The 120,382-nt window shown below is 44.4% G+C and overlaps 3 protein-coding genes across 3 annotated transcripts; all 3 read right to left on the reverse strand.

Annotated features, from left to right (window-relative positions):
• Positions 1–1,593: 1,593 nt before the first annotated feature.
• Positions 1,594–13,979, reverse strand: LOC149853881 (omega-hydroxyceramide transacylase-like). The gene is made up of 7 exons (XM_090025787.1): positions 13,761–13,979; positions 9,108–9,340; positions 8,284–8,349; positions 7,542–7,751; positions 5,586–5,646; positions 2,539–2,607; positions 1,594–2,130 (listed from the first exon to the last, which is right to left on the reverse strand). Exons 1-7 carry the CDS (start codon positions 13,963–13,965, stop codon positions 2,006–2,008), a joined length of 969 nt encoding a protein of 322 aa, XP_089881913.1. The 5' UTR covers positions 13,966–13,979; the 3' UTR covers positions 1,594–2,005.
• A 6,068-nt stretch (positions 13,980–20,047) lies between these two features.
• LOC149853882 (omega-hydroxyceramide transacylase-like) lies at positions 20,048–31,161 on the reverse strand. The gene is made up of 7 exons (XM_090026002.1): positions 30,957–31,161; positions 25,373–25,605; positions 24,943–25,008; positions 24,222–24,431; positions 23,139–23,199; positions 20,573–20,641; positions 20,048–20,148 (listed from the first exon to the last, which is right to left on the reverse strand). The coding sequence occupies exons 1-7, from the start codon at positions 31,159–31,161 to the stop codon at positions 20,048–20,050; spliced, it is 945 nt and encodes a 314-aa protein (XP_089882128.1).
• A 4,795-nt stretch (positions 31,162–35,956) lies between these two features.
• Positions 35,957–44,727, reverse strand: LOC149853883 (uncharacterized). Its single transcript, XM_090026150.1, has 5 exons — positions 44,568–44,727; positions 41,577–41,700; positions 40,817–40,865; positions 37,058–37,144; positions 35,957–36,076 (listed from the first exon to the last, which is right to left on the reverse strand). The coding sequence occupies exons 2-5, from the start codon at positions 41,697–41,699 to the stop codon at positions 36,000–36,002; spliced, it is 336 nt and encodes a 111-aa protein (XP_089882276.1). The 5' UTR covers position 41,700; positions 44,568–44,727; the 3' UTR covers positions 35,957–35,999.
• Positions 44,728–120,382: the final 75,655 nt, after the last annotated feature.

The raw sequence follows: 120,382 nt of genomic DNA on the forward strand, positions 1-120,382 counted from the left end.
TTGCTGGGCTTGTTCCTAGCTGCAATCTATTAGGCAGAGAATGAGGGAGTGTCGGCAAGATGATTTATTTCTCTGCAGAGGGGTTACTCAGTGCCCAGAAGACAAAGAGCTCCCCCAAACTGAGTTTGGTAGCACCTTTTATACCAATGGGTCATACATATGCAAATATAGGCATACATAGGTATCTATGCACGCGTATCTTTGGAAATTTCCACTCGCCTGGGTTTTTCCACTTGTGGTCACAAGGTCACTACAAAACAAGCTCTAACTGGTTCAAACTGGTGGTGACCAGCTTTGTGAATCTGCTAGCTGGCCATCTTGCGCACACGTTCTCATGCACGTGGCTCCTCCACAAACTCTCATTACAAGTTTTCTCTTACACCCTGCATTTGAAATGTTATTCATTGTGACCGAGACCCCCACAAGCCTGGTATCATAGCACCAAACCATGTATAGACAACAGGAATATTGAGTCTCAAATCAAAAGCTATCAAAAACTGGATATGTTTTCAGAAACAAAATGCTACTTTTTAGTGAAGAAACCATTGTTTCCTACTCTATCAATGATACTGTGTTACTGGAGGAAGTAACGTTAGGAGCACACTGGGCTATACCTGTAGATGGGAACTCTGTTCCCACAGACCTCCTAGGTGAGTACGGGCAAGTCTCTCCAGTGTTCCTCAGAAACATGGAAACCTGTGACCTATCTGCTCTGAGATCTACAGACAAAAAGTTGTAAAAGAACTCATTCTTCATCTTATCAGGAGGGACCCTAGTTTTCTCTGATAAAAAAAACCCCAAACAAAAACCCCAATTTGGGGATTAAAAAAAATAACCCAAAATCCACATTTTTATGTGATTTTTAAACTGAAAGACCACTATAGATATAGATTAGTGGCATTTCATTTTAATCACAGAAAAATGTGGATTTTGGGTTACTTTTCCCCAGAAAGGTCTGATTTTGACAAATTGGCATTTTTTCAATAAAGAGATGCTTTGGCATGGGTATAAAATAGTGATTATTAAGGCTGACAACATTTACCTTTGAAACTTTCGACAGAAAAATGTTACATCCAATTTTGATGAAGGGGTGGGGTGGACAGAATAAATTGATTGTTGAGGCTATTCCGGCCTCAGATCCAAAATTTATTAAACACTTAAGCAATACCAGAACAAAACCCCAAACAGTTTACAAACGTATCCTTACATAAGTCTTCCAAATGATGCGATGACTTGGCTGGTCAGGCATTGTCACAGTATTGGGGGTAACAATCACAGCAGTTGGGTGGTTTGCTTCTCTGGCTTCTCAACTGCTTCTTTGGCTATTTTTATACATCCTTACAACTTTTATTCCCCCATATGATTGACAAGTTCCCACAGGTTATATCACAGGCTCCACCAATTGCCCCTTTATAGCAACTATCCCTATTACTTTGTTACCCATAATCTCCCTCTCAACTTTCTTATTGGTGGATGGATATGTCATTCTTATCACCATCATCAAAATCTCTTCACTTATGTCAAGGCCTGCAGGAAAGGTAGGTTTTTGCCTAATAGTTTTTTATTTAAATATATTTGATTTCCATAGAAAATTTATATATTTAAAAACTGTATGCCTGATGACACACACATCAGCTGAAACCAGATTATAGCCTTTTACTCATTTATAAATGTTTCCATGAAAAACATTTGAACAACAGGACAAATTTAGTACTTTGTATGTAGTGTGAAGCATAAATACACGATGCTGTTAGTTTTTAATATCATGATTAGTACTAACAAACATTACTTGCATGTGAAAAAAATCACAAGTGAATTCTGCATGTCAAATGAACATCAATAAAATAATGTTATATCATGTGATCAGCTATTGTGTATACATTGCAGTTCCCAGAAAGCTTTTTCTAGTAATGTTTTAGAGGATGACTCAGGATGTACAGTCCTCTGTGTCTTCTTCTCCATGCCCACAAATATAAGAACTCTCCTCCCCCCTGAAACTTCCATTTCAGTCCTCATTAGATTTTGCAGAATGTATTTTTTGAAGATACTTGATGTAATTCCAGAAACTCTGCAAGAAGATCTCAGCCAAGGCATGCAGCAATCCAGATAAATTCCTGTTCTCTTGGGCATCTGACTCAGGAGCAGAAACCAGAAAGGAAACACAAACAGAAACCAATAATGCAAATATTAAAACAATGGTTTATGATCTCTAAAGAAATCTGTCCAACGAAGTTAAAAGAAATGGGGCTATAACACATTTCACATTGGGCTTTGGTGATGCCTATTGCTTTTAAGTCCCCATGTAGGCCTATGGGTATCTAAATATGAATCACTTCTAGATACCTCCAGTGTCTCCCTAATGACTGTGTAGGGATCTGAGACACCCAAGCTAATCAAACAATCTCCTTTGGGAGCGAGAAGCCCAGTACTAGAGGAATGCAACGTCTAGGCTGCATCCTGCCCTTGGTACATCCTGCAATTACCAAGATAAGTGTAATTCAGCTAATAAAACTAAAGAAAGAAAAGAGGATCCCTGACCTGGGAGACTGTGTTGCAGCCACTTGTGGGGAGTCTTCTTGGATGTTCTCGTTACCGTTCCATGTTCCTCTGCCCAAAGTAACAAAAAAGCACCTGAGATTTCAAAAACACTCTGATGTTCACTGTTTGACTGAGTCACATACTGCTGCAAAGCCTGAACAGATGCATAAAGATCACATTTGTGGGGGACCACAGATCACATTTGTGGAGGACCAGCGGGTAAAATGATGCTAAGGGGCAATCAGCATGGGTTCATAGCAGGCAGATCCTGCCTGACTAACCTGGTTTTATTTTATAGCCGGGTCACAAAATGCTTGGATGAAGGAATAGAGATAGAAGTTATTTTAAAAAGGCCTTTGAGACAGTGTCACACCCAATTCTTACACAAAGTAGTCAACTCCAAAATGAACAGGAGTCACCAGTTTGATGAGGTAATAAGTAAAGCTAACCGCACCCTTTCTTGCATAAGTAGGTGCATCACAAACAGTCTAGGAAGGTGATGCTACCCTTGCAGCTGGAGTAGTGTCCAGTTTTGGACACTGCACTTCAGGAGGGATGTGGATGGCCTGGAGGGGGTTCAGAGGAGGGCCACTCATTTGGTTAAAGGCCTACCGAAAAGGTAGGCCTTTGTGGACCAATTGGGAGACCTGACCGTCTTCAGCCTCTGCAAGAGGAGGCTGAGAGGTGATCTTGTGGCTGCCTACAAACTCATCGGGGGGACAACAAGAAATAGGGGGTACAATGTTTACCAGGGTGCCTGTTGGGGTAACTAGAAAAAATGGCCACAAAATGGAAGAGAGCAAATTCAGATTGGACATCAGGAAAAAATTCTTTACAGTGAGGGTTGCCAAAATATGGAATAAGCTCCAAGGGAGGTGGTGCTGTCCCCTTCTTTGGAAGTGTTTAAAAGGAGATTGGACAGATACCTGGCTGGGGTCATCTGACCCCAGCACTCATTCCTGCCCAGGGCAGGGGGTTGGACTCTATGATCTAATAGGTCTAACATCTATGAAACTATAAATCAGACATGAATGGGGAAGCACAGAACTGAGCCTGGGGTTACCTGGGATCTAGTCCCAGCTGCCCTAGAGTTCATGTCAAGTCATTTAGGGTGGAAATCTATTGTCTTTTGGGTGCCTAAATGACAGTGTTTCTGCCACATTAGTGAGTTTTTTGATTCTATTACTCTGCAGTGCTCAGGCAAAAATGTATACATGTACAGTGTATGTGACCAGTAGGCTGGGCAAGTACACAGCTGTGTAAAGGTCATGAAATAGTAGTAGATGAAACCCCATGACTAATGGATGTTAGTGGCCAGAAGAGGAGGGTTCTTGCATGTTTTAACCCCAGTGGGTAAGCGGTGAGGGCACTCATCCAAGGAGCAGAAGATCTGGGGTATAAGGTATAGGATCCCTCCCCCAGGTTAGACACCTTCCAGTGCTCACCTTGAAGCCAGGCAAGAGTGGGAATATGTGGGGCCTGGAGGCAGCGAACAAGTAAGAGCATGTGTGGCTCAGTACAAGAGTTGCTGCTCTAAAAAGCAAATGTGCAACAGGGCAATACTGTGTCCTGGGCAGCAATGCATCCCCTGCATGTTCTAGCTTCCTTGCTTTCTGTAACAGGTAGGGTAGAGTTTTGCTGCTGCTGGAGCGGGAAAGAGCACCTCCTGACATGCAGGTGCAGCAGCCCAAAAGCCACCTTTTCTGGTGGCAAAAAGGGAGCTGATGTCTTCCCCTGCAACAGTGAACCTTCAGTTGCTGTTCCTGCACCTCCAACCCCTTTAGGCAGTGCCCAGGGCTGGTGCCCTGCTTGCCTACACATTCCTCTTCATTCTTCCAGGACTTACGCAGATGTACATGTACCTGTAACTGCCCAGCCAGTGCACCATGTAGGCTACTAAGCAGACACCGTGTGTGCATTTATGGACACACTGCCTGGGTAATAATATATTCATAAATTGTGCAAAAGTGGGCTGGGTAAGTGGTCTTTAGGTACATAAATAGAGTTTATATTCTGCCCTCAATCTCTCTGGGCCACCATTATCCAGCTGTAAAATGGGGTTAATAATGCTCTTCTTGTCTTGACTGCAAAGACCCCACTCAAGCAAACACAGTGCATATACCATACTTTCTTGCAAACCACACACACCTTTCCCCCCAAAATCATGCCAACCCCACGCAGGGGTGCGTGTCTTAGGTAGGAAGCTGTTTTCTTCACTGGAAAAGAAGCACGCCTGGAGACGCAGGTCATGTGCCATACAGCTGCCAAGGCAGCTGCTGCTTTTCTCCCCAGAAAGCTGAGAGAGGAGGGGGACACTCTATTGACACTCCCACAGCTGTAGCTATTGGCTGAGCTCTGTAGCTTGTGCCTGGAGCAGTGAGTAAGCTGCTGGTGGGAAGCTAGGGATATAGAAGCAACACTTCATCTACAGAAACTGCTTCCAGTAAAGAACAGTCTTGCTCCTGCCCGTGCAAGAGTCTGGGGCCTAATCAGGTGTGACAGAGTAAGGTCGCCCATAGCTACAATAAAGCTCACACTGGCCCCACTCCCACAAGTGATAGAGTCCAAGGAAAGGGCAAGGCTCAGAAAATCCTGAGAGGGATTTCCTCTTTAGAAGTCAATCCTAGGATATGGAAACCTAAGACACTGGTGAGTGTGCATTATAGAGGCAAGGATTTTTCTGGTGTTCTCTTTTATCAGATTGATTCAATATTTTTAAGAGATGTTAGATCAGGGTTCAGGCACAAAATGCCCTTCCTCAGGTCAAAAAACTTGCCTCATATCTTTCCTGACCAATGCTCCAGCCCTGCCATGTGCACTGTATGTCACCTCTGCACAAGGCTACAGAGGGTCAACCTCTATCACAGGAGCTCTAGTTACAGGGTTTTCTGCTAAAGCTCTTGCATCTCCTGCTTTCAGCTATGAAAGTTCCTAAATACCAACCTTAAGGATTCCAAGCAGCATTTTATTGAGCTTGTCTCCTAAGTGTCAGTGCCAGAGGGAAAGAACATAATTCATTTGCTATGCAACCTGCATGCAGCACTTACTTTTCATCTGCAAGTAGTAAACAGTATCATGGTATCCTTGGTTCCACATTTCATGTAGGTTCTGGAGAGAAAAACCATTCCAGGCTCATAAAATGGAGAGTTTTGGGGGTGTTTTTTGTAATGTGTAGAGCTTTAATAACTAGAAAGACAGTGATAGGTGACAGCATCTGAAAATACATTTTCAAGAGCCTAAAATGAGGGCTAGATTTTCTCAAAGTTGCCACTGTTTAATAATGCTCCTTTTGTCCTGACTGTATGGACTGTATGTTTCTCAAAGGGCATCATTGTTTTGGTGGTACAAGATTTTTAGCAATATAAAAGTAATGAGTGCTGTGGGCAGCCACAGGTTCAGAGACCCTTGGCTGGGGAGAGACCCCTTGGTCACAAAGCCATGCTTTCCAGGGCAATAGCTACGTACAATCACTCTATAGTATAGCTCCCCCCCACCCCACCCCCAGCCAGCTCAGACAGCCTCCTGGGCAGCCCAAAAGCCCATTAAGTCTCAGGCTCCCCAGCAACCTGTAAAGTTCCCCATCTACAGGCAGCCATAGATGGCAAGGATGATGGGGCCTCTGCTGCCACTGCCAAGGGACCACTCACCCTTTCAAGATCCCAATATGCCTGCAGTCCAGGAGTCCAGATCACTGTTGGGTCCTGGGATGCAGGCACACCAGGCTTTTAACCTAGCTTAGGAGCCAGATCACAGCTGACCTCTGATCTGACTCCTGGACTCTGTGGTGGGATCTTTATTAATGGTGCCTGCAACCTGGGAGCTGGTTTGCCAATTTTGGAAGTACTGGGAGGTCGCCCTTGTGCAGGTTGTCAGGGAACCAACTGCTCTCACGCCCTCCTTTCCCTTGGAGGTGGGAGGAAAAGCAGAGCACTGTGGGATTTGGGGCACAGGGGTATTCCTCTGATAGGGGTGGACAAAATGCAGCCCATGGGCTGCATGCAGCCCACCAGGCCATTGTATCTGGCCCACAGGGCCCCTAAAAAATTTAGAAAATTAATATTTATCTGCCCCTGGATGCCTGTCATGTGGCCCTCGATGGCTTGCCAATACTCAGTAAGCAGCCCTCTGCCTGAAATAATTGCCCGCCCCTGTTCTATGACCTCCTATCTGGCCAGATGTTGAATGTATCCTGGCATCAGGATGGCATCCAAGCCTGCCCATCTATATCTACAAGAGCAACATCACAACTCGGAGTACAGTTCTAAAGATATTACTGAACTTACACACTTCAACCTCACACACAAGTTCACTTCCTCCAGACCATGGGTATAGCTAACGGCATCAAAATGGCCCCACAATGTGCCAAACTTTTTATGGGCCACCAGGAAGAAGAATTCTTTAAGAACTGCATCAAACCCACACTATACCTAAAATATATAGATGACATCTATTATTTGGACCAAATACCTGGAATTTTTGCCTGATTTGCATCACAGATTTAACAAACATCACCCCTCCATCAGACTGTCTCTGAAATACTCCAGCACCAACATTTCCTTTTTAGACACCAGGATCAATATCCAGAATGGTGAAATACAAATCACCGTATACAAGAGACCCATGGACCAACATGCATAGCTATTGTAAAAAGAACAATTGTTACAACTTTTTACTTGGTCGAACAAAAGATATCATGTCTACCTGAAGAACCTTGTCTGCCTATGTCCTTAGACCAAGATGGCTACAACCAACAACCTATGGAAACTTTGAAATAAGAATTCAGGCCCTGCTGGCTCACTGGGCTCATCTTTCCTGTGCTTCTTTTTTCCCCAACTTATCGTTGTTATCTTGAGCTAATTGGAGCCCTCAGATAATCTGCAAAGGGTCTGATAGAAGCATGGGACATTCTTTTGAGGCAGCTCTTGAGCTGGAGTAAATTGGGCAGAGCTCCGGGAGCTGTGACTAGTCGCACCAGACACAGCTCTGTCCCTGCGACTACTTACCAGGCATAAAGGAGGAAATATGCCGTAGGAGATCCTGCACAGGTTCTCAACTGAGATCTGAAAACTGCAGTCAAGGACCTTGATAGAATAGAAAGCAGCTGGACAATCTCTTGGACATATGTCATTCTCTCCTGCAAATGGTGATACATAAATTGTAGTTTCTGGGTCAGAGAGGGGATGCAGGCTTGTGAATCCTCCATCAATATATCTCTGAGGAAAACAAAGCACAATATATATGTTTTAGGAGGACCTCCCAATGCTGTGGTGTAGACCAGCCCATAGAGGCCCCAGTTGAGACAAGAATCCCATTGTGGTACTGGACACAGACATAGTGCGAGCCTGGAAGAACCCAGCAGATTAAATGGACAAGAGGGAAAAGCAATAGGGAAAAAGAGTGGAAGTTGTATGCTGAGGGCAACACAGCATCTTAATGGTAAATCAGTGATCCGCTGATGGTACTGCCTGTTATGGAAAAGCTGGTAGCAACGAACAGCACTTCAAGGGCTTTCCTGAGTCACAGCCTCTGACTCAGAAATATCAGGAATGTATTGCAAGGCAACAATACATTGAGGGGGTTTAGGGTGGAGATATGGGACAGAATGTTTTGGGTAGCAAGGGAGAGCTCTAGACAGCAAGAGCCCAGGAGGTGCGCATCATCCCTGTCATGTCTGGGAGTCCACATCGTGGCCCAGGTTGATGCAAGCACTCTTATCCCCGCACAAAAAGCTGTCAAAGAGCTTACCACGCCTCGGAAGGAAGGAGGGATCCATCCCCAAATAACCGGAATAAAGCAGCTGCAGAGCACTGCCTACAGCCAAAGGAGAGAATAAAAGAGTAAACACATTTGTATTGAAAAAGCTGGGACTGGTCCTATTTAGGCTTCGCATTCCTCATTTCACAGACTGAGAAACTGAGCTGATAACATGGATACACAGATGAGATTTAGCTAGCTCAATGGTGATTTTTGTCACGTGGACACAGGAAAATGTAACAAGGAAACGAGAGGTGTCACATGGACAGGTGCCCACAAAGTGAAGGTACCATAGCCAAAGTAACTCAGCAGATCAGTGACAAAGCTAAGAAGAGAACCTATGTGCTCCTATAGATGTGCAGACTTGATTTATTGAGTCTGCTGGAGCACAGAAATTACCATGCTCCAGCAGCCTCCTGTGTCATGTACATCAGCATCTCTATGCTGAAAAATGGTGACGGGGCACTTTGAACTAAAGCTCCTTCAATGAGCTAAAGTACTCCGCTGTCTTTTTTCAGCGTGGAGGATGCTCATACACATGATATTTGGACACTTCTAACTAGCATTGCTCTCTAATTCAAGCACCCCCCTGCACCTTCTGGAGCACATGTAAAAATGCCCTATGATTTGTGTGGCTCCAGCTGTGCTTTTCCATGAAACCAATGCTGGGTTCATGGTTTTGCACTTGGCCCATACTAAGATCAACTAAACATGGAAAAATTCAGCCCTCCTGATAAACACACTTACTGTTCTAACTCTGGGATTTTTTTTATCACCTTTATTCCAAACTGCAAGGAAAACATAGTCTGTTTTACCTGAATGACCTCCTCCTTTGAGCAGAAGTCTGAAATCACAACTTTCTGGCCATCTGGCAGACGTGTGAGACCAATATGAAGTCTCCCTGAGGCCAGCTGGTGACAGTTTTCCGTCAGGCCTTTACGCAATCCCTTTTCCAAGAGCTTAAGGAAATGGAAACGTGGAGAGTAGGGGCCGAAGAGTGATTTCTTACTTTTTTCCATTACCTCAGAGTAAATTTCATCCACAATTTCTAAGGTAAAAAAAAAATTTCCATTATAACCAGTTCAAGTCTTGCCCTCTGCTCATGGGATCCAGTCACGTCAAAGGGAGTTGTGTGCATGTATCTGACGTGTGGTTTGCTCTCCCAGGGATTTTTACTTAATCTGAGGACAGATTTACGAGTGCTTTCCAGTTCTGGGTGTCTTCATTTCCAGAAGCTCAACTTGAGACAGATCATTATAGATTACTGCTATTGCAGCAATGCCTGATGCCTTAGCCATTCTCCAGGTCCTACAGAGTAAGGAGCTGCCCATAGCCCAAAGTTTCAGTCTGACTACACAAGTCATAACATCATGTCCTTTCTGATCAAATTACCACTCCTTTGCGTCTCCTTTCATAAGCAATCATGGAGCAGTTTCTTATGTCTGGACCTGAAGTAATGCAAATGCTATTCCTCAGTAACTTCTTTGTTTAAAATAAACCTAGTCATCTCCTTTGCCCTCGGGACCTTCTGCCTCTCTTCCCTTAGCTACGGTGAGTGGGTTGAGCTAGTCTCAGGAGCTCTCCTTTCTATGTCAGTCCCTGTAGGAGGGAGGGTCTCAAGCCTAGAAAGACATGAGGATTGCCATTGGAAGCAGCTCCCAGCAACACAACTAGTACTGACTCTGCCAGTGGCAGGCTTGGAGGCCCCTTTCCCCTAGCAGACCTGGTAGGTAGGCTGAAGATAGTGTGGTGAATGGTGGGACTTGTGGCTGGGAATCATGTTGGCCTAGGTGAAGTCAGTGTGGTAAGATGGAATTGAAGAGAAAATGTGTGAAATAAATAAAAGCCATGACACTTCGAAGTAGGCCTCCACGCTGGACAGACTATCACTACTCCCATTTGATCTTGCAAACTAAGCTGTCCCGGGCTTGGCTACTCTACAGAGGGGAAACCTGTTTCATAATCCCAGGAGCCACTGATGGGAGCCAGAAGTGCAAGTGGAGTCAGGCCCTTTGTTCTTAGCATGTCTGGGTGCTGTGTGCTGTAACTACGTGCCCCTGACATGGCTGGTTTTATTCACAATAGGTCTGATATGCTCAGAGGACACCACAATATTTAGTGCTTTCTTATGGTGAAGTTGGACAGTTTATTCAACAGAAGCAGGTGAACAGTTTGTCCCAAGCGTAGGTAGCCGTAAGGCCAGTGGAATCTCAGTTTCTGTAACCAGTGGCATGGAAAGGAGTGGTGTCTGGCTAGCATCAAATTCAGCTGCCTTTTTCCTCCTAAACCCAATGGCCAGATACTCATTTACAGCTGGCTCAGCAGGGGCAGAGAACAAGACAACTCCCGAACAAGACCTGTGGCTTTAGAGTCACACTGTCATGCCCTGATTGGTAAGCCATCACACTCCAAATGATTGGAGGTTTGCTTGAATTCACATTTATAACCTTCTCGCATCCAGCATGAAATTCCTACAAGAAGGGCCAGATGAATGCCTGGCAAAATGAGTAACATACACAGAGTACAACTAGGAATTAAACTGGTCCATCATGTCCAGACCCTGGACAGCAAAATATGGGTGTTCTAGTACTTCTCACAGTGCCACTTGGGAATATAAAACAAAGTTTCCAAAAAAACCCCAAAAACCCACAACCAAAAAAACCAGACCAGGGGAGTACTCTTTAGATCAGGGCTTGAAGACTTAGCTGGGATCCTGACTTCATTATTGTGGATGCCATTCATACATATAATATAGGCAGAGGTGATCTCTGCCTCTAAAACCTTGTGTCCTGAATTGACAATGAGAAAATAAAGAAAGACCCCCCCCCACTTCAGAGACTGTTGGTCTATAACTAGAATTCTTGGCAAACTCCTTTGAAAAACTCAGCCTGAGTAACTTGCCAAGGCCAACTCAGCCCAAGTGACAGACAGGGTGCTTATTGAGCCTGTAACTTTAAGAAGGGAAGAAACTGCTTGAGGAGCAGCCTGCAGGTGTGGCAGGGGCCAATTAGAGTCACTTGACCAAAAAGGGGGCTGGCCTTGATGCATATAAGTCCAGGGCATGAGCTGGCCAAGGAGCCTAGCCCTGAGAGCCACAGGGAGAAGAGCTCCTGGGCAACATCTGAGCTGGGGGTAAGCAACTCTGGAGGTTTGTGTAAGAGACTCAAGGGAGGTACAGAGGTCCCAGATAGCCCAGAGGGGAGACAGGTTTATAGCCCATGGGTGGGGGTGGTGGGCAGGTGTTAGCAGAGCCAAGGAGCCCAGAGGTCTGTAGCCCAGGAGGGGCGGGTGTCAACAGAGTCAGGGAGCTTGAAGATCTCACTGTGCAGAAGTGGGACCAGGGTCCGGAGATGGGCCAAAGGCCATGGAGGGCTGCAGCTGGAGACTGCTGGAGCTAGGGGAGCCCAGGAGTCTTAACTGGCCTAGGAATGGGGCCAGGATCCAGGGGGCTGGTTAAAGTCTGGAGGTTACAGCTGGGTCAAAGAGTCTGTAGCCCAAGAGGGGTGAAGACTGGGGCTGGGAGCCCATAGCCCAGAAGGGCCATGTCAGCAGGAATGAGTATCATGTACTAAATTAGCCCTTAAGGCAGAGAGTGGAGACACCTGAGATCAGGAGTGTGAGATCTGATTTGGGAAGCCCTGAGGCAACCTCCCTTTTGAAAAGAAAAGAAAAGAAAAATACATTAAGGCATGGCAGAAGAGAAGGGGAGGGTGCCCAAGACATCCAGACTAGACAAGGGCAGAGGGGGCTCCAGGTGCATCATGGCCACCCCTGGAGTTGAACCCCATTACATGAGGTGGGTTGGCCAGGAAGAAGGCCATACAGGAAGGTTAGAGGAGCAGACCCATTGGCGAGTGAGGACTGGTGGTTGTATGCTTGCTCCAGCAGTGTTTTAACGGGCCTAGGAGTGGGGCCAGGGTCTAATTAAGGACTGAAGGCCAGGAGAGCCACAGCCAGAGATGTAGGAGGTCAGGGAGCCTGCAGCCCAGGAAGGGGCTGGTGAAGGCAGTGACATCTGAATTAATGGGGGGTCTTTTAAAGGAAGAAAAGTCTGGGAGGTAAAGAAGACCCATGGGGTGAGTGTTAGAGGACAGGAGAAAGTGCAGTAACTGGAGAGGGCTTGTGAGGTGCACAAAATACAGATGCTCAGAATGGGCAGCCCTAGAGATCTGCATAGGGGACACCTAGGAAGCCCAAGAGTGGGAATCTCCTGGTCCTGGGTAAGATCTGAAACTGCACTCTTCCAGGGACTGGGTAATGTGGTGGGGCCAACTGTGGCAGGGTAGCCTCTATAAAATACCATACATTACCACCTCCAGGAAAGGTGACTATGGGGTGTCTGAAAACTGTTTGGGTTATTCTGTGGCAGTCATGGAAGCAAAAGGATGAAAGCCCCTGGGCAAGTGTGAACTAAGGTGTGGGGGGGTGGAGGGGGGTATGTGACCAGGATCTTAGCATGCCTGTCACTTGAAGAGGTGAAGAGGCTGCTTGAGAAGCAGGCTGCAGGTGTGGCAGGGGCCAAATGAAGAGCCACCTGGTCAGAAAGGGACTGGGCTTAAAGCATACAAGTCCAGGGCCTGAGCTGGCCAAGGAATTTGGCTACGAGAGCCACAGAGAGAGGAGCTCCTGGGAGTCATCTGAGCTGTGGATAAGCAACTCTGGAAGTATTATCTGTGAGGCAGGGGTGCACTGTCGGGGTGGTTGGAGCCATGTCATTTGTTCTGAAGGCAGGGAGCAGAGACACCTGAGCTAAGAAATGTGAGATCTGACTTGGGAAGCCCTGAGGGAGCCTCTCTTTTCAAAAAAAAATAAGACAACACCCCCCCCCCCCATCAAATCATGACAGGCGAGGAGAAGGAAAGGATGCCCAAAGAGAGCCATACAAGACAACGACCGAGGGGCTTCCATGGCCACCCCGGAGTTGAACCCTGTTACACCATGGCAGAACCGAGAACTCAACTAAATAAGTTGCCTTCCTTAATCACAAAGCAATCCCCCTTTCCTCTGCTTTCACTTAGCACCTTATGTCTAGACTAAAACCAGCACCTAGGCATCCATGAAAGCAGGACTGTCAATGAGGGGAACCTAAAGCATTGCAACTGAGGAAAACATACTGTGATACCAAAGGGAAGCAGTGTCACCATCAAATCTATTTGCTGAGAAGCTAGCATGCATGCACCCACAGATTTCAGTCAAGTTTGAATTAACATTATTTATATAACATTAATTCAAATTTGACCCAAATGTATGGGAGCATTTGTTACCATACATTCTGCAGTACGTGTGCTCTGCAGTTCTGGGTATTGGATTAAAAACTGATGTTCAGGAAAATGGACTAGATAATCTCTACTGGTCCTTCCAGTCCTTTGCCTTTGATCCAGTCAGTAGTTAGACCATTCTCAGTGAAGTGCTAGAGGAAGTCACATATGACAATACACCAAACAAACTAAACCATTCATCCACCTTACCTTGGTTGCCACCACAGGCCAATACTGCAGCTGCGATTGCTCCACTTGATATTCCAAAGAATTTGGCTGCTGATCCCAGTATCTCAGGTGCTAATTCCTGTAGGGCCTGAATAACTCCTAGCTCATAACCAAGGATAAATCCACAGCCGCAAAAGCTAACAGACTGTGCAGGGGAGCCACTGCTGCCTTGATCTGCCTCATCCATTCTCACTCACAGGAGCTCAACCAGTGCATGGAGCTGATGGCAGAGGCTGGGAGGCTCTGCGCACTGCTACACAGCACACTGCTTGCTAGCTGCTGGAGTGTGCTAAGCAATTGTACTGTCTCCAGATGTCTAGGATCATAAATGACAGCTGTGAGCAGAGCTGTGACAGGTTTTAAGGCTAGGACTTTTTATATGATACTACTTATTTAAATTACTCTATGCAGTAGTTCCAAAAACACCCAGTAAGTTAGTAAACACCAGGGCTAAAACAACCCACTCATGAAATGTATCAGTCAGTCCTGTAAGGTATTCTGTAATACCCATCTACTTGGCAAGGAGTATGCTGCCATCTGTGCTTTATTTCAAAATTTACCCTAAGCTATAATTACTACAGGCAACACACCTTTCTTATTCTGATCCATTCGGTATCACAGTATCTAAGTACTGCCAGCACCTTACCAGGCAGTCTTTCATTTGGCAAAAACATACAGCTGTCTCAAGCAATATGTTTGGTAACTCAAAGAAACACTCAAATTTCGCATTTCAGTGAGCTCTCCTTACAAGAAGAGTCTGGAGCCTGACCTGAACAACTCACCTGTCACCGTCTTTCTCTTTTGATGTCGGCTCTGGGATTTCTCTCTTTACTCTTAGGACAGTCTTTGGGCAGTCTCCAGAGCTTTCTGAACTCAGTGGAGAGATTCTTTTCACTATCAGCAAACGTATGAAAATGCTTGTAGTGACCAACCTTCATTCATTTTCCAATAGAAGAATATTTTGTTTCCTGGTTTGACTACCACTTAGGAGATGCTTTTACTCAGCTGGACAGAATAATGTCCTTGTCTTTTTTCTTGGTGGTTACAGTTAATTTAAAACCCAACAGTATGTATGAGCAGTTGGAATGATTTGTTATTAATATAATTGTACTAACTAATTAAGTTTTAGTACTGGTATAAATTAATCCTTTCCACAACTTTAGCTTATATAACACCACCTTTTGAGGAACACTTCTCAAAGGTTGCTTGCAAGTCCAAATAAAGGAGACCAATCCTTCTCTCTTAGCCCCTACCGCAGGGGTTACCAATGTTTTGGAGTGGGGGCCACATGGAAAGAGCTTAGCTGTGTGCCTCATAGAGCCTCATTAGGTGATCTAAGTCCTCCACTGGGCTACCTAGAGACATTGTGGAATCTCCATCCTTGGGAATTGTGGCATGCCTGTCCTTGGAAAATTTGAAGAGCTGGTTGATAGACATTTGGCTGGGATGGTCTGATCAGGGATAATTCTACCTCCAGCTCGTGATGACCCTTATAGCCCTATTTTCCTATGATCCTACAGAAACAACCCCCTTGAGAGAAGGTTATGACAAGTGAGTATTCACCCTGGGAATATCTTCTGCTCAGGAACATAACAGAGATGGACAGAGAATATTTTTAAAGGCCATGTCTCTGAGCAAATGGCTGCATCACCAACATCCCCACAGAAAGATGACTAGGTGAAGAATCCAGAATAGGCTGCCTGGCCTCAGGACAACGACAAACTGTAGCATGTTGGGCTCCTGGGGGTGGCTGTGAATGTCCCCTGGCAGCTCTGCAACCATGCCCCCCCACTCTGCCTTCCCTTCTCACCTTGGGTGCCTTCCCTTCTCACCCACCACACCTTGATGGAATAGTAATAGGAAGGCTGCCTATGGGCCTTTGCGTGGCTCCAGTCCAACTGGACCCCCACTGGGGTTTGTCAGCACTCTACTGGTCTCTACTCCTCCCAGGCCCCTTGATGGCCTCTCTAGTCAACCATGCCCAAATTGGGGCACCTACAGGCTTAAGGGTTATTTGCATAGCTCCAGTCCTTCCCTATACCATGCCCCAAGCCTCATTGGTGTTATTGTAATGTTGATTGCCTGTTGGGCTTTGGCCTCATTAGCTGCCACCCCTTTACTCTTAGGCCTTTTGGTCTGGGCCAACTGTATCAGCTCTGGCTTCAAGGCACCAGGCCTCTGGCCTCTGTTTGGTTGTGCCCCTAGCCTGCCTGGCTCTGTGGCTTCACTCTGTCTGCTCTGAATACCCCTCTGGCATGAATGGGACCTCTGTATACTGCCCTTACAGTCCCAACCCAAACCGCTGGTCTAACTTCAGCATAAACAATAAACCCCTGGGCTATAATATAAACATAAAAGGGAAGCCACCCTCTGCCTGGTTAAGAGGAAGAACTTTCCCTTACCTCTCACCTAGGATAGCCTCCCAGCCCTGGGCTATATCCTAGTGTAGTGCTTCCCAAACTTTTCCTCACTGTGGCCCCTCCCTCCCAACTCACATCTGCCCATCCCTGTGACTTTATCCACTGATGTTGCCACCCCATTTGAGGTTGTAACCTACAGTTTGGGAACTGCTGTCCTAGTAAGCTCCTCTAGCCTCACCAGGAATCCATATGCAGCACCATAGTCTCTTCAAAGGCCCTGATGCCAGGAGCTCTTCATCCTGTAGCTGCCAGGGAGAGACTAGCCCAAATGTCAGGCTTATCTCCTCCCAGGGCCCTGCACCCTTTGGGTCAGCAGACTTCCTGGGCTGCCTGCAGGTGCCTGCTAATTGGCCCAAAGGAACAGAGAGTCCCAGGCTGGCACAGCAGAGATGAGATCAGACCTGGGAGATGGTGTTTAGGACCATTCAGGCTAGGAACAGAAATTCCACGTAAACCGGTATGAGTGCCCGGAAACCAGTTCAAACCTGTAACACAATAGGAGTTAAGTGCATGTGAACTGCTTTCAAAATGGCCAGAACTGGTTTCAGATAAACCTGGATGAAAGTAGCAACAGACTTAGGTGATTTAGGTTAAATCAGTCTATTGAACTTCTGTGCCAGATCCCCACGTATTGCAAAGACATGGAACTGCACCAGCAGTGAGTGTTCCTGTCTGTGGTTAAGAAATTCCTTTGTTAACCCCCCAGTCCTTGCTGTCCTTCCAGGTTCCTGAGGGGTCTGGAGAGTGCTTTAGGGGGAGTGTTGAAGGAACCAGGGCCTTGGAATTGCTGAGGGAATTGTTCCAAGCTGGCTGAAACGCAGGGGTCAACTGCCTGAGATGCATTTCTGATACATGGCCTGCATCAGAGAGATCCAGTGGTAGGGACAGTGATCGGCCAGGCCTCAAAGGTTTTAGAAGCATGTGGGAATTGCCATTTGAATGGCATCTGGCATCTGGCCAGAGGAGGCCAGGCCTGGTGAAGACAGGTGACTCATAAAGAAGTTGCACCTCATAGTGAAATGTGTATCCTCCTCTGGAAGGCCAACCTACAGAATTGAGAGTACCGTCAATGTGGGGTTTGATCCAGAACCCTGTGAAGTCTAAGGGTGTCCGGCCTTCAGATTAGGCCTAACATGATTATTATACCACTCTTTGAAAAAAAGCAGCTGTCAGATGAATAGCAAGTAGAGCAAACAGGCAAAAAGCCAGATTGGTATGAGATAATAAGCAGGGATAGGGGAGGGGGAACCCCAAGCAGTCATCTTGGGATTACCAATGACAAATGCGCAGCTTGCTTTGGCAAACCAGGAGAGGTTGCTCTCAGATTCCTGAAAAGAGGTACAGCATACAGCTCAGACTTGTTCCTGTTGCTAGATATTTAGTCATGCCATAGGATACGGTGAATCAGGGTGTACCTTGAGAGAGCTCCTGCTCAAAGGGTCTTACTAATGAGGGAAGATCTGCTATGAATTATTCCCTGTTACTTTTTCAGGGTCACAGACTACAAATCTCCTCCCACGACTGTATCCTTAATAAGAGGGTTATGTCAGAGAACCTTGTATTTTGACCTGTATATGCCTTGGATCCTTAGGCTGGAGCCAATTAAGAATCAATTATGAAAAAGGTCATATCTATTCATCAGACTGTTCATTATGCATTTGGGGCACTGATTCACTGGCTCATGCTGTACTGTATTCTCAGTGCAAACCCCTGGCCTCCTTGGGTTCTGAAATTAAATGGGAGATAAGGAATGATATCACTAACTAATTGAAAGATGGAGTCTGTACTTGGATACATACATAGTGTGACTCGCGTTTACTTTTATTCATTTAAGTTATAACTATGTTGGTGTAGGGACTATCTCATTATAGCATGTTCAAGGACCTCCAGCATGTCCCCACAGTCAAAGTACTACCGTTCTGCTTAGATTCTCAGATACTTGCCATGGCAGTATCTAACACTGGGACCTGACAGCACACTTTGAGAGCACACCTGGCAGTAATGACTGATTAATGTCTCACAGATATGACGAAACAGTGTTTCCATGGATCTATGGAAAATAAATCTCACCTTCATCCAAGTTACCTTATGCTTTGGATCATAAGTAATTGCACAAAATCATGATGAAAAACTCACACCAGCTTGTGTTGGGGAGGCTGTGCCTTTCCTCCACAGGTGTGTCAGCCAGGCAGAACATCATTGTGCCCGAGTAGTTTGAACAAAGCTCATTCAGGTCATAGTGACTGTCTTACATATTTTGGGGAAATGTCATTAGCAAACTGGAGAGGAGCTAGGGGAAAACAAGGGGAAAAAACAAACAAATGACCACACACACTCAAATGTTTTAAAGTAAAGGAGGGAACATACTGACCTTAGCTCAAAGCATGTGAGCAGTCTGGGTAGAAAGGACTCCAGCTCTGTCTGATTCCAGAGGCTCCATCCCCAGCGCTGTCTTGGGCTTCTGGTACATGAGCAAAATATTAAATCCATCACTGCATCATCGTACCTTAGAAATGTGGAGCTGGAAGGGACCTCAGGAGATTTGCCTTGTCCAATCCCCTGCTCAAGGCAAGATCATCCTTTTCCAAACCATCACATACAAGTGCTCATCTAACTTAGTCCTAAATGTACAGGAACAGCCCTGACATACCTGTACTCTCATTAGTTGATTTAGCCATAGGATTTTGATGTACAAATGCAGGAGCCACAGACAAACTAATATTTCCGTTGATGCCTCTTTTTTTTGGACTTTATCTATGAACAGCGTGGCTGGCCTTTGAAACTAACTTGTCTGGACTCAAACAATGAGTAGCTCATTACAAACAGCATACAATTACAGTATAGTCAGCCACAACTACTTAGAGATCATAAACCAGATCTGCAAGATTACATTATGAAAAAAACCCCCCCTTAATATTTCAGATGACATTGAGCTGCATGGGGTTGCAGATGCCCTGGGGTATAGGCTGAGGATTCAGGGTGTTCTTGACAAACTGGTCTGAAATTAATCAAATGAAATTCAATTAGGACAAGTGCAAAACTTTGCTCTTAAGAGAGAACACTTGCATGAACAGATACATATAGGGGAATGACTAAGCAGGCTTCAGTATTGCAAAAAAAGATCTAAGGCTTAGAGTAGAGCATACATTGATAATGAGCCAACCATGTGCTTTTATTGTGAGACAAGCCAAAGGCATATTGGATAGGAATAACACAGAAGTGTTGCTTGGAAATCAATGAAAGCAATTCTTTTGCTTTATGTGGCACTGGTAAAGCCTCACCAGGAGTACTGTGTCCACTGCAATTCAATAAAGATACAGACAAATTCATGGAAGTCTGGAACAGAACAACAAACTTGGTGGTGGTGGTGGTGGTGGGCTACAGGAAAGATGGGGTTTCAGCTAACAGTTTTTTGAAATGCATTTGATTTCCATAGAAAATTATTTAATTAAAAATTGTATGCTTGACAACACAAACATTTCAGCTGAAACTACATTTTAGCCTTTGACACATTTTTAAATGTTTCAATGAAAAACAGCAGTACAAATTAATACTTTGTATGGTGCTGTAAATTTTCAGTATCATGATTAGTGGTTATATACATGACTTCTGTGTGGCAAAAACCACAAGTGAATTCTTCCCATCAAATGAACATCAATAAAATGTTTGTTATATCATGTAATCAGCTATTGTGTATACATTGCAGCTCCCTGAAAACTTATTCTAGCAAGGTTTTAGAGGACCCAGATGCACAGCCCTAAATGTTTCCTTTTCCATACCCACCCATATAAGAACTCTCCTCCTCCTGAAACTTCCCTTTCAGTCTTTTTTAGGTTTTTGCAGACAAAATTATCTTTTTTGCAGATATTTGATGTAATTCCAGAAACTCTGCAAGAAGATCTCAGCCAAGGCATGCAGCAATCCAGATATATTCCTGTTCTCTTGGGCATCTGACTCAGCAACAGAAACCAGAAAGGAAAGAGAAAAAGAAACCAACAATGCAAATATTAAAAAAAGATTCCTGGTTGCTAAAAGATCTGTCAAAAGAAGATATCAGAAATAGGGCTATGGTCCATTTCACTTCCGGCTTTCTGAACTGGGCTTTGGTGATGCCTGTTGCTCTTAAGTCATAGGCCATCTGGGTATCTAAATATGAATCACTCCTAGACACCTCCAGTGTCTCCCCATTAACTGTGTAGGGCTCTGGGACACCTACGCTAATCAAATATAATCTCCTTTGGGAGCAAGAAGCCCAGTACTAGAGGAACGCAATGTCTAGGCTTCATCCTGTCCTTGGTACATAACTTCCTGCAGTTCCCAAGATAAGTGTAGTTCAACTAATGAAAACCACAGAAAGAAAAGAGGATCCCTGACCTGGAAGCCTGTGCTGCAGCTGCTTATGGGAAGTCTTCTTCGATGTTCTTGTTACCGTTCCATGTTCCTCTGTCAAAAGTAACAAATAAAACACCTGAGGTTTCACAAATACTTGCACAGAACTAGGCAGTGACATGGATGATGCGCAAGAGAGTCTTGTCTACAGTGGCAATGTAATGTCTTCTGCTTCTTCAATCCACTGTTAACCCCAGTTGCATACTGGTGCACAGGATGAAATCAGGTATGAATCAGAGATAAATGCACAGGCACAGAACTGAACCTGGGGTTACCTGGGATCTAGTCCCAGCCCCACCCTAGAGTTCACGTTAGGTCACTTAGGGTGGAAATCTATTCCCCTTCGGGTGCCTAAATGGAAGTTTTCCTGCCACATAAGGCAGTTTTTTGATTCCATTACTCTGCTGTGCACAAGCAAACACGTGTGCATATGTATTATTATATAAGGGGGCGGGGGTGTGTGCTTGTATATTGTACATGCTTGGGAGGGTATGCAACAGCTGGGCCAGTACACAGCTGTGCGCAAGTCATGAAATTTTAGGCGACAAAATCCCATGACCAATGAGTGTTAGTGTCCAGAGGAGGAGTGTCCTTGCATGTTTTAACCCCAGTGGATAAGTGGTTAGGGGCACTTGTCCAAGAAGCAGAAGATCTGGGGGGTAGGATCCCTCCCCTCCCCCAGGTTAGACACCTTCCAGTGCTCACCTTGAAGCCACCTTGAAGCCAGGCAAGAGTGGGAATATGTGGGGCCCAGAGGCAGCGAACAAGTCAGAGCATGTGTGGCTCAATAAAAGAGTTGCTGCTCTAAAAAGCAAAGGTACAACAGGGCAACACTGTGTCCTGGGCAGCAATGCATTCCCCGCATGTTCCTGCTTTCTGCTGCAGATGGGGCAGGGCAGGGCAGAGGTTTGCTGCTGCTGGTGGTGGTGGGGGTGACATGTAAGTGCAGGAGCCCAAAAGCCACCTTTTCTGGTGGCAAAAAGGGAGCTGACTTCTTCCTCTGCAAGAGTGACCCTTCAGCCATTGCTCCTGCACCCCTAAACCCTTTAGGCAATGCCCTGCTTGCCCACGCATGGTTATAACTAGCACTAGGAGGCAAAGGGCCTGTGTGCTAGTCTGGACCCCCACACCTAGTGGGGCAGAAGCTTCTTTGCTGCTTTGTGGTTATACTGCCTCACTGCAAGATGTACTGCTCATGGCCAAACAAAAGACTGAAGAGGCAATAGGAAAATACCTCATCTGTCAGCTGCTAAGACCTGGGAGAACCCTCCTCATTCTTCCCGGACTCATGCTGATATACATATACATGTAGCTGCCCAGCCAGTGCGGCATGTAGGCTACTGAGCGGACATCGTTTATGTATTTATAGTCACACTGGATGGGTATTATAGAATCATAAATAATTACGCTTGGAAGGGACTTCAGGAGGTCATCTAATCCAACCCCTGCTCAAAGGAGGACCACCCCCTTTTATATAATCCCTGCCAATGTCTTGTTTAGCTGGGTCTTACAAATAGAATAATAATAGAATAATAAATTGTGCAAAAAAAAAAAAAGGACTTGAATTCTGCCCTCAGTCTCTTTGGGCCTGTTATCCAGCTTTAAATGGGGTTAATAACGCTCTTTTTTCTTGACTTTATAGACCCCACTCAAGGAAACAAGTGCATATACCAAACTTTCTTGCAAACAACACACACCTATGCCCCCCAAATCCCCACCCAGTGTCTTAAGTGGGAAGCTATTTTCTTCACTGGAAAAGAAGCACGCCTGGAGACGCAGGTCATGTGCCATACAACTCCCAAGACAGCTGCTGCTTTTCTCCCCAGAAAGTTGAGGGGGGAGAGCCCTGTATTGACACTCTCACAGCTGTAGCTATTGGCTGAGCTCTGTAGCTTGTGCCTGGAGCAGTGAGTGAGCTGCTGGTGGGGTATCTCGGTGAAGCCTGGGATATAGAAGCAACACTTCATCTACAGAAACTACTTCCAGTAAAGAACAGTCTTGTTCCTGCCCGTGCAAGAGTCTGGGGCCTAATCACATGTGACAGAGTAAGGTCGCCCATAGCTACAATAAAGCTCACACTGGCCCCACTCCCACAAGTGATAGAGTCCAAGGAAAGGGCAAGGCTCAGAAAACCCTGAGAGGGATTTCCTCTTTAGAAATGAATCCTAGGATATGGAAACCTAAGACACTGGTGAGTGTGCATTATAGAGGCAAGGATTTTTCTGGTGGTCTCTTTTATTGGAATGACTCGATATTTCGGTTTCAGGCACAAAATACCTTTCCTCAAGTCAAAAAGCTTGCCTCATATCTTTCCTGGCCAATGCTGCAGCCCTGCCATGTGCACTGTATGTCACCTCTGCACAAGGCCTCAGAGGATCACCACAGCTCCAGTTACAGGGTTTTCTGCTAAAGCTCTTGCATCTCCTGCTTTCAGCTATGAAAGTTCCTAAATACCAACCTTAAGGATTCCAAGCAGCATTTTATTCAGCTTGTCTCCTAAGTGTCAGTGCCAGAGGGAAAGAACATAATTCATTTGCTGTGCAGCACTTACTGTTCATTTGCAAGTAGAAAACGGTATCACGATATCCTTGTTCATATATTTTACGTGTGTTCTGGAGAGGAAAACCATTCCAAGGTCATAAAATAGGGATTTTTTTTGCAATGTACAGAGCTTTAATAACTAGAATGACTGTGATAGGTGACTGCATCTGAAGAGACACATTTTCAAGGGCCTAAAATGAGGGCTAGACTTTCTCAAAGCTGCCTCTGGACACATTGTTTTGGTAGTACAAGATTTCTAGCGGTACAAAAGTAATAAGCGCTGTGGGCGCTCAGCCACAGGTTCAGAGGGACCCCTCGGTCACAAGGGCATGCTTTGCAGCAGTGGGGCATTAGGGGGCTGCTTCATAGCTCTCCCCACCCTGAGTCAGCCCAGATGGGCTCGCAAGCAGCCTGAACACCCAGCTAGTGTCAGGCACCCCAGCAACGTGTACAGTTCCCCATCTGCAGGGCAGCCATAGATGGCGAAGATGATGGGGCCTCTGCTGCCACTGCCAAGAAACCACTCACCTTTTCAAGGTCCCAGTATGCCTGCAGTCCAGGAGCCCAGACCACTGTTGGCTCCTGGGATGCAGGCACACCAGGATCATAACCTGGCTTGGGAGCCAGATCGCAGTTGACTTCTGATCTGACTCCTGAGCTCCATGGTGGGATCTTTATTAGTGATGCAACCTGGGTGCTGGTTTGCCAGTCTGGAAATCCTGGGAGCTCGCCCCTGTGCAGGCTGTCCCTTGGAAAGGGAGGAAAAGTAGAGCACCATGGGATCAGGGCATGGGGGTACTTCTAAGATCCCCTACCTAGCCACATCTGTCCTGGCATGACAAAGAACTTGCTGTTTTAAATAGCCATTCCTTTGTAGCCGATATTGCCTTTTTGGGGCCTTCTTTTCTGTGTTTCTTTTTTTACATATCATTGTTACCTTGAGCTAATTGGAGCCCTCAGATAATCTGCAAAGGGTCTGATAGAAGCATGGGACATTCTTTTGAGGCAGCTCTTGAGCTGGAGTAAATTGGGCAGAGCTCCAGGAGCTGTGACTAGTCGCACCAGACACAGCTCTATCCCTAAGACTACTTACCAGGCATAAATGAGGAAATATGCCGTAGGAGATCCTGCACAGGTTCTCAGCTGAGATCTGAAAACTGCAGTCAAGGACCTTGATAGAGTAGAAAGCAGCTGGACAATCTCTTGGACATATGTCATTCTCCCCTGCAAATGGCGATACGTAGATTGTAGTTTCTGGGTCAGAGAAAAGTTGCAGGCTTGTGAATCCTCCATCAATATATCTCTGAGGAAAACAAAGCACAATATATATGTTTTAGGAGGACCAATCCATAGAGGCCCCAGTTGAAACCAAAGTCCCATTGTGCTACTGAAAAAAGTGAGTGCCTGGATGAGCCCAAGAGTTTAAATAGATACAATGGAGAAAAGCAATAGGGGAAAAGAGTGGGAGTCACTTACCCAGGGCAACACAGCATCTTAATGGTAAATCAGTGAGCCTCTGCCTGTACGTCCTGTTATAGAAAACTGGTAGCAATGAACAGCACCTTAGGGATTTCCCAAATTACAGCCACTGACTCAGAAATATCATCAGGAATGTATTGCAAGGCAACAATACATTGAGGGGGTTTAGGGTGGAGATATGGACCACAATGTTTTGGGTAGCAAGGGTCTAAGCAGCAAGAGGCCAGGAAGTACACATCATCGCCATCATGTCTGGGAGTCCACAACATGGCCCAGGTTGGTGCAAACACTCTTATTGCCACCCCTACCCATATAATAGCTTGCAAAGAGCGTACCATGCCTCGGAAGGAAGGGGGGATCCATCCACATACGCAAGGAATAAAGCAGCTGCAGAGCACTGCCTACAGCCAAAGGAGAGAATAAAAGAGTAAACACATTTGTAGTGAAAAAGATGGGACTGGTCCTATTTAGTGCGTTGCATTCCTCAGTTTTACAGACTAGGAAACTGAGGCACAGTGGTGGTACCTTGGACAACATCACTCAGCAGATCAATGACCAAACTTAGAAGAGAAACTATGATTCTTTTGGCCGCATCTGTGCTTTTCCATGAAACCAATGCTGGGTTCGTGGTTTTGCACTTGGCCCATTCTAAGATCAACTAAACATGGAAAAATTCAGCCCTCCTGATAAGCACACTTACTGTTCTAACTCTGGGATTTTTATCACCTTTATTCCAAACTGCAAGGAAAACAAAGTCTGTTTTACCTGAATGACCTCCTCCTTTGAGTAGAAGTCTGAAATTACAACTTTCTGGCCATCTGGTAGACGTGTGAGACCAATATTAAGCCTCCCTGAGGCCAGCTGGTGACAGTTTTCTTTTAAGCTTTTGTACAACCCCTTTTCCAAGAGCTTAAGGAAATTGGAACCTGAAGAGAAGGAGCCGAGGAGTGATTTTTTACTTTTCTCCAGTACTCCATAGTAAACTTCATCCACAGTTTCTAGGGTAAAAAAAAAAAGACGTAATCATTACAAACAAGTCTTCAAGTCTTGACCACTGCTAATGGGGCCCTGTCAAATCAAAGGGAGTTGGATGCCTGTATCTCACAGGTTGGTTGTTCTCTCAGGGATTTCTACTTAATCCAATTCAGCTTGTTATTACCAGTGCAAACAAACCCCAGGAAAGGGATGAGAGGGAAAGCTGAGACCAGGTGCTTGGTCTCTATTGTCTTTCAGATGCTTCTTTGAGGGTCCAAGTTGGCCGGGAATAAGGGGAACCTTGAGAGGAGACTAAATAGGGCATGGAGGGGCTGTGGGTCCTGGCCAGGTAGCCTGAGGGCAGCTTAATCACGGGGCAGGGGAGAGAGGAAAATGTCATTTGAAATAGAAACATGCTGTTTGTTTTTAAAGATGCTTGGCCATCTACTTTCACACTCTGGGCCTTCTGCCTCTCTTCCCTTAGCTACAGTAAGTGGATTGAACCAGTCTCAGCAGCTCTCCTTTCTCTGTCAGTCCTTGCAGGATGGAGCATCTCAAGCCTAGAAAAGCCATGAGGATTGCTATTGGAAGCAGCTCCCAGTACCAAACTCAGTGCTGACTCAGCCAGTGGCAGGCTTGGAGGCCCTGTTCCCTTAGCAGGCTTGGTAGGCTGGCGGAAGAGAGTGTGGGGTATACTGGGGCTTGTGGCCGGGAATCATTTTGGCTTAGGTAAAGTCACTGTGGTGAGATGGAATTGGAGAGAAAATGTGTGAAACAGATAAAAGCCATGACACTTCCCAGACATCTGCTGGGAGGAGCAGTCAGCCAAGTCTGATCGCTCACGTCGGTTCTTAGCCAGACTGCAGGACCTCCATCTAACCCAGGAGGTGCACAGTCCCACCAGGGGAGACGCCTTGTTGGACCTAGTGCTGGCCACGGGTGATGACCTGGTGAGGGGGCTGCGGGTGATGGGCCACCTGGGAGACAGTGATCATCGCTTGCTGGAATTCACCATCCAGCGTAAGGTGGCAAAGGGCTGCAGCAAGGCAACAGCCCTAGACTTTAGGAGGGCTGACTTCAACAAGCTAAGGAGGATAGTTGGGGAAGCGCTGAGGACCCAGAGGGGAAGGGAATCAGATGTCGAAGGTGAGTGGTTGCTCCTTAAGGAGACGATCCTCCATGCCCAAAGGGAGGTAATCCCAACAAGGGTCAAAGGGAGCAGGAGGGCACATAAACCCCCATGGCTCACTAAGAGCATCCGGGAATGTCTCCTTGCTAAAAGGGAGGCATATACCCAATGGAGAGATGGGGTCATCGCCAAGAAGGACTATGTTATAGTCGCCCGAGGATGTAGGGGGGCAGTCAGGAGGGCCAAGGCAGAGTTGGAGATAGGACTAGCTTCCCGGATCAAGGACAATAAGAAGTCCTTCTTCAAATACATAGGGGGTAAAAAGAGGGTCCCGGGTAATGTGGGGCCCCTGCAGGACACGATGGGCAACTTAGTCATCACGCCAGATGACAAAGCTAACATATTTAACGATTTCTTTGCCTCTGTCTTCCTAAGTAGGGACCAGTTCAGCCACCTCCCTGCTGGGCCCCCCTCGGGCCCCGAGAGAGACACGCCTGGGCCAAGGGTTAGTGAGGAGTTAGTTAGGGTACTTCTGGAGAGGCTGGACGTGTTCAAGTCCGCTGGTCCGGACGATCTTCACCCTAGGGTTCTACAGGAACTGGCTGAGGTCATTGCGGGACCCCTGGCACGGCTCTATGAGCACTCGTGGTGCTCTGGCGAGGTGCCGGAGGACTGGAAGAGGGCCAATGTGGTCCCTATCTTCAAAAAGGGAAAAAAAGAGGACCCGGGAAATTACAGGCCAGTTAGTCTGACCTCAATCCCGGGTAAGCTCTTTGAAAAAATTATCCTGGCACACATCCAGGAGGGCCCTGCGGGGGAATGCATGCTCAGGGGCAACCAACATGGGTTTATCAGTGGCAGGTCTTGTCAGACCAACCTGGTGGCCTTTTACGATCAGGTCACCAAATCATTAGACGCAGGGGTTGCTGTGGATGTAGTCTTTTTGGACTTCCGGAAGGCTTTCGACACTGTCTCTCACCCTGTCCTCATCAAAAAGCTGGGAGACTGTGGTGTCGATGCCCACACGATCAAATGGGTCGCCAACTGGTTGGAGGGCCGCACCCAGAGGGTGGTAGTGGATGGGTTCTTCTCGACATGGAAGGATGTGGGCAGTGGGGTTCCGCAGGGCTCGGTCCTCGGGCCTGCACTGTTCAACATCTTCATCAGTGACTTGGATGAGGGGGTAGAAAGCACCCTGTTCAAGTTTGCTGATGACACTAAGATGTGGGGGGATGTGGGTGCACTAGAAGGGTGCAATAGGCTACAAGCTGACCTTGACAGGTTGCAACGGTGGGCGGATGAGAATAGGATGGGGTTTAACACTGATAAGTGCAAGGTGTTGCACATGGGGAGGAAGAACCGGCACCACACTTACAGGTTGGGGAACTCCCCTCTTGCCAGCACGGAGACGGAAAAGGATCTTGGAGTCGTCATTGACTCCACGATGAACATGGGCCGACAGTGTGGGGAGGCAGTCAAGAAGGCCAATCGTACCCTGTCATGCATCCACAGATGCATCTCGAGCAGGTCCAGGGAGGTGATCCTCCCCCTCTATGCGGCACTGGTCAGGCCGCAGCTGGAGTACTGCGTCCAGTTCTGGGCGCCACACTTCAAGAGGGACGTGGACAATATGGAAAGAGTTCAGAGGAGGGCCACTCGTATGATCAGGGGTCAGCAGGGCAGGCCTTATGAGGAGAGGCTACGGGACCTGAACCTGTTTAGCCTCCACAAGAGAAGGCTAAGGGGGGACCTTGTGGCCTGCTACAAACTGGTCAGGGGGGATCAGCAGGTATTGGGGGAGTCCCTGTTCCCCCGTGCGCTGCCAGGAGTGACCAGGAATAACGGTCACAAACTGGCGGAGGGTAAGTTTAGATTAGATATTAGGAGGCGCTACTTCACAGTCAGGGTGGCTAGGGCCTGGAACCAGCTTCCAGGGGAAGTGGTGCAGGCTCCTAGCCTGGGGATTTTTAAAAGGAAGTTAGATGAGCACCTTGCCGGGGTCATCTGACCCCGGTGCTCTTTCCTGCTAAGGCAGGGGGTCGGACTAGATGATCTACCTAGGTCCCTTCCGACTCTAGCTACTATGAAACTATGAAACTATGAAACTACACTTAGAAACAGGCCTTCAGGCTGGACAGACTATCGCTACTCCCATTTGATCTTGAAAACTAAGCTGTCTGGTGTGTGGCTACTATGCAGAGAAGAGACTCGTTTCATAATCCCAGGAGCCACTGATGGGAGCCAGAAGTGCAAGCAGAGTCAGGCCCTTTGTTCTTAGCATGTCTGGGTGCTGTGTGCTGTAACTACGTGCCCCTGACATGGCTGGTTTTACTCGCAATAGGCCTGAAATGCTCAGGGGATACCACAATTTTTAGTGCTTTCTTACAGCAAGGCTGGACAGTTTATTCAACAGAAATAGGTGAACAGTCTGTCCCAAGCATAGGTAGCCATAAGGCCAGTGGAATCTCAGTTTCTGTGAAGGGGCATGGAAGGGAGTGGTGTCTGGCTAGTATCAAATCCAGCTGCCTTGGCCTCCTAAACCCTGGTGCAGACAGAAGTGACAATTTGCACCCAATGGGCCACAGAAAGCAGTTTATATCTGTGACTAAACACAAGTGCATGGAGACAGTTTAAAAAATAGCTGATGGGGTGAAAATCTGATCCCTCATTTGCACGAGGTATCAGATAAGGGTATTTCCAAATGTAGCATGTTTTGTAACTTGTCTGCAAAGCTCAGGTGAGGCTCTGTTTCCCCCAGCACCACCTGGGATAACAAGGAATAATGGCCACAAGTTGATTGAGAGCAGGTTCAGGCTTGATATCAGGAGGCATTAATTTACGGTTAGGGCTGCCAGGCTCTGCAATGGGATCCTAAGGCAAGTGGTGCTCTCCCCTGTCTTGGGGGTCTTTAAGAGGTGGTTGGATAGCTATCTGGCTGGGGTATTATGATCCCAGCACTTGTTCGTGCCCAGGGCAGGGGGGTCAGACTTGATGATTTGTTCGGGTCCCTTCTGACCCTAGAAACTATGAAACTGATTTCAGTTGGGGGGGGAGGGGTTTAGGTGTTTTAGAGCCCTCCCAAAGTGGGGGTGGGGAGTGGGCTCCAATTCACCCACCCTTCAGCACCAGCTGGGGAGTCCCAAGAAAAGCTCCCTCCACTGTCTTTCCTTCCTCCCATTCTGAAAACAGTAGCACTGGCAGAGGGAAATAGCTGTTGCTATGGGCAGCTGGCTGCAGGCTCCCAGCCAGCAGCTAGATCCCCCTTGCCCCTGTAACCAACAGTGAACTTCTGTTTGGTCTAGGGTACTGTTGTAACTTAGAACACTTTGCAAAAATCATTCCGAGTTGCAGCTTGGAGCTGCACTTCTGTCTGCACCAATGGGTGGAAGCTCATTTACAGTGGGCTCAGAAGGGGGCAGAGTTTGGCATGACTCCTGAAAAAGACCTGTGGCTTTAGAGTCACATTGCTGTGCCCTGATTGGTCAGCCATCCCACCCCAAATGACCAGAGGGCTGCTTGAACTCTAGTTTATAACCTTTCCACATCCAGCCTGAAATTCCAAGATGAAGGGCCTGATTAACATTGGGCTAACCTTGACCAATGTACATGGAGTTCAACCAGGGATGAAACTGGTCCAGACCCTGGATAGCAAAATATGGCTGTTCCACTAGTTCCCACAGTACCACTTGGGAATATAAAACAAAGCTTTCCAAAAAGAAAGAAAATAAGATGGGGTTGGGAGGAACGGACAGATAGTTTTTAGATCAGGGCTTGAAGACTCAGCTGAAATCCTGACTCCGCTATTTTGGATGCTGTTCAGACATACAGGCAGAGAGGGTCTCTGCCTGTAAAACTCTGTGGTCTGAATTGACAAGGAGGGGAAGCTAAAGAAGCATTGCAGCATAGGAAAACCGACTGTGATAAAAAAAGAGCACAAGGTCACCTTCAGAACTATTTGCTGAGTAGCTAATACATTACACACACACACACACGCACACACCATTAATTCAAACTTGATTCAAATGTATGGGAGCATTTGTTACCATGCATTCTGCAGTACGTGCGCTCTGCAGTTATGGTTATTGGATTAAAAACATGTTCAGGAAAATGGACTAGATAATCTCTACTGGTCCTTCCAGTCCTATGCCTTTGATCACTGAGAATGGTCTGACTACTGACTGGAAGTGCTAGAGGAAGTCACATATGACAATACACCAGACAAACTAAACCATTCATCCACCTTACCTTGGTTGCCACCACAGGCCAATACTGCAGCTGCGATTGCTCCACTTGATGTTCCAAAGAATTTGGCTGCTGATCCCAGTATCTCAGGTGCTAATTCTTGCAGGGCCTGAATAACTCCTAGCTCATAACCGAGGAGAAATGCACAGCCACAAAAGCTAACAGACTGTGCAGGGGAGCCACCGCTGCCTTGATCTGCCTCATCCATTCCCACACACAGGAGCTCAACCAGTGCATGGAGCTGATGGCAGAGGCTGGGAGGCTCTGCGCACTGCTACACAGCACACTTCTTGCTAGCTGCTTGAGTTTGCTAAGCAATTGTACTGTCTCCAAATCTCTAAGACAATGAATGATAGTTGTGAGCAGAGCTGTGACAGAGTTCAAGGCTGGTACTTTTATATGATGTTACGTATTTAAATTACTCTATGCAGTAGTTCCAAAAACACCCAGTAAGTTAGTAAACACCAGGGCTAAAACAACCCACTCATGTAATACCCATCTACTTGGCAAGTAGTATGCTGCCATCTGTGCTTTATTTCAAAATTTACCCTAAGCTGTAATTACTACAGGCAACACACCTTTCTTATTCTTGTTAAGAATTGCATAATCTATGTACTGACAGCATCTTAACAGGCAATCTTTCAGTTGGCAAAAATATACGTCTGCTTCAAGCAAAAAGGCTTGGTAACTTAACGAAAGACTTAAGCTCAGTGAGCTCTCTTTCCAATGAGAGTCTGGAGCATTACCCAAATAATTCACTCATCATCATCTTTTTTCTCTTTTGATGTCAGCTCTGGGATTTTTCTCTTTGTTCTTAGGACAGTCTTTGGGCAGTCTCCAAAGCTTTCTGAACTCAGTGGAGAGATTCTTTTTACCACCAGCAATAGTATGAAAATGTTTATAGTGACCAACCTTCATTCATGATTTCTGTATATTTTGATCTCGTGTCCTCATCTCCTGTCTAACCCGAGCCACTCTAATCTCTACAACTGGGCTTAATAGAGAAGCCCCTCCAAATCTTGGCTCATTTCTGTCATACTTCTATTTCCCCTTGATCTTCCTGGAAATGGGATGGTGAATATAATACAGATTATTCCAGGTGTAGATGCAGTTTTATGACATACTTAGTACTCACTTTCCCATTCCATTATTCCCATAGGATAATATTTTGTTTCCTGGTTTAACTACTAGTTAGATGTTTATACTGAGCTGGACAGAATAATGTCCTTGTCTTTTCTCTTAGTGGCTATAGCTAATTTAAAACTCAAGAGTTTGTATGAGCAGCTGGAATGATACATTATCAATATACTACCCAGGACACCGGTCAGGTATATTCAGCATGTGTCACCTAGCATTTGTGGCATGAATTCAGCCAACAAAACCATGACAGTTTATCATGGGGCAAGAGATAAAGAATCAAATCTGCTCCAGCTTGGAAGGTTATCCTGGTTAAATCAGGAAATGATTAAATATACCAGTTCAGCTAGTAGTGATTATTTATTTAAACGTGTATTTAAAAGCTACCACCCCTGCATGTTTCATCCAATTCAGACAAAAAACAACAAAGTTATAGATATTTCATTGGTTCCCCATTATACCCTATGGTCAGATCTCCAAAGCAGCTCTGAAGCAGTTCAGAAACTCTGAACCGCTTCAGAAAGCCTAACGAAGCCAGCACTTTTGATCTGGACGTGATAAGCTTCAGACTCTGAAGCTTCTCTGGATCCGAAGCATGGTCCAAAGCCTCGCACAGCCCTATTAGTCCATCACAGAATCATAGACTCCTAGAAAAGTGAGACTGGAAGGGACCTCAGGAGGTCACCTTGTCCAACCCCTTGCTCAAGGCAAGAGTGTCCTTCTCCAAACCATCACATGCAAGTGCTTATCTAACCTAGTCCTAACTGTAAAGGAACAGCCCTGACACACTTATATTCTCATTGGCTGATTTTATCCATAGGATTTTGGCATATGAATGCAGGAGCCACAGATAAGCTAAACTTTCTACTTTAGGTTTTAAACGTAGTGGCTGATACAGCATGAATAGAAAGAAGTGTTAGTCCTGGTCCCTGCGGGCAGGTTGTAGAACTGTCTGGATAGCGTCTTCCTCAGTAGGAGAGAAACTGAGATGGCAGAACAGGAATCAAGCTTGTAACTGGCTCTTTGAATTCACTCTTTTTCCTAATTGGCGTAGTCATAATGACTGTACTGGTGTGAGGCTCTACTTAAGTTGGCAGTAGTGCTAGAGCTAACACTGGTTCCATAAAGAAAAACTTTTATGGAACCAATTTAGAGGTGAGAAACCTGAAGCCCAGAGGGGAACAGTGACTTTAGCTGTGAGACCTAGGTCGTCAGGGGTGTAGCTCACACCAGAATCTGTCTGCTGGTGCCCTGTCTAGCAGGTCACATTGCCTCAGCTACGAATGGAAACAAGACTGTTTGCACATTGCCAGTAAAGTACAGCAGCAACACAGTGCAATAAAGAACTCCTGGTGTTTTTCTTCCATTCTCATTCTAGTGAGACAATGTTAGGAACCGCATTGTATGCTTTGGTACAAGTATCTGGACAGAATTGGGATTGCCAGGCTGATCTTAACCTTCAAGATATTTGCCTTTAATAATAAATCCTTCCACACATCCTCCTACAGGCACTGAATTGTAGCTGTTTCCTTCCTACCGATGACGCATCCCTCCCTTTTTCTGAGGCATGCCAAGTGCCCTGTGGCTAATACTCCAAGGGAACACTCTTTCTAATCTCACTTCAACAGCCTTGTGGGGCAAAGCAACTCCTGCAGTGAGTGTATTGTTTATATTGGTTGTTAAACTGAAAGTCTGCCCATCAGCCCTCTTCGACTATAGCTAAACCTGCACAAATTCTTAACTTTCACAGCTGCATCAGCTACTTCCAAAGCACCTTCCAGCTGTTAGTCAAGACAGTCCCTTGGCTAGATGTCAATTTTCTTTTTGGCCTTTGAAACCAGCTTGTCTGATCTCAAACAGTAAAACATTCTGAACACCATATAATTACAAGATAGTAAACCACAACCATTTAGAAGTCATAAACCAGGTCCCACAACATTGTATTACAAAAAAAATCAGCTGGAGTTCTTTATTAAATTTCAGATGACACTTCACTGCATGGAATTGCAGATGTGCTGAGGATTAAGGATAACCTTGATAAACTGCCCTGAAATTTAATCAAATTAAATTTAATTAAGATCAAGTCTTCGCATTTGTCGTAAGAGGGAACAATTACATGAACAGATGCATATGGGGGAATGACTAAGTAGGCTGCAGTATTGTGAAAAAGGTTTAGGCTAAGGACACAAGTTACACATAAACCGGTTTAAATGATAAGAAACTACTTTAAACCTGTAACAGAAGTTCAGTGCACATAAACCAGGTTTGGCCATTTTGAAAGCAGTTTAAGTCAAACCTGGTTGGATGTACTATCAGATTTAACTGATTAACGTTAAACCAGTTTATGAAACTTCTGTCCCAGATGCCCTCCTGACTCAAGTTAACTCACAGTCCTCCAGCATCCCAGGATTCTGTGCAGCCCTGAGCTGTGCTGTCTGCTCCAGCACAGCAGGGATGGCCCCATCCCCACCTGTCACAGAGTTGAGGCACTAAAGCCACTGCTCCCTGCCTGTGCCTATCAGCCCAGCAGGATGGGGGGCAGAGAAGCAGACACCTAGGCTCTCCTAGCCCTGGTCTGTACAATGCAAGAGGAGGAAAAGCCCCGGCAGTCCTGCCACCTCCCTAGCCATCTATCCCCAAGCAGCAAGGAGTAGGGGAGAATGCATCCCCTACCCTGCCATGCTGCAGGGAAGCAAAAAAGCTCTGCAGTGGGGGCTTCTCCACCCTCCTTGGGCACATCTGGCTAGGAGGACTGGTGCTGGGCTGGGAGGTAGGATGTGTTTCCCCCCACCCGAGGTGGATGGCTGGCGGATAGGGTGGGGCTGAGCCTATGCTAGCCCAGGTCCCTGGACTGTGGGGGTAAAGGGGCAGGAGCAAGAAGTCCCCCTTCCTCCCAGCCAGGCAATCCCCAGCCAAGGAGAGGGGGGCTGGTACCAGGCTGGGGAGACTGTCTGCTGGCTCTCCCCTCCCTGTGGCTAAGAGCAGGTGGGGCTGTGCATTCAGCAGCCGTAAGCAGCAAGGCCATGAGGGGTGGTACATGCGAGTGTCCCCAGGTTCCTGGCCTGGGCCTTGGCAAGCTTCTGCCCATCTTGGCAACCTGAACACTGAATGTATTTTTGTTTTGGTCATGGTCTAGAAAGTTGTGCTGTAGTGTCCCAATTGCAAATCTTACTATGAACTTGTTTAGATGCTAGTGCAGTGCCAGTAACACGCATGACTCCTATCTATTTTCTCATGGCAGTGTAAGCCTCAACCTGTGCTTGAAAACATTTTTGTTGTTGCCTTTGAGTGTCGTTTTTACAAAAGAAACTGAATGCCAATCTATGCTGAAGTGTCTGAGACTGCAAACACCATGAAAAATTGCTTTTACAAGATACCCTATTATCTTTAGTATCTAACTGCATAATTCCATGTTAAATATGTCAAGTGAGCCTTTCAGAGCTTTTTATTTCTCCTTTTAAACACTCAGCCAACTTGCTTCTCCCAGTCCCCACACCACCTCTGACAATATAGTTATGTTTTCAGTCCATAACCTCACCACACAGAGCAAACTGGAAAACCACGGCGAAAGAAGAATTAAGTTTTTAGCTCAAAAACCTATACCTCCAATGCAGTGCATGGGTGTTAAGTGCATCTTCTCATTAAAAAGAGACGCCCATTTTTACAATGCAAGATAGGAGTATAGCCCAGGAGACCTGGTTTTCAAGCACTAACTCCAAGTACTGATATTTTCAAAGCAGCCTGAAGGAGTCCAATAGTCAAGCTTTCAAGCAAATTCAGTGGGAAGTGGGCATCTCCTCCTCCAATTCTTTTTGCAAATCCCAGCCAGGTTGTCTATATTTAACAGGTAAAAATCAACACGGCTCTAGTTTTTACTATTTTTATTGTTTTTTCCCCAGAACAGAGTGATTAATCAAAAAGGCCAAATCCCATGTCCTCATCAGACTCTTCAGATTCTTCCTTCTTCTCTTCCTCTTTCTTCTCCTCTGTAAGTGTTAAAGAAAAATGTAAATTTTGATTTTAAATATCAAGCATTTTTATGTCTACTGCCCACAGAGCCAGGGGGAGAAGAATGGGATTTACAACCCTTCCCAGGAATGCACCAAATTATGGCAATCACATTTAAACTTTATGAAAGGAAACTTTAGGATTAGCTCCTGAATATAAGGTGTCTTGCACCATTTGAAAGCAGTTTTCAGAAGTACCCAAGCAACTTAAGATGCATAAAACCCACTTACGTTTAATGGTAAAACTAGGCCCAAATTATTTCTGCATGTTATAAAAAGTGCAACCCTTAGTTGAAGTGTAATGCTAAAAGTAATACACAAAGAAACAAGAATACTGCTGAGATTTTCCCAAACCTAATCTTGATTTGAACATTTAAGTAATCCTTTAGAATATCTGCACCGTGTCAATTTTCTTTATCTTCCACATTTAAAAGAAGAATAGCTCTCACAGAAATTATGCTTGCTAAGAAAAGTTCGGGGCTCAGGCTTCAGAGATCAGCTGGAAACCAGCAGATGCCAGGAAGATCCTCTACTTTTTAGAGTATTATGGGTATTTTGTTTTTAGATGCAAGATACCTAGCATGGCCACTGTCACAGAAATGCAGTCCTCAACATTCATAGTAGGCTCACTGAATTAATGACCACATCCATTCTAGGAGGTGGAAGGGTAAACCAATTACTGGTGTTAGCAGCAGAACTAATGAGGTCAATTCCCCAAGTGCAAGAACAATGGGTCACCAGGAAATACAGGAATTTGGTTAACAAGACATAAGCAATGCCCTTACAGCAATGGCAAAAAGCTAGTGCTAAGTCCCTCATGGAAATGGATATCCAATTTAGCTACAGGTGTTTTAACGGTGGGAACTGTAATACTGAACTGGTCCATAATGCAGCAAATCAAGAAATCTTCCAGCAACAATACACAGTCTGCATGAATTCCCCTGCCTTAAAAAACCCTACCTGCAGGTGCAGCTCCACCACCAGCCGGGGCAGCAGGGGCTGCAGGGACAGCACCACCCGCTGGAACAGAGGTTAATTTGGAGAGGCCTGTAAAATATGAGATGCCGGTAAATAAAACCATGTTTGTTTCATACCAAGACTCCAGTCGTGCAGAACATGCTTTAATGGAGGTAACACCTGGATGAAGTCACTAGAAGCCAAACCCTTGACACAAGGGTCTGATTTGTGTCTACACTGGGTCTGAGAAATGCCATGCTCAGAGTGAATGGTGAGCTGATAGTTAGTATTCCAGCATGAACCTGACCTTCACTCTATATGCCCATGGTGACCAATTCAGGCAACTTGCCCAAAGATGCCCCTTTTGTTATTGAATATGGGAAGAAACTGCAACCATCCTCACTTTAAGCAGCAGCATCCTGAAGAGACTTACAGATTTAAATCTGCAACACTACACCTTGATCCAACTAGTCAGACTGAGTAAATTCTCCATCGCTTAAGACTGTTTAAATCAGGACTAGTCATTCTGAGTGACTTATTCCAAATCAGCTGCTAGCTATTGGGTTTGCTCAAGGAACCACCAATTTTTGTGACACAGGAGGTCAGACTAGATCTTCTAAACAAACCCTTTTTGCCTCAAATGAATGAAGCTCAACATTTCTAGTCTGACAGCCATGCCTCTAATAATGTGGTTCTTTGAAACACAGATTTCAAAGTGGTATCATAGTCAAGAGACAAAGCAGACTATATTCAACATCTTCATCAGTGACCTGGACAAGGGTGTGGAGAGTACCCTGTTCAAGTTTGCTGATGACACCAAGCTGTGGGGTAAAGTGAATACACTGGCAGACAGGGACCGCATCCAGGCAGACTTGGATAGATTAGAGAAGTGGGCAGATCAGAACAGGATGCAGTTCAACAAGGGTCAAATGGGTCGCCAACTGGTTGGAGGGCCGTACCCAGAGGGTGGTAGTGGATGGGTTCTTCTCGACCTGGAAGGACGTGGGCAGTGGGGTTCCGCAGGGCTCGGTCCTCGGGCCCGCACTGTTCAACATCTTCATCAGTGACTTGGATGAGGCGGTAGAAAGCACCCTGTTCAAGTTTGCTGATGACACTAAGATGTGGGGGGATGTGGGTGCACTAGAAGGGTGCAATAGGCTACAAGCTGACCGTGACAGGTTGCAACGGTGGGCGGATGAGAATAGGATGGGGTTTAACACTGATAAGTGCAAGGTGTTGCACATGGGGAGGAAGAACCGGCACCACACTTACAGGTTGGGGAACTCCCCTCTTGCCAGCACAGAGACGGAAAAGGATCTTGGAGTCGTCACTGACTCCACGATGAACATGGGCCGGCAGTGTGGGGAGGCAGTCAAGAAGGCCAACCGTACCCTGTCATGCATCCACAGATGCATCTCGAGCAGGTCCAGGGAGGTGATCCTCCCCCTCTATGTGGCACTGGTCAGGCCGCAGCTGGAGTCCTGCGTCCAGTTCTGGGCGCCACACTTCAAGAGGGACGTGGACGATATGGAAAGAGTTCAGAGGAGGGCCACTCGTATGATCAGGGGTCAGCAGGGCAGGCCTTATGAGGAGAGGCTACGGGACCTGAACCTGTTTAGCCTCCACAAGAGAAGGTTAAGGGGGGACCTTGTGGCCTGCTACAAACTGGTCAGGGGGGATCAGCAGGTATTGGGGGAGTCCCTGTTCCCCTGTGCGCTGCCAGGAGTGACCAGGAATAACGGTCACAAGCTGGCGGAGGGTAAGTTTAGATTAGATATTAGGAGGCGCTACTTCACAGTCAGGGCGGCTAGGGCCTGGAACCGGCTTCCAGGGGAAGTGGTGCAGGCTCCTAGCCTGGGGATTTTTAAAAAAAAGTTAGATGAGCACCTTGCCGGGGTCATCTGACCCCGGTGCTCTTTCCTGCCAAGGGAGGGGGTCGGACTAGATGATCTACAAAGGTCCCTTCCGACTCTAGCTACTATGAAACTATGAAAGGACAAGTGCAGGGTGCTGCACCTGGGGAGCGGGAACCAGCATTATGGTTATAGGTTAGGGGCTGACCCTCTTGGCAGCACAAAGGCAGAGAGGGATCTTGGAGTCAGGATCGACTCCAGGATGAATATGAGTTACCAATGTGACGAAGCAATAGGCAGAGCCTCCCGCCCCGTCACGCATGCATGCAACAGGGGCATCACTAACGGGTCCAGAGAGGTCTTGCTCCCACTCTATGCGGCGCTGGTCAGGCCACAGCTGGAGTCCTGTGTCCAGTTCTGGGTGCCACACTTCAAGAAGGACGTGGAGAACCTGGAGAGGGTCCAGAGGAGGCCACTCGTATGGTTGAGGGCCTCTGTGGCCAGCCCTGTAAGAAGACACTGAGGGACCCGAATCTCTTCAGTCTCCACAAGAGGATACTGAGGGGGGATCTTGTGGCTGCCTACAACCTTATCAGGGGCCACCAGCAGGGACTCGGGGAAAGTCTGTTCACCAGGGCCCCCCTTAGAGTCACCAGGAACAATGGCCGCAAGCTGAGGGAGGATAGGTTTAGGTTGGATATTAGGAAGAACTACTTCACTGTAAGGGTGGTCAGAGCCTGGAATAGGCTGCCCAGAGAGGTGGTGCTCTCACCTTCCCTGGAAATCTTCAAGAGGGGACTGGATAGGCACCTGGCTGGGGTCTTATGACCCCTCCCACTCCCAGTGCTCCTTCCTGCCCATGGCAAGGGGTCAGACTAGATGATCTGTCTAGGTCCCTTCCCACTCACTGGATTCTATGAAATTATGAAACTATGGCTTTGAGAAATGAGAGTGTGCGTCTTGGTTAATTATGCTTATTAACATATATAGGAACTGAAAGTGTACTTGCAATGAAGACTTAAAATTCAATTTTTCTTGAAGCCATTATATCAGTACAATCAAGTATACTTACGAATGCAACACAGAACTAAATCTGAAAGGAATTTAATGGACTTTTAGTGAGCAATCAACTTGTAGTGAGCTTCAATATCCTATAAATGTCAGCCAGATTTGACAGCTGGAGAAACTGATGCAGGAGGATTATGACTTGTGCAAGGCTACAGACAGTTTCACAGACTATTAGGATTCATAAATTTCTGAATATCAATCCCATGCTCAGACTGGACCAGACCATTTCATTTAAGTTCTACCAGTTTTGAACAAGCAATGATTTTCATGGTAGGAAGAATGAATGGAATGCTAGCATTTTCCATTACAGATACACATTTAAATTTGAAACAAAAGCATGTCAGTTTTATGGTGGGGACAGCTACTGACAGAAGCAAAGGGTAATATCAAAATTATATTGGCCATATCACTTCATAACAGTCATAACAAGAATATATGTTTGGGTATTAAGGTTCACTGTTGTCATGAGGCATGTGCTTTTCCCATGTAAAACAATGAAATATTTACATTTCCCCTTCAAATAAACTTAAGTCCAATAAATTTAACCTTCCAACAAAAATAGTCTTCCCTTTTCCACAAGAATCTAAACACTTTACTGTCAAACCATCTCTTTAACACTGGGTTTGAATTCTTGAGATACTGAAACACAGTAGATTAAGCTGGTAGCTGGTAACCAGCGACCTGCCTGCAGAAACTGCTCTGCAGTCTCTAGTCTTCCTGGCACTGTTTTGTTTAAATAAATATGAAACTCAGCACTGCAGTCCTTGACCTATCTAGAGAAATGCAAGAGATTTTTCTGTCCACTTCCATCTCACCAGCATGATCTTAAAACTATTTTTACCTGAGTTGATAACATCATCGACATCTTTGCCACTCAGTTCACCGATGACCTTTATTATGAGAGAGAAAGACAGAAAGAGGTTAAAAGGATCATCCTGGAATTTTGGCTGTTTGGTGTATTTAGCTTCCTGACACTGGCAATTTCCAGTCTGTGTATTAATCAGCAATGGGATGTGCGAGAGAGAAAAAGAAAATCAGCTGGAACACAGAGGGGAACAGGAGAAAGAATTGAGTTTATAAGCTAAATGGGTTTAGGGACAAAACTTTAATAGAGCTAATTCTAAGAGCAACATTAGCACATCTCAGTAGAACTCAAAACATTGCCCTAAAACATCTGGCATATGAACTGAATTCTTTACAACATTAGGATGGGAATATAAGCATAAACTGACAACCCAGCTGTATTTAGTGCCAAAAGCACACAATTAAAAACAAGCTATTATTTTTTTAAAAACTAAATATCTTGGATAAGAAATTATTTAAGAACACTTTAGCATAATAGATTCTAAAAACAGCAGTCGAAAAAAAAATTTTGGAGTGATACCTCTAAGTTTGGTTATACAGCACTAAACACTTTCACTTAATTTGGTTTCTTAAAATAGTGCAATACCAGTGTCAATGAAAATACTAAAGATGATGATCCAAAAAGTGAATTATTTTGTTTACAGATCTTCCAAAACATCCAACAAGAATAAGTTCCTCTCAACTATTCCAAAATACAAGGGGGAAGAGAAACGAGCACATAAACACCCCAAACAAACCTTGTTGACACGTTCATCATCCGCATCAATACCAACACTGTTGAGGATCTTTTTGATGTTCTTAGCTGTGGGGCTGTCATTCCCACCCAGGACAGCAAGCAGGTAAGCGGCCACGTAACGCATTCTAAAATAAGAAACACAGAGGAAAGAACAAAAAAGACTGCTTTGGATTTACGCAACTGTTGTTTTGGAAGGGCTCCCATAGCACATTAGAACCTGAAGTACATTAAGCAGAATACAAACAATCACACCTCAACATATTGTTGGCTCTTGCTCAGCTTACAGAATGCTGTACCCACCAGCTGCTTTTCTCCAGTACAGCAGTGTGGTTGGTCTTTCCTTGTCCATGTGCACAACACTGTTCTATTCTAACTGCAAGACTTTGCACTTGCCCTTGTTAAATTTAATCCTACTGATTTTGGACCACTTCTCCTAGCCCTACCCTCCCAACTCCATTCAACTTGATGTCATCTACACATTTGCTAAGTGTGCTCTCAATCCTATACTTCACTTGCCTGTTCATGCAAAATTATCCTTGCTTTCTCTCAACTATAAGCAAGAAGCTAGCATTAAGAGTGCGTACAGTTCCAGTGCAATAGTAGGATTTCTAACCACTGCGTCAACTGCTCACTTAAATTCTACATGCTGGTTAACTCTTATTTGAGAAGTGTTTTCAACCCAGTACAAAAGTTGAAAAGATGCAATGGATGTCACTGTACAAATACCCCATGTCACTTTATACCTGTCCAGAGAAGGCCAAATATTGGCCATGGATGATGTAAAAAAGTCAAAGATTGTGCCTTTAACTACATTCCCTGTATTACACAACCATGTATGAGGCAAACTCAGGGCATGTGGACTAGGTGGAGACCCACAACATGCTCAGCATCTGCAAAGAGCAGCTCAGTAATGACCACAGTAGGATCGCAGGAAAGTCAAGCTGGCCTATTTGCTGCACTCACAGAATGTAAGCCTAGGCCTAAACAAATAACTATAAGACCCCCTCTTAAGAAAGGAGACCACTGAGGAAGATAACTGATTGCATGCAACAAATAAAAAACAACAACAGAAAAGGGAGTAAGGCCACAGGATCAAAACAAGGGATCCAGAAGGGGAGCCTGAGCAGAGTACACTGGTCAGCACCCACTGCTCCCCAGGTCAAGGGAGCCTGTGGATGCTGTTCAGTGAAACTCTGCCCAGAGACACAAGTGGAGGAGTGAGAGAGAGAGAGGAAGAGAGCCTCAAGCTCACCTGGGTTCCCCCCAGCCAGACCTATTTGACACATATTGGGAATATGGGCTTTACGAGCAACAGTTAGCCCCATCCTATTAATAGAGAAGGCTACTGGTTACATTTCAACTGAATTTGTGGGGGAAAAAAAGATAAAACAGGGATGGGAGTGAGGGTCAGAGGTTTAAATGGGGGGGGGGGGGGGGGGAGGGGAGGGGAAGAGCAGAGGACACCCATCCCCTGGCTGAAGCCTCCTTCCTAGTTGGGTGTATTGTGAGTTTGGCGCAGGCAAGGAAACTCAAGCTGGACAGAACTTTGTGACATGATCTTGCCCAGCCCCCTGCTCAAGGCAGGATCATCACTGAGTAAAACAGACTAGCCAGAGGGATCGGGGGTGGAAACAAAAAAAGCCAGCAACAGCCTGAACAAGGACATGAACCCTGGAATGTCTGATGCTCCACAACCAAGCTACCCCCAGGGCTCAGGCGACACCTACTGCTGGGTGGGGAAGGAGTTGGTCTGATGTGCTGGTTACACTTCTCTCTGCACCTTTTCCATTACGTACTCCCCGTCCAAGACCTTACTGAGCCCGAAGGCTACCTGATCAACCTTCTTCTGGCCGGAGCCAACCTGGCCATCTATCTGAACAGAAAGGAGGCTGTGGCAGGGGAACCTCTAGAGCAGCAGCTCCCAAATTCTGACAGATTGTGCACCACTCATTTAAAATGCTACAGCCTTAAATACCACCAGCAAATTTTTGCCATATAAACTAATTATAATAAATCTGTTAACCCATACCACTGACAGGTTGTCTGCGTACCACTGGTGGTACCTATACGAGACTGGGAATCGCTGTCCTAGGGACTATGGAGCCATTTTCCCATTCCTGGTCTGTCCATGTCTCTAAGCAGTGTCCACCGGCTCCTTGCAGGTATCCGAGGGCCAGCAAGCGCTGTCTGCTCCATGTCCCCCTCTCTGTACTCGCTTTCAACCAGACCTTCACTCCTGTCGCTGTTTTGTCTTTTATTCACCCTAAAGCCATCAGGGACGTGCCTTACCCAGCCCCCCTTATTCAGGCTCAATTCAGCAGGCACCAGCCTGTTCCAGCGGCACCTCCAAGGCCTCCTTGAAACCCTGGGGGGTGCTCCTAGCCCCTGACACCTGCCCCTCCTGCAAGCCAACAGAGGGGGCTGCAGCCCCCATGCCGTCTGCTCCACCAGCTCCTGGCGTGCAACTCCCGCCCGACACTGCTTTCTTCACACTCCAGCACAAAATATTAAATGATCGCACCGGGAGCTCCAAATTCACCAATTTGCTGAACAGCTGGCACTTGCAAGCATTCAAACAGGCATGCAGCCACGTTCCAGCGAAATGGAGATGAAGTTGGGAGCCCACGCACTTAGTTGAGGTAAGCAGCAGAAGGTCCCTAAGCCATCGATGAAACCTATAGGGACACACTGGCAGCAAACCCTAACGACACCCTGAGCGTGACTTGGGTTTGGCACATGCCACGTCCCCTCTCCCCCTCCCAAAACGATGGCACATTTGTGGGCACTGTTCCCATGATTGATCCCACATCGTGCACGGGTGGAAACCACCGCGCGCATGCGGTGATCCTCAAGGCCTAGCAGCGCTGCTCGCCCGGGCCCGGGCCCGGGCCCGGGGACCCGCCTCCCTCCCCTGCCCCCTGCCCCCCTCCCCCTGCCGTGCCGGCGAGGCGGGGGAGGGTGCGGGAGGGGAAGCCCAGCCCGCCCCGCTCACTTTAAGCCCGGGACGGACGCGAAACGCGTTGCACGCTCGTTCTGCGCGACGCTGCCGGAAGGAGGTCACCACGGGGTCGTCCGCGCTCTACGCAGGGGCCGGAAGTACGGGTCAGAGGGCGGGGTGGAGTCAAGGGTCTCCTTCCCCTCCGTCTCTTTTCCTTTTCTTTCCCTAGCAACGCCCCCCGCCCCCTCCAGCGGCATCGAATGATATCATGAAACCGTTGATGATTTTTATGCAAACCGTTGATGAGGCTATGGAAACCGTTCCGCTGGCGCGCAGGCGCAGAGTGCGGAAGCGGAGGGCGCCATCTTGGGAAAGGGAAAGGGAAAGGACGAGGTCGGGGGGTTAACCCTGTCATGGCCGGGCGAGGGAGGACGATACACCCCGAGGCCGGCCATGTGCACGTGCTGGGAGGACTCTGAGAAATGCTCTCGTCTTATCCTGAGGCAGGAGCCAGCCCCGCACAGGCCCCAGAGAAATGCCAACTGGGTGGTTTCGGTCGGCTTCCACCTCACCAGCATGATCTTAAAATTTAAAAAAATAAAAATAAAAAATCCCAGTTGATCACATCATGGGCATTTTTGCTACTGAGTTCACCAATGACCTTTATTCTGAGAGAAAAAGGGGGTTAAAAAGGTTCGTCCTGCAATTTTGGCTGTTCGGTGTTTTTAGTTTCCGGATGCCGGCGAGTCCCAGTCTGCGCGTTCATCGGCATCAGGACGCGCATGCAAGGAAAGACCGAGAAAATCAGCAGGAGCACGGAGACGAATGGGAGAGAGACCCGAGTTTATCGGCTCCGCGGGTTTAGGGGCACAACTTTGCTAAGAGCAACATTAGCCCAACGTTTCTCCGAGATCTCAATAGCACTCAAAGCACAACTCTAAAATATCTGCTATATGAAGCAAATTCTTTATGACGTTAGGACGGGAATATAAGCATAACTGACCAGCCAGCTGTATTTCGTGCCAAAAGCACAGAATAATTGAGAACAAGCCTTTTTCTTTTTAAAATCTAAGTATCTTGGATAATAAATTGTTTAAAGACACTTTTAGCATCATAGATTCTAAACACAGCCGTTGAAAAAAATTTTGGAGCAATGCCAGCAAAGTCTGGTTATGTAGCACCAGAGCTAATGCTAAGAGCGACATTAGCACAACATTCATCCAGGGCCAGTGCCTCAGAGACTTGTTTTAATGCAAAGCTGAATGATGCGACTTGTGAGAAGCATCCCAGCACACACTGCAGGTGTACCTGTGCACCGGGGACATGCAATTCTTACTGAAATGCAGGCCTACCTGTTTACTGGGGTCACTGCAGTTCTTACTGAAATGCAGCTGTTTCGTGATGAAATGCAGCTGTACCTTACACAACAGAAGGGAAGCTGAGGCCACAGGGCGAGTTCCAGACGTTGACCAGGACTCCCAGAGAAATATTTGTGCCAGGAGGGCCGTTAAAGGTTTAGTGGCTAGGAATAGTAACCATTTGGTCACACACAGATCTTTGCTTTCACAGCACGAATTGCTTAGCATCAACGTGGATGCAAAAGGGGTTGAATCACTCCACTGCTTCCCTGTAGGAGTTGACTTTAATTTATCCATCTGAGCACTAACCCAGCCTGATGCCATCTAGCCTTATAAGAGACCGTAAGATCACACCCTGAGATGGCACAGCTTCAGGATGAATGCTGTCTTAATTGTGGGGTCCAAGACCTCCTATTCAGCCTTTAATTGTTATATCTTCAAAGGAAGTGTTAAAGTCTTCCTACAGAGAAGATGGTTGAGCTTTCCTCCTATCCACTGCCGCAGTGTTTGTCAAATAAACGCAGATCCCACTGGACAATATCCGAAATCATGCAGCTGGTTTTCTGATGAAGAGCAGTGTTATGGTGCCATCTGGCGGAGGAAGCCTTGTTTCAAGTGCTGAATTACAACACTTATAACCTGATTGGAAGAGGATCTAAGTATCAGTGCCCACAGCTCCAGGAAAATACCCTGGCAGTCCACAGAAGCTTTTAGAGAAAGAGAAGAGCAGTATTAGGAAGGGAATAGAGAATCCTATGGAAAATATTCCTGTGCCTTCATACGTATTAATGATTATGACGATCGTTGCCATCTCTTATTTCTAAGTTATATGAGATAATCGATGTCTTTCCGTTATATATCATGAAAACTATTCAAAATCTTTTTTTTGCTAGGATCATTTCAACCTTGTGGGATAAAGCACCAAATTCATTTTAAGGAACAGTCCTGCTTGGATCTGAGGGATTGACCAGATGAGGCTTAATATGTAGTGCTTGCATCTGTAATCTGTGCCATCTAAAAGGTAATACTTGTGCTTCAGGGCATTGCATACATGCACCTGACTTACCAGACAGGGTCAGTGTTGCACTGACATTGTAAAGCGAAAGGTTCTTTAATGTAGCACTCTCTGGATTTGCTTAATAATTGATGGGACTAGTAACTGCCATAACCAAGAAGTATTAAACATGCTACACACTCTAGTAAAGCTTCAGCATCCATCACAAATTGATAACGGAGGAGGAGGATAATGTGATTACTAGGCACTGCATATGTACAATGTTTGTCCAGACTGTCATCTGAGAAGTATTATTCTTAGGTAAGCAGCATGTACTTATGTCTGGAAATCCACATCCAGTGATTTGCTCTATGACCTGGGGTAAGTTGCTATCTGCCTTTGTTTCCTTATCCATAAAACAGGACGTACATGTGCCACACAGATAGATAGTTTCTGTGGATTAATGAGTTAATGTCTGCACAAGGATTTGGAGCATGTCACCATCTGGACCACCTGGATCAGTTTTCCACTTGTAAAATGGGGATGATAATCTTTCCTTATGTCAGAGGAGTGTCATGAGAGTAAGCATGTTAACGACTGTAAGGTGTCCTGTTACTATGGTAATAGGTGCCAGATAAGTGCCTACATAGATGACTGTTAATTCCTGAAGAGTATGGAAACGAGGGCTGAGTAATTATTTTCCTGAGATGCTCATAAACAAGAATAATTACAATTTCTTTTCTACCACTGGACTATAAGGGAACAGGCCAGTTTCCCACTACAAAGCACTTTCTCTTCTTCAAAGAAAAGAAATTGTGTAAGGTTGTATAAGGTTTTCTTTCCATGCAGAAATAATGCTGTTTTGGTGACTGTCAAGGGTAGTACAGCTTAATGTAGCCAAGGACACATTTGAGAAGCAGTGCTGCCCTGTGGGTAACATAGTGGAATGAAAAACAGGAGACCCATATGCCTTCCTCATTCTGGGTGTGATCTTGGGCCAACTATTTCCCTTCCAGCCCTTGTCCGTCATGTCTATTTAAATACACAGCAGTAAGCGTTTAGAGGAGGGACTGTCTCTTACCATGTATGTACAGGGCCCAGTACAAAGGAAGGCTAATTGCAGCTGAGGCCTCCTCATCTATTGAAATACAAATCATAGTATTTAAGGGCCTTCATCTCATTCTGTCACACTAGAGACCAGCAGTTAAGCTTAGTAGATGGCTCAGGACTGGCCTCAAGTGGCTTAGAGGGCTTTTGAGCTGCTGCCCTGGGACACAAACTCAGGTTCTTAGCCTTGGGTAGGGGCTGGCAACCTTTTCAAGCCACCAGCTGGCTCCAGTCTTAGTACAGGCTTCAGTGGTGTGTCAGCAGCAAGGGGGGATTTGCCTGTGCCCATCCTGGGGCTAGGCATCTGGGAACTGCAGTGGTGCTCCTGTTGCATGTACTAGCCCCTGTACCCTGGCTGGGTTGCGTACAGTGGGGAGCTGTACACAACCTAGAGGGTTGTCTGAATGGAAGAGAGCTCCCCTCTTCCATTCAGAGAGGAGCTGTGCCAAGGCTGTGCAGCTGGGAATTGCATGCCACTGCTGTTCCAAGCCCTGCCGCTCGCCAGCTGCAATGCGGGTGCAGCTTTCAGCCAGTGGGAAGCTGTGCTGTGGCCAGGTAGCTAGGAGTTGCATCTGCATTGTTGCTGCCTACCCCTGCCCTGGCTGCAGCAGGGGACAGCTGGATGCTGCCCAATCCTGGCTCAGTTCCCCACTGGCTGGAAGCGGTGCCCAGGCTGTAGCCTGGAAGTGGGGGCCAGGGTGGAGCAGTGGCAATACAGGCCCAGCTTCCAGGTATGGGCAGGGTCAAGTCCTTCTGGATCTGTGGGCCAGATCCAGTGGTTCAGCAGACTGATTCTAGCCCACAGGCCGTATGCTTCTGGCCTCTGGTCTTGGGCCTTGTAGTCTGTTATGCTTCTATTCTACCTAATTGGCAGTTTCTGGTGCTGAGGCAAGTGGGAGGGTCTTATTTTTTTGAGGTGGTGCCCATGTTGGGAGGGGGTTCTTGTGAGTGAACCCTCCTAGGTCCTGATCTCTGCAAGCCCTAGCTCTCTCTATGCATGCTTACTAATGCAACTGCAAGGATTGCTGGCTGCCATTGGCTCAATTTGGGCTGTTCCTTAGGTTAGACAAAGCTTAAAGACCAAGCTGTGGCATCCTTTTTCTCATGTGAGTAACTGTATTGAGGAGATCTTATGTGGGTAGCCATACTGAGGAGAGTGGCTCCAAAAACAATGCATATTGAAAGCTAGAAAACCTCCCCAGGCAATGTATTGGCTGCAGCATGCGAGAGCGCAGGCAGGCATGCTGGTGTAGGCGGTGAGCTCATTACTGATTTATAGGGGTATTTCCCATGCCATGCATGCACATTCCTAGTTCCTGTTGGTGCTCTGGGGAGCTGTGGGCCCAGGCTGATAACTAGACGAGGATTGCAGACAAATGGCAGAAAACAGACCTGAGAGAGCCTTGTAGCTTTGTGCTTAAAAAAATGCACATCTCCAATAAACAGTGCTAGTGACAGAGTAGAGGGTACAGCCTGGTTTGCTTCTAGGACCTGATCCTGGTTGTGCTGAAATGAATGGCACAGCTCTTTTTCTAGGATATAAAGGGTGATTCTGTGGGTAACATATTGGTATCTCAGGAAATCTGGATTCACTTTCAAATTCTACCAGAGGCTGTCTATATGGCTTCTCTGAACTAGTCCTTTCACAACATCTGATGAAATGAGCTTCAGCCCATGAAAGCTTGTGACAGACAGACAGACAGACACACACACACACACACACACAGACACACACACACACGTTTAGTTTGGTTAGTCTATCTGGCCCAAATGTACCCTGCTTTCTCTTGACCAGATTAGCAGTGGACCTCATGTTGATGAGACTGACATACTCTGCCCATCTGAATCTGCTGACCTATGCCAGAGCCACACACAGTTTCTGTCTGCTGGCAGGAGGGCTTGTATTTGCTCTCTATTTGTGCAAACACATACAGATACACTTCTACCCTGGGGTCCTTCATCATTGTTTCAAAAACAGCTACTTGAGGCCTGAGCCTGTCCCACAACATTTACAAAGCCTCACTTGGTTTCTGGCTACCATTTCTAGATGTACAGTTGGTCAAACAAGTTGTTAGATTTCAAAAGAGAAATTGTGTGTAGTTCTTTGGCCTGTGCTAGGTAAGAGGTACCATTAGCTGACCATAACTGTCCCTTCTGGCATTACAACCTATGCATCTTTGAAACCTGCTTAGATCCAAATTGCCCTGGATGAGATGTTTAGTTTACCTAGCACAGTGATGCTCAAATATGGTACCAGGGCACTCTAGGGTACCATCAAACCCTTTGAAAGGTTCAGAGAGGTGCGAGGAGATAAGCATATAAGCTGAGAGCAGATAAGTACAGGCTCAGGCTTAGATTTATCCCTGCCTGCATATGCACTGCTATGTATGCTAGTTGTTGAAATTGGGTGCCACTCAATTCACAGATGATATGGAAGGGTCTCTCAAGTCCAGTGAGGGGGTGCCTCAAATCCAAAAAAGGTTGAGAACAACTGCTCTAACATTTTTACATCTATTCTGTATGGTTACATTTTCCCCAGGGCACAGGGTGGGTGCCTTTGAATTGTAACAAAACTTAATTTGATAGATTTAAGTCATAAATATAGGGGAGATCCAGGGATTTGTCTTTCAATGGGATTTGGGTGCCTTTCTCCCTTTTGTGCTTTTGAAAATCTCCCCATATTTAATAAAAGACTTGAGTCTCTTCAGAAGAAAGTTGCTTTCAAGCAGCAACAGATGGCAGTGGACTTGGGATCAGGCCTGTAATGTGAGATGATAAATACTAGGGTAGGTGGCGCACACAGTGTTTGTGGATTGGGTTGCCTGGAGGTAATATGGTAGGTGCTGAGGCCTTTGACAATCCAGTCACTTCTTTATATGCTTAAAGATGGATTTAGCAACTAAATTTGAGCACCTTGCTACTGAGTGAGAAGATCTGATTGTACAGATTTTTATGCCTTTCAGACTTCAGTGGGGGTTTCCAGGAGCATCTGCTACTTGACTTGATCACTGTGGGTGTGTCTACATATGATGCTTTAATGTGCATTAGCCTACGTTAATGTGTATTAATGCCACATGTCTACACATGCATGTCTTTACTGTGCATTAAAAATGGCAAATTTAGACTATTCACGCCTAAATTTGGTAGCTGTAAATGCAAGTATCAAATTTAGGCACAAATAGTTAAAGCACATTAATGAATGTGTAGACACATTCAAGCGCATTAATGCTGTGTGTGTTGACTGACTTGGGACTAACATTAGTCCCAACTCGGTCCACACAGTGTTAATGCGCTTTAACGTCTGCATGTGTAGATGCCTGTCTAAATCTGCTTAATGTACATTAAGCTAATGCACATTACATTTAGGCACACTTAAATGCATGTGTTGACACACTCTGTGTTGTAGCCTAAGTTTGAAAATGTTGGCTGGCATAAACACATTTGAGAATGTCAAGAGACATTTTTAATTTAAATTCTCCCCAAACTAACCTAGCAAATCTGTGAGAGAATCAGCTGCGGGAGGACTCCTAACTTAAAACATTAAGAGCACACTAGAAAGGGTTTTTGTTGCAGTCATGAATGCTGATGTATTCAGAGATCTGGATTTCTGCAAGATCTTCACAAGAGGGCAGAAAATACCTGTGGGAAACGCAAGATATAGCTTTCTGACCCTGACAGGGGCTTTCAGATGGAAAATTCTTGAGAACATTTTGGTTTCCTATCACGCAAAAATGTATTTCAGGATTACTACTCTGAACTGGCATCAACATGCATTACAGAATATAAACAAGAACAGAATTATCCTTTTTTAATTTACTGTGCCAGTATATGATCTGACATATTCACTACAAACACTTAACCCAAAATAGTTGTGTTTATCAGTTATGATACACAATAGGACTTCTCTTTTTTCCTTCATTCCATTTCTATCTGCAGGCAGTGATCTATTTGAGACAGAGCTGTGTGGAAGGTGAGGGAGGGAGTGAAAAGCTATGAAATTAAACATGATTTAATTACTGATCAGTGTGCTGATATGGAGCCAACAGTTCTTCCAGATGTGAATCATTAGGGAAGACTGAAGATCTGGATCCTACATTTGGGTGTACTTTGCTATCCCTAGAAATGGATATTTTGAATTAGGAAACTGAATGCTTTAACTTGCCTTTACTCTTTGTCTAACAGGTGAAAGGCAATGGTAAGCTCTGACTGCACATTCCTCCATTGCCTACATTGGCTCAGTCCTCCCCCTACCTGACTTGTACTAAATCAGTGTAGGGTAGGAATGGGAAAAGTCAATGGTTTAGAAATTGTTTTGTTCAGTCAGTGTCCACAGACTGATCTGAGCTAAAGCCTATGCAGTGGTTATCAGTTAGCTGGCTCAGACTGTAGTTGAAATCAGGCACTGCTGAAACATTGCCTCTGCTGCTGTGTTCACAGAGTTAAATCAGGAGTCAGAAAAGAAGTGTTTAATGTGTGGCTCTTAGCATTTTTTTTTCCAATCTTGGGAAGGCTTTGAGGTCAAAGAATCTGGGGACTTTGTATAATGGGTATTTTTGGTGCTTTTCCAAAAGAAAACCATAATGCACGTTAACAAACACATACTTCTTTTCACTTGTGCTATTATTACATGTCAGAACAACACCACCACTTTGGATTTATGTAGCTCCCTTTTGGTGGGCATTTTAAGAGTATTTATTAAATACACTGTACAACTCCTTCCTAAGGAGATACTATGTTCATTTTACAGATAGGGAAACTGAGGCACAGAACGGTGACATGACATACAGTCACGGAATAGTTCAACAACTTCAGGTAGAAACCAGGGTTCAGATCCTCCTCCTTTCCTAACTTCCTTCTGTAACTGTTGAACTAAACTCACTCCTAGAGCTTGCTGTAGAATTGTAGGGATTTTAACTCTTGCTTCTTTCATAACTCAACCATATTCCTGCAGCAGAGAGTGGAACCAAGAGTCCTGATTCACCGCCTTCCATAGACCGCTCTTTCCTGTAGCTAATTCTCAGTCATCCCACCCCACTCTAACCACTAGACGACACATCCTCCCACACTCGGCAGGAACAGATGGATGACTGCAAGGAACAGACGGCCGACTGAAACAGGCTTACATCTTAACCCTGTATGGCAGCAAAGGTTGGACTGTGAGCGAAGGCACCCTCCAGGTCGCAAGCTGGTGCAATGGGGAACGAGGCAAAGATGAATCCCAACGCTTTGTGCATGAATCTTAAACTTCTTAAAACGATGGAATAAGCCATACTCAGGGAGCATCAGATGGGCCTGTGCACAATGTCACCAGACAAACAGCTGCAGTAGGGGAGATGAAAGATTGTGCCAGTCTTCCCTGGATCAGTGCAGATGGTCAAGCTGTGCTAGCAGGAGCACATAATAATCTGTCTCAGAAGAATTCAAGCTTCTTTGTTGCATTTTTAAAAGACTAAAAACCCTGGAGAGTGGATGCATTTTAACCCTTTTCATAACCAGTGCTGGCATCTCTCCAGTGCAAAAGGTTAGCTTATTTCTTCCTAAGGAAAAAAAGAGAGAGGCAGGTATCCTTGTTAGTCTGAAGTCAGGCAGAAGGCAGGGCAAGGTGGCAACTTTCAGAGAGGTATAAGCTTTCATAGGTGACAGCCTGCTGTGTCAGATGCATCTTATTATGCCTCTCTGAACCTGTTTGTCCCTAAGGTGCTGCCCTGCCTTCTGCCTCCAGAAGAAAGAGCTATATCTTATGGGCCAGATCCCACAAGGAGCTGAGCACCCTTTGAGCCAAATCCAAAGCTCATTAAAAGCAAAGGCAGTTCTTTAGTAGTTTTGTGTTTCCAGTTGAGTTAATGGGATTTGAAGGCACTTGGCATTTTTCAGGATTAGGCTCTTCCCTAAACCTACAGTCAAAGAGTTAATGACATGTTACACTGATTATTTACATTATGCTAGCACCTAAATGCCATGTCTGTGCTACCTCCATATTGAGCTTAGGACCCCCATTGCAGAAACAAGCCCTGCCCGCTTGCTCCTGTTCTACATATGCCCAAGACCAGCAATTAGGCAGCAGAGGTGGCTTAGGGGGACCTGAGCACAGGTTCTGTCATTGTTTCAGGTTTTCTGTCTCAAGATAGTTGCATTCAGACCCAAGACCACTGTCTCATTCTGGTGTTCCACCTATAACTTATCCCATTATGACTGGGTTTACAGCACAGACCTATAACTTATCCCATTATGATTGGGTTTACAGCACGGCTTCGGCCTTCACTGGTGTAACTCCTTCCATTCTGCCCATAACATCAGGTGGAAGGGAGTGGGCTGGGGTAGCATGGGCACTAAGGCACAGTTGACAGCCCAAGAAGTCGCAATGAAATCTGCGAATTCTGCTAAATACCTTGTCACAAGGGCATGAAAAAGGAAGGAAGTTGGAAGAGAAGGACTAAAATTTGTAATGAAGAATATATGATGATGGGATGGATAGTCTCTACTTAGATTGGTTGCCTTTTGGAACAAAGATTATGTTCTCGTTCTATTTTTATATAACATCTAGCTCAATAGGGTCCTATTCTAGGATTTCTGTTTACTACAGTAAACTAATTACCACTATCATTATCATTTTGTAGCTATGGCAGGGGTGTCAGATTCATCTTGTGCCCTGGGCTGGATCTAGACAGTGGAGCTTCTTGTAGGCTGGATCCAATCTGGGCACAGGGTGGAGGTGGCAACAGCTACTGCAGCCACTGTGGTAGCAGTGAGTAGGGCAGACAGCCACGGGCCAGGCTTTAACTTACCCTCAATATTCAGTTCTACTAACAGACTTGTAACTGCCCTCCTGGTACAGGAGAATTTCTCAGCATTTCCAGCATTGTGTTGTTATGAATGGCCAAGGGATTGAAAATAATAGAAAAGCATACAAGGGACTATATTTAATATAGTCTACTCTCTAAACAACAGTGGTGCATGTACACTAATCATATTCCTTTCCAATGTGGGTATTCACTTTAATGTGGAGGGTTAATACAAAGTTGGTGTCTAACTTAAGTCTTATTTTAGTCAAGTGGTGCATATACAACCAGCACTACTTAACAGATTTCAAATCCAGGATATTACTAGGCTCTTACTGCTTGATCTAAAGAACTAGAACTAATAGTAGGAAGCAGTAGCAGGTTTCTAAGTCTTTTCCTGTGGCTGACACTAAGGGCTTTTGCTGGCCCTTTCTGTACAGGGGTAATTTTCACTCAGAATGCACAAAAATATTGTTCTGAATGTCCACAGTTGACAATCCACTTGATGCCAGTGAAGGCTTTGTGTTCCACTGCTCCTCCTGACTATTTATCTGTCTATCACCAATGGCCATAGCAGAGGCGTTCATGTCACGGCCCCTGTCAGATTTCAACAAATCTGCTAAATTCTGCTAAATACCCTGTCATGAACAATCTCAGATGTGCATGATTCTGGAAAAACATCTAGTTTATGACACAGACAGGGGAAGAAGAAGAGCCAGCTGACTTAATCAGTGTTAGCACAGTATACTCCTGGAAGCACCCAATACTAACTACTGCCCCATCAAATTGCACTGATGAGTCAATGGGAGTCTGAGTAAAGCTTGGGTGGGAACTATAGTCTCACCTTGGTGGCTCTCACTTTGGAAGGAAGAAGAAAAAAATGACTCTGTTGGAATACAAGTCTGTTGCAGATGGGCCGTGAAGCCATGGCCCCTCTAGCAATGCCACTGAAAACATTGCCCCAGTCCTTAAGTGTCCTTGGGGCTATGGCCTTGTTATGATTACCAAACCACTGGAAATGTCATAATTAAATATACAGGGAATTAAATTAAAAATAAATGAAAAAAGAACCAGAAGAAATTAATTTCCCTGGCTCAGGTTTGTGATGACGGATAGAACGGTAGATGCAGGTAAACTGGAACTGCACCGAAATTAAGAAGTAAGCTTGTTAATGCATTGAAAGTAACAGGCAAGCTGATCCTGTAAAGCTGATTTGCATGGCAGGCCCTGACATCCACAGAGCCCCACTTAAGCTCATGAGCCAAATCCATGGTTTAACCAGATTCAAAAAGTGATTGGACAAATGCTTGGAGGAAAGGTGCACCAGTAGCTATTGAGCCTGGGAGTGCAGGGAACAGCATCTGATTCAGAACTTCCTAGACCTTAAATGCTGGAAGCTGCAAGTGAGAGAGGAACAGGGGGGGAAAGAACCATGGTCATACCTTGTTCACTCTCCCTTTCAGGAGCCAGTCTCTCTGCCACCATGTCTGTGAGACACAGGAGACTGGGTAAGACAGACCTAAGGTCTGACCCAGTAAATGACAGTTCTTATGGCTGGTATAAATCATGCCATCAATTCACGCTAGCCACAGATCTGGTCCTGCTGCGGTAAGGTTTGATGATGTGAATCACTGTATAAGAGCGGTGCCAACATGTTCCAAATAATTTACAGATTTATTTTTCTTTAAGGAACTAAAAATAAATCTTTTTAACCTAGTTGTAAAGGAAAATAAAAATACTGCCATCTTTCATTTCAGTTATTATACAGTAGCTGGCATTCTTTAAACAATCCTTAAAATAACCATGAACATACCAGTGAAAACAAATGTGAGTCATATTTGTTAATGCAGAACTAGAGGTAGCACTGTTGTCTTTCTCACAGTGAAACCCTTCTGTCTCCCCTTACAGCAGAAGAAGAGCTGCTGGTCACTCATGTGAGGTCATATTCACTCCTGTGTAGAGAGGCAGCCCAAGGCTTCTTCTAAACTCTTTGGAGCAGTAATCATATTTTTGTGCAGTGTGTTTTTAAGCACAACGGGGTTCTGCTCTGTGATTAGGACTCCAAAGTGCCACTGCAATCCCAATAATAAATAAGAAGCCGGTGCCATTTTAATCCCATTTCAACCCCATTTTGAAAACTCAGGTGAGACTTAACTGCTGGGTTTCTGCCTAGGGGTGAATTTCACCCTTACTAAACTGAGCATGCATGAATGTGAAGGGAAACCAAATGGCCTATCACTCATAACAGGCCTCTTTCTCCCCTTTAGATACAAATGCTTTCCGTGCCTCCCCATGCCTTTGATCATGATGTGCATATGATTTGCTGTGCAGCCTATATCTGTGGTTAATAGGCTGTGCCAGATTGAACATGAAATCACTTCTAAACTCACCTAATATTGAAGTCCTTTTAGGGGGTTTAAAGGCACAGTTCATATTACTTCTCAGTTGAATAAACCACTATTGTGTAGTTTCAGGGCTGCTGAGAGATGCCACATTTAGAGACCCATGAATAAACTCACCTGTGCAGCATGAGCCTTGTTCTGCTGGCATTAATGTCAAAGTGAATCTTTCCATTGGTTTCAAAGAGAATTGTGCCAGGCCCACAAATGCAGGACTTAAAAAGCACAAGGGTCTTTTGTTCTATGTATCTGACCCAAGCTCCTACATGATGCACATCACCCTAGTATCTCAGCATGCCTTTGCTAGATGATCTAAAAGTTTTAGAGGTGAAATGATATTTCTTTATTGAGACATCCAGCAAGGAGGGTAGCATTTTTCCTGGGAGCACAACAGATGATAATAGATTCTGCCAGTGTGTCATACTGAGCAGCCTGGATTTGAACCAGCTTCCAAAAATGTAAAGGGCTCCATAGCCCCTTTGCAAAAAGCATTGACTCATTCCTTTCCCATCTAAGATCTAGACTGGAAGTCTTCCTAAAAGTATGTTCTTGTTTCACTGCTAATTGTTTAGTTATATCTAGAATCCCTGGTTTGAAGTTCTGTGGCCATCACATGACATGGGATCAGAGTAGGTTATCACAATGTGGACTCTACAAGCCTTCAAGTCTGTTTAATTGTATTATAGTAGCATCTAGTGGTTCCTGCCAAGACCAGGCCTCAGTGTTAGGCAGTGTATAAGTGGATACTGAGGCTGTATACAAAGGTTGTGTTTGTCTTGACAGAACAATGTCATTGTTCATCTCCTCTAAAGTCAGTCCATCTCACCTTGTTTACGGGCTCTGAATACTCAAGAGGAGATATGGATGCCCATTTGGGTCTGTCTTACAGTTCTGTAACTACTGGGATCAAATTATTTCAGTTGGGTTTGAATTATTGAAGAGTATTTCTAATGAATATAATGAAGTAATGGAGAGGCTTCACAATTTCACTTAAGTCTGGAGAGAGGAGAGGGTCCAGAGGAGCTGGAGAGGGTCCAGAGGAGGCCACTTGCATGATCAGGGGGCAGCAGAGCCGACGCTATGAGGAGAGGCAATGGGACCTGAACCTGTTCAGCCTCCACAAGAGAAGGCTGAGGGGGGATCTAGTGGCCTGTTACAAACTAGTCAGAGGGGACCAGCAGGAATTGGGGGAGTCCCTGTTCCCCCAAGCACCGCCAGGAGTGACCAGGAATAACGGTCACAAGCTGGCAGAGGGTAGATTAGGTTAGATATCAGGAGGCGCGACTTCACAGTCAGGGCGGCTAGGGCCTGGAACCAACTTCCAAGAGAAGTGGTGCTGGCTCCTACCCTGGGGGTCTTTAAGAGGAGGCTGGATGAACAACTTGCTGGGGTCGTTTGACCCCAGTACTCTTTCCTGTCATGGTAGGGTGTCGGACTAGATGATCTGTTCAGGTCCCTTCTGACCCTAGAAACTATGAAACTATGAAAGTCAAGGGCAGCCAGATTTGAGCCAATTGCACTCAATGGAATTACTCCTGATTTTCAATATTTGTGAGAGAAGAATGAAGCCTGCTTTCTCTCAAAGAGGTCAGTGGCACTAGGAATACTCAGGATGAGCAAATGAGAAAGGATCAAATTTTGGGCTCAGATGTCATCATTAGTCCAGAAAAATACTGATGTAAAAGAGAGCTGAATCTATCCAATGGGATGGAAGTACAGCTTGTAGGATCTAGACTGAGTCCCTCTTCTATTTGTTCAGTGGCAAGATCCTGCTAAATGTGGTATGATATCCTACTGTGAGTAATAGGTGCTGTTTGCAGATCATATACAATATGCTTTTCAGTCCCTCCACTCCTTCTGATGCTTTGGCTTTGGGCTTGATATACACAGGATATCATGCCTTTATATGCCTAAGAGGCAGGTAAGGTGCCATGCAACTATTGTTTAGAGAATTTATGCAAAGTTTCTGATTCTGCCTCAAACTGTGGCAAATTTAACATGCTCCTTTTCGTTTCTTTGCCTGGTAGTATAATTTTCCTCAGATTGTTTTCCAGTGAAAACTGTTCTTACCCCCAGTTGTGGCTGGGGGGCTCACTTCATGTAACACAGAATTATAGAAAATGTGAGTTGGAAGGGATCTCAAGATGCCATCTAGTCCAACCCCCTGCTCAAAGCAGGACCAGTCCCAACTAGATCATCCCAGCCAGGGCCTTGTCTAGCCAGGTTTTAAAAACATCCATGGAAATTCCATGACCTCTCTGAGTAGCCTGTTCCAGTGTTTTACTACTTCTTTAGTGAGAGAGTTTTTCCTGATGTCTAGCCTGAACTTCCCTTGCTGCAGCTTGAGACCATTGTTCCTTGTTCTGTCATGGGCCACCACTAAGAACAGTTCAGCTCCATCCTCTTTGGAAACACCCTTCAGATAATTGAATGCTGCTCTTAAATCTCCCCTCAGTCTTCTTTTCTCCAGACTAAACAAGCCCAGTTCCTTCAGCCTCTTCTCATACGTCATATGTAGGAGCCCACTCTGCCAACCATTTTCATTGCCCTCCATTGGACTCTCTCCAACTTGTCCACATCCTTTCTATAGTGGGGCCCCCAAAACTGCACAAAGAAAAACAAAGGCAACATTAGACCCCTGCTAAACCAGCCGGGGCAGCTGACTACTGACACCCATGAAAAAGCCAATCTGCTTAATGATCACTTTGCATTGGTTTTTCACCAGCCCAAAGGGATCACCCTGCCTAGCATGATGCGAGATGTCCAGGGTGAGGATGCATATATGCCAACCATTAATGTGGATCTTGTGAGGGAGCATCTTGAGAGGCTGGACCCCCATAAATCAGCTGGTCTGGGTGGATTGCACCCAAGAGGGCTAAAGGAACTGGCAGACATCATAGTGCATCCACTGGCGAGGATATTCAAGAACTCGTGGTGCTCAGGTGAAGTACCTGAGGATTGGAAGAGAGCCAGTGTGGTGCCTATCTTCAAGAAAGGGAAGAAAAAAGACCCGGGAAATTACAAGCCAATCAATTTGACCTCAATCCCTGGGAATATTTTGGAAAAAATTATCAAAAAACCCATTCTTGACAGGCTAACAGAAGGCAATATCCTGAGGGATAGCCAGCACGGGTTTGTTGCGGGTAGGTCTTGCTTGACCAACCTCCTTTCCTTCTGTGACCCGGTGACATATCAGCTGGACAAAAGGGAAGAGGTTGATGCCATATATTTGGACTTTAAAAAAGCCTTTGACGTTGGGGTCCCATGGTGTCCTCATGGAAAAACTGGGCAACTGTGGCCTTGACTACTCCACAGTCTGATGGCTGGGGAACTGCCTCCGAGGTCAGACCCAGAGAGTGTAGTTGACGGAACCGAATCAACATGGCACTCGGTGACCAGTGGTTCCCCCAAGGCTCTGTTCTCCGACCTGTACTAGAGGAAGACAAATTTCATGGTCTGTGCCAGTCTGACCTCATATTTGGCAATCAGTATGAACCTAAGTAGAAGAGCATGACTCTGTAGCCAGAAACATCTGGGTACCTGCAGGAGAATCAGTGCACCTAGGTTAAATACCTTCAGCCTTAGCTGTGATGAGCATCCAGTTACTTCAGAGGAAGATGAACTTCCCTTTCTCCATGTCCCCATGCCCTGCATCTTTCTTTCCACTCCTCCCAAAACAGTAGAATTCATGAAGGGAAAACCATTCTTTCTCGTCCCCTGGTGATGATCCGCAAAGCCTGTAGCCTGGGATTACCAAACATCTTCCTCCCTACAAGAGAGCTATGTCTTCTTCCAATCTGAGGACAGCAAACATGAGACTCCATGTTATAGGCAATTATTGTTGAGCCAGTACTATCATATCTTCTCTTCCATAAATGTAACCATTTCAGTCTTAATACAGTTGTGGTTTCTTGTCTCCACAACTTTCTTGGAAGACTAGTACAAAACTTCATTCCTCTGATAGCTAGAAACCTAATTTTCCTTCTAGATTTATAACTGGGTTGTAGCCATTCAGTCGTGTTTGTTTTTCAGGTAGAAAAGCTCTTCTTGTTCTCTAATATTGGCCCCACAAATTTACTTGTAAAGGGCATCTCTGAGGGCTTTTTTTCCCTATTGTAAATATTCTATGGGGTTGTCTTGCAAATAAATCTGTTAATGACTGGAAGTTACCCAAATACTATGATTATGGGGGTCATTTAAGCATCTAAGATAGACAGAAATGACTGCAAGGGCCTTCTGTTCCAGATCCTACCAGTGCAGCCCTCCAATTCTGACAAACAGATGATATAAGTTGTCTATATGGGTGCGTCCCCCTGAGTGCATGTGTGCATTTCCCCAGGGAAAAATAGAAAGTGGCACATAATTGTGCCCACTATTTGTCCCTGGGGAATGCCCCAGCACATGTGCTCTGGTGCATGGCAAATTGCCTCAGGTGGGGTAGGGGAGGCTGGGGCCAGCACCTGGACTGGCCTCAGCAGCCTTACCTGGGGTCCTGGGGGCCTCCTAGGGCTGTGGCGGCAGTGATCCAGGTGCGTGGACCCTGGCCGGCAGCCAGAATATGGGTCTGGCTAGCTAGGCTATTGTTTTGGGCGGCGCATGCTGCTGCCATGTGCACCACCCTGCTTTTTTGGCACTTTTTTTTAGATACTGGGATTTCCCAGTGTCTGATTTTGGTTCATGCTGCAAATATGCAGTGTGGAGAACCTTTTGACATGTGCCATGTGCATTTTGCAGCATATCAAAAGCCTTTGAGGTGCCACAAAGCGAATGCTCCTGTTTGTCTGGACATGCCCTACGCATCCTTCAGACCAAAACCTGTCTGTCTAAGATATTTATATGGGGCAAATCCATTTAAGGGCTGCCTACAGTGGGGAGCTGATGGATAAGATTAGAGGGAGTGTGCCCATGTTTTAGCATTCCCTGCTAGTGTTTCAGGTGGCCATAATATACAACAGTGGGGCTAATATTTTTGGCAGACATGCCACAGATTAAGCATTGCACGCTCCCTGAGTGCTGTTCCAGTCCGCCTGATCTGCTGCTCTGCTTTCTGCTCCCTGCCCTATCTACCACTGTGCTGCCTGCTTTCTTCCTGATCTGCTGCAAGCCACACTCAGAGGCTGGCTGTGCCACATGTGGCACACATGCTGCAGGTTGGCCATCCCTGGTATAAAATAATGACAACTGCAAAGTCCTTGTTGATGGTGGATGCATTACAATATTGCAGATTGAGCTCCAGCATGCTTACAGCTCATTAACTGGTCTGGTTCACAGTTTGAGCTGTGCAACCTGGGGAAATCATCTTGCAAGCCTGCACTGTGAAGTGGTTTACTAAGGAAATAGAGCAGAAGCAATTGAGTACAGCATGCGTTCCTTCTAAAGATAGCACTGTGTACTTGGACAAGCACTCTGCCACGCTCAGTCTACAACTCCATCATCCCTTTTTTTAAGATGAGCCTCAGAGCCCTGGAAGGGTTCCAGACCTGGAGTTACAGGGACTTAAATTTATATATGAGAACTCAAATACTTACTGGACTGCTCAGGTGCCTGCCGGTGATACTGTAAGTACAAGTTGGAGAGCTCTGCTAAGACTGTGGTAAGGCGAATGATGCTTGATTGACTTAAAGATGCCCTTAGAGCATTGCTATTCAACTTCCATCAGATCACCATCCAGAGAATGGGTGGATAATGTTTGTGTCCTTCATCGAGATGTTGACTGGGGAGTAATTGTCAACATTGTTACTAAATGAGAACAGTTTTAAGGGCTACTCTATTTTAAAACTGCCTGCCTGAAGATCCAAGATGCCTTTTCAGCAACTGATTTCACTGAAATGTCTAAATGCTCTAGGCCAGTGGTTCTCAACCTTTTTAGGCTTGAGGCACCCCTCATTAGACTTGAGGCACCTCTTGGAAAATGCTAGCTCGTAGTGTTCACTCATTTTTTGTCTACAGAATAATAATGGAGCGGTTTTTTTTTCATTGCAAAGAACTCAGAAAGTCAGAATTTTTTTAATGATATGGATTATGCTGCTTGAAGTCTCTGGGTTTCTATTGTGAATCACGTTTGCACACTTAACAGTGCTAACACTGTCTGGCACTTTGTGACATCCTTGAAAGAAACTCAAGACACCTCAGGGTGCCGTGGTACCTTGCTTGAGAGGCACTGCTCTAGCTATTTTGTCCCCCTCTTCTGAGCCACAGCAACAACTGCAGTTGTGGTGGTATAGAACAGGTAATATTTCTACACCACTCAGGATTTCCCCTGCATAGAGGGAATCCCTAAGGTGAATATTCAGGGTTTCTAGCTAATTTGTGTTGCCGGAACAGATGTATGCAGTAGACCCATGTGGGTTTTTTTTTTCTGTATTGTTCAGTTCATTAGATCCTTCCATGCTTTTTTGCCTAAAGGTCCTCCATCTGGTGTACAGGTACTGAATGTTCAATGTTCTTGTTGTGAACGGAGAGGAAACAGAACAGAGAGAGAATTAGAGAGGGGTGGAAGCCAGAGGACGCGAGGAAATGGAAGGAGAGTTAAAATAGTGACAAGAAGAGAGTAGGTGACTAAGAATGGTAAAATAAATATTTCCCCTCTACTGAAGATACTCAAACAGATACATGTTCTGGGCAAGTTTTGTCACATTTCCTGTGGAAAAAAGATCAAAGCAGGCATTTTTTAACTTACTTATTTGAAAGACGAACGGAACGATGGACGGAAAAAAAGAAAGATTTCAATGAGTAAAAAAATATGTTATTCTTCTTGTCACACTCTGCATGCAAATTGAAGCACAAAGATCCACATTCCAAAATGTAGTTGGACACCTATTCATTTCAACAGGCGTAGGTGCCTAAATATAGAAATATAAGAACATAAGACTGGAATGCATCACCAAGGCCATCAAGTTCAGTCCAGTGATTGCAGGCAACCACGTAATAAGCATTTGTCTAAAACATGATTTCAGGGAATTGGGAGCTTAGAAACCTTTGAGAATCTGTGCCAAAATGATCACAGGAAGAAAAAACTTTTTTTCATATTTAAAGGAGTCATATACAGATGGCAAAAATACAGCTCTAGATACTTAATTTTCTGTTAAAATTTTGCCCGGTCCTAATTATGGGAGCTGAAATTCGCATTTTTGCAAAGCAAGGCCAAGTCTACACTACAGAGGAAAATCTAGCCTCATATTACTTCGGTCACACAGGGAATCAGGCCCATTGCACTTAAAGCTGAAGTTGCATGCACTGCTCACCATACTTTAAACATTCCCTATACATTAGTGTCTAATTGAATCAAATGGCCCCTCTCTGTTAAACCTTGTTATCAACATTCATAGCACAGTAGCAGTTTAAACTAAGCCAGGAGTCCTCTTGAGCTAGGTAATGCACAGCACAGAGGCTAGTGTCTTAGACATGCCGTGCTGCTCAACCTGGGCTGGCTCCTAAATTGTAAGCAGTGGAGTTGCAGGTAGGCTAATTTGCATGACAAAACTAATGGACTGATGGTGCTAATTACCCCACCTGAAGAATGGGAGTGCCCTGCTTTCAGTTTAGGAGGCAGCCTATATAGAGTAGCACAACCTAGAGCATTGCTGCCAATGCCAGACATGGTCAATTTATTACATAGGCACAGCTATTGCTCAAGAAATAATCCTGGGCTCAAAATCCTTACAGCCAGAATAGACACAGAGCAGGGAAGGAAACAGAGGCAAAGGGATTTGGCAAGGGACACAGGGTAAGCCTTAGACTAGAAACAAGGTTTCTCATCCAGTGTCCTCCCTACTAGGTCACATTTGTTCCTTCCACTTTTTGGCAATTTCTCCCCTTCTGATCCAGTCCTGAAGTTCCTGTTTCTGGTCCACATGGACTGAAGAACCAAACCTGCCAGGAGGGAAAAAAAGAGAAGGGGGCAATTGTAGAGAAAGCAGGGAAGCAGCAGAGAGGCAGATGTGAACTAAATGGGTCCAGCACCAGGGTAGTCACACACACCTTTCTGATTAAAGGAGAGGTGAGGATAGAGTTGGCTTACCAACTGCCACTAAAATGAAAAAGTTTCAGGTGATGCATTTTAGATTCATTTTAAATCCAAAGATAGACTCGTGCTCCTGAGAACTCCCTTCTCAAAAGAACTGGAACAGGCTGCCTGTCTCAGATCAGCAGAACAAGATGAGGTTGTGACAGCTTCACAGTAATCAAGAAGCCAGAAAGAGAGAGGAAAGGACAGCAAGGGGATGTGGGAAAACAACAGTGTCAAGTCATGTTAAAGCAAGAGAAAGGGCAGCCAGAGAACTGAAAGAAAGCATTATTTAGTCATTAATGGAGAGGGTTGGATGTTCGGGCTCCCGGGTTCTAGACACAACAGTGCTACTGCAGAATGAATTCATATACCAGTTATTATGGGGCTTACAGCATGTCCTAATTTTCAAGCATAGCCTCTCATTTTGTGTAAGCTAGTATTATTTTCAGTGTATGAAAAGCATCAATTATTCTAGCTGAAGTTGAGAAGAATTATGGGTTCTCAGTACTTATTAATGGGCCTGATCCAAAACTCTTTCCATGAGCTTTTCCATTGACTTACAATATTTAATTCATAATTAGGTACTTATATTCAAGAATGCTTAGTGCAATGTGCCGCGTTACACTGGAAGTTACCAAGCACTGAGGGCTCCTGAAAATCTGATTTTTACTGAGTCCCTGAAATGGAAAATGAAAATGTGTGCCCAAAAAGTGATTGTGGACTGCTTGAAAAAAGAGCAGCTCTACAATACACACAGTAATTTTTTCCCTCCTGAATACACTGGAATATTTTATTTTTCTGCCTCATTTCTGGCACTTACAACCCCAAGCCTTTGCATTTTCAGTTCACTTGATGACTGCCAGCAAACATCTGCATCTCAGGTTTTTTATTTTTGTCCAGTTTTATGTTCTGCAAACATGGCGCAGAAAACTACATTTGTGGGGGATTAACTCCGCTAATCCCATAAATGAGGTGGTATTTAGTTGTCAGAGGCAAACCACCACACATGACTTTCTGCTCCCTTAGCTTCAGCCATACTATGTATGCAACTATTTGTAAATTCAACGTGGAAATGGAAAGAGCAGCTGCCTATTACATGGGTTCTCCTTTTGGCTCTTTGAGATATTTCATGAATGAAAAGAGAAGCAGGAAAGAAAAAGCCCTCAACTGAGAAATTTTTGTACTAGGGGTCCAAGGTTACTATCCTTACCCTCCGCTTTTGGCAACTTCTTGTTTTATCTACAAAACAATCAAAACAATTCATGCCCATCCTGGGATCAGGACTGGGTTTGCTCCAGTCATGTTGAAATCATTGCCAGTAGGATTTTTAGCACAGTTTCCTGAACAGTGTGTGCTGCTGTTCTAGCAATAGACTGTGGGTTATTGTGTACTTTATTTTTATTTCTGTATTAATAACTATTGCAGTGGCCTAGAGGTAAATAGTTCAGTTCATGAATGATTGATGGGAGTTTATTTGCAGAACACTTTCTAAAATAAGTTGCTTTTTAACTGGTGTTCAAATAAATACCTTTTCCCTGAGGTTCAGCTGGTGACCTCTGATATTTTTTCATTGGGAGGGTAAAAAAACAAACAAAATTGGTGGCTTGATTTTTTTTTTGTACTGTTCTGGTATATGCAAATAGGCTTCAGAGATTTTTCCCTTGGGGTTACTGGTTTAAATTTGGCTTTGTTTAGCAGTGCTGCATGCCAGTCTGTTTTTTGAAGCAAAGGAAAAGCAAATCTGTGCTTCTTTTCAAGATCATTAATCAGTCTTGTCCTGCTCCTGGCAATGACAAGCCTTAACTCTAGGCAGCACACTGGTGCTTTAGAGTTCAACCTGAAACCATGTGGATCTCCCTGTTGGGCAAATTCTCCTTGTATAAAGGAGGTTCCCTCTGGTATGTGGCTGATAGAGTGGCCTTGTGCTACCTGTGCAGGTAGCTTGTGTGGCCACAGCATGCTGCGCTGGTGTTGTGTCTGACATCTGGATAGTCCTATGACAGTTTTTGCTGGCAAAGTGTAAGCTAGACCATGCTGTGTTTCTCAACCCATGGGTCACAACCTAAAAGTGGGTCACAAGAATATATTGCAAGAGTCATGAACAAACTTAAAAAATGCATTCTCCTTTAAAGGAGAAAAATGTGGGAAACTGTGGCTTTTCCCTTGCAGGCTGCTTAAAGCCCCCCATGCTCTCTCTCCCCATCCCATACATGCCCCATGGACATTCATATCATAACTATTAGTATTTGTTAAGCTGCTAGGATTGGTATTGCTGATCTGAGCTGTGCAGGGACTGCTGGCCTATTTGGGCAAATTACTTCACTTCTTTGTGCCTCTGTTTCTCTTCCCACCAATGTCTGTGCAGGGATTTTTGGGCAGCAACCCACAACCGACTGATTTGTACAACTTCTAACATAAGATCTTGATTTGCAGTTTTTAGGTACAGCTATAGCACAATAGTCATTATTCATTATCACCATCACCCAAGGCCATTTAAACCCTGAGCAATCCCAGACAGAGGACTATTTGTATGACAATCTTCCCATCAAATCCATGGTATGACAATCATAGGAGTGGGATACTTGAATTAAATTCTTAGGTTGGACTCTCTTCTTTTGTCTGTTGCCAAGTAGATCTTCCCAAAGGCCCAATTCCACAAGTAATTCAACACCGATTGCTTTCAGTGGGGTTGTTCCATACTTGTAAGAAGGAGCTAACTGCTGTAGATACCATTGATTTAGGGCTTGGTCCTGGGGGGCTCTGAGCACTCCTGTGCAATGCTAAATAAAACATCCTGAACTCAGTGCCTCACAGGATTCAGCTTCCTAATCAATCCAGAGCTATTTCAAGATTTTGTAATTACCCATATGACTTGAAATTCCTTAAAGTAGCAAAATTTCCACTGCTTTGTTTCTGTTCAGTACCAACACATAATGTGGTTTGATTTAAAAACAACACTGGACCAGATTCTCAGTTGGTGTAAATGGGCATAACTTCTATTGAAGTCAGTAGAGTGGCACTGATCTACACCAGCTGAGGATCTGGCCTGCCATCCCTAACTAGGCCATGCTCTGCAGTTACTGCTGGCATTGTATAAATTAGTATGGTACTTAACATTAATGAATGCTAAATGATTCGTTCTGCCCTGTGGCCGCTCATGCATTGGGAGGGCTCCGGTCTTGATCTTGCTGCTTGACTAGATAGATGCTTTACTTTAAAGGAGAAGAGACAGTTTGCTACAGATTTCTACTGCAGCATTGCCTCTGTTTTCCCGATGTCATGGGGATGTTAAATCTCTTTGGATAATTGAGACAATATTCAATGGAATGAATAGGCACCTGGTGACGAAGTTTAAAGAGCCAGTGACTCTAATTGTTCTATCCATGTGTAAATCAGGAGTGTTTTGGACTTGATTTCCCTCTCAATCATCCTGGTCTAAATCAGAAGTAAGTACTGGAGCCTGATTTTTTTTTTCTCCTGCTCACACTGATATAAACAGAGAGCAACTTCTCTGAGCTTTTTTTCTTTTTACTGACTCCTATGTAAATCAGGAGCCATTCCCCTGTGCCTGATTTCCCTCTGCTCACCCTTGTATAAACAAGAAGTAACTTTCTTGCACTGAATCCTACTCTGAGTCACCCCAGTGAAAAATCAAGTAGATCTGCCAAGGTTGAAGGAGTAACACTGGGATAAGCCTGGAATGAGAGAGAAAAGAAGGCAGTGGGTATTTGCATCCGTTTCTGCACCTGTGTATTAATGGTTACTAGAAATATTGCAAGATTCAAGCTGTTTGGAGGGTAACAATGAATTTCTGCTGTGTTTTTTAAAGCAGCTGATTCTTAACACCTTTCCCCTACCTGCTTGATACTGTTAAGGGACACAAATCTGCACTCAGACCCCTACAGTGAGATGCTGAGTTCCCTCGTCTAGCAGCAACTAGAGTGCAGGATATCTTTGAGAAACAGGGATCCAGATTAATAAGCACAGGGTGCTGGCCCACATCAAACTCCTCCAGCTGGACAAGGGAAGAATTTTCTGCAGGCTGGACTGCTAAGAAACCACGTGGTCTTGTCACAAACCCTCTGGTGCCAACTCCCAGTTGGGAACTGGGAGGATGAATTCCCTGTACTTCTTTCCCCCTGGGAAGGGGGTTAACCAGCACATGATGCACAGCTTCCATATGGCATACAGAGTTGCTGAGAAGATATATGGCTATCTTTGACCCCTTTCCTTTTAAAAGTCCTGGCTTTTTATCCCACCCAAAGCAGTAACCACAACTGCAGGTTTCCAGTTATGTGAATCTTTTTCTACATTTCCTACCGTGCTTTTTGCTTTTATAGGCTTTAACTATAGCTCTCCCTTCCCTTGTAAATAATGAATTCTTATTGCCTCTTGTAGCCTTTTTCATGCCATGCTGTGTTGGGTACAACTACCCACCTAACTATCTTTGCTACTGTTACAGCAATCATGTGCTGCTGGGGAATCCTATACTTTATTGTACTCGACTATATTGTAGGAGGATCCTTCTTTGGTGACAGCAGTTACCAGGGACTCAAACAGTCTTGTTTGAGTAGCTTTCCCTTGATAACCTTAAGCAAATCACTTAATCTTGCTCTGCCTCAGTTCTCTATCTGTAAAACAAAGAAAATATTTCATCTTCCTAAACTGTATACTGTTCAGGAATGGACTGACTCCTACCAGATGCATGTGTAGCACAACAGGGCATGTGTAGCACTGACTCCTACCAGACACATGTGTAGTACTCCCTGATTGCAGGAGATGCTTCCATAATAATAGTACAGATCATTTTATCTTCAAGTTGCCAGTTAGCACCCAGTCCACTATGGTAGTGATGGAAAATGTCGTTTGACAGCTGCCCAGTGGTTGAGGATATGTGAAAACTGTTGCAAATTTGAGCAAGCACTTGTACATATTGCACCCAAAAAATAGCATCGCTTCACAATTTTCCCCCTTAAGTTCAAGAATTGAACGGACAATACAGAACTGATTTTTTTTTTTTTTTTTTTACATGGTTCTGGGTCATCAGAGATGAGAAACACTGAAAATGAGAGTGGCTCTTCCTGTTGAAAGGTTCTGTCTCTATGGCTGGCTGCCAGTCTGCATGCTTTCACCAGCAGTATATTCACACCCTTTAAAATAAAATCAAACTCTCTCTATAACAGATGTACAACCGTACCTTAAAATAGATGCGTACTGGATATATCACACTTCTTCCAATCACATTCTCACCTACTGATGTGATGCAGACTGGTGCCTATTGGGAATACATTTTGCTTTAGCATGAGCGAACCCCCCAGCGTGCTTGAAGCTTCTCTTGTCAAATCGGAACTTGTTCCCTTTCAATTGTCTCTCTGTTGCTATGATGCTCAGAAAATTAAAGGTCTGATTCCTAAGTGCTCAGCATCCTTAATCAGGGCCTCAAGGCAGCTCTGTGTATTCATGTCCCCTTTTTGGGGATTAGAGGAGGTATAGATGTTTATAAATCTGATGCTGCCTTTTAAATGAATGGAATTGGCCTTCAAGCTTATGCTGCTGAGGTCCTGCATTCAACCTGTGAAGACGGCATCATTACATTTGCATCTCATGTCCTTGTTTCCCCTTGCCCAGAGTGAAGGAGGGGGGAATTTTGCTTTTGTAGTATTTTATACCCATTTTACACAGTTGTAAACGATGAGTTAGGCTTGAACTGGGTGATGCTCTCCAGCTTCAATAATGCAGGGAATCAGTCTAGAGTCCCTTCCAGTCTTAAATGCAATGGACAAAATGCTGATTCCATTGAAGACAATTGTGAAACCCCCAACGGCTTAATGGGCCTGGATTTCCCTCCCTCCCCCTATGAATCCATAACACCATTTCCAAAGCAGTGGAGAATCAGTTCCCTTTTTAGTCAATCCATTCTTCCTCTTTCTCTGCAATTATTTTTCTGTAAATGAATATTTATAAATACCTAAAGGGAAAGCTAGAGGATGGGATCTGATTTTTTTTTTTTTTTTGGGCGGGGGTTTAGAATTACATTTGGTCAAACTAAGCAGTCCTGTGAATTTCAGTATCATTTCTTTGCAGATCACTATCTTGGCTAGCTTTTCTTATTTGCATTTCTGTAATGTATTTTAGTAATTTTCTAATGCATATTGTGCATGGGCTGAGTTGGAGGAATAGGGGTTGGATCAGGGATAGGAAGGGGTTAGGTTGGGTTGTAGATAATCCTGTGAATCCCCATCTCCCTCCCGAGGAGATCAAGGAAATGGAGCTGTAGATTGAGGCAGCCTTTATAGTGGTCTCAGACTGTGCCACACAGACCCCTGTTGCTATTAACTGAAGGAAGCACAAACTGCCTTAGGTCTTCCTACAATGGCAGAGATGCTGAGGAGGGCACAAATCCAGCTCTGAATTCTGTTACTAGCAAAGGTGTCCTCGGCTAGTCAAAGCTGATATGAAATGGAGAGTCTTGTATTGACTGTGCTGACCCTGGAAGACCTGAGTGTCCATGGCTGCTAATACAGCACCTTCCAGCAGCACAAAAGCACACACAATTACACCCATAGTGAGATGTGTATTATTTGGATGAATATATGAAACCTTTGCAATTGTTTCTCCATCTGAACAGAACCATCCAGAGGTGAATGGCTGAGACCCTGGGCTTTTCAAGCATAAACAGACGCAGTGCCAGCTGGAAGGTTGTTACTGATGTGCTGGAGAGAAGCCTCAAGGCCTTTTCTTTAATTCAGTCCCTCTCAAATTCATCACACAGAGAAAGGCACAGCCATCTGGGGAAAAACCTACTCCTACTTATTCTGAAGAGATTCTTGGGACAACGTATTAAAAATGATTCCAGCTAGGGATTCAGTTCAGCTCTCCTTGCTGTTGTAATTTCATATATTTCAGGCGTTAGCAGGGTTAGAGAAGCAGGATGGTTCAGGTTAAGTCACTGAGTCTGGACTCAAGAAATTGGTGTTGGAGTCCCAGCTGATATAGATTCCCTTAGTGACCTGGGAAAGTCTTTGTGCCTCAGTTCCTAATCTGTAGAATGGGGTTAATACATCCTTTGTCTATGAGCTCTATTTAGATTTTAAGCTCTTTGGAACAGGAACTGCCTCCTAATATGCAGACGGACAATGCTTGGCACAGTGGGACCCTCATATAGCAGGTGCTGCTGTGATCATAACAGTAGAGATGCACTCATTTACACAGTGCTGGTAAAATAATGAGCAATTGCTTCTCTTTCTATTGTTATGTTGGGACTCATTTCCCATCCCTGCCACTGATTCACTATGGCCAAATAGGGATAATGAATTTGGATGCCTCAGTTTTAGAGTGCTGAACTAGGGTCCTGGGGCCAGATTCTCAGCTAGCTGAGATGAGTGCTCCTCTGTGGAAATCAGTGGATCTCCAACACCAATGCACATTATGAAGGTGGCCCTCCTTTTTCAAGAGGGGCTGAGCATCCGTGGTTCCAGCTGAAATCTGTAGGTGCTCATCAGCTCTAAAGATCAGGTACTTCTTGGGACCCAGAAATGAAAGCAACCAAAATCGGGATCCTCTTTGGCTAACATAACTGTGTAGTTAGTTTTAGTATGCACTTGTGGAACTGAATGCATCTCCCCAATGTATTTCCAAACAGCTGCATGCCTGAGCAACTGTGATGAATACTGCTTCCTTTGTGAACTCCCACCTGTCAGCTCTCAATAGAGTTTGCAAAATGTTTTGTTAATATGAAAGAGGATAAATGGGCTTGAATGGAGGCTCCGCTTCAGAAAACTGCCTGATATTAATCTCGTCAGTAAAGATAAGGAGGAAGGCAGGGGAGTCATGTGGGTTGCCAGCAGTAACTCACATGGTTGTACTTTTTAAGCAGTCCTTTTGTTATATCCAAACCTTGAATTTCAAGCGGGGGGATCCAGGCTGATTACCTCTGTTATGAGACTGGTTAACTCCATGAAGCTAGAAAGTGAAGAGTTAAAATAAGGTAATAAGAAGATTGGCAGTTAACCAATTGGGGGAAACTAAATCTATTCCTTTTCTTGTGCAGGAAGGATAAAAGGTTTGCCTGTGGTACTGCAATCTGGAGTCACACCTTCCTATATGGTACTAGAGCATAGCCAAGGTAGGAAATCAGTGGTTATGCCTCTTTCCTACCCTTTTTCTAGTGATGCACTCATGACTCGCCATACCAGTTTTACTTTGGTGTCAGTCCATTGGCTTTCATAGAGTTGCAGATGATTTGCATAGCATAAATCAAATCAGGCCCAACCAGGCCCAGGGCTTTGTGTGTATGTGTGTGCTTGTATTGTAAGGTCAGTGGAAGGGCTTATTTCCTTTCTTCACCCACACAAAGGGCATGCACAGTCAAGTTTAAATCTTGTATGAATTACCTGAAGCTCAAAGAAAGAAGTTGGAGGGAAAACATCCTTGGGGTGAGTTCTTGTTAATAAGAACTGACTCAAATAGTCTGGTTTTCAAAAAGCAGAGGCCATAATATGCATGAACATTGGGTAAGCCATTGTGCAAGGTTCAGTTTCCAGTTCTCCTTGGCAATGATGCCCGTGAACATGTGACACTGGTTGAAAAGTGAAGGACAGGAGCTGGTGTGCTAAGACCACTGCCTCTCTGCTGAGCAATACCAGAATCGAGTTGCTGTTCTCTCCCACCTCTTGGTTCTTCCACTGTAGGTTTCAAGGCTTCACCTTCATGCACCCAAGCTGCACTTGCATGGCTTTGAGATTCCAGTTCCTTCTGTGGCAGAATAGCATTGCTGAAGTATATATTTACTTGCTCAAAGTAAAGCAGAGGGTGGCCTTCCCACCTTTCTTCCCAGCCTTGATAGGCACTTGTTCAGGGAGTGGGAGACCAGGGAGCTCCCCTTCCCCATAGTGGATTTGAACCTACATCTTCCATTTTCCAGCAAAGTTTTTTAACCGCTGTTGGGCAGTGCCTAGGGTATCTTCCAACCCTTCTCTTGATACTGGCTCACTGGGTGGTTAAGAAGGTTATGTAAGGCCAGTTGGTAGTAAACAAGCCAGATGTAGTGTGCCTGAGTGAGACAGGTAATCTCCTGGATTTGGGTCCTGGCTTCTGCACTCAGTGGGGAAGAACCCAGCCCAGAACCGTTCATTCCTTTTATCCAGTGAATATTAAATGCAAGGTATAGAAATGCCATTGGAGGTTGGGGCAAGAAGGTAAGAATCCAGTTGCGGTGGTGGAGGACTGGCTTCATGCTGATTGGCACAGGGCTCTGTGGGATGGTAGTACCATGGTGCTGCTGCTGTCTCTGGCCGCTGCAAAAAGTTTGGGGGGGACTAAGCCATGATAGCCCCGGCCTTCCGCTGCCTATGCTTGCAGGAAGGTATCTACCTTGCTAAGCTAGATTCCCTCTAGCTTCTTTGCCATCTCCTAGTCCTTTGTCCCCCAGCCCTAGCTGTTCAGTAAACCCATTTCAAGATTAGGTTGAAGGGTGCTCTGGACAATGCCTAGCTCATGATCTGGTGGATAAACTGTTTTGCTGGGAAGTGAGAGAGGTAAGTTCAAATCACGCTGGATGAGAGAGACCTAGAACCTGGGCTTCCCACTCCCTAGGCCAGTGGCCTGCAACCTTTCAGTCCTTCCACTGACTTCAGCATGCTCTGGATGACTAGTCGATAAAGACACACTAACCACCCTTACAGTTAGCGGAGCTATTTCTTTAGTGGAGATGGCAGAGGATGGGACTGAAGGTGCCAGGTCAGGGTGATCCAGTACATTATTACCGTCCTTAACAGTGGAGCTTGCATTTCTGGAGTGAGGCATCTTCACAATGGCGCATGATGGAAACTTGAAGGCTGTTACCCATGCTGTACTTGTTCTGCTGGTAGAAGACTCCCATAACCCTAACAGGGCTGGCAGCGTGATCATGATTCTCCCCTACAAAATCATGCAAAATGGCACTTTCTGTGAATAACTCATACATTTGTATAATGTATGAAAATTATTCAAATTAATATTTTGAAGACAAACAAGAGCAGCGGAGCATTCTTTAGCATCATTCTCTGGAAAGTATTAAAACTTTTCTTTTGTAAGGCCAAATGGCCTCATTTATCTCTGCTAAAAGTGGAGCTGGATGTGAAATTGAATACTTTACAACAGGAGATCTAACAGCTAGGGAATTTATATGCTTGCAATGATTAGGCTATTTTTCACTCCTGGCTGCAGGTGATGCAGGAATACATTTCTATTTCAGATAAGGCTGCAGGGACACAGGCAGGCTTGGAGAAGTGATTAAAATTTTCAACTGTAGCTGGGCTGCAGGGTTTTGAATCCAGTCACTCTTTGCTTCTGGACTTGCAAATGGGAGCGTCATTTTTAAAGAGAGTTAATTTCCCATTTAGGCATAGAAAAAAGAGCCAGATTTTCAGAAGAGCTCACAAGGCAACAGCTCCCACTAGGATGCACTTGGGGTCAATTTCTTCAAAAGAGCTCAGGGTTAGATTTTTGGGAGTGTGTAATGTTCAGATTGCCAACAGGACTTATTTACACATCTAAATGGAAGCCAGATATTTCAAAACAGTCCCAGTGTGATCCTTACAGCAAGATGTTTCAAAGGCTCAGCATCCAACATGCGCCATTCATTCTCTTCTGGGAATTCTGGCCTTATTCAATCAAACTTAGCATCTCACACCTTTGCAGGAGTCAAACCTAGTCCCTTGGATGAAAGCAAGCACCCCTTCCCTCTGTAGGCCACTTAGATGCATATCAGCTCTCTTGTATCTTGAATGAACGAGGAACTGTTGATAAGCACTTCATTTTGCAGTATTATCCAACATTTGGTTTATTTTCCTCATCTCAGTTTTAGCTTCTAAGAAACAAATAGATGATCCAAGTGTGTGCATGTGTGTGGGCATACAGACATCCACAAGGGTAAAAGAGCCCTCTCTCTCTTGGCACAGATGACACAGCTGCGGCACCTATACACTAAGGAGCATAGCAGTTGCTCTCTCCATATACAGAATTAGCATCATAGATAATGAGGGTTGGAAGGGACCTCAGGAGGTCACATCTAGTCCAACCCCCTGCTCAAAGCAGGACCATCCCCAACTAGATCATCCCAGTCCAGGCTTTGTCTACCAGGTCTTAAACACCTCCAAGGATGGAGAGTCCACAACCTCTCTGGGTAACCTGTTCCAGTGCTTTACTACCCTCCTTGTGGGAAAGTTTTTACTAATATCCAACCTAAACTTCCTTTCCTGCAACTTGAGACCATTGCTCCTTGTTCTATCATCTGCCATCACTGAGAACAGTCCAGCTCCGTCCTCTTTGTAATCACCCATCAAGTAGTTGAAGGCTGCTATTAAATCCCTCCTCAGTCTTCTCTTCTCCAGACTACATAAGCCCAGTTCCCTCAGCGTCTCTTCATAAGTCATGTGCCCGAACCATTTTTGTTGCCCTCCACTGGGCTCAAGCCAATTTGTCCACATCCTTTCTGTAGTGGGGAGTCCAAAACCAAACACAGTACTCCAGAAGTGGCCTCCATCCGCTGGCAGTGCTCCTACAAATGCAGCTCAGTACGCGATTAGCCTTCTTGGCAAGAAGGACACACTGTTGACTCATATTCAGCTTACTGTAACCCCCAGGTCCTTTTCTGCAGAGCTGCTGCTTAGCCAAGTGGTCCCCAGCCTGTACCAGCATAGGATTGTTCCACCCTCAGTGCAGGACTTTGCACTTATCCTTACTGAATGTCATGAGATTTCTTTTGGTCCAATCCTCCAATTTGTCTAGATCTCTCCTAGCCCTACCCTCTGGCATATATCTACTCTTCCCCCCAACTCAGTGTCATCTGCAAACTTTCTATATGTGAACTCCTATGCTATCTTCAAGGTCCTTGATGAACATTCCTGGAGTCACAAGTCACTTCCAAAATAGGCAGGAAAGAGATCAGAAATAAAACTTAGGGTGATTCTGTGAGCAGCAAAAAGGTTTCATTTACTGAATACATTATCTGCTCAGGTCTATTATCATGGAAGCAGGTCTTTGTAAGACTATCTTGATCTGAAATTTCCCAAAGCTCTGAGAGAGTTAGCTCTAGAGGGAGTTATTTGGCTATTCACAGAGTAAAGGACTTGGATTTTCTTGCAGTTTTAGGGATGTTTAAATCAGTGGTTTTCCAGATGATAAAGAAAGGGTATTGTCACTAAGCCTGGATTTGAATCTCAATTTCCCTCAATTTCAGGGGTATTCAATTCTTAGGGATAGGGAGCCAACTATGTCTAATTTCCAGTCATGAATAGAGTTAGAAACCAACTTTATGAATAGCCATTTGTATCAATATCTTCCTGAAGGTTTGAATTTTAGATACTCTTAGCTATCTGAGCATGCTGAGATGCTCAGGTAGCTAACATTTTATAACATTAAGATAATAGTGTCATTGTTAAATAAAGGTGCCTCTTACCTTTCATTCAGCCATCAAATGGAAAGGCCAAACCGCAGAATATGTAGTCTCAAACCTCCTTGCTGATCACGACAATATAAATGCCAACCAGTGAATAGATCTGATTTTTAAAACAAGGTTATTAGGACCCAGAAGGAAGCAGCTGGCTTCTAGCACAATGGAAAATAAGCTGTCTCACAGCTAGGATAGCCACAGGGTCTTGATGAAAATGGAAGATCATTTCATCTCCCTTGAAAGCTACACTATCATGTCCTGCAGATGGACACAGTTACTCTAGCCACCTCTGAATTAGCAAGGAGGTTAAATAGCTATCTCTCTTCGAAAGGAGCTTCCTTCAAACTACAGTTTTATTGGGAAAGGAACAAAAAAGCTTTTATTAGCCTGATATTCCTGCTCTGAGGAGTCTGCACCTCATTTTAATGCATGTAGCCCTGCAACAGATTTTTTCATGCTTGTAGCTGAATGCTTCTGGAGAAATCATCACAGAGATTTGCCTTGTTTAATATGCTAACTGCAGTCTGGGGCAAACCAGGCATAGAAAATACCCTCACATTTTCCACCCCCCACCCTTGTGCATGCATGTGTGTCCACACACACACGGACACACACACGAAGAAGTTAACAGGCTTGAGAATGGGATGAAAAGACTGATACATGTGTGTGAATAGAGGGGACTCTGGGGACGGGGTGTTCATGGGGAATTACAGTTACACATCTGAAGCTTATACAGTACCTTATGCTGTCTGGATGTCTTCAGAGGCTCCTGAGAACAGTCTTCCTTTTTATATGTGCATGTGTGTGTAAAACAATCTTGTGGTCTTGTGATTTCAGGTAACAACAAGGCAGCATGTGGGTTCAAATGATCTCTAGCCCCTAAGACTTGCGCTCAGAGCTGTGTCTCTGGGACCTGCCCTGAAGCCAATAACAATCTTTCCTGCCACTATTGTGCTGAATAACCTCAGGCAGGTCACTTTGGCCTTGTGTGTAGGTGAAAAATGATGGGGAAGGCTATTGGGAACTGTGTATCAATGCAGGTGCCGGACAAAATCACCATTCTTGCGCTCCTTGACTTATCCTCTTCTGTGTTGCTCCTGGGGCTACCCTCTCCAGTGGGGCAAAGCCCTGGAAGAAATGGGGCAGTCGTCCCACAGTAGGCAGTAAAATGGAAAAGAAGATGCAGTGTCCCCTCTGGTGCTCTTGGAGCCATTGAACCTACTTGCATCTCTGGGTTGCTTTATCTTGAGCTGATGTAATGCCCCAGTAAAAAAAAATGTTACCCTCTGGTTTTCATTTTTTATTGTTCCCTATCAGGCAGGAAGCTTGATCTTGCCACTTGGGATCAGATGGAAAGTACTATGGAAGTCTCTGGCATTATTATTCCTGGTGGGTTTTTGCTGTCTGTCTGCATGTCTCCTAGTATCTCGCAGGGCTTGAGGCCATATGGCCTGCCTGACTGGAATTTTTCTCCTTGTAATGAAATCAGTGCACTCCGTGATTAGATAGAGAACTTCTGCGTGCAACAGGCTCTTCAGAACCTAGTCAGCTGATTTATTAGATGTTGCTATTTCCTTTGTCTTCCCGCTCCACACCCACAACTGTATCTTTCTCTTCACTTGGAACTATGCCTGGCATAGGCACAGGTACTCTAGGCCTGTGTCAGTGTCCCGTCAGATGGTGGGCTGGCTCTGTAAGGGATTTTAAGGATTCTGAAAGAAAATCTGGCACGTGAACTCGTGGGTCTGGTATCGAAGCTGTTTAATAAATCTCATGAGTAAGGGGTTGTACTGCTTAGCTGAACAGTAGCAAATACATAACCTATATGTAAGAAGAGGGGGCAGCAGGGAAGTGATACAGGCAACTACATGCCTGTTGGTCTGATCTGGAAGGTATGTTAGACGTTAGAACAATTTTGGAAAGAAAGAATCATAAAAGTCTTGAAGGTAAATGGAAAATGAAATGACATGCAAAATGGGATACCAGCAATGGATGGTGATAGACCATCCTGACTTTCTTTCTTTCCTAAGATAGCTGACTTTCTAGAGAAAGGGACTGAGACATCTAACCTTTACTTCAATAAAGCAATTAATACACTGTCACTAAGGAAATTATTAGTTTAGCTGAAGAAAATGAGGATTTGTACAAGAATTGCAGAGTGGTAAGAAACTGGCTAAAAGAGAGACAACAACAGTTTGCACTGAAATGGAAACTATTGGGTTGGAAGGAAATTATCAGTAGACTTCCTCAGTCTTGGAACTGATCTTACTTAATTTTCTTGTTAATAACTGTGGCACAAAGTGGGAACATGCTACATTTCCTGCAAGGTTAGGGAGCCTCACCATTACAGAAGAGGATCAGAATATCGTAACAGAAAAAATGGATGGTCTTAAGGACTGGAGAAAGAGAGATATCCAATTACTTGAGTACCTATCCAAAGAGCTTTGAGATCACTGGATAGAGAATACTATCTCAGAGTGATGTATAAATACGGACAATTGATCTTGTGTATTAATCTCAGTCATGGAGTAGCAATATTATATCTATGTATATTTGGATGCAGTTGATTTCAGGCCTTCCCAATAGGACTCTAACAAAGATGACTAGATTGATGGTGGTCTTGGTAATCTTGATCTGAATGTCAAGAAAGGAAGAGCAGCTGTTGACCCCCGGTCTCTCATGATTTCTGCAACAATGCTTTCCTGTTGTTCTCTCTTACTGAAGTCTGTCCAAGTGATCTGTTGTCCTAGATACTGTATACTCACAGGTGGATCCAGGATTTTAAAAGGAGGGGTGCAGCAGATGACACCAGTGCTCCAGCTCAGCCAAGGAGGGGATGGGGATGAAGTACAGCTCGAGCTCCCAGGCATGTTGGGCACGCTGGTGGTGGGGAGGGGAGCAGATGCAGGAAGGGGGGACCTTCTACCAAAACCTCTGTCTTCAGAGCCTGGCACCCACACAGCTGTTCCCCACAGGGAGAAACCTGGGGGACCAGGCATGGAGCAGGGACCCACCCTCTGGTACGGCCACTGCCATCCCCAGTTGAGCCACTCACTGCAGCTGGAGCCCCTGAGCCAATAGGGGAAACCTGGAACGGGCAAGCAGGGAGCAGGCACAGGAAGGGGAGGCTACGTGCCACTACTGCTGTCCCTGCCAAGCCTAGCACCCCATGCAGCAGCTCCAGACACAGCTCCCAGTTGATGCGAGGCAGGGGAGGTGGACACTGGGGGAAACCTAGGGCCAGTTCAGCCGGGAACGGGGGCAGTGGTGGGAAGGTCCCCCTTCCTGTGCCTGATTGTAAAATCACATCCTATCTAGAATGGTATGAGGCACACAGACACATCTAATGGCAGAATAGCAAGCTGAAAGAAAACATAATTTTTACAATGAATGAATGGCACAAGTAATTTCTGCTTCAGGAAGAAATTACTTACATAGGGGACAGTGTAGGATCCTGAGGGCCTGGGATGAGAAATCATATCAGCAAGACACCAGGTGTTTTCTTTCAGGATACTGTGCTGCTTTATGCATGTGGTAGCTCTTTTTTCTCTCCTATAAGAAAAAGATTTATCTTGTCATTCATAAGCATAGAAAATTATGCTGGTGAGAATATGAGTACATCCAACACCAGACAGCTTCAGGGACAATTTCAGAAGAGGAACACTAACCTTTGTCTTATTCCTAGTGACATACCCAGAAATGTGTAATGGTAAATGAAAAGAGACAGCGTGTTTTATTACTCAGCTGAATGGGCAGTTAAATTTATTTAAATTTAAAGGAACACTTAAAATGATGCGGTTATAATTTCACTTCCAAATTGGAATATTTCTACATATAGTATGCAAGAGAGTTACAGGCTGATTCAGGAGAAAGGATCAATGCCATCTTTCACTCCTAGATTTCCAAAGCGAATCTAGTTCAGGAAGCTACTGCACCTCCTCCTCCAGGCCTCACCTGGAGTACTCTGGTTTTGGGTACTGCGTAGCAAGAAAGACATGGACAAATTGGAAGGAGTCTAGCAGGAAGCAATAGAAGTGATTAGAGGGTTACACATAGAGGGCTGGGAGTATTTAGCTTGGAGAAGAGAAGTCTGAGGGGGGTCTGATAATAGCCTTCAAATACAAAAAAGGTTTGCTATAAAGATAATGGTGATCTACTCTTCTCTCTTCCTACAGGAGACAGGGTAAGAAGCAATAGGCCCAATTAAGGCAAGAGAGATGTAGACTGGCTATTAGGAGGGAAAGTTACAGGATCTGTTCCAACTCTAGGCCTTGTTAGCAAGGGTCTGTTCTTGCAGCTTTGCTCCCTCTGCTGCTGGGGTAACCTCGAGGGCTCTTCTCCCTTCTTACTATCCTCATTCAAGATCCTATCATTCAGAACTCCAGACTGGAGCTGGGGCAGTAGCAAGCACCCACCCAACTCCTTGTAGTGGGGGTAGGTGGCTAGGGACTTGTGTAGACGTATAGTCACCATCCTTTACTTTATGGTAGATGCTCTCTAGGTTTTTAAATGTTCTCCTTGCATTGACCAAGTGAGCCATATCTAGAAGCATGCTGGACATAGAGCTTGAACTGGAAAGGACTGGGCTGGAGTGGCTGTGGTAGGGGTGAGAGCATGGGTGTTGATGACTTTGCTATACCAGACCATAGGATGCTGTACCTCCATACCAAATCTAGGGGGTACAAAGGCTGCTTAATGCCATTACCTTTTCTATGCTTCCTTGTGCCTGCTGGTCAGTCTTCCCGAGGAAGGATGGATGCGGGTATATTTGGGTATACCCATATTGAGTACATCCAGTATATAGGAAAATTGATCTTAGTATGTAAGTGATTGTTACAAATGGCCTCTGTGCCAGAGGACTGATGGGTTGCCAACATAACACCCATCTTTCAAAAGGGCTACAGAGGTGACCCCGGGGAACTACAGATCAGTAGGTCTCACTTCTATCCCTGGCAAGTTGGTAGACTCTAAGAAAGAATAAAATCAGCAGTATCTAAACCAATGTTGATGAATGCCAATGTGGGTATGACAGGGGATAGATCATGTTAGGTCAGTGATTCTTAACCAGGATGCCATGACATCTTGTGGTGCCTTCAGATCCTTTTTAAGGGTGTCACAGGTACTGCTCAATATAGCACAATTAAGTTTGCTAACACCTACGCATGATTTACAAGATAAGCCCAGAGATTTCAAATAGGAATTCATGCTGCCAAAAACAATCTGGAACCCGTTGTGGTTTTTCTGAGTTCTTTGCAATAAAGGAATTGTTCTAGTTCTTTGGATTGATATCTGGCTGGGGTATTATGAACCCAACACTCACTCTTTCCTGCCCAGGGCAGGGAGTCAGACTTGATGATCTGTTCAGGTCCCTTCCGACCCTAGAAACTATGAAACTATTATTTTTCTGTAGTCAAAAAAGAGTGAAAGCTAGAAGCTGGCATTTTACAAGAGGTGCCTTGAGTCTGTGGGGAGCCTGGAGTGTAACAAGCTTGAGAAGCAGGTCTCTAGGTATACCTTGCTCTCATGCTCTCCCACTAGAGTATCCATTTTTGCCACTGTTGGAAGATACTGGGCTAGATGGGTCATTGGTCTGTCCCAGTATGACTCTTATGTACTTATGAGGACAGTACAGAATCTATACTGCCATCAGCCTGGGGTCTTTCAATAGCAATAGATTCAGCTTCAAAAAAAGAAAAAGGATTAAGGGTGCCAAAGATACATAAACAAATAGGAATCAACAGCTTTGTGAAATTAAAATTCTTCTGTTTCATCATCATTTCTACCCCTTAGCCTGTTGGTATTTTTATGAAGCAGGAACCAAACTCCTGGATGACCTCAAATTTCAGTGATTCATTTCAGTGTTTCTCATCCCTTTCAGGAACTGTGTGGCAACAAGGTATTGAATGACACAGCACAGTCTCTCCCTCAGCTGGTTTGCAGAGATAAAGTTTTTTTTTTCCGCTGAGTAAAATTACATCCCTGATTTCAAACCCTGCATCACAAAAGAATGAATATGAAGCTGTTTTTAGCCACATTTATGAAACTGTATCTGCTGGGTTCAAGCACTAAACATTTGGCAGGGAATTTCTCTCCCCTTTCTGTCTTATATTAAATGATGGCCCCATCCTTGCTATGGTTGCTATGCTGTGAGCTGTGGTTTTCAAAGCCAGCAGTTCAAAGAGGATGCTGCACAGTTTGAGAAAGCACACAATATGGTGAACTCTTTGCAGTCTTTAAGACTGTGTGTCTTCCTAAATGATCTGTTCTACTGCACGTTATTGAGCTTGACCTGAGAATTACCAGATAAATTCTCCGGTTGATGCTAAGCAGGAGGTGAGATCAGATGTCCAATACATCCCAAATGATTTTCTTTAACCACCTTGCACTAAGTGAAGAGTAACCCTCTGGTCTAGGGACACAAATCATTAGATTGTTTCTAAGGGATAGTAGTTGCATTGAATTCGCAGATGCTTTGGAACCGGGGCTGTTTGTTCAAATGGACAGCATTTTCAGAAGTACGTAGTACACCCACATTTGGGACCGGTTTTTACACAGACCTCAACTCTCTTGTAGGTAGCTGATTTAAACAGTTGGATTTTCAAATGAACTCACTGCCATATGCAGTGCTGGACTTCTTCTGGAGTCTGAATGACAGCTGAGCCTTGCCAGTCTGCCCATGAGATTTTTGGAAATGGTATCTCTGATTATGTCTCTACCATGTTCCTGAAACTCTTGAGACTTGTGCTGATAAGTTTGCCCCTCCTACCCACCCACACACTCCCCATCTGCAGATGCTAATCCTGGAAATGAGGCAATGAAGCTGTCCCAGGGATATTCCCCCCCTACCCCTCATTGGTCACTACCACAGCAAAGACAGATATCTCCAGCTGCCTCATTTCCTGATCTGGTGGGTCTGGTGTAGGAGTGAGTGGCAGGGCATGCTTCTTGGCAGCCATCTCACAAGTACTGTAAAAGTGGCATAGACGTATTCTATGGGCTTCAAAGAGGAAACAGCTCGGCATCTGCAACTGTACTTTTTGAATGCAGACTCTGAAGACAAGGCCAGACTGAGGCCCCTTTTCTACAGCTTGCCCCTTTGTGATTTAGTTGCAATTACAAAAAAGTGGGAAATAAAATTTGATGGATACCAACTGCTCCAACTCCTAGACCATTCTTCTCTTCCACTGAATACTTTGAGAGCTAAATCAGTTCAGATAATTTGTTTCACCAGGTGATGCTTATAAATATGCCTCTACTATATTTAAGCAAGAGGCAAGGGTTTCTTTTTTTGGACCACCTGCATTGTTGGGATAGTTAGACAAGTTTTCAAGTGCAAGACATTCTTCGTCAGAATATCTTGAATATCTGCCATATTTTACATATTGTATAATTTTTTTTATGCCTTGTTGCAACTTCCAGGGATTCTTTTCCCAGTCCCACTGCTTCAGGTTCACCAGTGAGTATGTATACTGACTGCACTGGACCTATCAATTCCTTAGGTATAGAGTACTATGGCTGAGGGGGTGGATCCCTGATTTTCAGTAAAATTGTTTGCATTGTACCACAGCCTAATTAGTTTTCTGTAGTCAAAAATGAGTGAAAGCTAGAAGCTGGCATTTTACAAGAGGTGCCTTGGGTTTAAGGATGGGATATTTTCCTCTTGATATTTTCCTATTAATTTAGGAATCTGCTCTGGCAAATCTGGACAGTGAGTTACTTGTATAGCTGCTGCTTCTTTCTCTGCCTCTATGCCATTGCCCTAGATACATAGCTTTCTTTCTGATCTGTCTACAACTGCATATTGGCCCAATCCACAATGAATTTTATTTGTACTGGTACTGGCTGGCACTCCCAGGATTTCTGCCTGTGCCTGAACTACCATATCGCACTTTTCTATCCAGCCTCCAATTTACAGTGGCTGTAATTTTTTTTTTTTTTTTGCAGTGAAAATATTTTGCTAATGACCAGTCACTTCTTGAATATCCTTGCTTAATTCTCTCCTTTAAATGTGCTGTCATTGTGATTGCAGCTCCACTCACTAGTGACAAGTTATTTTCCACTTCCCCAGCTCTGTTTTTTAATGGGGCACTACTAGAAGCAGCTGTGGTTGAGCAGTGGCAGGTCCTCCCTATCGGGCACTATTAGAATGCATACCAGGTGAAACCAAGCTTGTCCAGTGGGGAAGTTTCTGACGATGCTTATTTCTAAAATATTCAATTATAGATTTCATAGATTTCTAGGGTTGGAATTATTTTAATCACTGGCTGTGATCCTGAACCAGCGCAAAAACATTCACCCCTTTTTACCTGTGAGCAGTTTCCCTGTCCATCAGCACAGGTCCTCCTATCTGTGCTGTCATTTTCTGCACTTTCTGCACTCTTTTCAGTTGTCTGTCTTCTCTCTTTCATTTGATTAAGTGGAATCCAGTTTCTTTGTCTTGCAGCCTGGACACTTCCTCTTTGGCTAGCCCCAGGCTCTCAACTAAAACCACAGTCATGTCCCATCCATTTCTCTTTGGGCCCAGACTTGACAGTCTAGCCTCTTGCACTCATATGGTCTTTTTATTCTGCATCCACTGCTTATTAACTCTAAGCATCATATCATTGATGTCACTGGGATCAGGGGTAAACCATAGCATATATGTAGTTTATCTACAGGCTCTGCATTCAAGGGGCATAGACTGCAAAAAGACCTCCCCCACTGCATGTTCTGTGCTTGAGCTGTTCAACAGTTCCACGATCTGAATATCCTGCAGGCAACTCTCCTAGCCCCAAGTCTTACAGCATTTTCATGTCAGCTAATTCGGCTCCTCTGGAGAACAAACCCAGCACAACTACTTGCAGAGTGCAGCAGCTACAGCTGTATTTCCTCCCTGCAAAGCTCTGGGAGCACGAGGCCAGCTTGCAGAGCAACACCATCTTCCAAGCCTCATGAGCGAGATTACGCATTTCGGTGCTATCAACTCCTTACGAAACCTACTCTGTGCATTTGTCTCTCTCAGTACTCACTCACCGAGTACAAAACTCAAATGAACTACTGTCCCTGTATCCATTCATAGCATCTGACAAAATAGATTGTTGTCTATGAAAACTCATGCCTCTGAACCAGTTTCTTTCTAAGGTGCCACCATACTTTACCTTCTGCAATAAACTTATTGAAATCATCATGTCCCTCCTCCTGTCAGGTGTTGGTATCAAATGTTTCAGAGAAAGAAACTTCATATCAGGCAGCCCTGGGATAATTTGACCCAGAAAAAGCTTCCTTCTGCTCTCACTTAGTCAGAAGTTGCCTCGTGCACTGAAGCAGGAAGGTATGTAACACTTCAGAAAATTAGATAGCTTAGTCCTTGTTACTGAGGTGATAGAGTTTCTGATTTTTTCCATTGAATTGTAACCTTAATGGTATTTATCTTGGTGACATTTCAGATAACTTTCACATCATTCCTGTTGTGTACAGGGTCATTATTTTTTGCAGTCATTCTTGCACAGTTTTGTAAGGAAGCCCCAAATGTTATGTGTCATCGCTGGATCTCTGAACTGTGTCATCTAAAATGATAAGTGCTGATCCTTTTCATTTAGTGGGGGCTGGGAGGGTGAAGAAGCAAGAAATAAGGTCAGTTTATTTTCTCAGTAAAGGGAATACGTGCTGATTTGTATGAGGAAGATGACATTTGGAGTCTTTAAATCAATAATTTATACTCAATGGCATTTACAGGGCCAGATTTACACTGTGCAAATCATAGTCACTCCATTGATTAACAACAATGTAATGAGATTGCAGCCTAGTTCTTATAATGAGCCATGTTTCTGAAGGAGCACGGGTCAAGATTTTCAAGTACACAGCACCTATGTAAGGGATTAGGTTTTCAAGAGCTCAGCTCTCATGTGAGCACCAGGGTAAAGGCCACAGTGCAAACAGTGCATCACCCAGACACTTCCATTGTTACACACATGGTTCAATTTTCAAAAATGTTAAGCACCCAGCTTGCACCCCATGTGCTAAAAATCTGCTGAAAATCTGGTCACTTATACTATCTACTTGCAAGATGAAATCTGGGGAAAATCCATCCCCCTTTCTGAGCAAGGAGCTCTTGTAAATCTTCTGGCCCTTAGAGGGCATGAACAGCACCCTTTAAAATCATTAATTTACCAAGCTTCACAACATCTTATGAGATAGATCAGTGTTACTTACTGAATTGTGCATACTGGGGAACTGCTAGGGAGATGCACTAAGATAAAAACAATTGAGTGCCTAAATCCAGGCATCTATCCATATTAGGGATTTGTGCCCACCTCTAATATGTAGGATCTGAACAATTCATAATCTTTTAAACATTCATCCTTATAACACCTGTGTGAGCTAGGGAGCGCTATTAGCCCCATTTCATAGATAGGGAACTAAGGCACAGAGAAACAAAGGGCCCAGTCCAGTCTGAATCTCAGAGATGCCTACATATTATCCTTGTGGCACTTGAAACCTTGGCACTGTGGCCTGTACATGTGATCCAGTTTGACTTGTTTGGGGCACTTAGGAGCCCTCTAAAGTAAGCGGGGGGGCGGGGGGGCAGTCATAGGGAAAAGCCAATGAATCTAGGCAGTAATGGCATTTTTATTTGAAAGCAAGTGTGACTGGATTGGGATTCACTGATTTCTTGTCCAAAGAGACATCATTTATACCCCAGTGTTTTTTAGTTTCAAAAAGAGATATTTGAAATACTGTACTGATTTATACCCTATGTTAACGCAGGCCTTAGCAGTAGTGTCCATGTGGTGTTCCATTAAAATCAATCCAGGTAGGCAGGGGGGTCAGCTGCCCTGTCTCACACAGAAAGATCAGGATGCCAATGAAGTCAGTGGGGATACATGGGTGTCTCTCAGTGCAGAATGTGGCCCAGATACTGCATTTGCCAGTGAAAGTATCACAAAGCAAACATCAGTAAAAATGAAGGCCAATATATGGATGTGGGGACCTCCCTCGAGTACTTGTGTCCTACATATCCACACAACAGCAGGAGGACATCATGTGACAACCTACAAACCTGTTCTCATTCTGTATGCCTCATGGCAAATCACTGAAATCTCAAAAAAAAATCACCTACAGTTTGTGCTGTCGAAAACAGGCAGGGCTTGATTCTTAGCTGGTGTAAATCAGCTTATTTTTCTGGAAATCAGTAGAGCTATGTCAGTTTACACTAGCTGAGGATAGGGCTTGTCGAATGTTGAATCAAGCTGGACTGGTTAAAACAGCCAACCCTGATTAAATGCGACCAACAAAGACATATCTGGAAATGTCATTGCCAGATAAAGACATTAACTTCTGGTCAAAGATGCCATTGACATTTACCAAATTCTTGGAGGAATAAGGCAGGCGAGGTTCTTTGGGTAGATATGAAATCTTTTATTAAACCAACTGACTAATTGGAAAAAGCATGTTTAGATTGGGTCACAGAACTCCTCATCTCTCTCTCCCTCTTGCTGTCTCTGTTTTACATACATGCTTGAGCACACACACTATTTGATAGCTCAGATCTAGTAGCTCCAAATTTTGTAGCAAAGACTCCTAATCTTCCTAAAGTTAAGGAATCTTTCTCAAAATAAGTTGAGCAGTGTTTTCAATCTATAGTTTTATGCATAAGAGTGTTTTTCCTAGGGTTCAGGGATGTATTTGGTAGTCATGTTGGCCATGGCTACCAAATACATCCCTGAAACATGGAAGATGCCGAGTTTTAGCTGATTTTTGTAATGGAACTTCATTGCTGAGCAACAAGAAAGACGCATTTCTTTTTGTCCTAGGGTGACATTTTGTCTACGTTCTGTGGCCAGCGTTGCAGGAAGGAAAGAAAAAAAAATGGTTTCGACAGTGAAAAACAAAATATTGCTAAGGATGGTGTTGCATTTAAGACCCTGCTCTCAGATTTAGGCCTGGGTTAAATTTTCTGCCCTGCTATAACATGACCTTAGGCAAGTCTCTTCCTGTACCACTGTTCCCTACTTGTAAAGTGGGCTTAATCCTTTGCTCCTCATAATGCTTTTTCTATTTAGAATATAAGCCTTTGGGACAAGGATTGCCTCTCACAACTTGTGTGTACAGCACTTAGCACAGTGGGGACTTGTTCACAGTCATGACCTTTAAATACTTCTGTATTAAAACTAATTGCAAAAACCATCCTCAGAGATGGGACTAGCTGTTGATTAGTTGTTAATAATGAGAAGAGACGGGGCAATTATATATATCTGTGAAACCTTCCTACAGCCAGCTCTGTAGAACTGGGTTTTGAGTGTCAGGAGAAAGACTAAAAAAAGACGATTGCAGAAAATAGCGGGAATCCCTAACACAGGCATTTTATTTCCATTTTATCCCTTCAAGAAAGGCTGAGAAAGGGGAACTGCAGTGCTCAGAGGACAGGTAATTGGATATGGAGCCTTTCCCTGGTGTGTTATTGCAGATCAATCTAGCTCAGCCTGGTAAATGACTGCAAGACATTACTCTCCCATAGTTGTTTGGTGGTTTATGTGGATGATGGCCTCAGTTAGTTCTTTTAACATTTAAGTATCCACAGCAAAACTCTCAGTCCCCAGAGGACTGCCAGGCATTCAACAAGACATTGATACTGAACTCCTTCTCTCACTACTGGGGACAAGAGTCCCAACATGCCAGTGCTGAGACACGACACAGTCAGCGTGAAGAAGCTGTCCCTGTTTGCACTTTATCTATTCATTGAACAAACAAAGGCCTCCAGGACTGTCGGTCTCCTACCTTTCACCAGCAATAAATTTGCTTTGATAGGTTTTGTTTTGAAAAATGGCCAAAGCGCCGAAGCCAAACTAAGCTGTCTAGCTCATCCAACCGTCTGTATGCTGTGCAGGCGACACTTAAAGGGCAGCAGTCTGAGTCTGAAATTATGTTTTGGTGCCTCCACAAAAGGAACAGGAGGAAGTGGCTGTTTTCACAGAAGCATGTCTCCCCAGCAGGTACCCCAATTAAAATCATCTCTGATGTGTGATGTTATAGTGAGAGGTTTGTCCAGAGATAAAAGAAAGCAAAGCTTCCTGATCTGGAACTGCCAAAACCATCTCATATTATCTGTCCTATGTAGCCAGCTAGGCTCTATCAATAGGGCTTTCTTTTTATCTTGGCACAAGTTCCTACTATGATTTCCCAAAATACCTCCTATTAGTCATGTTCATTTCTTTGGTTATTTTTCAACTCGACAGGTTTCTTTTCTTTTCATGTCTAAAAACCTATAATTTAATCATTAATTTTTTAATCAACTCAGATCGGATAATGCAACAAAATAAAGTCGTATGTGAGATCAGAGGCATAACAATCAGGTTCTGCTCCTTGGCTGCCAGCAGTGGCATGGGTAATAGGAACAGCCTGGCCAGCGGTTGCCCCCTTTAAATGGGCACCTGGAGTTGGTACCCTGCCCCCCCCACCCCCCATCACAGTACTGTAGTGAGAGAGACATCAAATAAAATCATTTTTATTTTGGTACCATCAAAGAGCCTCAAAGGGCATCCAAGGCCCCACTGTGTTCAGGACCGCACAGACCAATAGTGAGAAACCAGCACTACTCTAGAGGGTTTACATCCCCCCAAATGACAGAAGCTTAGCTGTTCAGCTCAAGCTGTGGTAGTTCATGCTTGCCATGCTCTAGAGCAGTGGTCTCCAAAGTGGGGTGCATGCAAGATGATCCACTGGGGTGCAGGAAGAAAATATTAGAACTTCTATTTAGATGTATATTTATATAAATATACATATATTGGGGTGCATGCTCAAATTTTTTACTGATAGGGGTGCGCGATCAAAAAAGTTTGGAGACCACTGCTCTAGAGGTCCCTGTTTCCCTCACTGGTGTGTCAGCCAAGCTGCCAAATCTAATATAGTTCTCAGGATGATTGGGCTCCAACCCTGCCTGGGTGCTACTGCCATGCAAACAATAAATTAGAGAAACGAAAATGGAGTTCTTCTGCTTCTGATCCAATAAGGAACACAAATAATGCCACATAGAATAAATAGCAATGCCTATAAGGGAATGCCCATAACAACCTATTTGGGCAACGCACCATAGAGCATGATCTTTTAACTCAAACTAGTCATGAGACGATTGCAAATGATGAAAGCATTCATGAGAAGCACAGCCATGGGGACACATAGAAAGAGGAGAAAATCTAAACACAAAAAGGGCTAAAGCTGCTAGATACTGTAAATGGAAACTAAACATTTTGTGAATGCCACATGGGTGTTTGTTTTATCCTCAACATTGCTGTTGGAAGAGATGGTCCTTGTTCAGATAGACAAAGCAGACAAAGGAAGTATTATTGTACTGGACTGGGAACTGAGGGGTAGTGAGTTTAAAAGCAAGGATCCACAAAGGTATTTAGGTGTCCGAGTCCCACTGATTTCAGGGGCACCTATGTAGTTTGGGGATCTGGGCTACAGGAACAAGTAATTTGTTTTAGACCATGAATCCAATCCTTTTGAGCCTGCCTCAGTGCTGCAACCCAAAAACACACGCTGAATCTTTCCTCCAATGTCATCCCCCTCCATCACAAAATATCTTCTAGGACTACAGGTTAAATATCAGCTGCTACATACCACAGAGGGATTCAGTGTGACTAACAAAAGCACTATACACATGGAAATAATAAGGGTACATAGTGTGTCAGTGCTGAAATCCCTAAGGAGAGACACTGGGTCAGCTTCCGACTAAATTATTCTGGCATTTAGCATGAGCCACTGAAAGGATGCCAAATCCTGCTTCCCTTTGCTCTGTATAGCAAGCTCTGCCTTTGCTTCCCTCCTGGGAAAATCAAAATAATGATGACCAATCTTTGGTATTCCTTCTACCACCAGTTGATTATATGTTCACCCTCATCCTCACTGGGGAAAAAGGATAGTCTAGTTTAGTAGATGGGGCACTGAACTGAGACTCAACAGACCTGGATTCAGTTCCTAGCTCAGCCATTGATTTTCTGTGAGATTTTCTCAGGTCACTTAGGCCTAAGTCCTGTTTCATATTGCAAACATAAGTAGCACTCAGGTAGTTGCATAATGGCATTTTTTGACACTTGCACACTATTTGGATAGTGAAATGGAGGAGTCCTCCTCTGACCTTTCAGGCCAATGGATCTTGCCCAGGGAATAGTAGACACACAGCTGCTAGGGCCTGCACCTACAGGCAGCTTGAACCTACATCTCAGTAAAGTGCTTTAACCACTATACCATAGGGCAACCCTTACCTGACACATGCTGTAGCCATACTCCTGAAGCTGGCTCACTGCATCTTTCATTTTAATATTTGCTGGATAAATGGCACGGTAGGAGAGGCAAGTTAGAACTCAAGGTATCCTGCTTTCCAATACAGCAGCCGTCTTACAGAGCCATATTCCACCTGTTCTCCTGTCCTTCACCTGAACCTATATACTTTCCCCCTTGGCTGCTTAGCACCTGTCACCCTTTGCCTAGGTAAGTGCCTTCACCCCTCGGGCTAATAGGTGAACGGGTCCTCCTCCTCCGGCAATGCACAACCAGTAGACCTGCTTTTTTGTGCATCTACATTTCTGGGACTTACCAAGTGTTATGTACATGCTCATGTAATTCTACTCATACAGGGCACCTGTGGAGCCTGCTGAGTAAACTTAGTAGGGAAACAGAGAGAGTGACTACTATATGTGGAATCAAAACTGTGGATAGGTGCTAATTGCATTCATGTAGTCACCTATCCAGTTCCAGTTTTGGGAGCCACACTTCAATAAGGATGTGGAAAAACTTGAGAGGGTCCAGAGGAGAACCACCCGTCTGATCAGGGACTTGCAAGGCAAGCCATATGAGGATAGGCTGAGGGACCTGGGCCTCTTTGGGTTGAGAGAACTTGATAGCGACTTACCGCTACATCAGAGGAGTGCATCAGGAGTGCATCAGGAGCTCTGTGAACAACTGTTCACTAGGGCACCCCGGGGAAGACCAGGACCAATGGATACAAACTCCTGGAAGGCTGCTTCAGGCTTAATACCAGGAAAAACTCCTTCACAGTCAGGTTGTCCAGACTGTGGAATAAACTCCCTCCAGAGGTGGTGCAGTCACTTACCCTGGAGGTTTTCAAGAAGAGACTGGACAGTCACCTCTGTGGGGTCACCTAACCCCAGTTGTCTTCCTGCCTAGTGCAGAGAGGCTGGACCCAATGATTTGCAAGGTCTCTTCCAGCCCCGTACAATCTATGAATAGCCTCTATTTAAGCACATGAAAGCAAAGTAAGATTTAGCCCTTAATCTGTATGATGCCTCAGTGTGTCATGTGTAAAATGGGGATGATTCTTCTTTACTTCATTTTGGTGGCTCTGAGGATAAAATCCCTTTAGGATAACACGGTGCTCAGATGCTACAGCAATGAGTGCCATTTAAACATTTAGATAGATCCTGAGAAATACTGGAGGATGAAGGTGGTGGTGCCATCATCTCTTTTTACTGCCCCAAACAAAACCCAGGGTCTGCTGAACTCTGGGGAGCTCAGATTTGGATTAGAAATCTGTCCATCCAGCCAGTCTGTACCCATAGCTCTGTGATATCTAAATGCCTGTTACCTACAGAAACACTGCAGTCCATACATCTTCCATTAGTTCTTCTAATCCCCATTGCCTACTCCCTTGATTTGCCCTTCCTTTTATCCTCTTTCTGGGCTGCCTATGACCCAGTTATTTAAACCTGAAGATGCACCGTTGAAACAAAGGCTTCTTGCTGCCATAACAACCCACCTGGCCAGAGAGAGATGGATAAAGCACCTGTTAGAGGTTGTCATATACAGTCTGGCATTTGGTAAGCAAAGGAAACCTGTCCATTGACATTTGGTTTAGGCCTCAGGTGTATAACATCTAGAGTTGCCCAAGCAGGCTTGATAATGATCTGACATCCCCTTAGAGCTTAACTCATCCCCCTTGTGCATTAAGATATAGTATTTAATTTCACAACCACATACTGTTTTTTCCCACAGGACTTGTTTCATTCTGTACACATGATAGATACAGATGGAGGGCAGATGAAAAACGTGCGGAGAACTGCTGTAAATGTAGCATTTCTTAACTTTTTCTAGTGCTTGACCTTGCAGCTTCGATGACTTTATCTTACCACTATTCTTTTTCTATGTAATAGCGATTTATACTAGTTATTTGACTAAGTTGCACAATTCTCACAAGATGTCATGCAATAACCCTTATGGTTTTGTAATATGCTTGGGGGATCTCCACAGGAAATGCTAGACCTTCTGACAGTGACTTGCAGTAATGAATAAATATCCATCCATCAAAGATAGCAAGGATGTGAATTGATATACCCCATACAACCAGCCCATGTTCCATATTCTTATTTGTGGTTGTAGCTAGCAGTGGGGCACAAAATAATTATGTATCACAATATTTTAACGATAATTATTAACATAATCAGAGGCGAGGGATGGGCTTATCATTACATGTGGGACTGACACGCGGGAGATGAACGTTTTATTCAGGCTGTTATGAGACATTTTGCATGACATTGGACTAGGGTAAAACCCTGCCCCAGTGAGTAACTGAGACTGTTTCCATTAATTTCAACAGAACCAAAGTTTCACCCTTAACTTCTTCGTTTCCCAGCTGCCACTCCATAAAATGGGGACAGCAGTACTTCCTTCCTATCTGATCCATTTATTTTGGAAACCCTTAGCACAGGCTGTTTTTACTGTGTATTTTTGCAGAACCTAACACAATGAGAAGATCTTGTTTATTGGGACCTCTAAGAATTATTATGACAAAAGTAATATTTTGCAGCCTTATACAGGTTTTCCTCACTTGATGCTGTACATGCGTTCCTGGAAAACAGGACATAACTTGGATTCACATAAAGGGACCCCACTTTACAATGTAACAAATAGGGATACGTTCCAAGATCTCGAGTGTACTGACCCCCAGACCCATTTATACCACTTTTACAAGACAATTTTAGTACTCACCAACTGCAGACAGTGCACACAAGCACAGGGCGCTATCATAACGGGGATGGCAACTACATGGAGATGGCATAATTGGGATGGCACTGCACAAAGCAGCTGACTGCAGGCTTCTACCATACCAGTTGCATAAGAGTGAATTTACCTTGGATATAATGAATTTTTGGTATAAAAAGGGTCATCTCATAAGAGCAAATTCGCATATACAGAACCTGCATAAAGCAAGGGAAACCTGTAGTGCATTTCATTCAAGACTGCCAAAGGATAAGCATATGTGCATAATTTAATTTCACATATCTCCTGTTGAAATGGGTGCTGTATTATTAATTCCCTTCTGTGGATAAAGAAACTAGGGAACAACAAGATGAAAGGACCCTACCTTATACAAATATGAGGCAGGATTGGGAATAGACCTCCAATCTGTTTATGGCACTTATATAGCCACTGTTACCATAGCCTCTAGGCTTTTCACAGTCTTTAATGCATTAACAGTCACAAACCCTGTAGGGTAGGGCAGTACTATTACGTCCAGTTTAGGGACAGGGAACTGAGGCGTGCCATTCTCCTGTTTCTTACTCTCAAGCATGCCCTGCTTGGCCTACCACACATGCCAAATCCAGAAATGAGCTTGTGAGGGACTCCACTGTTGCTCTTGAGCTCCAGAAACAAAGATCTTGAACTGGTGGTAGGGTGCGTCTCCAGCATGGCTTCAGCCTAAGGTGGTGCAAAGGGGTGTGCTTGAGAGTGATGGAGTGCAGTGGAGGTAATGTAGACATACCCTTGGTGCCAGTTCCAAATTATTCCCATAGATGCCTCCGCTCTAGGTATTGCACTGTGTAACAGTGAGGTGCCTCACACCAGGAAGACCATCCAAACCAACGGTTAGACACTTGGATTGTGTACCCAGCTGAATGAGACAGTAATTCACCTCCATGAAGCAATCCAGAGCACTGGGGTGCTGAACTGCTACCAGCCAGTAAAGAGCACTGGTTACAGAGAAATGTCACAACTCCTGCTCCTCCTCAGAGGGCACGTCTACACGTGCCCCTACAGTGCCGTCATTACTGCACCATCATTTAGTACTGCCTTTAGCATTGCTATGGCGACGTAGCTGCAGCATCATGATTTTTGCCCATGGATGCTGTCACTGTGGCACATTGCTACGGTGATGTAGCATCTCACGTAGATGTGCCCAGAGTTTAGGTGTCTGCCTTGAGGCTACACATTAGGCACCCTTGGGAACCAGGTGCCCAGGCAGAGGTGCCTACCTGAGTCAGGACATGCACCTGACAGGGGCATTTAGTTCAGGGCCAAACACAGGGCCCTCAAGGTAGCTCTTGAATACAGCTGTGGCCATACCCATCTTACACCCAACAGCCTCCAGGTTAGTGCACTTGTCAGGGCCATGGAAGACCTGTGCTCTAGGCCCTTCTTAGCCTCAATCTATAGCTCTGGCTTCCTGGGAAACTGCTTCAGTCACCAAGCTGCCTGCTAATCTGAATAGGGATCACCCTCCAACACTCCTGCTGAAAGTGGACCACAGGACAGCTAAGAGTACAAGCTTCATGTGGGCAGAAAGAGAACAAGCAAAAGGAAGTCTGACTTTGTAAACCAAAAAGGAGGGTACTTTCCTGAGAGGAAAGAGGCCTGACTTCTGGTCCATGTTCCCAGGGCATTTTACAGTAGATAGTTTTGGTTAAAAACTGAGAGCAGGGACCAGAACCCAGGTCAGAAGTAAATGTGGCTTAGTGCATTTTGTGTTGAGCTCAGCGCTGCTAGCATCGGTCGGGTATTTGGCAAAATGTGTGAACAGTTAACTGAGCAAAGACTAAAGTGGGCTTTAGCAGTCTCCTAACATCGTTCTGAATTACTGAAGAGCTTAGGCACCTAGATACTTGATCCAGATCTCTTGTGAGCCTAAGCCGAGATGCTTAGGAATCTTTTCAGACCAAAATGGAGGCACCTAAGTAACTTTGTGGTCCCTGGAGCAGGTCCATCTGGATCTTTTTTTTGAGCTAGGTATATAAATTCCACCAAAATCCAGAGGCATAACAACCAGGGGCTGCATTGCATCAGTGGTGCCAGGGGCGATGCTGGTTGTGGCCGGCAGTGACTGTCATTATGCGCCTGCTCTAAGTGGCACCTGGGGCTGGTGTCTCAGCCACTCACCGCTGGTTACACTACTGCTGAAATCCAAGAGTGATTTGGGTCTAGCCCCAAATGACTGGTCCTTGATCATACAGGAAGCCTTTGGCAGACCAGAGAAGTGAATATGGACCCTTTAACCATCAGAACAAGGCTATAACCAGTGAATCACTTATTCTGTCTCTGCTGCTTTGCTTTAGCCAGTGAGCTGTGCTTTTTCTTTCTCCATATTTTCAGATGGAGAAGTTTAGTCTCTTCTCGCAATCTTGATTTTGAGTTTCGTTATGAAGTACCTTAGTCTCATGTGCCACTTTAAGTTGTTTTGGTAAATATGATACTTCCCAAATGCATAATAAGGGTCTAAATCAATCCATATGTAACACAGCACTGATACAGTTATTTCTAACATACTCAGTATTTGTTTTGGGTTTTTTTTTTTTCCATTTGCATAGTAGGACACTCCATGAAAAATCTATCAGAGATAATTCAAGGTGGCCCACCCCCTTATTTATTATTATGAATGTTACTATTTTCAGCTTTCTAGCACGTGATCAGAGTGATGGAGTTAGCTTGCAGGGATTTGTATTAATGAGAATTGGAGCAGCTCAGTGAGTGCTTTCTCTGAAATCTCTCCTCCATCTTTCAAAATCCATTCACAAACTCCACTGACAGGTTTAAAGACCAGCATCAGTTGTGAGAACTAATTTCTATTTAAGTGAAGTGTCGTTAGATGGAGTATGATAAAAATTGAGCAGAGTCAGGACAAACAGACCCAAACCCATTTATTTTACTTGTCTGTAATACATGTTCAATATCTAATCATGCTGCAAAATGACCCTGGATCTGGGTTTCAATAGACCCTCTTTTCTTTCATAAATCTCAAGCTGCCTAGGAAGGAGAGTTGGTAACATTATTCCCTTCGATAGGTGGGGAAACCAAAGCACTGAGAGGTTAAGCGACTCACTTGAGCTTATGCAGTAGGTCAGTGACAATGTTGGGAATGGAACCAAAATCTGGCTACTAGCTCCTTGGGTTTATAACAGACTAAACCAAATCCCATATGCTACCTCTGTCTCTGTAAGCAGCATGTGAGGCAATTGCTAGATTGCTTTTACTGCCAGTCTGCTAAAATACTTGGAATTTTTTTCCCTGCTGCCACTCTATTTAATAACAGAGTATAGTCCAGGCAAAACAGTGATTTAATGATTGGAGCAGGTGCTGAGAGTTGGGGCTTCTAACTTGTAAACTTCACTCTGCCACGGATTTGCTCAATCAGCAGCAGCAAGTCACTTCACCCTTTAATAAATACAAAAAGCTAGCCAGTTACAGTACCTCTTCAGAGGAGGAGCTTATAGTGTCTTGGGATGAGCCTGGACTACATCCCAAAACTGGCTCTAGATTCCAAACTACAGAGGCAGATTTCAGGTTTGGGTGTTATAAAGATAGAACCAGCTGGTAAAGTCTAGATTTAGATCCAAAACCAAATTTCCCCTGAATATGGGGAACCTGTCAGGCAGAATCCTGTTTCACTTTACATGCCCAAGTGGTGCTTAACCAGCCACATATATGCTGTTTTTACCACTTTTATATACAGTGTGCACATACACGTGGTCCCATAGCTATCAAGCATGCTTAGTATGCCGCACAGGTATGTTTCTGTGTATGTGCATACCTGGGTAAGTGGAGGTCCTGAAACTGTTCCCATGGACAACAATGCATGACTAGTGGATGGAGGAAAGGATCTTCCTTGTGTTAACATAATAGGTGAGTGGAGTTAGGGAACTCACCTTAGAAGTGGGGGTGTGAACTTACAACCCCCCAATTTCCCAGCACAGTGCTTTAATCAACCGGTTGCAAGTTAGGCAGTAGATAGTCGTGCACTAGATGCTGGCCTCTTGGGGCAGCCAAGGCAGGGAGATATGTGGGGTCAGGAGAAAGAGAAAAACTAGAGGGTATGTGGCTCAGTGAAACAGCTGCTATTGTAAAAGGAAGGGCCCCTGGGTCCTAGCTTGGATGTTTGTTCCTCATGGGGCAGAAACATCTCCACTACAGTGTGTCCATTTAGGCTGATGAGTATTAAATGCAAGGTTCAGTAACGTAGATTCAAGAAGATCACTGTAGAGGGCTATGGATTATGCCTAACCTATTGTATGGTGATTTGAGCATTATTCCAAGAAGCTGGAGATGTTGGTTCAAATCCTCTCTCAGGGAAGAAGAGCCTAGAATCTGCTGCATCTCCCACTTCCTACAAGTGCCTTAAGAGCTAGGCTCTTGGGATAAAAGATAGGAGGGTCCCCCTTTAATTTTTTTTGCCTTGCTGCAATTTCAGGACTCATGCTTAGGTGTGCAGGTAGACAGTGCATCCCACTGCCCATGCTCAGTAGCCACATGGACACTTGTACATCCAGACTGCACAGGAAATAGGATCACTAACTGTTCTTAAGTGCAAACCCAGCATGCACACAGCTGGGTACTGTCACTGCAGTGCATAGAGTCAAAGAGGATTCTGCCGATCAGGGCTCTGTTCCTAGCACAAGCTTTAAAATGCTATCAGAATTTTGAAAGAAAGGTACAAAAGAGGCATATGTGGTTATCCTCATTATTTCTGCCTCTACACAAACCTGGAGTTGCAACTTATAGCTGCAGGCTTTTTGTAACTAATCTCTCATGGCCAAACTTCAACCTATTGACATGTCAGAATAATGCAACCCCAGTTTTGCACATTTTCATAACACTTGTTGATAATGGGGACAGTGGATATCATGAATCATTTCAATTAAAAAAACAACACCTAAATTCAGCTTTGCAAAGATGTTGTCCACTGTTTTTGCTAGTGTAACAGATGTCAGCAAAAGACTATCAGCAAACACAAAGGTAGAGCCGCAAAACAATTATGGAGGGTCAATGTAAGGAACATGTTTTGTGGTTCCAGTCTTAACTCTCCCACCCGATACCCTTTGACAACATCTAAGGAAGAGATGTTGTTAGATCTATAAAGGACTCAGGGATACGGCTCAGGTGAGGAAAAGAAGGCTGCGGGGATCATGATGTCCAGAATATGGACCTTCTAATAATAGTCCCCTTATGTTACATGGGTGGGTGGCAGTTGCCTTCTTAGGTGACACATCTGCTGGTGAACAAAGACTCTCCGAAAGTGAAAGCATGGCTTCTCTGCACCAGGTACAGTTTCTGTTGGTATGGCTGTCTGTGTGCAAATAAAGGATGCTTCAGGGTGGAGCAGGGGGAAGCTGTTGTGTTATGAGTTCTGCTGGGCAATGAGAAGGGTGTTTCTTTTTATAACTAAGGTATTTCCAACCCCATGGCATTCAAAATCATGGTCATCCTCCTTCCAGAAATGATGAGATGCAATCATCACAAGATTTTTATATGCTTTAATTCTGGGGGGGGGGGGGGGTTGGGGGGGTTAATTGCCTTCTGTTTTTCCCCTTAAAGGGATCAGGTTTTTCTCTGCAACCACAAGGGCTAGAAACTCAAGGCTAAATCCTATTCTACCTGTTAGTTGCCTGGGAGCCTATGTGTGATCTTAGTCTACCCCCTCAAGCCTCTGGGAAAAGTTAATGGGACAGTTTTGTAGCATGCCATCATGTTCATCTTAAGGCTATATCACAATCAGCAGTGAACAGGAGAATGACCCACCTGCCTCTTGCAAGTTAACTGTTTTTACAGGGACTTGAGCAGGGTAGAATAGTATCACACTTAGGCACCCAAGTTCACTTAGATGCTTAGTAGGTGGTGCAGGCTTTTTAAATGAAAGCCACGATTCTTGCTAAATCACAGGACTCCAGCAACTCAGGTTTAAGAGAGGCATCAAAATTCACAAGACTCTCAGTAAAATTACAAGAGCTGGTTACACTGTAACTATAGTTTTAAATTGTGTCCAAGAACATCTAGCCCAGAAGACAGGCACTTACTCCATTTGATGGAACAGGAAGAAGTAAATAATGAATTATAATTAATTATTTAATAACAACAGTTTATAACCAGGGACAGCGCATAACTATGCTACCCTAGAAACAGACTCAGAACCAGACTCGGGCTGAGAATCACAGTCTGCTTCCCAGCTCTATTCCTGCTTCTTGGGTCATGGTGAAGGGATCTGTAATGCTTGATGTGGATTTTACCGTGTTGAGGGGACACAGACAAAATGTCACACCCAGCTTACCCTTTCCTCGCCCCGCTACACTGGAGAAAGCGCAGCTATTGTGCAAAAGCTGTTTCTCTGCAATAAACCAGTACACTACAGTAACAAGGTGCCTTTAGTCATCTTAATTCCCTAGATTTGAGTATTAAGACAAGCCACAACTTAGCATTTATGTGGGGAGGCAATATTTGACCTGTCAGATGCAAATATACATACTGTCTATACTCAGGGAGGAAGGATGGTTCAGTGCTGTGACAAGTAAGTATACTGTATATTGCATTAAGAAAATACTAATATACTTTTGGATCTGGAATTTCCCACTTCCTAGCAATGAGAGGAGGAACAACATAACATATCAAAAGAGTTAACCCCTCCAAAAACCAAAGAAAGCCCCACTTTGGTGGAGTAGTAAGACAAACACGATTTAAGTAAGAAATGGAAAATGAGATGAATAAAAAAGGGGGAAGTAAACTTGCAATCATCTAATGGAGTCTGTGCTTCTAAAAAAGTTCTTCTTTTTAGTTCATTAAACCAGTTTCTATCTATGTTTCCCTTCTGCTGTTGATTGCTTTACTTTAGTCACTTATACACATGGGGAAAACTCTCTTCATAATTTTTTCTGATTGTAACAACTTCAGCAAGTTAAGGATGCCTACCAACTTTTGAACCCAAATACATTCAGTCATGCAATTAAACTTTTAATTTAAATTAGCTGTTCCTAGATAACTGAATTTGTTTCATTGACTGTTTTTGGGAAGAAGGGGGTTGAGGGGAGTTTCCTAGCAAAGCTTTTTGCTAAAAAGGAACTGTACAGCAGAAACAGGCAATGACTCAGCATCCCTTCCTGTCTCTGCCCAGAGTTAAGCTGTTGCTCAGGTTACAGTCTCAGGTGACATATTAATAATTGCATCTTCCAGTGGCCTTGGCCATGTCCTCAGCACAGTGCAGACAGGCTATTTCTAACATAAAAATTAAGCAGTGAAATAAAGTTAAACAGCAGCAACACAACCCCCCGCTTGAAAGTGTATACAGCTCTCACACATGCATCATAAAGGAGAGAGGAACAAACTGAAAGAATTATATTTTGCTTTGCAGTTCATCTTGGCTTAGAGAATCTTCATTAACTGTTAGAAAAATTGATTAGTAATAGTAGGGTCATTATTGCTACCTCTTCATCTATTTTTCCAGTCATGGATCAGGGCATCATTTTGTTAAGTGCTCTGTTGTGTCCCAAACAGCTTACAATCTCTCTGAGATGAGAGACAAGTGAATACAACACATAGCCAGGATAACAAAAAGAAATGATGACATTGTAAAAATAGCAAGCAGTGGTTTCAGTAAGCTGGTGGCCTATTCCACGCTGAAAGTGCATTAATAAAAGCCAGGTTTAGTCCACGTTAGCATATAATTATTGCAATCTCTATCAATTTAGGCTCAGATCTTGCAAACATTTACATTATTCACTTCAGAACTATCTGTGATTCTAAACTTAGTATCTGCACAGGTATTCATGGGATTTCATCCTCATGGAACAACTTCCACAGGCTTTGTGGTTCTTTGAAGTCAACATAAATGGCAGTTTTACTTGTGTAGAAGCTATAGGGCTGAACTTTTAATAATAAAACAGTAAAAAACTTCATAAATGTTTGAAAAGAACAACATTTAAAATGAGGGAGAAATGAACCTGGATGCTTAAAAACTGCTAGAAAGCCAACAAGATGCCTGTTTCTGAACATGCCTAAGAATGTGAGTAAGAAAAGGCAGACATAACTCAGTGTGTGGGACTGATATCATCTCCCCACCCAATTTTTGGATGTCTCTGTTAATGCATTACTATGATTTTGGAATTATCCAGACTGAGCATGTTGTAGATTACTGTCATGCTTTGTCAAGTCTTCTGTAAATACTGGGAAAGCTGAGTAACTATAATTTTCCAAAATCTGATCTATACTTTCTAGATCTAATGAAATGGAAATGAGAGCCATTTATATACTGATGGCCAAATGCCACACACATCTCACAACCTCCTCTTGTACATACTGAGCAGGTCTACATGTGTACTTGTGTCTCATTAAATTTACTGTGCAGTAAGTGAAAATACACTGGCATTTATATGTGCATGATGCAGGTCTCAAATTTTATGCCCAAGTCACCATAAGTCACCATAGCTGCTGTGCAGTATGGGCATGCATGTGTAAATGCACATGTATATTGAGCAGTAATTCAGGTCACTGCATAGTAAATGTGCAAGTGTAGATGCACCCAGTGACCAGCAATGGAGACCACATGGAGCAGTGAAGCACCCATGAGACTGCTCTTGGGTGAGATGCACAGTCACTCAGTATTACTCTCCAGGTCCTCGCATAGCTCACAGTCTCTCTATTATAACTCTATCCCTACCACAACCTGAAAATATTTCAACAGAACTTTTGTGGTCACACCTCTACCTTTTATGTATGGTGCATATGCAGTGAGGTCTCTGAACTCTTTCATGTAGCTCCAGAGCCCCAAGGGCTGAGCAGTGAGCACTACTGCTGTCTGCCCTCCCTTTTCCCTTGCCCTTAAATTCAGTATGGACACGGGGAGGTGAACAGCTGTGATGCTTACCCCTGGGCACTGGAGCCATGCAAAAGTAGCGGTTCTGGCAAGAGCCCATGCTGACTAGCTGATGAGTTCAGAGAGCCCATTACTGCACGCACTGCACAGCTGACGTGTGTGCCCTCATCCCTTCACTCTTTTCTGAATCTGCCCTTGGTCACAGCTGCTGCATCACAAACATCTCAGCAATCATAGACAAGAATTCTTAGGTCAGCTCATGGAGGTAGTGAAGTCTCAGGATGTGGTAGTCATGGGGGACCTGAACTTCCCAGACATCTGCTGGGAGGAGCAGTCAGCCAGATCTGACCGCTCATGTTGGTTCCTAGCCCAAATGCAGGACCTCCATCTAACCCAGGAGGTGCACAGCTCCACCAGGGGAGACGCCTTGCTGGACCTGGTGCTGGCCACAGGAGACGACCTGGTAAGGGGGCTGCAGGTGCTCGACCACCTGGGTGACAGTGATCATCGCCTGCTGGGATTCACCATCCAGCGCAAGGTGGCAAAGGCCTGCAGCAAGGTAGCAGCCCTAGATTTCAGGAGGGTGGACTTCAAGGAGCTAAGCAGACTAGTCGGGGAGGCACTGAGGTCCTGGAGGGGAGGGGAGCCAGGTGTCCAAGAAGAGTGGCCGTTCCTTAAGGAGACTATCCTCCAAGCCCAAAGGGAGCAGGAGGGAACACAAGCCCCCATGGCTCACCAAAAGCATCTGGGAATGTCTCCTAGCTAATAGGGAGGTACACACCCAATGGAAAGGACGAGCCATCACCAGGGATGACTATACTGCAGTTGCTCGGGGATGTAGGGGGGCAGTCAGGAAGGCCAAGGCAGAGATGGAATTGGGACTAGCTTCCCGGATTAAGGACAATAAGAAATCCTTTTTTAAATACATAGGGGGTAAAAAGAAGGTTCCAGGTAATGTGAGGCCCCTGCAGGACACGTTAGGAAATTTAGTTGTCACACCAGATGACAAAGCCAACATATTTAACAATTTCTTTGCCTCCTTTTTCCTAAGCAGGGACCGGAACAGTCACCCCCCCGCTAGGTCCCCCTCAGGCCGCAGGGGAGGCACACCTAGTCCAAGAGTTAGCGAGAAGCTAGTTAGGGAAATTCTGGAGGGGCTGGATGTATTCAAATCAGCTGGTCCGGATGATCTCCACCCAAGAGTACTAAGGGAATTGGCCGAGGTCATTGCAGGACCCCGGCACGGCTTTACGAGCACTCGTGGTGCTCTGGTGTGGTGCCAGAGGACTGGAAGAGGGCCAACGTGGTTCCCATCTTCTAAAAGGGGAAGAAGGAGGACCAGGAAACTATAGGCCAGTTAGTCTTACCTCGATCCTAGACAAGCTTTTTGAGAAAATTATTCTGGCACACATCCACGAGGGGCCAGCAGGGGAGGTTATGCTTAGGGGCAACCAACACGGGTTCATTAGAGGCAAGTCCTGTCAGACCAACCTGGTGGCCTTCTATAATCAGATCACGAAATCATTAGATGCAGGGGTAGCAGTGGACATAGTCTTTCTGGACTTTCGGAAGGCCTTCGACACTGTCTCTCACCCCGTTCTCATTAAGAAACTGGGGGACTGTGGCGTCGACACCCACACAGTCAATTGGGTCGCCACCTGGCTGGAGGGCCGCACCCAGAGAGCGGTGGTGGACGGGTCATTTTCGACCTGGAGAGATGTGGGCAGTGGGGTTCTGCAGGGCTCGGTCCTCAGGCCCGCACTGTTCAACACCTTCATCAGTGACTTGGACAAGGGGGTAAAAAGCACCCTGTTCAATTTTGCTGATGATACTAAGATGTGGGGGGATGTGGGCACACTAGAAGGGAGGATTAGGCTGCAATTGGACCTAGACAGGTTACAGGGGTGGGCGGATGAGAATAGGATGGGATTCAGCATTGACAAGTGCAAAGTGATGCACCTGGGGAAGAACAACTGGAACAACAGGTTGGGGAACTCAATTCTTGTCAGTACAGAGGCAGAAAAGGATCTTGGAGTCATCATTGACTCCAAGATGAACATGGGCCAGCAGTGTGGGGAGGCAGTCAGGAAGGCCAACCGCACCTTGTTGTGCATCCACAGATGCATCTCGAGCAGGTCCAGGGAGGTGATCCTCCCCCTCTATGCGGCACTGGTCAGGCCGCGGCTGGAGTACTGTGTCCAGTTCTGGGCGCCGCACTTCAGGAGGGATGTGGACAGCATGGAGAGGGTCCAGATGAGGCCACTCGCATGATCGGGGGCAGCAGGGCAGGCCCTATGAGGACAAGCTATGGGACCTGAACCTGTTCAGCCTCCAAAAGAGAAGGCTGAGGGGGGATCTTGTGGCCTGTTATAAACTAGTCAGGGGGGATCAGCAGGCATTGGGCGAGTCCCTGTTCCCCCGAGCACCGCCAGGAGTGACCAGGAATAACAGTCACAAGCTGGCAGAGGGTAGATTTAGGCTAGATATCAGGAGGCGCGACTTCATGGTCAGGGCGGCTAGGGTCTGGAACCAACTTCCAAGGGAAGTGGTGCTGGCTCCTGCCCTGGGGGTGTTTAAGAGGAGGTTAGATGAACACCTTGCTGGGGTCGTTTGACCCCAGTACTCTTTCCTACCATGGCAGGGGATTGGACTAGATGATCTGTTCAGGTCCCTTCCGACCCTAGAAACTATGAAACTATGAAATAAAGATGATAACTGAAGACAGTATTAAGAGATGCTGGAACTGCTCCCATTCAGAGGGCTTCAAAGAAAAAATGACAATACCTCCTCGAGTTAGCTATATTCCTTAGGTCAATATAACTCATTTCAATGTTAATGGAATTTCTGAGCAGGCATTGAAAGCACAATAAGCCCCAGAGAGCCTCAAGAAGGGATCCCACAGCAGAATTTAGGTCATTAAAACAAGGAAAGGAGGGTCTTGGGCTTAAATCACAGGGCTTTGAATGAGGAGGACCAGGATCTCTTTCAGGCTGTGTAAGTTAGGCAAGTAAAAAGATACTCACCAAGCTGGGTGCCCCACCTGGAGATGCACAGAGGGGATGAGCAGCTCCAGCTCCAGGTAAAACTGATGGTAGCTGTAGGTGCTCAGTACCTCAGAGAAGCAGGCAGGACCAGAAGGTCCCAAACTAAGTACCAAAAAACCTGATGACACTTTAAATGAATCACTACTTTTTGACAATATGGACCTTCTCCTCTCTTTGCCTTCTTTTCCCCTGGCATAAGATGGAGTGAAACCATCTGCCTCTGTAAAAGCAACATAGACTGAGTTCTTTACATAAGAAACCTGGTTTGGTCCTATTATTCACACATCAGTGATCACCAGGATAAGCCTGAAAGCGTGACGTTGCAATAATCAAACAATCCCACAGGCAGAAGAGTTTTCTACTTAGATTGCCAGCTAGAAAGTGAATAAGGAAAATATTTAGTGCTTTTTCATGGGTTTTGCTTTCAAAGAGCTATATAAATATTAACTAATTAATTTGAAACTTCAGAGACAGGAAGACAGTCCTGCAGTAATATATTTAGCACGGTGACATATGCAAGTTTTGTTTCTCTACCTAGCTGTTTCCTTTGAGAATTAAAACCAGACGAGAGTCACAAGGGGATCTGTGATCTCTGGAGCTTTCTGCCTTTACTAGAGATTGCTGCTTAGTTGTGATTACATAGCATTTCAGTTCAGTTACTTCACTGTCTCCAAGTGTTGCTAATCCAAAGATGAATTTTCTGAACCCAATTCAGCTACAGAGCAAGTCCATTGACTTCAGTGGAGTTATAACAGAGATGCATTTGGCTCCTTGTTTGTTTGAAGATGAACAGAAGCAGCTCAGTGCCCAGAGTCCATCATGTTAGTTATTATGGTCATAATACAAAAAATGGTTCACTTCTGAGATACCAATTCCAGCTGAGGACCTAAGTGGAAATGTCTTTGGAGCTTATCAAGCAGTGTTTAGTCACTACTTTGCAATGAGAGGCTCTGTCATTCTTCCTCTACTGAGGGCTGATTCATCCTTGGAGCTGGTCTCTCCTATTTAATTAGTGAGGTTGGGGTCCTGTGAAAATAATAGTATTTGACCATGTAATTAAAGCCTACCATAACACACATGTACAAGAGGGTGAATATTAAGCGTTCTGAAATGGCTCTGGTTCATCTGCAGTGCTAACGCTAATACTAATGTTAAGACTATAGATACACTTTAAAGCGGGTTGGACATTTTCCATAGTGATGCTTTTGCACTGAAAAAGGCTTATTTATGTAAACTGAAGCATTGCACAAGACACTAGGCAGGGTTCTGATGGAATTGTACGTGCCCTTAGAAACGTGCTCAGTGTCCTGCCAACAGGACTGTCCGACTCCTCAGCAGCCTAGGCATTCATTGCTTCCAGGGTCCTCAGCTCCAGGGCAGGCTGCTCTGAAACCATGGCTTCGTGACCCAGAACTCCCAGAAAAACCTGGCCCCCTGGGGAATGAGACATCTGGTTTCCTGCTTGTCTGGCTCTTGAGAAAGCTGGGTGGTTGATTTCCCACTGAGCAACCTTCCCCAGGGGGCTTATTAGTTTATCTAGTGGCCCAGATTCCCTGGCCGCCCATCTGGAAGGAGGGTCAGTGGACTTCCTGGCTTTCCAGCTGGGCAGCTAGTAAACTGTTGAATTTCTGGGTGCAGGAGTGCTTTCCACCATTGGTGAATGAATAAAAAAAGATAATATTATGGAGATTGGATATCTGAATTGCAGGATGGCTTGTCGAGCAAAATATGCTGAGTGTTATATTATGCTGTATCATTTGATTGACAGCATCAAAATGATTAAAATAAAGGTCTTTTCAAGCAGCATCGAAGGTCTCTGGTTCATGAGAGTCATTCTCAGTCACTGCTCTTGCTAATGAGAACTATGTGAGGCTGACATAGTGTTCTTCATCATTTGTTTCAGAGCTTTCCTGATCAAGTTTCTGCAGGCAAGTATTGGATGATATGTATCTCTATTACAATGTTCATTGAACTAGGAAATGAAAAGTTATAAAAAGATTTGGAGAAAAAAATATATCCCAGAAACAAACCACAGTTTGAAAGTCCTTCCCTGCTTTGCAAAGAAGGCAATTATATCTTAGAGAAATCCTGAACTCTGGTAGACATCTGCACCCACTTAATAAAAATACTGCTTGGCTTGAAGCTTACTTGAGTAATATCAAGCTGTTTGGGTTTAGACATTGTAGTCCAGTGGTTAGAGTAGTAGCTGTAAGAGGCAGGACTTCTAAGCTGTATTCACTGCTGTTCAAAAAATGAAGTAGAGGAATTCAGTTCTTTGTAAGTCAGTTTACTAACCTGTACAGTAAGGACATCAGACAATAGTATGATAGGAAAAGAGTAAAAACCTAAAGAGAACAGATTAGAATACGTTACAGGTGTATTATGGGAATTAATTTCTGGTTGTAAATTACTCAGAAAATCTTGGATGTTAAATTGTTACGTGAACAAAAAGAAGTATTATTACATCAAGGCTAGACTTTTCAAAGCAGCCTAAGGGCATTAGGCTCTCAACTCTCACTAACAATTTTAATGATTTTTCTGAAAACTTTCATGCTAACATGAGACAAAACCTATTTTTATTGCCATTAGTGTTTCCAGCACAGTTTGTGAGGTGAGTATTTACAGAAAAACGATGAAACTAGGTTTCCCAAAGTCCTCTGGAGCAGAACCTCTTAATTTCAGATAGCGTGGTTTGGATAACTTGAGTACAGCAGCCGTGGCGACTCAGCTGTGTATCGGCTTTCCAAACAGAGTAAAATGTCACACAAACAGAAACAGAGGTGACACCAGTAGAATAAATTGCTCACTATGAAATGTTAACCCACATCTGATCTTCACAACATATTTCAGTGAGTAAAAATTAAATTTGTGAATTCCATTGACTGAGGTATTCATACTGAAATCATTACACTGAATTGTACCAGCATGCTACTTTATTTGTCTTTGCAGTGGTGCTTTAATCAAGTTCCAAAGGCATCATGATAAAATCTCCAAAGACTTGCCCTTATAATGTGTTTGGCCAGCATTCCCTTCGATGGTAATTGTGTTATTATGGGGTCTTCTTACACTTGTATGGACATTTTTACCATTGTAATGAAAACACAGTAACACAGCCATCCTGTCTCCATGGATTTGTGGTTAAATTGCTTTGTCAATGTAATCTTATATCTTAACAAAGAAATAATGGCATGCAACAGGAGCTGCATAAGAACTCATTGGATATCATTTTGCTGTCATTGTAATGGCCTCGTAACTTGATCTCCATTAAAATGAAATTTGCATTAATATTGTTTGGCCAGCATAATCTCACCCCGTAATCACATTTTTTCTGGTATTAAAATGGATTTAACTATATTGCGAGTTGTAACCCCTAGCTTTCCAGAGAGTTGGATGGGATTTAGGTAAGAGAGCTTCATTAAAGCTGGTGGAATCACCTAGTGCAATTACTCTGTGCAATTCAGAATAATTTAGTTGATCTTGTTTAACCATCAAATCTTGTTCTTCAGTGATACAGTACTGTTATTGCTAAATCCATACTATCATGACAAAAATATTATGAAAGATGGCTACTGTGCAGATGCAAAAACTGTTAGGTTAACCATTCAATTAGGGTTTTTTAGTCTATTAAAAGGAATGACTCTAAAGACTTTCTTCCTTTGATAGATTAGGAAAAATTGCATTAATCCTGAACTGGTGCACAGTGTGTATTTACAATTGCCCTTTTTTATTTTGTAGTACTGAAGTACCTATAGTACTGAAATGAGATCAGGTCATCACCAACTGTGGTGCTGTACGAACTACTGTATTTACTTGAATACAAGATAAGGTGTGTCTGCTGCTTCCTCCCCCCAGCAGTTGGTATGGGGGGAAAAGGCTTCTTGTCTTATAATCACATACAAGGAAATCTTACTAAATACATTGCCTGTCATTAAACTGCTGCCAAAAGCAGCATATGCTCACCAGTGGAAACCAGCTTTGAAGTTGATTAAATGCAGCCAACACTGGCATGACTATAACGACACATGGCCCACATGGAACAAACATGCCATTGGGAACCTACCACAAGAACAGGTTAGTGCCGCCCATCTGAAAAAGACACATGGCATTGCCTATTGAGCACAGTCCTGCTCACCTCTAACTCTTTTTCAAGTCATGGTGAGCCACAACATTGCATATAGTTCCCCAGAATCCCTCTTTCGCTCCTTCTCTCAGCCCTGTACATATATTTAGTGTGGCCCCATCCATCATGATATGGAAACAGACCAGGTTGCCCTATGCCTCATTTGTAAATACATTTTTGGAGGATCCTAGGACTTGAGACAACAAATCCGTTTCCTGTCAGGTGTGGAGGACTAATTAGCACTTTGTGGGGGGTATTTGGAATACACATACGTACTGAGCACTGAGCTGTGGGGTCACTGTGGCTTGAAATGCTGTTGAGCCTATGAACTGTGTGGTAAATCATGAGCCTTTGGTTTTGCACTAATATCACACATAGTTTATACTACATATAAGTAGGTGCCAAAGTGTTTCTCTAAAGTGTGTTAATGGAGTATCTGTGCTAAAACTTGCAGCAGTTTAAAAAAAAGATAACATGCATCAATTCTGGATAAACTAAGTCTATGGGTACTATATGCAAATTCTGTGCTAAAACTTGCAGCAGTTTAAAAAAAAGATAACATGCATCAATTCTGGATAAACTAAGTCTATGGGTACTATATGCAAATTCTGTGCTAAAACTTGCAGCAGTTTAAAAAAAAGATAGTTTATCCAGAATTGATGCATATTATCTTTTTTTTTAAACTGCTGCAAGTTTTAGCACAGAATTTGCATATAGTACCCATAGACTTAGTTTATCCAGAATTGATGCATGTTAAGTCTATGGGTACTATATGCAAATTGCTATAGCCATGTTTAATTTCAAAGTAATTGTTTCCAAATTTGCTCCTTACTTTCATGTGCTCTGGCCTGATTCTCAATTACTATAAGAACCTTTTAAGCTAGTTTGGTGGTATGGATGCCTTCAAAGGATCATAAACAACAGTTAGCCCATTATATAAGGGCTTTTTTTAGGCAGTGCAGAGCTAATAAAACAGCCCTGTGTTGTCCCTAGCAAAGAGGCAGATCACATGGGTGATGGGAATGTGACCAGAATGCTTCCCAGGCTATGGGAAGCAAAGCACAGGCTAGAACAGCCCTAAGGTTGTTTTAACTATGCAATGTGCATAGTATTTGGAAGGGTTTGGACTGCACAGTCTGTACAATCCCACAATATGAATGCAGGATTTAGTGCCTACTCTTTTCTATGTGTCACCAAGTGAATGATCACATGAGTGGGGACTTGACACAAGGAGCTAGTTCTAATTTCCCAGTTTTCTCAAAGACTGTTAGGAGAGTGGGTGCAGTTCGTGGCCTTCATAAGCCAGACCTAGTATATTCCAGGGGGAAGATGGGGAGAGGTTAGTTATAGTGAGGGGGGCTGAAATGCTAACAAAGTGTTAAGGGAAGAGCTCCTCAAAGAAGTGTAAAAGGAGAGGGTACTGTGTCCAGGGAGATTCAAAAACTTTAGAACTGCCTGAAAAGTAAGAAAACCAATGAAGAATTGACATTAAAGATGTTGGGTATAGATGATGAAAATAAACAGTGATGCCACTCCTCCCCTATACCTACTACTGCATTCTCACACAATTCCTCTCCCCTTCTGCCTTTCTGCTGCACATCAGTCAATCAATCAATCAATTGTCAGTGACATTGTCTCTGTCCTAAAGGCAGAGGTGGAATTACTAAGAATCAGGCCTGAAGAGTTAATTCAAAAGACTAGAGGCCTTTGTCCCACTGTGCCATGTGGGACAAAATTCCCAGTATAGAGGGAGGAGTTCATCTGAATGTATTTTAGAATTGGCTTCACAGAGGAATCCAGCAAAACCCCTTGCTATTTTAATGTTTTCTTGGATTAGGATTCAACTTCATTGATTTCAGTAGATTAAATATAGCGCTGCGAAGTAGTTCATAGGTCTGAAATGACTTGCTAGCTGTTCTGAATGAGTTACTACTATCTTGATGTAACAACTGGAGCATAAGCAAGTTCTCTACCATAGGCAGGATTCCGATACACTTAAGAGCACATTAAGACATCAAAGTAACAATGGAAGTGCTGTAAGGTTTCCTGTCCTTGAAGTAAAGACTAGGAAATTTGCCCAAAATAACTCCACAATAAAAGGAGGAATAGCTTGGGTTTAAATAAAATATAGGCTGAAACCTCCAGGTTGAGAGGTCCCTGCAATGAGATCTGCAATGATATCCTGCAAATGACGTCCATCAATTGGACTACATCCAGCTTCCTATTGTAAGAGTGAAGAGTGGGGAGGGAAGAGGAAACGGGGACATTCTTTGCCACTTTGCATGCACAGCTGGTCTAGGGTGAAAGACTTGGGAAGTTGGGGCCCATCAGATTTGTGCACACTGGGAGGAAATCCCTGTGGGACAGCTTCAGCAGCTGGGGTTGAGGTATTTGAAGGATGGTGTTTCTCAAGAAAGGTTTTGGCAATTCCATGAGCAGGTGTTGGATCAAAGTACATACAATGTGATATAAGATAGCTGGTCAAAATAGGCAGCTAAGTGGTGTGAAGGAATGAGTTGAGGACATTTGGGCCTGGCCAAGGGTAAGAAGAAGTTTGGATGTAAGCATAAAATATCTCAGATCATCTTCTCATATTTGCTAAAGAGACGCATAAGATAGAATCTTATGTCACCTTACACATGGTTTGTGATCCTACTCTACATGTCTCCATACACGCATATCTGGGTGAGCATAAGTCCTGATGTTGTAGGTGGGTGAAACATCGAGACTAGCAGATATTAGACACAAGAGGAGGAAGACAACATGATGCCTGACCTGAGACAGGGTGGTTGGAGCACTGTGCTCACAAGCCAAAGAGATGTAGGTTAAACCATCATCTGAGTGAGGGAGGCCTAGAACCTGGGTCTCCTTCTTCTGGCTTTGAGTAGCCTGGCTATTGGGCTAAAACATGGCAGGTATCAAACAGCATGTAAGTACCAAAAAATAGCAGTTACATAGCTCGGTAATTGTCATTTGAGTGTGTAAAGTGAAATAGGAGGAGCAGGATCCGGTTTTGTTAAAGATAATATTTGACTTTTGGGGGGCATTGGGAGTAGGAATGTCCTTTTCCCTTTAAAACTGTCCTTCTTCAAAGACTGTTGGAGAAAAACAAGGGTAAGTCTTTACCACAAACCATCCTTTATCTTATAGGACAGGAGACCACCCCAAAGAAAGCTCCAGCATAATAATTTCTGGAAGAGTGGTTAAGAATTAAATTCAATTTGCTGAGACCAGACATAATGGAAGAACTAGATGAAAAACAGCACAGAGAAAGAAGCTCATAAAGAAGGATTTAGGAGTCTATCTGTGGCCACCAGCTTTAAAGTCTCTCTGCAACTGCAGAGAGCAAAGCCTTTGCTATCAATCACAGTAAAAAGAAAGGCTGTTTCCAAGAACTGCAACCCTCCTTGGAGTGAAGTTTCTAGGGCAAAAACAAACAAAGCAGCAAACCCCAAAGAACACCCTTCTCTAGAAACTAGTTTCATGTCATAGCATTTGCATCTAGCATTACTCAGAGCATGTCTGGCACACAGTCACAGGGGTCGAAATTCTCAGCTCAGATAAAACAGAATTAGGTGGATTTAGAGTTGCTATGCAAGGAGGCTACTATATAATAATTTTATAAATGCAGCATGGAACTGCTCCATGAGGCAGATTGCTTGTATGAATGTAGTGATCTAGCTTAATAGGAAATTGTTCAAAAAATAAGCAGCAAGGGAACACAATGGATCGAATAACAGCTCTTCAAATACTTTGGCAGGTAATTAATGGACAGTACCTACCCCCAGGATCTGGCTCAGGTTTGTACAACTGTTTTGCCAGTGCTGGGAGCTAATAGATCAAAGAACTGTAAACAGTTAAAAAGTGACTTGTTTTCAGAGAAGGGGTGCTGGTAGTCAAAAAGATTGAACAGCTTTTAAAAGCGTCATTCCCTGAAGCAAGAGAGCAAAATGGATTGTTAGTTAATATAGCAAGTTATGTTAATCAGATCCTAGAAATCCCACAGAATCTGTAGGAAGCTTGCACGTATCAGCACCTATGGCTAGATGCTGCTAAACTAGGCGTGCAAATAGTCCATTTATTGAAAGACCCTTGTTTTAGACACTTTGGTGTTTTTTTAAACAATGCTGTTTTGTTCCCAACTACATCTGTCTGCTCCCATGGGGAAGAGAACTGCATGTTTTGAACATAAGTCAGGCCTGCTGAGATAATTGAGTTCACACTAGAATACTGCAGCCTGAGGCCTGACACCCAACGGAGGGTGTGCACAAAGACTAGGAAGGGTAAGAGGTGCAGTCAGTTCAGTATGACAAATATTGCTCAATTGATTGTGATAGCATTATGTTGACTCACACCAGGTATAGAACAGGCCCGCCACGTTAAAAGAACATGGACATAAACACCTATATTACTGGGTATGTTTTTGTCCTCTGTAATTTCAGATGCTTAATATATTTGCTTGATAGATTTATATAACCCCTTCATGGTACTAAGAATAGCAATCTACAATTGGTATGATCAACTTCATGCCCACAAAACAGTGACTTTTCTTTAGCTACACTTGGCAGTAGATTTTATGCTTTCATTTTAGACACCATTTGGTTTTTTTCCTCCTGAAGATATGTTTTTCCGCCTCACTGAAAGTTCCATAACAAACTGTTACAATTACACAAGTGATGTCTTCTTGTCTAAAACCTTTTCTCATCAATAAAAGTTGTTTATAGTATAATGCTTTCTTGTTTGTTATAGAGGCGAGGCAACAGTAATTTATTGGCAAAATTCCTAGCATAAGGAAGAGATGAACCATACAAATCTTCCAGCTCTGTCAACACTTATGTAATAAGCATATCATGATATAGTTAGCACCTAATCATACAAGCCACAGAAAAAAATGATCCCTCTGGCTTGGAAATTGTCGATTGAAACTTGGGAATTTCCTTGGTTTCCTGTCCTGCAAATAAAATACTGTTTCCCATTGATCTGTTACTAGTTTATATTGTATTACACTATGTGCATGAGCTTGTAGTGCAATACATATGGAAATCTAGAGGACTGGTAGGAGAGAAAATATGATTCTGCTCATGCTTGGTCAATGATCTGGATAAATCTGAAGGAAGAATATTATTTACTAAGTATTATTAATTATAGTGGCTGCGAGATGTGCTAGATGGGCTGGGAATTCTGGGCATTGTATAGATGCACAATAAAGGACAACCCCAATCCTAAATTAAAAGGAGACCTGGTAAGTGGGACTAATAAGATGAAAGATGAGGATTTTAGAATAGATTCAAACAGGGAACTCAAGTTGGCATCCATTTTAAGCACCTTACTCTTGTTAGACTTTTATCAAAGTGCACTTGCCTGGCAGGCTGAGCTACTTACTGCTTGCAGTCTGCAAAAATGAAAACTGTAAAACCACAGAAGTGTTTTGCTAGATAATTAACCACAGGTTTTTAATATCTATGAATCACTATAAGTTTCTCAGAATAAGGTAAGTGACAGGAAATAAGGGAGGTTGAGTTAGCGATGTTTGTTGATTTATTAAGCAATAGGTATTATTAATAGTTGTCTCTTGGTTTATCCGTTAGCCAGTCAAATGTAGTTGGTTGGCATCAGTGGGAAGGCTTATTACTAGTGGGCACCACTGTGGTACATGTGATACTTGGCCATGGAAACTGTCATCCAGCAGGAGAGGGTGGAAATGAGGGAAAGATAGAAAGGAAGGTCCACTCTCATTTAATGACTACATTTAAGCCCACCAGTCTCATGGCCTGAGGCTTGAGGTAAGCCCCACATATGAACCACGTGGGAAGTTACAACACTTCCCAGTGACTGGTTAAGAGCCTGTCATCTCATGTTCTCTCATTTCCTCGTCCTCTGTGCAAATAAAAAGTGACTTTCAAAGTAGGTTCACCATATCTCAAGGTACCATGCAAAGAACCTTTAAAGGTTTCCAAAAAGTTTGGCGGCAGATAGGAATCCAAAACTGCCTAAACTAACTGTACACACAACTTGCATGAGTACTCAGCACATGTGAATCAAGTTGCTTAAGCCATCTTAATGACATTCATCATCACAGAAAGTATGGAGGCTAGAGAGAGGCATAGGTTATGTTTTCCTGTTCCAATGCAGTTATACTGGCAAAGTGTATCCTACTTTATGATTTTATTTAGAAACATGGGCATTGTTTGAAATATTCATTTGGAGGTGCTGTGTATAACTGAGTGTGTTATTTCTTAAAATATCTACACACAGAACTATTATCTCATGCTTGGCTCCATATGTATTTTTGTATATCTTATTCAGCTTGTTACTAGCTTAAAGAATAAATAAATTTGAACTTTTCATCTGTTCCCCCCCCCACCTTCTGGAGGCTGTTATACTTAAAAATAACCACAGTAATAAACTGAAGCACAGTGGCTCTTGGTTTGTATCCACATTGGATTCATGTCCCCTAGAACTACATGCCCATTCAGCCTGGACCAGCTTCCATTCAGTAATATAGAAGCAAAGGGTGGTTGCAATGTCTTGACACCTCAGTGTGACCTCTAGCGTTACCACAGTAATTAGTGGTTATACTAGAGTATAAAATTAGTATAACCACAGTAATTTTTTTCAGTGTGTTTTAATTTAAGAAAAATCCAGGAAGGCAACACTTAGTTCTAGAAAATGTGGACTGTGAAAACCAGAGGAATTTTGTATCTTGAATTTAAAAAAAACAACATACTTTGTACCATGCACTATTTTAGGGATTAGGGTTTTTTGGATCTGTACTTCCCAGCAAACTTCATGGGATACATATTATGTGGGCAGCCACCTTGGTAACCATGTTTGCTAAGGTGAGTGTTTGGGCTAATGTGAATACCGGAGCTGGACAAAACTGTTTGTGCAGGAAGTGCCCTACTGAAAGTTTCTTTTTCATCACAGTGGAAATATTTGTGTGTCAAATGTCAGATGTCAATTCTAAGTAAAGATATGGTAGTCTTAGAATGATGTTGTAGTTATGATGGTCCAGGAATTATGTGAGAGTCAAGGATTTGTTGGAGAGGTGATCTTCTTCTTGGATCAACTGCATGGGTGGAATAAAGTTAGACAAGCTTTCAAAAGATATTCTTCATCTGGCTTTCCATGTCAGACCTGATGAAGAATGTCTTGCTTTGGAAAGCCTGCCCAACTTCATTCCAGCCCTGGGAGGATCTAAAATTTTGAAAAAGGGGGTATAGATGGTGAGGTGCATTATCGCATTTAACAGAACACATATTTTTCTACAACTAGAAATAAACCAAAAGTGTTGGTAATATGTTAGGGGCTTAGGGCTGCATTATGCAGTTTAAGATTGAAGCAAAAACAAAATACAACTTCAGGAGCTTGTCAAACAGCAGCTTCATTACCAGGAGCAGCAAACAGACAGACAGCAGAAGTGCAGAATAAAGGGTAGGCTGATTAGTGGAACATCAAAACCACTAAAAAGAAGAGGGTTGCTGACGCCCTGGGGAATGAAGAGTTTAGAAAGGAATCGAGGTATACACAGTGTGTTACAAGATGGTTTGTCAAAATAGGCAGCGGAGTGGCAAAGGTATAAGTTGAGGGCATTTGTCCTTGGCCAAGGGTAAGAAGAAGTTTAGATGTGTGTGTAAAATATCTTTCAGATCATCTTTTCATATTTGCCAGAGACAGACATAGGACAGTTTTTTATTTCCCATTAAACAGCCAATAGGTACTTACAGCTCTGTGAGTGCTTTTTTTTTGGCACTTACACACTGTTTGTGATCCTACTCTACATGCATGCTGAGCCTGCTCAGTGGGCTGTGCTCTGCCCAGTTGGGTACATGCCTGTGTACACACATACCTGGGCAAATACAAGTCCTGACATTGTGGATTATAGATGTATAACTGTACATGACAGGTGGATGATAATGAGCCATGAAGTCAAATGCCTCCTTCCCTGTCTTTTGAGTGGCTTCTCTGCTTCTCAGCCTGTCCTGGCAGGAACATCATGAACACCAGCATAGTGGCCATCATCTCCTATTTTATCACTCTAGGCACCAAGCTGGTTGAGAGGCCAGATAACAACCAGAAAGCCATGTCCCTTGCCACCCTTAGGATCATTTGGCTGGTCAAGGTCTTCCCCCTCTTCAAGCTCTCTCCTGGCATTGTAGATTATAGATATTTAATAGTAGATGACAGGTAGATGATAATGAGCCATGGCATCAAGTGAATCCTTCAGCACTGCCTGACTAGCAGTGCTGCAGCTTCAGCCAGGAAGGTGGTTTGAAACCCTGGGTGGAACCACGGTCAAAGTGGGTGTGAGGGCACCTGTGCATCCCCCTGGAGCCACCCCTGCTGCCAACCACATGGCTGTCCCATAAGAGATCTACTCCCTCAAAAAAAAAATAAATCTTTGCCTGTTCCATAAAAGTGATGATCCAGGGGAATCCCTGCCTGTGGCATTTTGACTGATTCATCGATTGAAAGGCCAGAAGGGACCTCCGGAGATCATCGTGTCCAGCCCTCTGCACCAAGCAGGAAAGACAGTTGGGGTCAGGTGACCCGAGCAAGGTGCCTGTCCAGTCTCCTGTTGAAGATTTCCAGGGTAGGTGATTGCACCACCTCTGGAGGGAGGTTATGCGACAGTCTGGACACCCTAACTGTGAAGAAGTTTTTCCTAATGTTGAGCCTGAAATGGTCTTCCAGGAGTTTGTGACCAATACTCCTAGTTTTCCCCAAGGGTGCCCTGGCAAGCAGTTGTTCACCAAGCCCTTGCTGTACGCCCCCGATGTAGCAG

This window comes from Crocodylus siamensis, chromosome 13 (assembly GCF_052110815.1).
Source record: "Crocodylus siamensis isolate JL-2025a chromosome 13, ASM5211081v1, whole genome shotgun sequence".
Taxonomy (NCBI): domain Eukaryota; kingdom Metazoa; phylum Chordata; order Crocodylia; family Crocodylidae; genus Crocodylus; species Crocodylus siamensis.

Coding starts and splice junctions, on each gene's coding strand:
- LOC149853881 (XM_090025787.1), bottom strand. CDS start 13,965: ATGGATGAGGCAGATCAAGGCAGCAGTGGCTCCCCTGCACAGTCTGTT. Junction 7,752..8,283: donor CTCCTTCCTTCCGAGGCGTG/GTAAGCTCTTTG, acceptor TGTTTTCCTCAG/AGATATATTGATGGAGGATT. Junction 2,608..5,585: donor TTACTACTTGCAGATGAAAA/GTAAGTGCTGCA, acceptor TACTTTGGGCAG/AGGAACATGGAACGGTAACG.
- LOC149853882 (XM_090026002.1), bottom strand. CDS start 31,161: ATGGATGAGGCAGATCAAGGCAGCGGTGGCTCCCCTGCACAGTCTGTT. Junction 25,606..30,956: donor GGCCTGTGGTGGCAACCAAG/GTAAGGTGGATG, acceptor TTTTTACCCTAG/AAACTGTGGATGAAGTTTAC. Junction 20,642..23,138: donor TTTCTACTTGCAAATGAACA/GTAAGTGCTGCA, acceptor TACTTTTGACAG/AGGAACATGGAACGGTAACA.
- LOC149853883 (XM_090026150.1), bottom strand. CDS start 41,699: ATGCGTTACGTGGCCGCTTACCTGCTTGCTGTCCTGGGTGGGAATGAC. Junction 40,866..41,576: donor ATGATGAACGTGTCAACAAG/GTTTGTTTGGGG, acceptor CTCATAATAAAG/GTCATCGGTGAACTGAGTGG. Junction 36,077..37,057: donor TGGTGGAGCTGCACCTGCAG/GTAGGGTTTTTT, acceptor TAACACTTACAG/AGGAGAAGAAAGAGGAAGAG.